Source organism: Hakea prostrata, chromosome 2 (genome assembly GCF_041222555.1).
Source record: "Hakea prostrata isolate BN-2017 chromosome 2, UWA_Hpros_2, whole genome shotgun sequence".
Taxonomy (NCBI): Eukaryota; Viridiplantae; Streptophyta; class Magnoliopsida; order Proteales; family Proteaceae; genus Hakea; species Hakea prostrata.
Genome location: NC_142601.1, coordinates 305,098 through 447,575, shown reverse-complemented (window position 1 = coordinate 447,575; position 142,478 = coordinate 305,098). Strand labels below are relative to the sequence as shown.

The following is a 142,478-nucleotide window of genomic DNA, read 5'->3' as shown; positions in this document are numbered from 1 at the left end:
TCTGACAAGCTCACCATGTATTCAAATTTTCACTGGAAATCTTGGGAGTCCGTCCCGGTATCTGTCTTTGGAGAAGTTTTCGTATGTTGAAGACGCACCTTTTTTTTTTTTTTTTTGGGTTTAAATGGTATGTAGAAGACTTGTTCGTTATAAGGAAGCACCAGTTAGTTTCGGCAAGAACATTTATTGTTTCAAATGATGAATTTTCAAATATGAATGTTCTCGTTGATCCTGTTGCAGGGGTGAACTCAAAATATGGTGGCAAAGGAGGAGTTGATCCGAGTGTTGCAAGTAGCAAAGTCTCGTCTGATTCCGTGCCTTCAATCCTTCGAAGTGAAGGTGAGATTTTGCAGTCTTCCAAAGTAAAGAGCTTTACTTTTAGTGATCTCAAAATGGCTACTAGAAACTTCCGGCCTGATAGTGTCTTGGGAGAAGGCGGCTTTGGTTCGGTCTTTAAGGGATGGATAGATGAACATACGTTTACGGCCACCAAGCCTGGTACCGGCATGGTTATCGCTGTCAAGAAGCTCAACCAAGAAGGCTTACAAGGCCATAAAGAATGGTTGGTGAGTGATCCTTTTTATTCATTCGGTGCGTGTCTTGTATTATATTTTCCTAGTTAAGCCTGTCTACCCGTAATCTCTGCAGTTTATCTTTACATGCCATATCTCTTGTTCTCTTCTTGGAAATCTCAGGCTCTTTATATGCAATGAAATCTTGAAATTTTAGTTTGGGGGATTTACTTTCTTCTCAATTATACCTGTTACTCTACAGGCAGAAGTTAATTATTTGGGGCAGCTCTATCATCAAAATCTTGTAAAATTGATTGGCTACTGCTTAGAAGATGAACACCGATTGTTGGTATATGAATTCATGCCTCGAGGAAGTTTGGAGAATCATCTGTTCAGGAGTGAGTTTCCTAATATCCTTTAACTGTTAACTTGATAGATTCTCCAACCGTCCTTACCTTTTCCCATTGGGGGTCAATCATGCTTTCACGAAGAATTTTTGTAATTGTTTATCCTTCTGCGGCTCATGGATTTAGCTATTTCTGAAACAGGGGGTTCTTACTTCCAACCACTTTCTTGGAACCTTCGGATGAAAGTTGCTCTTGGTGCTGCCAAGGGGCTTGCGTTTCTTCACAGTGCTGAAGCAAAAGTCATATACCGGGATTTTAAGACTTCTAATGTTCTCTTAGATTCGGTAGGAAATCTGGGAATCCCTTTTAAAATGTTCAAACATTAATATTGGCTTCCCTAGACCATTACTAGCTAACTCATAATTTCTGTCAAAAATTTAAATTTTTTTTTTGCAGAAATACAATGCAAAACTATCTGATTTTGGCTTGGCAAAGGATGGTCCTAGTGATGATAAGAGCCATGTCTCCACTAGGGTCATGGGGACCTACGGATATGCAGCTCCAGAGTACCTGGCTACAGGTATTCAGTTCACTTTTCTTTGTTTGTCTTTCAATATGTAGGTCTATGTGCAAATTGTAAAGTATTTTATGGATCTTGTAGATCTGTCTAGCTTCTACCCTTTTTATTTTTATGTTTCTTTTGTTGGTGTGGCAGTTGATGTGCCTGACAAAGGCTGGCAAAAGAAAGACCACAACTAGTTGGGTCACATTGGTTCTCTGAGTAAATGTCACCTGTTTTCTTGGACAGGTACTTGTGTCAAACCCCCTGGTTTTAGTCTGGAAATCATGGGTTTGACTTGTATTTACTGAGTTATGCATACTGGTTTTTTGGTGAAAACTGGATTGCTCATAATCAGCATAACTACAATTGCAAATTTGGAAGCTTTGTAGATTGAGATCAATTTATCCAAATGTGTAAACCCCAGCCCAACTCAGCTTCATAAGCATTTTGGGGCATTTTTTGGACACCAGTTTTTCTTCTAGTGCAGAATAAAATAGAGCAAGTCCAGCAGATCCATGATTTAGGAAAAAGAAGTTACACTTTTATGTCAGTACCTCTCAAAATCTTCGGAGTTCCATTCCAATCCAGAGTCTAGACCTTGCTTCATCTGTTGTTTTCACATGAATGGATTTTTGTGAATCCCATCGTTAAGTTTATCCTTTATGAATAATCTTATATGGCACATATATGTGTCATCTCCGGTTCTAGTCTCAGAAGAACAAGTTTGGTCAAACTGATGTCTTGCAATTGGATCTGCATGTTAAGATGAAGGTATTGATTCTTTTTACTGAAGGATAGCGTTAGGTGGAATTACTAAACATGCATGATTTATCTGTGTATATGAGTGTGCCTGAGTCCACTCACATGTGATGTATTTACCATGCTTCACAGGATCTGCAAATCTTCTTGTGTATTGCTAGACTTGATCTCCGAGCATTATATATTTTTTAACTATAACGAGATATTTCCTGCATATATGTACTGTGCACGACTGATCACTTTGGAATGCCCTTTTGATCTGAGTTTTTGTTCTTCTGAAGGTCATCTAACTGCTAAGAGCGACGTATACAGCTTTGGGGTTGTTCTTCTGGAAATGTTATCTGGCCGACGAGCTATAGACAAAAACCGGCCATCTGGAGAGCACAACCTGGTTGAATGGGCCAAACCCTATCTTACTAATAAACGTAAATTTTTCCGTGTTCTAGACACCCGTCTGGAAGGCCAATACTCATTGAGTGGAGCCCTGAAGGCTGCAATCCTTGCTCTTCAATGCCTATCCATAGACCCCAAGTTAAGGCCAGACATGGATCAGGTGGTAACAGTATTGGAGCAGCTTCAAGACTCCAAAGATGCAAGTAGTGAGAAAGGGAACCACCCAAACAATCAGGGCCGCCCTACAGTTGGTCCCAGGCCACGTTCAAGAAGTACAGAGGAAGCTCCTAATGGGAAGGTTTCTTATCCCAGGCCATCAGCTTCACCCCTTTACACATGACAGCAAGCAAAGGGAGGCAAAGGGAATTTAATTTTCCTGTAGTCTTTTGTAGTGAGAGAAACGCACGTCAGATAATATGTTAGTCAACCATGGCTCCAGCAACTGCAATGCAATGTGGTTACTTCTTGTATCAGTTCGATTAATGTACAGTTTTTTCGGGCTAATATACCGGAAGTCAGCCATAGGTAAAATTGAAGTTGTGAATAGAATTTAGAGATTATGAGCAAATTAAGAGCTGGGATTTATCAACATCTCACCAAAAATATGAAGGGTCGGCTTGGATCGCAAGGTTCGCTTTTTATCTTGGGAATGTGAGAAAGCTCCTTTTCCGAAGCTGGTTTCTTACGTATGCGTCTCAAATCTCAATTGATCTCGTTTTCCTATACTTCTACTGATCTCGTTCATGTATTATTTTGTGCCATTTTTTGAGAATTCCCGTGACTTGAAATCACTCGAACGTTTTCTTGGCTACCCTTACCTGTGGCCCGAGATGAATGTCGACCAAGCGCCACGGATTCATGCTAGTCGTTGAGCACCTCACAAGATTTTTGTGTATGTAGGGCGTCTTATCTCTGCTGCCCTATGAGCTTTCGCCATGAAGTGTAGCTCTTGTTCTGTGCCTAGCCCCAGATCCAAACTATGAGAATCATCAACGGCTAATCTTGACAGTTCTTTTTTGACACCTACAAAATTGAAAATATGGCAACACTTGTTCCAGTACAGAACTTTGTACGGGATCAGAATCCCTACCCTGCATCCCTCGGCAGCTCAGCTTACAAGTTTATGAAATGTACACACTGAAGTGGATAGATACTAAACATATTTTCAGTTTGTATTTTTTTTTCAGACAAATTTCATGGGACTAATAAAAAAAAATTGATACAAACGCACATGAAATTAGTATAGGAAAGATGCAATTGAAGGGTACATCTAAGGTTTTATGCGATAAAAAAATCCCTGTAAAACTGCAAGAGAAAAATTTTGTGATTGAACCGACTTTAATATATTGTACACTTCTTTGAGCTATTAAAAACATCATATAAATGTTCTTAATGTAACAAAAAATGAAGATTTTGAAATACTAGCCTGGCAAAAACCAGTAATGACAATATTTGAATGATTATACTAATACTAGTTTAGACATAACTCCGGCAAAATGATGAGCAAGTAAATCATTTATGATAGCACGACATGTTCAACAGAGACGTTTAAATACCCTCATCCCTCGTTTAGAAGAAATAATTAGTACAGATGGAAGCAACCTTTTAGCTAAAGGCAAACCTAAAATAACATCACAAATGATGACAAAAGATATACATGACACAGGCACTAAATCCAATATGACCTCAAATAAAATATATTAAAAGATAACCGACCCCACTTGCAAAAATTTGTTCTTATTGTAGACAACTCAATTACTGTTTTTCTTTTTAGGGGTAAATGATAACTCACTACTGCCTACGGCGGAAATGCATCAACCGCATGACCACCAATATAGCCATCAAACTGAGCCATTGGTCCCAGTGAAATGTCATGCAGGATTATCCTCTAATAAGAATATAAGATAATCATTCACAGTACCTGACCACCAATAAAGCCATCAAGTACGCCATGCCAGCAAACACTAAATTGCTAATAGAAAACCACATTTTGCGTCTGAAATAGGTACCACAATGTATAGACTAACAAGACCACAAGAATAAATCTGAGCCGAAGCAAACGCTAGAAAACAAGGGTTAATAATAAGTACAAGCCTATATAGAGCTCGAAATGGTTGCATCCTTCATCCTCTTTAAATAAACCACATAGCTACAACACCAGATCAAGGTTCAAGTATGAACTTTCACCTCAACAACCCCCCCCCCCCCCCAAAACAACCACCAGAAAGAAAAAACAAAAAAAATAAAAAGAGGTCTGATCCAAAAGCAGAAACTGGCCATCTGTAGGGCTTCAGAAGAGGTAAGAGGAACCATATACTTTTCCTACAATTGCACATAAGACTCTGGGGAACCTCCTCCAGCTGAAAGATGGTAACCAAAAGGAAGACATCACAATGTGAAAAATGAAAGAGACCAGTTAGGCAATCAACAAAGAAGCTTAAACACTAGTGATTTCTCTGCAACTTGCCTATGCATCATCTTATCTGCTGTGTCTGGGTGACAAGTCAGCAGACCTTGATCGTGACCCAGATGGTGATCTCGATGCCGCCCTGGGGGATCTCCAACCTTCTTGTATTCCGTCCGCATCATAGTCAGGCTTCCTGCAATTAATGCATGGCAAACCAACACCAACAATAATCAACAAAGGCAATCAATGATGTTGCAAGCCAAACTACTCCCATTCAAGAGAGAGAGTGAGAGAGCGAGAGAGAGATTGTCAAGGCAGAAAAGAGTCCAGCCTTTGAAGAACAGCTAGTCTTACGGTAGTCCACAACCCACACTCCTGGTCTTTGGCCTTTGCAAATGTAAGAAATAAGTTGAATATCCATTATATCATCAATGCAGCTTAGAAACCAACCACTAGTACAGTCCATCAAAGAATGACCATCATATGTTGGAACTTCAAGAGGTATAAGATGTTGTGTGGCTTCAAGAAAATTCTTACTCATGATCTCTCTCAGCATCACCATAACCTGGTGAATATGACCGTCTCTGCAGGTGCTCATCCCGTTCTGGTGGAAGATCCCTCGGTGATCTAGAGCGATCTGGTTGCCTTGGCCTTGGGGAAATGGAGTAGCCACCTCGCTGCCTTGGTGCAGGAGAGTAAGATCTAACAAAGCAATGAGAATGCAATGTTGTTTTCAGCTCTTATCATATCAGTAGTTGGGGCACAAATTCAGATGAGATCTCAACAGCTTACCTTGAGCGATATCGGCTCCTAGAAGGTGGAGGATAACGAGGGGAGCGTGAGCGGGATACAGAACGGGAACGGGAACGTCCTGAAACATATAGTGCATAAAAAGCATTACATTTAAGGAGGGAAGAGATTAAGATAAACCAAAGGAAATTGAGACAGTAAATGTAAAGCCAAAAAACACTCCCTACTACTGCAGCTAACATTCCCAATTCATATTTTGGTTTAATGCAAGTCTTTTAACGCCTCTAACCTGGATAATACCTCCACTCTCTAGACTCCAATATAAATGCCTACAGCAAATCAATACATGTCTTTCAATATACTATTATTTGGTTGGGATTCCAATCTACTTGATCAGGTATGGTAATATGTAATTTCTTCTCCCAACACAGATAGTAAATCACCTTGAAATTTTTTTTTTATTATCATTTATTCATTTGCTATTATTGATAAAAAAAAATCCTAATCTGATCGGCACTGAATTTCTTTCTGTTATTTTTTGTCTACCAACATTTGTTTTGGTGAAAGTCTTAAACATTCAATTCCATAAAACATCGCTGGTCTTGTGATGTTTTTAACAACAGATCAAGGAATGGAATGTGAACAGGGGCGATCTCTAGGACTCACCACTGACAATACACAAACCCAATAATAGATATGTAACAGCACAATAAACTATGCCCATTAGGCAGATTACCTTTTGTAAGGTTTAATCTTCAAGGTAAAATTTTCCTTCTTTCAGTTGCATAGGAACTGTTATCTGAATTTTACCTTTTAAAAGTAATCTTCTGAAGAGCAATTTCTTTCATTTTCACCATAAAATTCCTCGTTGATGTCCACAAAAAATACCATTTCTCTGAAGAGAATTTAAAAAGTAAATAAATAAAAGATCATACCCAGCACACAAGGCTCTCGAGTTTAGCAAGGTCTGGAAACAGTTAGATGTACAAGGCCTTACTCCCCTTTCTAGAGAGGGCATTCCCAGGCTTGAATCCATGACCAAGCACTCAACAAGCAAACATTCTGAAGAGGATACCATATCTATAAATGTAGTCATGATATCTAATTCTTAAATCAAAACCAGCATAAGAGATTTGTTCACTTTCCATATGCTGTAAAGTAGATTACTTTCTGAGAAACCAAACAATTCATACATAAATTTCATTTTGTTCAATTTGTAACCAACTCGACTAGCCTTCAATGTTTCAAATTACCAAATTCTGCAGGAACTATTTCAGTTTATGAAGACTAGTTAATACAAACTAGGTGCAGTAACTGGAAATTACCATGTTTCAGTTTCAGTTCACAGCTTCCACAACATCCAACAATATTTAGGTTCAATATCTTTTCGGTCAAGCTCTTGTGCAAATGCATGGTTTCTATGAAAATTTTGACCATAATTGAGTTTCAGTACCATATCCCTAGATCAGATAGGAAATTTCCCAGAAAACCTCACTCGTCATTTTTATCAAATTACTCCAATATCTTGTAATAAAAAGTGTAGCATTTGCAATTATGAACGGTTTCTGTTCATATGTTCATTTATACCTAAAACATCTTTTAACCTCTATAATTTCTTTTTTTGGGTCAATGTTTTAAGTTTTAACCGCTATAATTGGCATGCTATAATACGTAATTTTATGCACAGCACCAACAAACCTAGATTCCAAAGCTAAAAAACAATTAAGCAGTTCTACAATGTATTTATGGCTAAAAATAGTGTTTCTTGAAGGTTCCAGGGACTAATGTGGGCATTGATACCTTGAAATCTTCAATCTGAACATCCCAAGATTCAACCGAAATTTTTCATGTTCGATAAAATGCTTGCTCTGAAATCAGAACCTTGAAACTTGCTTGCCTCACTATCTTTAGGTGAGACCAGATAAAATACTTTGTTTTAACAGCAATTTTTCATGTTCAATAAAATACTTTGTTTCAAAATCAGAACCTTGAAGCTTGCTTGCCTCACTATCTCTAGGTGAACAGAAAGAGCCTCACCGCATTCCAATAAACAAATGGAACTGCTTGTTCCAATTTCATGCCAAAAATAGTTAACAAACTCTTATCACTCGAAAGGAATAAAGACTTCTGAAAGCGATTTCACAAATTCACAATCTAATTTCTAAAAAAATTTTTAATGCAAGCTGTGAACAAAGCACCAAGCAGGTTTCAGCTTACCATAGTATGATGATCGCCGTCCTCCATACCCTGAAGCAGAAGGCCCCCTGTATGTACCACAGAACAATATCAGAAGGTAATCTAACATATTGAACCTTTTGACACAATTATTTGTAAAGACAATTTTTGGCTGCTGCAAAGGAATGGGTGGAATCCATGCGTTTCTGTGTGTGAAGACACGGATGGTGAAATTAAGGAAAAGTTACAATGATTGCAGCAGTTTGTGTTTGGTTGGCAGTATGGGATAGCTGTGACTTTGACTGTACCCTTAATTTATAATTGTATTTACCTAGATTCTCCAAATTTACATAATATGCCAATTAAAGATCCCTCTCCTACGTCTGTTGTATCTGTGCATCTCTCTTTTCCATCACCTCAATCACTGTTGTTGTAATTGTCCAAGACAAATCTGCCAACACTAAAGTTCAAAGCCTACAACTGAATCATTTTCAAGGGAAAAAGGAAGTAGAAAAGTCCTGCTTTGTAGAAAGCTCTGAAAGTAAAGTTTAAAATGGGGCAGGACTAACTATGACTGAAAACTAAAATGCAAATTTGAAGCATCATGAATGCCATCCCCATCATATCCACGAAATCCATCATCTTTTTCCTTCCCCTGATTGTGTTAATTAACTTCTCATCTCTCTCTTTTGCTTCTTACAAATCTGCATCCAGTATATTCTCCTCTTTGAGCCAACATCGGACCTGTAGATAACACCCCACCCTATCCTCCCTTTCCTATGTTTTTTGTTCTCTAATTTGTTTTACTTTTTTCCTTTGGGGGTTGGGGGGGAGTTTTGGGGGATAAAATGCAAATCTAATAAGGATCTTCTCTGGTGGGATTAAAAGAGAAAAGCAAATAGGAAGAGAGAAGGAAGCATTTTTCAGGGACCTTGAACAGTAACTTGGAAGAAAAAGAGAGAATCAATGGGAAAGCTGGTCAAACAACCATCTCTATTGCATCATATTGGTTCGGTGAACAATTCATCAAATCATGGCTTTCTTGAGCAATTAATGTATGTAGACTCAAGAGCTAAGAAAAAAATAAAATAAATAAAAACTAAAAACCAAACTAGGATTCCCAATTAGGACTACAACACAAAGCAAAACTAGGAGAAAAATTGAAGTCCAGTAAAAATAAAACTGAACTTCAGCCATGTGAATGGCAACTAGGATGCCCTGGGTTGAATCATGCTTTGATCGGTATCTACTCTTCCCTCACTTAAAACAGAAAAGTCCTCAAGTTGACGGGGTGCAACCCAAGTCTCAGCCCAAAACACACTTTGGCATCTCATGTTGTCTGAAACAAATCTTTGAGACAGGAAGCTTAATCAAAAGTTCACGTGGGAACATGAAGCCTGTGTTGAACTTCTATATCACCAGTCATGTCCAGTGGGTTCAGCAGTTATTTCTTCGACCTTTTCAAACTCTGAAGTAACATGGACTTGATGGTTCTCAATCAATTATTTTATTGCAACATTGATAGGACCATTCACTTTTTGCTTGATGACCACCAACATTGTATCAACACCAACTCATTCTCTAAGGCTTCTAGCATGTTGCACACTTTACCACAAATGCATGGTTATGTAAGCTCTCGAAAACCGAACTGAAGATCCTGGAAATCTCATTTTATATTGGACACCCCATCCCAAAATTCCTTCAAGAAACATTTCAAAGGGCTAATAATTCAAGGTCAAAAGCCATCAGAATTAAAGGATTTTGACAGGATACCAAAAAATGCAGATCAAACAAGGATCTGCTCTGGTGGGCTCGAAAAAACAGAATGATAAATAGTAGATAGATGTCTGAAAACTACATTGTGCTAGAAATTCACAGGATCGGTCCTCTACTTCCTCTCAACACAGAAATCAGAGAAGAAATGACATCTTAAGAAGGCTGTAACCTCTAAAGAGAGGAGCATATACAACATGTCTAAAACATATCTATTAGTTCTAAAAACAGAAAATGTTATTTCACTGGGACTCCAATTGGTGCAAGAGATCTGTAACTGAATATTTTTTTGAAGTGATGCATGTGCTGAGTCTCTCAGATTTGCAATATTTGGATCTTAATCTCAGGGTGGGACTAGAAAATCAATAGAAATTAACAACAGAAACTTAACCCCAAAGATTTAGAAGAACCTAATGTTAGGAACCCGATTACAGCAGTGTAGCCTTCTTCTATGGCTCACACACATTAAGTCTCTAGAATGAGTTAGACTAGCCCACAACAGTACATACACCAACTACAGGTTAAAATGTAAACAGAACTCTAATAAACACCACCCTGGCTATGGAAGGCCAGTACTCTCCTATAAGTCTCATTGCCCAAATCCAATGCAACTCTTCGATAGCCCTCTCATCCTCTCTTGACAGCAAAACAATTGCCAGTAACTAACTCCTAACTGACTCCATACCTGACTGAACATTAACTCCTACTGCCCCTGTTTTGGTTCTTCCTGGTGTAGACTCAAGTAACCAGGGGCTTAACACCTAACCACAAAGAGAAGGATATGGGAAGAAATAGATAAGTCAAAGTTGGCTCAGGAACAGTTTATTTACCCAGAACTGGAAACAAAGAGGAAAGAAGAAGAAATTGGGGGAAACTTGAAAAGGAACAAGGAAGGATCAACCAGAGAGGAGGAGTTGAATTGTGCTTCAAACAGGAGAGAGGAAGAAGATAAAACGCCAGCCAGCAAGCATACACAACAACAACCTCTAAAAATCAATCTGACTCAATCCAGTACCCATAGTGGATTATATCCAAATATATAATAAAGGGCAAAAGAATCTAAGATCTGAGACTAAAAATAGATTCCAAGTCAATTAGGACTCACTCCTTCACATCCAAAAAATAACAATGTTCAAATTTATTTTTTTTTACAAAATAAGCAAACATAACAAAGAAGAACCCCCACTGTAGCTCAATTACCCAAATTTTTTCATTAGTCTTCCCTTTCCATGATGATCACAAGCAAGACAAGAGGATGGGGAATTTAGTGTGAGTGAAATGGAAATGAAAGCCAACCAACAAAAATAACCACTTCTCCTGATTTTTCTCAGTAGTTTGTCAACTAGAGACAAACACTACTCATTGGTAAAATCACCAAACTTTTTCTCACTCTTGATCCCCTTGTCCCCGCCAACCAAATGGGTAGAATAGAATCAAGGCTTTGCAGTAGTATTTTGCTACAACTGCTCGATAAAACAGAATTGAAGATATACAGTTTACCTCGATGACCTTGACCGGGTACGCATCTCTTCTGGTCTCTTCCTGGTCTCGGCTGCAACAACCACAGTTATCTCTCTCCCAAAAAGAACTTGTCCATTCATATGATACTGAGCCTCTGTAGCATCATAAGGATCCACAAACTGCACAAATGCAAAGCCCCGAGGTTCCCTGCAAAGGAAATGCACCCAACTTCATGGAAAGTATCTAATAAAGCCCAAAAAAATACAGTTTGTGGGTTATATGGAGATTCATATTAGAAAGTTCTCAAATTGAATTCCAGCACACGAAGTTGCTGCAACATCATTTTACTTGATATGCCTTCCTTACCCATAAATCAACTAGAGTGCACTTTCACAAGAAGTTCACCCACTTTAACTTAAAAGCAATAGCAATCTAAGCTCAGTGGCTGACCTTTGGTTCTATGGTCAAGTATGAAGAGCAACTTCAAAAAATGCAAAGACTTGAAAATTCTTCACATGCTTGTAAATATATGGACTTGAAATCAACGTTGCTCCACAAATTAAATCTTCTCATGCAATCAACCTTCAATTTGACGTTCAACTCTTCCTCATCAAAACTTCTATTGATGTGTGAACTATATAATTTCTCTTCATACAGGAACATTCTTCAATTGAACAAAACTCTTTAACACCCTTCAGGAGAACCATAATTTAAGCAATGCAAAACAGCATGCCTTCATCGGGGCTTCGGCTTGTAACTTCAAACCAACAGACCCCCTGACAAATCATTTCAAAAAGTAATTCACAATGAAAAGCCAAAAAAAAAAAAAAAGACTTGACAGGAAAAACAACACCTCCCTCCCTAGTAACAACTTTCTCTATACCACTGTCATGTAACATGATCGAATATCCAGGAAAAAGGAAGTAGCCTGCAATGGGTATATTATAACTATCGATACTGACTGCTATAGCTGGATCAAATTCCACAGCTGGAGAGAGGGATTGATTTTAAATACTGGTATAAAAGAGAGGAAGCAGAGGAAAATAAAAAATAAGCTGTAGAACAGAAAAGCCTTACCCTGTGTAATAATCTTTAGGCAGATACACATCCCTCACTGGTCCAAACCTTTCAAATGGAACTCGAAGATCTTCCGGTCTGCAAACACCAGAAGGTTTTAGGAAATTATGTGTCTTATAGGAAAATAGATGGAGCTATCAATCACTTCCAAGGGAAAGTTACCTGCAATTGAGAGGAACATTTCGAACCAAAAGACTTCCATTATTCTGCTCTCTGCGTCCTCCATACCCGCCATATCCCCTACGGGGGGGACTTCTTCCTCTAACCCCATATCCTCTTCTTGGAGGACTATGATATGCTGGACTATACCTTCGCATGGTGAAGCTGTATTGAAACACTAGTAAATATTATTCCAAAGTTCCTCCTCAAAGCTTCTTCTTTTTTTTTTTTTTTTAAATAAATTCAAAAAAAAGGGAAAATCTTTTGAAAGATAAAAAAATAATATTGCAGAAACTGACTAATTTCAAGTAAGATAAACCAACTTCAGATCAGAAAATCCAACATTACGCTCCTACCAACAGTATAGAAGAACAGAGAATATGGAATATTGAACTAAAAGAAACAAAAATAATACGAGATCCATTATAAAAAGAATAATTGATAGAACAAAACAGGAATCCACTGAACCTGTGAAAATAATCCATGTTAGCCTTCATGTGAAATCAATAAAGCAATCATTTGATGCAATTAAGAAGAAACCTATCAGCAAGGAAGTCCAAGACGTAGCTGCCCTAGTCGTAGTAGCACCAGCAGTAGTATGGTAACATTTTTCTGTCCTCAGTTTTTTGCAGCCTTTTATTTGAAACTTGATTGAGCCAGCAGTTAATTAACTTCATTCTGGTACAAGAAGCAGTATCCAAGTCAAGACCAAGTGGAGGGCCAAGAGAACCCACTAGGATTGCTGCCCAGCACATTTACTATTTATTCACATTTCTTAATTGTACTTGATGGGACCAGTGACAGAATCCTAATTCTGTCCACTTGAGGGGCATAATAGGCATGTGAGATTTCCTTTTTTAGACATATGTTTATTTATATTTTAATTGAGTCCTTGTATAGATAAAGACCTCAAGTAGATTTAAGTCATGTTAGAGTAAGGCTGGGAATTCGAGTCCAACTAGGAAATTCCAGCTCCTAGTTTGTATAAAAGGACCCCTCTAGTCGATGGGGAGAGATCAGACTGAATATTGACCAAGAAGGCTTTCTCTTCAAGTAGCTTCTCTTGTTTTTGTTAGTAAGTCCTATGGTTGTCAATAGAGAACTTTAGATCCATGGCAGAGAAGGGTTTTAAAGGTGAAGTCAAAGACACCTATGGCTGGTTGAAGATCAGAGTTCAACCTTCAATACCCACCTGAGCTATGAGCTAACCCACCTTCAAGGCTCCATTCAGGTATTACTACCAGCCAACATTAGTCCCCCTTCAATTCTCTCTTATATTTCTATTTTGGAACCCCATTCCCAGGTTTGATCTCTTCTCTCCACCTCATATCAAGAACCTCTACATCTCCACAACCAGCCATAACTTCTACCTCAAATTCCAGACATCAACCACCACCATACACGATACCTTCTATCCAAACCTCAGCCCAAAGTTACCAGCCAAATCCCCAGGTCTGGTAATTCTTGCTTTTACTATCCAATTTCCCTCTACAATCATAGAAGCCTAATGTCTCCACATTCCACCATCCGAATCCATTGGAACTTGGGGATATTATTCTAGGCAGTAAGAGCTAGGCTCGATCCAAGTTTCACCCACGCAATCCCATCATTTTAAATCCTACACTAACACCCCATCATCTCTGATACTACTTCAACCCAATTAACCCAACCATGGAATTCAGAGGCCACTAGTCCGAACCCAACTGGGGGAACCCATTCAAGAACCATCCCATACACCAAACCTAAAATCAAGATTTGGGCTTGAAGCCTAGTCTAGCCTTAGAGATCTTGGAAGACTAAAGCCTAATTCAAGTGAGGCTGCATCAGCGGTTCTATCTTGGTTCATCTTCAGCTTGGTTTATATAGAGGGCATGAGATCACTTAATTTTTTCATATGACTGAAGCAACATGTATTTGGGATTTCCTACAGGCTCCCACGAATTTCCAAAAAAGCCATGTTTTATTTAGTTTCTAATAGCTTTTGAGATTGTAATAAGGAGTGAGGTTTAGGCCTAAGGTCTCCCTATTTAAATTCCCAAGAACACTACAGAATTTTCAGAATTACTTTTTGCAATGCTATTAGCTGCTATTGTCTTCTTCTCCATCATGTGAGATCTTAGTTTAGTGAGTCATATCTAAACTAGTGGGATTGACTGGAGCAGTTGATTCCCTGATGGTGTATACCCAGGAGATTTAAAACACCACTCCTTCCCCCCCCCCAAAACATTTTTGTTGAATATCAGTTTCTCCATAAACCATGATGTAATTAATCCCCACTACTAACCCATCCGACCATCAGTTTTTCCAACAAGAATTTTAATCACAGGGACACTAGCCATTAGAGTTCCTTCAGTCAGTCTCTCTTTAGAAAAACCCAACTTTCACTCAAAACCCTAAAATCAAGAACCTACTTCCACCATCAAAATTGAACATAATCTGGATAAGTCATTCTCCAGCCCCCATACTCAGCCAAGTTTCATGCTAAAGTGAAACTTACAAACTCTAGTTTCCCAACTTCAGGGAGCGCCCTAAAGATTCCTTCACCATTTTGCTTATTTAAGTTGCTAGAATCATTGAAACTCTCCGCGTGTATCAGATATAAAGTACATTTGCTAGGTATTGGCCGCGTACTAGTTGATGCTGTCAAGCATATTACCGACTCAATACTAAAGTCTCAACACCGTTCAAAGATCAGGTGACAATTAGTCCTTTCAAGGGTCTAAAACAACGAGGAGTTAATAATCGAACTACAGCTGAAACCAAACAGAGGAGCAAATAAAACATAGGTAATGCTGTTGAGCATATCTATCGACTCAATCTCCGTTCAAAAATCAGGATAAAATAATTACAGTTACAAACGGAAGAAAAAGGAACAAATAAAACAATAATGAAGAATAATGTAGGTCGAGAATCCCATCAACTGAATACATAAAGGAGAGAACAATCAAAATAGCAGGGAACAATTACAAAAAGGGATAGCATGAAAATGTTACTAAAAAAAACCCTAATCATACCCAACAAGCGCGAAGAAATCAAACGACGCTCTAGAAAGAGAACAGAACGAAAAAAACGTATGAATAGAAGAAGAAGAAAAAAATGCACCAACTAATTCAAGCTAGGTTTACCTGTTGAGCGAGAATCGAGCAGTAAGAACAAATTATGTAACTCGGATGAAAAAACCTTCACGGAACTGCAAGGTCTGAGAACAGACCCGAGTCGACAAAAGTATTTATGCCCGAAACAACTTTTCACATTTTTTATTTATTTTTGGGTCGTAAATGACATATTTGTTTATTACCCAAACAACTCCCACATTTTTTTCAAAATAGCACATTTTGCCTTTGGTCACATGATGATCAGATGATGGGCCTGAATAACGTGTATTTAATTTTTTATAAATGCCTCCTCCATCTTAATTGGAAACACGGTGCGACCTTTCTCTGCTCCAGTTCTGACAACCTACTGTTTCCTCCAGTTCATCCTTGGATTAATGACATGTGTATTATTCTGATCTAACGCACAATATAATCCCTTAAATCATTTTTCTCTCTCATTTAACCATCTCCTTCTCTAAAAACCTAAGTTTTCGCCGGCTTCTTCGTTAACTTCGTTAAATCCACAAACGAGAAAATGGAGACGCCACCCCTAAACGGCGATTCCGGTGGATCAGTAGGGCTTTTATCTGCAACTACTCCGTCAGAAAAATCAAACCCAAGTCGTTTTCTTCTCCGCCCGAAAACGCTCCATACCGAACTTCTTCTCTGGCTAATTGCTTTTGGGGTTCACCTTCTTGGTTTGAAGATGCTGCGAATACATAGAAGAAAGAGAAGAAAGACCCACATCAGAAACAGAGGTATGTGAATTTGGTTTCTCCACTGAGTAATCGGAAATGGGTTGCAGAGGATTTAGCTGGCATCTGGCCCTGGATCCCAGATATCGAAATGAAATGAGATACGTCAGGCTTCCAGAAGTTCAAATTTCAACCAATTATCAGACGGAAAAAAAAAAACTCCTAGTTCTTGTCTCTCTGTTTTCTTATCCATACTGATCACAAAATGGAGGAATCTAATGAAGAAATCGGAATTAAAATCTACAATGTTGCACCCAACCATGAGGCGACTTCATATCCTTCATATCCAGCGTCGCCAGAGGCAACGGTGCCAGCAGAAAATGGACTTAAACGAAGAGCAGTGGCAAAGGGAGTAGTTCAGAAGACACTCTCAAAGACATCAATGCTTGTGAATTTCCTTCCCACAGGAACGTTACTGACATTTGAGATGCTACTGCCTTCAGTTTCTGGTAATGGACTTTGCTCTCCTGTGAGTACAACCATGATCAATGTCATGATGGGACTATGCGCTCTCTCTTGTTTCTTTTTCTATTTCACCGATAGTTTTTCCTCAAGGGCATCTCCGTATACATCGGCAGGATTGCCGGAGTAGAAGAGGGAAAAGGCAGAGAGAGAGCCGGAGAAGAGAGAGGATATTTAGGGCTGAAATGGTTAAGTATTGTAAAATTATCAACCATTGGATTAGAATAAGACATGTGTTTATCATCTAACGGTTAACTGGAGGAAACATGAGGGTGTCAGAGCAGGAGTGGGGATAAAAATCCGTGCGACCCTCTCACAGCAATACTTACAAAGCATCTCCTCCACACTCAATATCGTGATATCGATTAATCTATTAACCTGAAATGTGATTTTGCATATAAAATCATTTTAAACCCATATGTGAAATGACCATTATACACTATTGTCCATCATATACTAATGTTATTCTGATCTCCTTTAGTCTTTTTTTTTTTTTGTAAGAATTAAAAACTTCATTCAAAGAAACTTCAAAGGAATATAGAACCACACAAAATATATATATATATATATAATATATATATATATATTATATATATATATATATATATATATATATATATATAATATATATAAATAATACGGAACACCCAAAAAGAAATACAAAAGGATAGTTGCATGCAAACACAAGGCTTGAATAGAAATCCGAAACCAATGAGAGAAATTGACCAAACTGTCATACATGCAATAAACAGGGTCATCCAAACTAAGATATGGGTCAATTCCAATAAAACTTTAGATTTGAAGCTATAATTATAGCAACAACTAATAAGTTCAAAAGATATGAAATACACATCCACCACCACAAGCGTCCAAATAGGCTAAAACATGCTGCAAAGGCGGAGACTAACATGCCGACAGGGGTGGAGAGAGAACACGCTGCAAGGGCAGAGAGATAACACGTTGTAAGGGCGGAGAGGTACACGTGTAGGAAAGTTATTCAGCAACAGTGACTTTGCCGTTGCCAACTCGATGGCCTGATGATGTGGCGGCAGAGGCTTGCGGCATCAAAACTTCCAAATCCGGGAGATTAACATCTAAATCTGGCAAGGGAATAGTCTTCCCAAATATGTGAATAGCCAAATTTGTGACCACTACATGGTCAAAACCTATGATTTCCTTATGTTCCAAAAATGAAACAGATCGATGCACATGTCCTTCCGAGCAAACCAAACCAAAACAATCAAACTAACAACACAGATCAAAGACATAGAGATAAGAAGAAGAAACAACAAAGCAAAGCAACTTTGGTGTGAAGAGAAAACCCCGGAGAAAACCCTTCGGTTGAGGTAAAACAAAGAAAAAAAAAGTCAGGGGAGAAGAAAGGAAGAACGGCGGAAAAAAGGAGAAAGAGGAAGAAGAAGAGGCAGAGAGACAGAGGTAAGAGACTGTTCGGGTTCTCTCCTCCTCAAAACATATCCTGCACTTTGTTTCTCGGAAGCTAGAGAGAGGTGATGTAGGTGAGAGGCACTAGGTACTTTATTTACTTAAACACTTAAACTCAAACAATAGTTGCCCTCAATATACTCATCGCTCACTAGTTCCTTATGAAGTGGTAGACTTAGTTGAGAAAAGGTTTTCCAACCAAGGCTCTCTTAAAGAAAACTAATCTCAAATGATTATACATGGCAAAATTTGCAAGAGGTAGCAGCACAAAGAAAAAAACAAGGCCAAGCTAAGAGAAACAAAACCGTGATTTGAAAGAAAAGCAAGTTTGGGCAACGTGAATGGGATAATAGATCTTTCCCTATCAGATTTGTTTCTGACAACCCTAAATAGTTCGGTTGAATCATCATTGTATGATTATTCTCTCCTTTCTCCTACCCTCATCAACCTTCCTTTCGATTTGCAGTTGCCCTATATATCTCCAAAGTGCCAGTGTGATTAATATTTTTATTTTTATTTTTGAGTATCATATTTGCAGGCTTGAGGAAGATGAAGCCGGTGATTTGAAAGAAAGGCAAGGCAAAGCAAATCGCAGAGGACGAGATCCCCCTTCCCCCCATCTATTGTCTTGCTACTTGCTCTACATGATTGAACCTTGAAATAATCAAATGAAGTTTACATAAATCCCAGATGAAGTTTTGAAGATAATGAGGGATTTGAAAGAAGAAGGAAGATAGAGAGTTTAGCTCCTATTTAGGGAGAATATTCTCAGAGAGCCCTAGTGAATTACAAGTGTTTAACACGTGGATTATAATGATCTAATGGTTACAAATAAAAATTTAATTTTTCTCCAAGTAAAACCCAAAAAAAACCTTAGAATCATGAACCCAATTTTGAAATCCCTCTTCACACTGTCTTTTTCTTCTTCTTTGTCGATGCCAGCAAATGAAAACGGTGTGCAAATTCATGCCTTGGTGAGGAATATTATTAGAAAACACAAAGTACCTCAGGGTTACATCCGCGATCAGATTATTGTGGGGATCTTTGCACTTCGCCCCTCCCCCGAAAAGGCCGAAACTATCCCTTACGGCCTTACCTAAATCGGTCTTGGGCATTCGAAGAAATATACCCATATCTGAAAATACGTATCGCTCGGTCTCCTACTCACCTTAAACGACGGCTGCCAGAGAGAAAGTGAGAAATCCTGCAACGTATTGACCGGTCCTGCTTCAGCTTCAAGGTACTCCATCTCCAAATCATCAAGCAGTTCTCTGTTTTAATGGATGATAGCTATTTTTTCTTTTTTGGCTTGATCTGCATTTGACTGTTTATAACTCGTTTAAAGAATTTGGTTAACAGTTCTTCTTCTTATTGATATTGAATTCGCATCATTTACTTTCTGATACTTTAAATACAAGGAAAACGATCTAACTCAGGAATTTGACTCATGGGCTAGATTATTTATCAACGATGATATTGATATAGTCATAATGAATCGAGCATGATTTAACAAACATATCAGCCACCATGAGAATTTTAGGAACACCACGGAGATGAGTTGGGGATGTGGATCGGACCAACAATCAGAAGAGAAATTGATCAACCAATCAACCAAGCGAATTAAAAAGAAATGACAGGAAGAAAGGAAAATGCAAAGTGACGAGGTTGTACTGAGTAGATCGGCTGCAAAATAGATTAAAAAAAAAAAAACCAGTGTTTGCAGCAGAAAGATTTGTCTTGTCTGTGGAGAGATCAGGAAGTCGAACAGCTAGGCTTGGACAAATTTGGGTGGACTAATTATTGAAAAGCAACCAATCGGATTACAACTAAAGAAACAAAGGGAAACAAAATCGACCAAAAGTTAGCTGATTATCCCATTTAGCAACTGAAGCCCCAACAAAACATGGAGCTGTCTTGTTTCTAATAAATTGCAGATACTGAATCTAACATTTCACGAAGTTATAATCTAAGCCAGCCTGTCTTTTTGTCTGAGTTTACCATCAGTTTAAAAATTGTGACTTACATTCACTGCTGAGGTGTCTTTGTTCTATTTTTACGAATTAAGATTGAGCAGAATTTCACTTAGTTATGAAGGCTGCAAACTTAATATGATTTATGACGTATTGCAAGGTCAACAGACTCATTAAGGTTGCTTGAGATATTTGGCTATCAAACTTAAATCGTAAAGTTCCATTAAATTCGTTACTTATTAAGATCTAGTTTCCTAGGTGTTGAGTATGTTATTTATTTGTAATCTAGGTCACTTAAAAGCATTTGATGGCTTTGATAGGATAAGCAATTTTTTTTGGAAGGAATTTGCTTTTAACCATTGGGCTACAATGAAGTTAATACGAGGCAATGAAGATATTGCTGGTGCATGGTAATTGGGCTGAGGTCTGACTGGAACTTGAATTATATGGGTATCAGCGTGATCTATAGCATTCTTCAACTGAGTTTCATGGCTTAAGAGAAGCTGGTGGAAAGAGGGAAGCGACTGAGGTTCAGCTTTAGTTGTCAAGGCTGCAACAATGTCACTGTAGCCAGAGCCAAGGTTCGGAAAAATGAAGGCGTTGAGTTCGGCATTGGCTAAGGGCCCCTCTGCACTTAGCTTTATCAGCAATAATGTTGACGTCATGAAGATATTCAGAGATGGATTTGTCTGCTTTGGAGGTGTTCTGGAGTTGCATATGCAACTGAAGAATGTTGTATGTGAGAGAGAAGCAAAAGTCATCTCTGGAGTGTTCCGACAGCTGCAGAGGTGGTGAGACTTACCACATAGGGAAGAACTTCAGGAGATAAACTAGAGATGATCCAACCCATGAAGAGTTCATCCTTGCGTTTCCACTCAGCATGTGCCAGGTTAGGAGTAGCGGTTGTTGAGTCAGCCAGAGTCACGGTTTCTGGTGGGCAGGGAATGGTGCCAAGAATATAGTCTAGTAGTTCTTGACGTTGTAGAAGGGGGAAATCTGGGTTTTCCAGGGAAGAAAATTGTCAGAAATCAGTTTTAAGGTAAGATGATGGTGGAAAGAGGGAGCAGCAGAGGGAGCCTTGGTTGAACTGGAGATGCATGAGGGTGAAGAGGTTGGTGCTGAGGATTGTAATCTGGAAGATGATACCATGTAAAAGTATTAATTTAGTTTTGAATTTTTGCCTCACCTCTAATTGCATGGGTATTGGACATATAGAAGATACATGACAATTATGTTGATTCCAAACTCAAGTGAAGGGATCTCATTCTCACCTACATGAAAAGTAGATTGTTAGCATTTTGATGGTTATGATTATGTTGATTCCAAACTCAAGTGAAGGGATCTCATTCTCACCTACATGGAAAGTAGATTGTTAGCATTTTGATGGTTAGGATTATGTCAGGGTTATTTTAAGGGGAAGAGAGTGGTTTGAGGGGTGGAATTACTTAAATTCCATACATAGAAAGGAGTCTCATTCTTACCTACATCTAAAGTAGTTTGTTAGGATTGTGTCAGGGTTATATCAAGGGGAAGAGAGGGATTTGAGGGGGGGGGGGTGGATTAATTAAGTGTTTCTTTTGGGCAAGCTTGCTTGTGGTAAGTGGAAGACCCTTGGGGCATTTTGAAATGTCTATTCATATCTGGGGATTCTTTGATGGAGTCCAGTTGCTGAGTTAATGCATTGGTCATTTACATTGTGTCTTTACATCTTGTTTATGCAATTTGAATGCTCTGTGTGTGTGTATGTGTGTGTTTGATGAATCATGGTGCGGCGAAGAATAGCTTCCGGCATCCAATCGGTTGACATGATTAGGATCCTAACAACTAATAAGATTTTAAATACCTAAGCCTGTTTGCTTACCTACTGTAGTTTAGGGATCCTCCCTACAACTGTGATATTTTTGGCGGTCAAAAGCATGCAAGGGAGAGGAAACGCATGGTTGAATGGACATACATTGAATAGGTTCGTTGTATTTGATTCTGAGTTTGAAATGTAGTTGACCTCTCTAGAAGTTGTCCTAACCATCCAAATTGGTCGGAATTGCCACATTGATCCCAATTGCCTAAGGCAGACCTGGGAAGGGTCTACTATGAGGGGCTTTCAGAGGGAAAATTAGAAGAATAGGAAGGAAGGAGGGAAATAGCACAAGAGGAGAGAGAGGGGAGAGTACACACACAAACAGACACACGGCCTCATAAATTCATAAACTCAAATTATATTTATCCAATCTGAAATTCATCTTATTACAAGCTTTTAAAAGAGGAAAATCCAACTAACAAAGGAAACTAGTAAACTAAGAGACAAAATTTAACAAGGAAACGATCTACTAAGTTGTGAGTATCCTACAAACCAACTCTAACTCTCAATTCTTGCAAACATATCCCACTTTCTAAAGTTAAAAGAATAATGTATTATTACCAAAAAGAAAAATAAATTCCAAATAGCCTACTAGACCCATGATTCAAATTGGACCTGGTTTGGCTTGGTTTGGCAACCCAATTGGGTTTGGGTTATTCCAAGGTTGTGTTTCTACATGTCCCTTCCATGTGCCAGAATTACATGGGTTAACCAGAGAATATTATTTGGGGGGGGGGGGGGTAGTGAAGTGGACTCTTTCCATAATTTTTTGTAGATCTTCTTTATTTATCTTTTTTTTTTGAGAAAATTACTAGGCACCCACTATTTTTGAGGTGAAACTAGTGACCACCCACTATTATCTCCAAAATTACATGCCATACACATGCATAATTACAAGTTACCCATAGTTAAATTTTGCTGTTAAATGGGTAGTAAATTTACCTAAATACCCCCTTATTTTATTTAACTCATTTAAAATTTGAAATACAAATTACCCAAGTTCCCTCTAGGTAATGAAATGACATTATTACCCCCCATTTAATATCCTCCCATATTCAACCCTTTGGTGGTGAATCCCTTCCCCCATCTTCTACCTACACCTCGCCGGTAACCACCCACTGCGGCCACCGCCGGAAATCAGATTTGAAAGCTTCAAAGCTGTTCCATCTTCCTGCTCCTTCTTGTTCTCTGTAAGAGTTCCTTACGAAGTTGAAATCAAATGACATAGTGATTCTCCCTCGGTGTTCTTCATCATTGCTCTTGAAACCCTCAAAAGAATCTTGCTCAAGGACTCATCTGAAATCTCTAGTTCTTAGCTAAGGTTGTGTTCGATTCATCTACAATCTTCGGTTCATCTACTTTTATAATGTTATCTCTGCTCCACCAAATCGATTTCTCTTGGTTCTTTTTAGTGGTTTTCTCGTTCTTGTGTCTACCACTTGGCCTTTTCTTGTTTCTTTATTGTTTTTTTTCTTCTATGCAACTCAGATCTTGAGTTCTTGTTGCTTTGGAAAATCCGCTATTCAATCTAGAGTTCTTTCTGCAACTTAAATCAATGTTTAGATCTGCGATTCAGCTCTTTGTGAATCAGATCTATGTTTTCTTTTCTCTTGGAGCTTGGAGATTTGTTATACTCTTTTTCTTGAAAATCGGTTTGAAATCCTCTTGAAGCCTCAGTTGTTCTTCACTTTGATTCGGTGTTCTTTAATTATTTAATTGACCATTTTCAGGAAACAAAACTAGAGGAGAGAGTGGAACTAATGTTCAAATCTTCGTCTGGAGAAGAAAAATCTCCATTAACATGTTTAGTTAGAACTCACTGAAGAGAAAATCTAGAGTTGATATTAAGAGAGACGAAGATTACAAATCATTTCCAATTGACACGGTGGAGATGAGTTGCAAAGGGAGGAGTAACGATGGAGATAGAGAGAGGACATGTAGGTCATTTAGTGAGTCAAACTAGGGACAATAATGTCATTTACGACCCAAGGGACATTTAGGTAATTTTTATTTCAAATTCTAAATAAGTTAAATATAACAAGGGGGTATTTAGGTAATTTACTACCTATTTACCAACAAAATTTAATTGTGGGTAACTTGTAATTATGCATGTGGGTGCCATGTATTTTAAAGATAATAGTGGGTGGTCAGTGGGTGCCGTGTAATTATTTTTTTTTTTTGGGGGGGGGATTATTCAAACTCTATTAGCAACAACTATTGAGTGCACCAGGAACTTGTTCACTTTGTGTGTAAAATATGGTTACATTAAGTTCTTGAATACTATTGCATTTAATGCATGTTGTTATTGTTTCTGGGGCATTTATTATTTAGATCATAATCATAGGTATGGGGTATGCAAAATATAACTAGGGGTATGCAAAAAATAACTAGGTGTATGCATGACCATTAGTGATCATCAATCTTCAATGCGAGTTTCTTCACTTGTATTCTTTTGAATCTTTGTGTGACTTCCCTTCTATTCTTTTGGATCTTATTTATGTGCAAGGTTAAGGCAGCTAGGGGCCTATTTGGCATGCTCTACCTGGATGTTGCTGACCCCATTTTACTGCTAGGTCTTAATTTTGTGGATTTAACAGGGTTCGAAGTGTGTGATATTGATCATTTTGGTTTTCATCTAAATTTTGTCTTTGAGCGTTGGAAGTATATATTACTCTATGCCAACTTGTTTTTTCAGTATGAGTTTGGTATTTTCTCTCTTCCCTTATTTCCATGGTTGGAGCTCTCACTTTATCCTCACAGGAGGACAGTATTTATGAGGTGTATGCATGAGGTTCCTTCATGTCTTGTGGCTGCTGTTACTTCAGAGTGTAACTGTTGTACACCTTTTGTGCGCTTGTATCTTGAATGACCTATGTATTGTGGTTCCACCGTTTGAACCTTTGCAACTTGAACCCTGTGTTTTTTGGGACCATTATAGGCCCTAGAGTCTCCTCTTCTTGGAAAGACACAGTCTCTTCTATAATTTGTTTCATTTGGTTATTGTGTTCAGGCTGTATTATATTTTTTGTTCATTATAATGGTAGTACTGAAGATTCATCATCTTCCACATTATGTAGAATTTGCTGGTTGCTTGTAAGTTTGAACATTTTTTATATCACACTATGTCAACTGTTATAACTTGGTTCTATATCATTTGCCCAAGTCGTCTGGTAAGCACCTGACAAGTTGCCTTATGCATTGGGCTTTAGAAGCCTTGATGCACTGTTGAAATCTCTGAGTTCAGTTATGAAAATTACTGAATCTGAGGAAGCATGTTTTACACTCGGTAGTTTCAAGAATGTAATCCTTTGTGCAGACAAGCATAAAGATAGTTCGGCCGTTTATTTTTCATTGTTTTCTTTCTACTTCTTCTTCCCTCTTTTTTTTTTTAATAACATTGAAGTATCTATGAATTTTGGCAGTAAACAATGGCAACAGCTAAGATTGTGGGTGCTTTAGTGGGGTCCTTTGCAATTGCTTATATAGTGGATCATTCTATTGCTGACAAGAAGCTGTTTGGAGGTAAGCTGTATTTACTTTGTTTAGACTTGAAAATATCATATTTGAAAATTTTACAATATTGCTGGATTTCGATAACAGGTACCACCCCCCGTACTGTTTCAAGCAATGAATGGCAGGAAGAAACTGATAAGAAGTTCCGGGCATGGCCACGTACAGCAGGACCCCCAGTGGCGATGAACCCTATCAGTCGCCAGAATTTCATTGTGAAGACCCCAACTGAATCTTAAAGTTGGTGCCGTCCATTTTGCTGATGAATTTTAAATTGTTTCTTGATCCACCATTAACTGTATTGTTCATGTACAAGGTCCAACCTTGTTCACATACTTTTGCTGGCTGCCCGTGATCAAAATTTGTCAGTACAGTTTTCTTTTCAAAATCCAGTTGGTATTGGTATGCCTTTCCGACTAGGAATAATTCTCGTCTAAGAGACAGGTTATTTGCTTTGTTTATTTTGGACATGAAATAATCTCTAATATATTTCCAGTTACACATTTGTTTTACTCAACTCATCTTTGATGAAGTGCTTCAAGATTGTGTTGCTGTTTTGTTTTCTCTTGCCCAAAATGTAGGCATAATTGTGGGTAATTTCCTGATCCCAGTGAGTGTTAAGTGCGCTTCTCTTAATATACCGGACAACTAAACTCTAGTTGATTACTTGATTGAGAGTGTCGAAGATTCAATCTTAACCTTGATCCTAGTTTTGAGATTATAAAGTATAATTTCACGTTCAGACTCAGTCGTGAACTCAGGACCATTAAAAGTCGAAACTAAATTTGCACCCCACGAACCCTGAGGGTGGCTCAGTTGACAAAAGACCAATGCTTTTACATAGGAGGTCAGAGTTCGAACATTTCACCCGCCCTACATTAATTATATGAAAGCTCGTCTGGAGATATAGTCCGATTCAGCCAATTCTTTTCCGTTTTGGAGTAAAGTTGTTTAGGTTAGAATTAGCATTGACTGAATCTGTTGTTCCATTTTCTATAACATTGCTAGTGTCCTGACTGAAAAAGGTCCTTCCAGTCTTTGCAATAAAATAATATTGACGAGACGTACTAAGAAAATCTGTTCTTTAGGAACGGATCTTCTACCCCGTGGTGCTTGGTTTGCAATGCTCAGATGGAGAGACTCTGACCCACACACTTGTTCCTCATGCGGCAAATTGTTGGAAAGTATCTCAGTTACGGATAGAAACCTCAGAATTTCAGGGGGAAACTATTCAAGAATGGTGGGACTTGTTCAGAATTTCAAATGGAACGTGTAAACTTCATTTGCAGTACATTAATGTGGGCGATTTGGAATGCCAGAAATTTTTGCTTATTTCGTGGCGTCTACCTTGTGTATCGTCTTCCATGTTTTCTGAGGATAATTGATTCGGCTTCTGGTTTATTTCTGCAGGATCGAGTAGTTGATCACCAACCAAACTTGGAAGTACTGGTTGATGGTTATAGAATTTTCTGTGATGCAGCTTGGGAGGGGACTACTAATAAGGATGGTGGACAGAGCAGCATTGTTTGGAATCCCGAAGGTCGCTTCGTGGGGGCTCGGTGTGTAGAATGTCGTGGCGCATCAGCTTCAATATTCCTTGAGTTTGAGGCTATTAGACAATATAGCTTTATCTCATCATGTCCCTCGACCTACTATCTTCTAGGATTTTTTTTAGGTTAAATTCTCTTCTCAATGGGCGCAGTCAATCCCTGGATTGGGTTATGTCTCGAGGGAATAATTAGCTTAAAAACTTGTTTTGAGATAGTTCAGTTTTGCTACATTACTAGGTTAGCAAAGAAATAGTTCAGTTTTGCTATATTAGTAGATTAGCAAATATACATACTGATTTCTTTGCTAACGGCTCTAAGAAGTTTGGTTTATGTCATGTTTGGTGGCACTCTTCACCACCTTTTCTTTTCTTGTATAGAGAGGTTTTAATCAAGGTCCGAAATATTAGACAATGTCGCCATGTCTGTGACGGCGACACCATGTCAGCGACTTTTTGGCAAGGGTGTCGATGAAAATTCGACCCCTGATTTCAGGGGGTTTTTAAGGTTGTTTTGGCTTGAATTTTGTTGTGTAGCTTAATTTAATAAACACAATGGGAACATTATTTTGGCCTAAAACATCACTTAATTTATAGATTTTAATTGACACATGCTAGGCTATATGCGTGCAACACTGAAAGTTTAGAAAACTCATATAAATTAATGTAAACATGTAAAGAGAACACAAATACACAACTGGTGAACAAAAGTATTAAAGTCTACAATTCATTATACAATTATGTTGAGTATGACTCATGTTTCACATTCTGTTGCCGACAGACACGAGATCCCGCTCCCCGGTGAGCAGGCGGGGGTCCAAGGAGGCCACCCCTGTAAGGGTGTGGGGCAGCGCCCCCGGAGCCTGTAGAGGTTTTACATCACTTTGGAAAAAATTGAATGAATAATCAGTGAAAAAACGAATGAAATTCTGTTATATATGGTGAATTTGACGATATATCGGCGAAAAGACATTTGGTATATGTCGTGTCACCCCCTAGGCGACAGAGCAATATATCGCCCTATGTTGGTGATATATCTCCGACACTTCGTTTCGTGGTTTTAATACCCCTCTAAAATTAGTCTTAACAGTCTAATATAAATTTCTTCCTGGCAAAAAAAAAAAGAAAAAAAAAAAAAGAAAGAAAGAAGAAGAAGAAGAAAAGAAGAAGAAGAAGAAGAAAGAAAAACTAACAAAAGTTTTTTTTTTTTTAAAAGAAAAATAGGTATAAAAGTTGGAGTTTTTTTTCTTCTTTTCTTTCGATAAAAAATAAATGAATTTTTTTTATTTATAAAAAAAGAAAAATTCACTACTTAATTAAAACATTGGCATGGGGAAGTTTGTAGTTCAAGACATTGGGTTTTGTTGTTAGACACTATCTTAGCTAGTCTACCATACAAATCCTAGAGCACGGGGGATTTAAATAGAATAGGTAATAGATCTTGTTTTCTCTGCAACAACTACCAAAATATTAACAATACTAAGAGACCAAGGCTTGTTTGCTTTAGGCAAAAGAGTCAAACTATTTGGGAGCCTTGATATCTAGTACCATTTCTTTTGCTTTGCCCAATCCTACTTGTATTGTCAACAGGGTCACTTCTACATCATTTGCTATAGCTAACCTCCATGACTTAAGTACTAGATTTGTCCATCCTTATATATTCCCATGCTCCATCTTGCACTCACTAGCAGTTCGTTAGATATCCCTACACAAAGCAACATTGGAGCATTAGCTTTTGGTATGCAAAGAGTAAAGTTATTTAGTATTTGGTTCTCAAACGTTTCTTCTTGAAATTCCATAGGTCCATTTGTTGGGGGTGATAGTTTTAGGTCCAAAATTCATTTTGATACTTTCCCTAACACATTAGTTGGTTTTTGTTGAGCTTTTCTAAAAAAAGCATTATTTCTTTCTTTTCATATAAAGTAACATGTTATTGCAAATATAGAAAGAAACCAAGTTTTGGTTTGCTTATCCATCTGGTGATCTGAGAGAAATGCATTGCATAGATAGATGTAAGAGTTAATGATGATGCCAATTTTTTGTCAGCAGCCTTAGTAGTTCAGCTGCATGGATTCTTTTTGTCCAGTCACATGAAAGAAAGACATCCCACACTGTCTCTTTTCCTCTGTTGCACAACATACAGTCCCCAATCACAAGAAAGAGATACATTCTCTATGTTGCCTCTAGTTCCCCAATGTCTTCCCCCTCTCCCCCCCGCCCCGCACCCACCATATTTAATTCTCTTTATGGTTCTTGTATTCTAAACCCTGTCCCCTCACCAAACCTCTCTTCATTAAAAATTACTTCTCTTTGTACTTACCTTTTCTTGCTTCTTTTGTTGTTTTTGTTTTACTGGGTTTTTGCCTATTATGTGGTTTGTTTCACCTGTGTTCTTTGTGAGTTTCCTTCAATGTTTGTAGATGGGACGACAATTGAGTGCAAGGAACCTCATGCACCCCTCCCTTCAAAGCCTTTCTCCCAAGTGGACCGTCATCTCCAACAAGATTTTGGTCTTCTTCAAGGGAAAACGTCAAGGGTAATGTGGGTCCGGTTGTATGGAAAGAAGCAGTGCTGTTGAACTTCTTTGCATAGTGTTTGGGTTCTAAAACTTTGTATGGGTATGCCATTGAATACCCTAAAGAGCCTATTTCAAACACTTGCAAGCATTTAGTTGAACTATGGGTACCGTTGGGAGCAGTTGATATTTCACTCTTTGGAAGGGATGGCTTCAGAGCAACTTTTGCTTTTGAAAATAATAGGAATGAGGTTCTATCCATGGCACCTTGGTGGATAGACCGATTCCTACTTCACCTTGCTATGAACCCAATGCGTGATTGTAAACGAACAAGTATTCTACCTCCCATTGTGATTTGGGTTCAGATGAGAGGGATCAAGTATGACCGTCATGAGTATGTGATCATACTTAAAGCTGCTGCTGATCTAGGTGAAGTGGTGGATGATCCAGCACACAGCTCTCACCAAATGGGGCTACTAGTGATACCCAGCTTGTCTCAACAGCGATTTCACCATTTATCATGGTGAAGCTTCAAACTATGATGCAGAGCATTGGTGATGATTGGGTTCCTATAGATTTGAAATATGAATTGAAAATATTATGTGAGAAAGTGTGGTCAAACTAGTCACATTACCAAAATTTGTCCACTCTATGATGAAGCAACTAATCCTCAATAGTTCAACAAGGTGAAAATCTACAAAAATATGGTGACTGGTCCTAGACTTGGAAAATTTGGCCACTCTTCCTAACCGATCTAAAAAGGAAGTGGAAGCAGATGGGTCAGAAATACAGGAAGACGCAAATGTCGTGGGTATATTTCAAAATGAAGGTCAGAGGGTTGCTCTAAAGGAGAAAGGGAGCAATGAGAACAAAAGGGAGAAACAAAAATACACACAAATAAATGATATTACGATTTATGAGGATAAGGGAACAAGACAAACCTCCTCTAATACGAGTAAAGGAGGATCCAAGGATCAAGTCGAAAGGAATGGGAAATTTTCTAAGGAAAAGGGAAAGCAAAAATTTTTGAGTGAGGAAGACTTGGGGCTCAGCCTCCTTTCTGAGGTGCCACTTGACAATGAAGGCAATTAAGGCTAACCAGGCAATGGGCTACAAACGAATGTTGCACCCATTGATGGTGTAGTGGAAGATCTACAAGATCTCCAAGACATTGACGGATGAATCATCACCATTAATCTTTGAAAATGATGATAAATCTAAGCAATTGAAGAAAATTCTGCAGGTAGTGAAGCAAATGGAAAAATTAGAAAGGGTGAACATCCAATCTCCTCAATAGTCAATTTGTTACTTTGGTAACTAAATGTTATTGCTCCCTGTCGACCATGTATGAGGTCTTCCCCTATCACAAATATTTAGATTTTTTTGGCATATACATTGTGTTATTTCATATTTTTTTGGCTTATACATTGTGGTTATTTATCTCCATTCTTGTCTTTTTATACTAATAGTTCAATAACATACCTTTCAAGTCTAGAAATCGATTCTTTGCTTAGGTTATATGTAAATCTTTTGTCACTGTGTTAGATTGTCCTTTATGGTCATTGTTGTTTTATTCCTTTTCTTTATGGATGAATTGGAGATCTGTCCTATTGTACATATTGTTCTTTCGTTTTCCATTTCTTTTTCTTGTCTTATTTGTTAGTTTTTGTTCCTATTCTTTAAATTTGTGTTTGGCGTTTTGGTGTTGGTGGTGTGAAGTTACTGCTACTCTTTGGACCTTCAAAATTTTCCTGTTCCTAAATCTGCAATGAAGATTTTTGCTTGGAACATCAGGAGTATTAATGGAAAATTCTCGCAATAAATGTTTAGCAAAAAAATTTTAAAAACATAACCTTGATCACCTGTTCTTATGGGAGACAAAATGCCACGAATCATCAAATCTTTTTTGTTTCTAAGAAAATGTCTTTTAACGGTTACTTGTCATTTGGCCATGTGAATAGTTCAAGTGTCAAGGGTCTTATGGGTGGGTTATGGGCCCTCGGCCGTAGGAATATGGATTTCGAAGTACTTCTTGCTGATGGATCTCGCATTATACTTAAATGGATCTCACCTATTGCCCCTACCTTCATTCTCTTTGTTTATGCTCTACCATCGTACTCTGACCGGAATACCTTTCTGGGCAAAATTAGATTCCATTATTCAATCTGTTGCGAACCTTTCATTGTAATAGGTGACTTTAATGAATTCTTTCATGCTAAGGACAAGTTTGGATCCCAATTTAAACCTTCTCCAGCTTTGCACTTGCTGCAATCCTTAACTCGGGTACCAACCTCTTAAAACTCTCTGCACCTGGGAAATATTACAATTGGACCAATAAGCAGAAACCTCCTAATCTTATTAAAAAGAAACTTGATAAGAATTTTGCTTCACCTTCTTAGATACGTCTTTTTCCTAGCCCATTGGTCTCTAAACTCCCTGCTACTAGATCAGACCATAACCCACTCATTCTACAAATAGCCTCTTCTTTACTGGTGGGAGAACTTTTCCACTTCTAGAATGCCTGACTTTTTCACCATAGTTTTTCTCCAGATGTTAAAAATTCTTGGATTTTAGCTCCAGAATCCTCTCTGGATCTTATTTCAGAATATGATAATAGTTGATATATTTATTGAATTAGTCACATGTCAGTTTGACGAGACCATTTCAACCATCTTATCCATTATTTTCAGCAAATAAAATTAGTCACGCAAATGTGACAAAAAAAAAATCTGAGTGGCAATAAATAAAACAACAAATCAATGTCTTTCGCAAGTCATAATGGGCATCTTGAAGTTTGAAAGTATCAAACGGCTCCATATTGGAATAATTCAATCAAGTACAACCTGAAATTTGAACACCTCCCCCTCTACCAACAAAATTGGGAAAGAGTTTTCTATTTTAGAGGAAATATAAAAAAAATGGAATTTTAGATGAAGTATCAAGATCAAGATGATGCAATACAGTCACATCATGATACAAAAATCTGAATCCAGAATAGCATTTAATTAGATCATATGTATGATCATATATACATTTATGAGTATGACATTTGAAAATAATACTAAACACATGCTCGGTAAAATATAAAGTCTTTTAGATCTCAAAACAAGCCATTTAGATAATCAATCTAGTTATCATTATAAATTATCATTCAAGTGATAAGGTTAATGAGATTGAAATTTTTTTTTTTGGAGAATTGATAGTGTTTTATTTAGGGGTGAGGATTATTATATATACTACTAAAGAAAATCTTATTAAGAACTGTTGCTCATTGTAAACTAAACAATTTATGGTGAGTGATCATAAATACCCTAATAAATGATCTACTCCTAATTTCAGTCCATGCAAACTCTTTATTTACTCATTAAACTCTAAGTCTTTATGATTTTTAAATTAATTTTAATGATTGAATATATAATACACATACATAATTAAAACAACTAGTTTTTCTACATAATTCTTTTTCATCCAATTGTGCAAGAACATGCCTCTTAGATAAGCAGCATAATATGTCTAAAATAAAATTTGATTAAACATATGGTTGTTTCCTTGTCATTGAAAACATGTAAAGCAGTCTATAAAAACAATAGCCAAAACCTACAAAGAGTACCCTGACCAGAGTTTACATAGACCAATATCAGGTCCATTTCTTATAAGGAAATGGATGGTCCATTTCCTTGTAGATGTGTGACAAGTGTTCCAACATTATATCAAATGGTAGAAATCTATTTACAGGTCACATCAATCAATTGACTGATGTGACATTTAAATGGATTTTCATCATTTGATGTGATGTTGGAACACTTGTCACACATCTGCAACGAAATGGATGGTTCATTTTTGACAAGAAAATGGATCTCACAAATTTTCCAGTTTACATGGCACATCAAAGCTGTATAACAATGTTTTTGTTGTGTGCCTTTGACCAAGTAATAAACAATTTTAAAAAAAATATTTTTTATGTATTTTTATTGTTTCTTTAATATTTCTGGATGCTAAAATTATGTTTGATTACACAAGAAACCAAAAAAAATTTTTTTCAACAAAAAAATGAAGAAAAAAAAATGGAGGTTTTTAGGGTTTTAAAATAGGAGGTTATGTTTTAATATAAAGACAAAAAATACCTCACAGCCTTCTCAAGAGAAGAATGCCAATTTGGTTTCTCAAAGTGGACTCAAAATTGTGTCAAAATTTCGAATTTGTTTAAAAAATGAAAAGATAAAGAAATACCAAAAATATATAAGATTTTATTATATGATTTGGACTATTTCTAATCAAAAAATGAGAAAAGACAGAAGAAATAGGAACTTGCCGTACAACCTCTTCTTATTACGATTACATAATGATGGAAATTGAGTTGGTCCCAATTCTTAAATTTGTCGATCTAAATTGGCTGCCGAAAACTGAAATTGGCATATGTGTCGGTTTCCGGCTTTGAAAATGCATCGGACCTCCGTCATGAATGTCTCTCTCTGCTTTTGTGACTCTATGAATACTTTGGCTTTAGTGCTGTCGTAGCACCCTGCAACCTATAGTCTAGATCGAAACTTGTGGTTGAGATAAAATTCCGACCATTTGTTTGCGTAAATTAAATTTTTCTAAAAAAATTTAATTATGAAATGAGTGACCAAGATTACGTCTAAACTATAAATTTAAATCCTAACGGTGGGCTAAGGGTAACGTACATTTATTAAGCAGCACCCAATGCGCTTGCCCCCTTGCAAATGCGACTCAGACAGAGACTACAGGGAGAGAGAGACTATATAACAGTCTCACTCACCTCTCTCTCTCTCTCTCTCTCTTTCTCTCACGAATTTCCTCTTTTGTATATTCATTCACATTATATAACAGTCTCACTCACCTCTCTCTCTTTCTCTCACGAATTTCCTCTATTGTATATTCATTCACACTGCAGCTTCGCCTGCCCAATCATTATTTTAATCTCTTTCTTCACATTTCAAATTCAAAGATACTGATGGCCCAAGTGGGTCTCTGCCCTTCAGATTCACGCAAGCTTCCCTGTTCCTACCTCAACTCCTCCTCGCTTCCCTTCTTCCCTTCTTCCCTTCACTGTCAAAGATTTCAACTTCTTCTTCATATGTACTTCTTCAGAGTTCTTGGGTTCCTCTTCGTCCCCTTAGTTTCTCAGCACTTTGTTCGGATTGGTCTCATTTTAAGAGATGAATTGTTTTCATTTCTATAACGAGGAGAAGAAAGAGGACGACGATGGCTTCATGTCTAGGATTTCTAAAGTTTCCTGGGCACGTTCCCTGAGCGTCACTTCCAATGGTTTGGACGTCAGACGGTTTGAGTTTGGATGCGATTCGAGGGACTTCTCCTATTCTTTGCCTTCTCCAGACTTATTCTCTCTCGGGAGACCCAATAATCTCCGAGTCTTTTCCTTCTCTGAGCTCAAATTAGCTACCAGGGGATTCAGTCGTACGCTCTTGATTGGTGAGGGAGGCTTTGGATGCGTTTATAGAGCTGTTGTTAGAGTTTCTGCTGATAATCCTGATGCCTACATGGATGTTGCCATCAAACAGTTGAATCGGAATGGTTTACAGGCAAGACCTTCCTTCCCTCTCCCTCACAAACTCCCTTCCTTTCAATTTAAAGCTTTACATGGATTTCTTTAATGAACTCTTCATAGTTATTTCCCTCTCCCCCTCTCCCTTGTGAAACCCAGGGAATACGGTGTGAGATTTATTTTGCGAACAGTCTGCAAGTATTTTTGAGCTTGATGTGAGGTTGTCATTGGGAAATTGTCCATCTTGGGTTTATTTCAATTTGTAGGTTGTTTTCGCATTGGAAGGAACTTTCTTGCTACAGTCCATCATTCTTTTGAAGGAGAATTATTTCTTGAAATCTTCTCACATATATTGCAGATAAATCATGTCTCACTTAGCTTGCTAACTTAACCTGTCTTACTAAATAGCATGCTGGTTATAAAATGCTTGGCTGTCTTAGAATCTATTGAATCGTGGAAGGGTAAATCTTGGAAACTATTGTTGACGTCTGAGGGATCTGCACGCACACCAAAACTGTTGTTGTAATCACAATACTTCTTTAGAGCTGAAACGTATATGAAGTACTTTCTTTAAGGTATTTAGACACCCCGAATTGTGCAATACGGGTTCTAAAAGTGTCTTCACCCCAAGATCGTCGCCCAAACCTTGGTTGCACCCGAAGGTGAAACATATTGGTCTTCTTTAGGTATTTAGACCCCCGATTGTGCTCGGGTTCTAAAGTGTCTTCACCCCAAGATCGTCGCCAAACCTTGGTTGCCCCGGGTTTACTCAGGTATAATCGTTATGTTCGCTTACAAAATAACGGGGAGAGAAAGAGGAGGAGGAATTCTTGTGTCAAGAATGGCACGAAATGGAGTTTATATAGGCCCCAAGGTTGTGGGTGAGGGTAGGTGTGAGGGTCCTTTCACTCAACTCTCTTCGCAGGTACCTTGGTGACCTTCCCTGGAGGGTGCCACTCAAATGGCATCTCCCGTATTCACCCGTGTGGGCTTTCGGGAGGGCCCTGACAACTGGGCCTTCCGGATAGCCCCCACCCAAGTCCCAAGTCATATAGATATATTAATATTAATATATATAAAAGTCCCAAGTCCCAAGTCCCAAGTCATATATATATATTAATATATATATATATATATATATATATATATATATTCATGGCAAGGTTACTATAGGGTTCCGGCAAATTAATAATACCTGGGCTAAACAAAACCATGGATAAAAGACACAATTAAAATAAATAAAATATTTATATAAAGTTTTAAACATATTTACAACAGAAACATACCCAGTGGTATTAGAAGCATCACACCTTACAATGATCAATAATTCTTTGTACAACTATCAGTGTGACACCTTTATTTGGATTTGGTGCGACCAGTTTTTTAACCATCTTGCGAACTACAGAAGACATAATTTCCCTTACAGATTTAAGCTCATTCAATCATTTTTCCGTGACCCCATGGATTCTGTTGCAGTCTTTAAACTTCAGGTTTGCTAGTTAAACCAAGGGAAACGGATATGGAGAAGTTTTTGAAGTTGAGCTCAACTTATCTTTAGGTTTGTGATTGCATCAGCAGTTATCATATTGTTGGTTTGTTCTTTTTGTTTACTTTCCAAGATCATCTCGTTAAGTAACATTATACCTGATTGATTTTCATGCAGTTTACTGGAGTTTTTACCCACTTATTTGATGATTGATCTAAAATGTTGAGTTCATCTCATGGTTTCTTCTCTGTTCTACTTTCTACTGTGCAGGGACATAAAGAATGGATTACAGAAGTAAACTATTTGGGTGTTCTGAAGCACCCAAATCTTGTCAGATTAGTCGGATATTGTGCTGAAGATGATGAAAGGGGTATTCAACGGCTTTTAGTATATGAACTTATGCGCAATAAAAGCTTGGAGGACCATCTTCTCACTCGGATGCCATCTCCTCTTTCATGGGAAATGAGATTAAAAATTGCCCTGGATGCAGGTCGTGGTTTATTATACCTCCATGAAGAAATGGATTTTCAGGTACAGATTTACTTTTCCATAAATCTACTTGGTTTTTTGTTTGGAGGAGTTATATTGCAGTTTTGTATAATTAGATACTCTCTACAAGAGCTGGGGCACTTGGCACTTCACTGAACCTGGCTCCATCTGTGGGTAATGGGCTTAAATTATACAAGCTTCTAGAGGAGGGTTGGTGCAAAATTGAAATACTAGTTCAAGGAAATGTTTTTTGTTTGTTTTGATACCTTTCCATTTCAATTTGCTGAGTTCAGCTGGTTCATATATGTTAGGTTAGCTGCATATGTATCAAGGTCTCAATTGAACCAATTCATCATGATCCCTGGAGATTTTGAATTATAAATTTCCTTGTCTTATTTTGGCTTGATCTGTTTATGCATTCTTTAAAAAATGGATCCTCACGTGTTTGGTGCCTAATTTTATATTCACCTTTCTAGATGACTCGCACATATTGGTGGTCTACCCTCTTTCTGCATATTCATCAATTAATCCTACTTTCCTTGACAGAAACTTTCAGAATTATTTTAGTGCCATCAATATGTTTTAACATGGCTTCAAATAAATCCATGGCTCATTGTGTACTATACTCTGCCTCTCTTTCCCTGTATTACTAAACAATGTAAAATTCAAATGCTACACAAGTCCCCTTCTTCTCAGTTGAGTATGTTATGCTCTATGCTTTTCAACAAGATCAGTGATTTTCCTCCACTGTAGTAAATTAGGTTTAGAAACTTGATTTTCTGTTTGGGATGAACAACAGCAATCAAGTTGGTCGTTCCCACTGTTAACAACCATGAAGCCAGAACCCTAACTCTCCTTGATGTTTTTTTTCTATTAATGCACCAACTACAGAGTAAGGATTTTTTAAATATAGAAAGAAAAAATTCCTTAATTTACCGGCAAATGAAACTTATGCCCGTGACAAGTATAAAAAAATGAGGAACCATTATAAACTACTCTTCCAGAGAGGCAAGTGGTTCAGTTTGGATGAAGGTAAGTGTTGGATTCAGGTCTGTAGTTGCTTCCACAGATATCACTAACCCAGAACATGGTTGCATCTTCCTGTGATATTTGCATCCCGCTCAGTACAACAGCAGCCAAAAAAGGTTGGAGAGATTGCAAGATGTACTACTTCAATCCCTTTGTAGTTTCTTTAGTGAATGAGATGGTTTCTGATTTGTATTCTTGCATAGGAAAGTTATAAACAAGGAATGATCATTCTTAACATGCTAGAGGAGGCCATAGATATGCTTTAATTCTCAATAGAGATCATTTTAGTTCTTTACTAGTGCTGAAACAAAACTGTAGAGTATCATTAAAAAAGTGTGTGCTATAATTAGTTAGACCCTATCCTTTTCCTATCCTCTCTTTTGGGAATTTTTATGAAGGTGAAAGCCTTACTTAAATCCAGAAAATGTTATGGTGATCTTTTGTCGTTCCACAATTTTCATGTATGCAGGTTATAAGATAGGCATATTGGTTGTTTCTCAGTTATCTTGGTTATCATACCTAAATCCCACAATTTTAAGCAATTTGGTGGGTGGGGGTGTGGCACTCCCAATTTGAACCAATTTGGCTGCTTGACCTCTTGATTCTTAATATTTTAACTCCATTGTGAGGGCTTCATCATTCTGCTTCTGCAGGGCCTTCCCAGGGGGATCTAGTCACTTTGGTCTATAGACATCAGCCAGATCTACTTGCAGTTCAGGTTCCCAGTTAGATGGAAGGTCAATTTATACCATTCCTGTTGTGAACCATCCATAAATTCTTTTCCCACAGAATTCATATCATTGATTGGTTGCTGGGTTACCTGATCTGTTGCAGTCTAGTCTTGAATGGTTTTCCTTTCACTGTGGAAAAATCAGTTTGTGCCTTATCAATGTTGAATTGGATTTGTTTCCTTTGCTGCAGTTAATATTTCGGGATTTTAAAGCTTCAAACATCCTGTTGGATGAAAATTTCAACGCGAAGCTCTCTGACTTTGGATTGGCTAGCTTGGGTCCAGCTGATGGACTTGGTCATGTTTCAACATCGGTTAGTGATACATCTGCAATTCATTGAAGCTTGCTGTCTTCTATTCCTTGGGGCTTCATGATTGTAACTTGTGAAGACTATTTTACTATTTTTGAAAGTCTGTTGACTCTGGCATTTGGATGCTTTGTACAGGTTGTTGGGACGGTGGGCTATGCAGCTCCAGAATACATTCAATCCGGGAAACTTAGTGCCAAGAATGATGTTTGGAGCTTTGGTGTCGTCCTCTTTGAACTCATTACTGGAAGACGATCAGTGGACCGAAACCTACCCAAGAGTGAGCAGAAGCTTTTAGATTGGGTTAAGCCATATGTATCAGACTCCAAGAAATTCCACCTTATACTAGACCCGCGACTAGAAGGAACTTGTATAAAATCTGTCCAAAAGCTTGCCTCCCTTGCTAACAAGTGCTTGATGAAGCATCCCAAATCTCGCCCGAAGATGAGCGAAGTGGTTGATAAGCTTGAACAGATGGTTGCGGAGACATCATTAGCAACATCATCAGTTGGTGGGGGTTTGGAGTCTATCAAAGCAGAAACCAAACCTGCAGGAAATGTTTCACCTAGACGTGGGGCCAATTATCTGAAGAGGGTGGTATTTGATTTCAGAGAAATTGTGAGCTTAAGAAACAGATCCAGTGTGAGGTTGGATTGGAGAAATTGGACACCGGCATTGGTGAGGACTTGGTGACTAGTTTGTGTTGCTTCGGTATGTGCTTTCTTTCACTGCATGCATGGTTTTCTGTAAATTGTGTACATATGCTTAGTTAAAGGCTTCCTTCCTTCGAATGCATATGATTTTTGTTTGAAAAAGGCTTTGCCAAACGAGTCCAGATGTCTTTCATTTCGGCCCAAAAGAAAAAACAAAAAAAAATCTCCATATGTCTTTGTAGGGGATGTACTTCCCAGTTTCTTACAAGGAGAATCAAACAGTTGGTGATCAACTCAATTGACTGTAGATTGGGGACTCCCAATGCGTACTTGCAGCAGAAACAGAAATGGTCACATGCTCTGCTCGTGACTTGCGTACCGTACGTGAGATGGCACTAGTCTCCTCACTCAGTTTCTGCCTTATAATGAAGCAACAACTCGGAACCCGTGAGCATGTCTTTATTCTGCACAGCACCCATTTCAGATTAATTCAGATTTAATGCCCTTCTTTTTTCTTTTTTCTGGGTGAACAGATATAATGAATAGTATTCTGGGGAGAGAGAGAGGGAAGGTGACAGAGAGTAGAGGTTAAAGATTGAAATTTTATCACGAGAACCAATAGCAATGGGCTTCCATTCCTGATTCCTCTCACGAGCGAGGGAGCTTCCCAGATACATCATCTCCTTGTGATTCAAGTTTCAGGCTGAAATCTAAATGGTGGAAACATGTAGGACCCTAACCCCCTCCAGTCTAAAACTCTTTCTTTGAGTGACAATTAGACAGACACCATTAATGGACCAGAGATACGGCGGTCCTACTAGGGATTCATTCGTCCCACTGTGTCATGCATGCATCCATGCTTTCTCCCACTCCCACCACATTACTCTGCTACTATTATTAACACACAACAGTTCACTTCACTTCACTTTTACTTGTGGAGTTGTGGTGGTCACTTCTAGGTCCATCATCCATGCTACCAGATAGCAACGACTCATCTTTCTTTACCCATTTCCCCCACCAACCAATAGAATCCTATGTAAAATTACTTTACTTAGTGCGCGCCCTGCAGGTCCACACGCTTATAGTTTGTGTTTTTATCTTTCTCCCTATGTTTTATCAGTAACCATGCATTGAGAAAGTGAAAGCAAACACATTTAGCAAATTAATATATATATTGATACATTAAAATTGTTTATATATATATAAGATAAGAAGGAGAAACAAATACATATGAAAGAAAAAAAGCTAGCTGCGGGTCACATATCTTTCCTAGCAACCACTTCAGCAGCTGTAAACTGTAATACAATTACTTTTCCTTTTTCTAAACTTAATTTCAAACTATCTTCACCATTACACTCGACCAAAAACACAACAATCAGGAATTAATCTCCTTCTTCTCTTGTTTCCACTTTCTTACCAAAAACCCCCCTCATCAGAAGCAGAGGAAAGAAGAAGAATGAAACATGAGATCGATCAGATCATCTCAGATCAGACCCTGAAATTCTTGCCCATGAAGGTTTGACCGAACTGCCAATTGGCAGGGGCGATGTTCCATGAGGTAGACTTCCGGCGATCGCTACCGGTAACCCGGAAGGAGAGAGGCTGGCCCACAAGGACAGCATTGGATTGCCAGTTCTGGCCCCAGTTCCTGCTCATGGCCATCCATCCGGTCCTTGTCCCTTTCACGCTCACTCCCACTATGTCCCCAGCTCCTGCCACGTTTGTCACCAATACCAAGTTGAAGTATCTGAAGCCGTTGATCGTGAATCTTATCCCACCCCTCTTCCTGCAAGGGACCCTGCATGTATAATCCACCATAGAGCTTTTTCAGTCAAATCGAATGAATCCAATGCAATGCAAGCATCTGGTATAATTAAGTAAGTACTGACCGGCGGAAGGCAACCGGTACAATACCGGCACGGTACTCAGCGATCTTGAGGAACATGGGCATGGCGAGATCGAAGTGTGGTCGAGGTGGGTTGCACCATCCTCCATTGTCGCTTGGTTGTGCAAAGTTAGGTGGGCAGAAGTTAGTTGCCGTAATTAAGATGGATGGACTTCCCGAATGACACCATTTGGGGTCGTCTGCACACTTAATCTCGAAGCACGCGCCGCAGCTCAATCCGTTGTTGAACAGGGCTGTGCTCAATGCAGCTGTGCTCACACCGTACCCTTGACTGTACAGGTTGCCGTAACCACACGCTCCTCCTGCGCCCACCAAAACAAAAACAAAACAAAACAGAATGAATCAAAAATCGGCTTCGGCACCGAGTGGTCTTTGTGCTGAATGTAGGTTATCTAAAAGAAAAGTTAAGAGCAGGTGAAGGAAAATGGTGAAAAGAAGCTGGAAAATCCAGTGTTGAGTGAAGAATGGGAGATGTGGCAGTGTAGGTTTACATACCCATAGTTCCGGACGCGTCGTTGCCACCGTAGAAAGTAGCATGAGCATTCTGCCATGCCCCTCCGGAGTAGACGCCAGGGATGCGGGCTTCAGCAATAGCCCAGAACCAGAGAAGAGAGACCACGAAAACCAAACTTACAAAAGCCATTTGCCTTCTTGCACCGGTCTACAATGGCTCTTGAATCAAGGCAGCAACCAGAGAAAGAAAGAGACAGGCGGAGATACAGCAAGCAAGAGGGTTAAGGACGAATGGGAATGGGAATGGGAATGAGAATGAGAATGAGAATTGAGTTTGAAACCAAAGTGGGCTGGGAGGGGACTACTTATTAAGGAGTTATCAAAGGGGCAGGGGTAAGGGATGGAATTACACAAGCGTCATGCTGACAAACATTGTGGGGTTCCCTGTATTGCCATTGGCCTTTTTAATAATTACCCCAATTTTATTCTGAAAATGAGGGAAAGAAAAAAAGAATTAGAAGACAAGCAACGAAATACGACCCGAAACCGCTGTGAAGACCCACCCGCGCAAGTCGCTGCTCCACCAAAATTTACCCGCGTGTTTTCCTGCTTTTTTTTTTTTTTTTTTCTTTTTCAGCTGGAGAGCTAGAAATTTTCTGATGCAGAAAATTAAGAAAAAAGAGCGGCAAATTTACGGAAGATGGGACCCAGTTATCCAAATTCATCGGCCCACATATCACGGCGTGCTTTAACAGTATATGGGACCCATCTCGAGCCCCACGCACAGTGTTCTGTTAATTTTCTGCCTCTACCAACGCCCACCAACTCTATTTTCTCTCTACCTTTCTGGAGACTTTGCATAATGGGGAAAAAAACAGGAAGAAAAACCAATAAGAAAGAAAACATTGGTGCATGTGTAGAAGACGGAGGAAGGGTTCATACATACCATGGTTTGTCAGTTCGAGGGAGCTTTGTGATCTTCAAAGGTTGAAATCCATGACTTCTCCTGAGAAATATGAATCTTACCACTCTATCAATCCTGCATTCACTACATACTATGATTTTTGTACATTAATTAATAAACGAATATTTCAACATAAAAATTGTAAAACTGAATTTGATGTTGATGGATATCAATGATATTGGATAGATATGTTGCAAAAATTCTTTCAAAGATAGATTCTAAACACTTTAATGGGTTGTTCTGTTGGTAAAAGATAAATGCTTCATAGAGCTTCTGAGAGTGAGTGAGGTTAAAATGTTGAATTCTCTTGAGAGGCGAGAGACAAAACCCTAACCGACAATTGTGAAGCTTACCTACTTATACATGAGAGGGATAAAAAGTGTCATTGAGAGCAATATAAGGATAACAGAAGGAATTGCCATCGAGAGAGAGAGAGAGAACGGTTGAGTTAGAAACTTAGAATTGACAAAATCTCTTCTACTTTCCCAGTTTCCCGTCATTCCATGTGAGTGGAATAATTGGTTGGTTGCCTCCAAAATCCAATCCAGAGGAAGCAGGCGCTCCATGTGCATTCACTTATTATGACTTCTTCCCCTGGCCCACCTCAGCTCAGCTTTGCTTCTTTTCTTTCCCTCCTCTTCTGCTAATTAAGTTTTGAGTACATAATGGAAAACATGTCTAAGAAGCGACTTGAAATGTTGTATCCATCAACATAAAAGGTATTCTTTTTGTTTATATAACAACAAAAATCAAAGATGAGTTTCTAATGGATTTCCCTCAAGAAATATTAAGAGAATACCTACTTCTACTTCTATCCATCGAGATAGAAGATCTTGACTCTAAGCACATCAATGAAATACAACACAATGGTATTAAACATTGAAAAACGGGCTAAGGTCTATTTCACCTAATGCAAAGTTCACATTGTTAACAATAGCTTAAGGTTCGAGATCATGTTATTTTATCTTGTAAGGACTCTGGTTGGTTAATAGAAAGGCATTAACAATTTTAAAGAGGATGTCTATTGTAATAATTTATTTTCTATGATTTTATAGATTTATAATTCATTAATTAGCTTTCATTATTCTTTGTTTGCATCTAGCTGAATGCAATTCTGTATGCTCTTAATTGTCTTAGTAAGTCAAGTGCATCATCGCTTTATATTTAATCTCATTAAACCATGCCCACTATGTTGCTCTTAAGCTTTCTTTGCAAGATTTTCTCCTGCAATGTAGAGTCAAAATTTCACATTGTGTAATTCAATACACATTAGGAGAGGAATTCACTTATAAACACTAATAACGTGGATTAAAAGTGAGTTTTTCCTCCTAAGTATATGACGACAAAGTGTGAAGAGAAAAGAGTCCTCTTTCAACCAATGTAAAGGGTCTCAACTCATCTTCAACCATGTTTAGACAAGTATGCAGAGAATTTTTTAGATATAGTCAAGAACATGATAGGTGTCTTGGTTGATGTAGTATGATTTCTTATAATCCAATAATATCGGGCTGGTTGGTATCAACCATGATCTCAGAGCCAGTATCACTTTTGCCTAATTCGCTAGATGTGTATGGATCGGTGTAAGGCTTGGCTTAGTTGCCTGTCAAATATCGATAGTCATGATGATCGATATGGCCTCTAATACATGCTCTAAAATTTTCGATTTTCGTAAAGAAGAAAAGAAACAGGTATATAGTCTGATCCTTAGTTGTGATTCTTTATTACAAGGGATAGACATTATGCTCTGTTGTGACTAAAGTATCCATTTCCGGTTTATACCGGTCAAACCAATCTTAGCCGGGTTCGATTGAGAGAATAAAAGGAAGGATGATCAGCGACGTCCAAAGAGGAGCAATGATCCGACGGTCATGATTGAAAAAATGTTATAAGCGGGAAAAATTGTATAAAAGGGAAAGGAGGATTCGTAAGAAGGTGAGTCTCTGAAATCAACCAAACTCTAAACTCACTCTGATTGAACTCTATTAGGACACTTTAGAAGCTCCAGTGAGCTCTAAAGCATCGTCTTCACCATACTGACTAGATCGTCGGAGATGAGACGCCAATCAAGATGATCGGCTTTGTTTCTTACTCGTATTCTGTTTCTTTCAAGAGTGAGAGGTTGATTGATCGAAGAGCAAGCAAGATCAAATCAGATCTGAGGAGTTCGGTGCGGAAAGCAACGGTTCAAGGCTATCGACAGAATTAGCACCAACATGCTATTCTCACATTCCTTCATCAAATGTTTAGAAAGATCTTCTTTGGTCTATTTTGTCAATGTTTAGTGAAATTTTTCTTTTTAAATATGTAATGGAGGAATATAAAAAAAATGCAGTTGCGATTTGGCCTAAGGGTGATGCTATGAACCCTATATTTTTAAATGAAGTCAAAGGTGGTAGTTTACTCACTTCACTTGGCTCTCTCTTGTACCCTACGACTTCGTCTCTCCAGTTGATTAGGCCTAAGTACAGTACTTAGGATTCTTAATCTCCGTACTGCTTTAATTATTCGATTAGTTAAAACTCTAAAAAGATTCATTATCTTGTCGCCGACACATGGACTCTCTCTCTCTCTCTCTCTCTCATCCACAAGCATGGACTTTAAGGTATGAAACTGACCCTACGACAGCTTACAACCATTATGTTATATTCCAAGCTTTCTTCCATTATGGTGGTCTACAATTAAGCTGTTATGTTCACCAAGAAAAAAGGGAAAATAGGGTTTGTTGTAATCCACCAAATCAGGCTTGATTATCGGGAGAGGGAGGGAATGGTCGAGATCGAATTGGTTGAACTGATCTTTCTTCAAGAATAAAAACATCTGTTCTCTCATCAGTTGGACAATTATCTAAGAATCTAAACTTACTCTGATATATAATATGTGGGTTGAACAAATTTCTCTGAATTCATTCTTCCATACATGTTTTGGATAAGTAGGATCAGCAAAATTAAAGCAACTGGACACAATTCAGATCCGATTTTGAAGGGTAGAATCTGCATCGAAAACACAAATCATGGCGTAAAGAACGATTTCATTAATGTTGATGAGCACCCCAGGTCCCCAACCCACACCTTGCCCCCTTGCTATGATTTGTTGGTCTAAGACACATTGATAGAGATGGTCAAGATCTCCATGCTTAACCAAAACAAGGATGTTTTGTTGACCACCACCAACTTTTTATTTAGGGGAGGCTTTTTTTTTTTTTGGTTGCCAATCCCGATTCCAAGGTTTTGCCTTGACTAATCCGGTGTTCGACCTAGGTCGCACACTGGCTGTGGTGGGTGAGTCTCCCAGCAGAAATGTTTTGCATCCACAAGGTTTTGATACCGAAACCTTGCTTAAGCGGACCAAGTTACTTACCACTTGGACCAACCTCCGTTGGTTACTTAGGGGAGGCTTTTAATTAGTAATATTATGTACTAACTAGTTATGATGCATTAAATTACATGTGCGAAGTTGTGAGACTAAAATAACAAAAGAAACCAAACGATTTATTATCATTTCTTGGAAAGGTAAAATTCAATGTCATCAGATCAGATCAGATTTATGAGCAAGATGGAATTAATTCCAGTGAATATTCAAAATTTAGTCCAGGACATGGTGAATCTTGTTTCTAGACTTCAAAATGTCTCTTTTTTTTTCATGTTAAAAGGGAGTATAATGTTGTAGTAGACTTCCTTGATGGTAAGGTTGTGTCCGTTGCATGCCGGACTCTTTGGCCTATTTTAGATTCTAAGTTTTTTGATCTTTGTAATTTAGATGCCTTAATGTAAAACATGTTCTACCCAAAAAAAAAACTACTTCCTTGTCCCATGCCTAGCTTGCAATAAATGGACTAGGACCTTGATCCTCTCCATATATAAGAACATAATTGTCAACAGACACCACACAAGGATGGACTATGGAGATGGATGGATAAGGACTCAGCAATTTGATGTGATAAGTAACATGGGAACTGTGACCTACTAACCTGCCTGCATGTGAGAATGTATGAGTTGCACAGTCGATAACAGAAAAGATGATATTCTCATTGGAAATTGGGAAAAGGGAAGGTTTCAGTCACCAAACAAAAGAGGAGATCACATCAGATCTCATTAAGGGTAGGTCGTATTATTGTGATTTATGAGGCCCCAGTTCCTCCTGTTAAGAGGAAACACCAAAGGCCCATACCTGGATTGATGGAGAGGGAATTAATATATATAGACTGTTGTTGCATCTTGTTGTTGAAGTAAGGAATCATGTCATATGTATAATTAAAAACACATCCATAATTTGCATTTAGAAAGTTCTAATTAATCATCCTGTTGATGCATCGAGAGCTGATAGTGAAGCTTCTGTTCTGAAAAAGAAGAAACAGTAATGAAGAAAATTTTTTTTTTTTTTTTTGCAAATAATGTTATAGAGATCATTATGCTTCAACATGCTTCTTTCTAGATTAGAAAATGGTTGCTAATTATGGAATAACACCTGAACATTATTCCATAATAGCCAAACCCAGATGACTTCATGTTCCACAACTAACAAAAGTGAAATAATATAACAAGGGAAAGTGATTTGAGAGGAATACAAGCAAATGGGTTAATTCCAAAGAACAGTAATGTGTTGAGTACTTAGTTTGTGGATTGGGAGTTGTGAAAGAAGAGAGAGAGAGAGAGAGAGAGAACAAGAGGCAATAAAACTAAAAATTTATGTTCCCTGGCTCTTTTTCCTCATTAATTTGTTCTCCATAATGTCTAGTTTTTAACTCAAAGACAATCCGTCAAAAGGTTACAAGTTTCCCAAGCAAGCAACCCAAAACATGGAATCATATCTTGACTAACTCTTTGTGAGAAGTTTCCCAAGCAAGCAAGCAGAAACATGTATTCGACTACTTTACATCTCTCTTTCTCCCATACACAAACACATAGAGAGAGGAGAGGCCCAAAGGAGAATGGAACTTTGGGAAAGATCTCTTCTTTAATGGTGTCCTTAAAAGAGGGAGAGGAACCTCACTTTAAGATATCTTCTTTAAGGGCTCCCACTAAAAGTTGTGTTTGATGCACACAACTACCACAACTACCTTCCCTAACTACCGCTAGTAATAATATATCCATACATACCAATAGAACCTGAGAACCGAAAGACAAGGAAATGAAAAAAAAGCTAGATATCAACTATTTATTATTCTTTTTTGTTCAGATTACAGGATCAGCGTGAAGAGATGGGCCAATGGAGCCTTGGTGACGACAAAGCTCACTCGTCAATCAATTTAGAGAAGTAATAATATATCAGCCATAATTTCATTATTGAAAAATCTTAGATCCTAGCTACCATATCTTTGAAGGACCATCATAAAAACCAAGCTGCTAGGAAGTCAAAATTTTTGAACAGTATTTTGAACTGGGTCCTCCTAATTATGATCTCATTCAGTTGGGGCCAATCCTGATTATAATTCAGTTGAAATGCCTATATTATATGTTACTACAGAAAACAATGCAATAAGTATACTCTACAATCCTTATTTTTTAAAAGAAGAATGAGAAATCCTCATTGAAGATAGCTTTTTAAATTTCTCGCTATCCATTTTTTTCTGAATCTCCTGACCTTCTATAAAAGGATTTTGGAGTCATCAAAAGAAATCTTGGCTACATCTCCTTTGCTTGAACTGTATCACAAAAATTATAACTTAGCATGGTTGATTGAGAAAGTAGAGATTTAACATCTCCTAATTATCTTCAATGGTAAGTGAAGTCTTACAAATATTTGGATTCTCTTCATTGGCAGTTAGTTGAAAAGCTTGCACCAGTTCGTCAACATTTGAATTTATAAATTCTCAGGAAAGGAACTACAAGGAACAAGATGAAACAAGGGGTAAAGCAAACCAAAATTTGACCTGCTAAGAATTTAGCTGGAAATCGAATTCTTCTTCCCATAGGAGAATGCCACACATAATTTATTTGCCAGATGCAGTCGTGCTGTATATAGTATTTCTGGCATTGAACTTGGAGAAATGACCTGCTAGAAACACCATATTATCCAGCATAAACATGCCAAATACATTGAAACACCATATTATCCATGCATAAACATGCCGATTACATGAACCAAATTAAGTTGCCAGATTTAGACTCTGATCAGTTTACAAGCTGAACTAGTTGGGGACCTGCATGCTGATGGTGGGAGCTGGTTCTTCCAGCAAGGAGCCCGTATGAAGCAGTAATTGCAGGGTCAAGGGCCAGAGTGTAATGCAGCTGTGGGGGGGAACTCTTATACCCTAATATTTATAAAGATTCTCTCCAAGCGATGATTTGTTCTCTGTTCCAATTACTAGCAACTAGTTGGCTGGAATCTCATGCATCACAGTAACCAACCTTCAAGCCCAAAAAGATTCTTCACTTTTGCACATCTGAAAGCTTCAGCCAGGGCTTCCCCTCAATCTCATTCCCATAAGGATAGGCATGGTCCATATGACAGTACACAGCCCTCAAAGCCATTTCTTAAGCCTCTATGTGGAGGCTGCTTCCACATTGCCATGTTCCAAGACTTGGAGAGTGATTCTTAGCATCAGTATTCAAAATAAAGTAGTATCCTGAATTTTCCTCCTTTACCTCTAGTTATCCAATGCTTCATTGACCAGAACAATGAACCAAAGGAGAGGGGAATTCTAACTCTAGAAACGACAACATTAAAATCATGCAGATCAGCATAAGCTGACTAAAGGCGACAGATTCAATGGACAGTAAGAGAACCCCAGGAGAAAGTTCTCAAGTGGAGGAGAAGAACCAAGTCAATGAAGAAAATAATAATCAAAATTTTATCCATGAGAACATAGAGGGCGAAAAAAAACCAATTAATGACAAGCTGCAAAAAAAAAAAGAAATGTAAATCACGCAAAAGTTCAACAATTTTACTATTGTACTCATCAAAGGATCTTCTAGAAAGGAAACCCAAAACTAATATTCAGAGCAGTGAAGCAAAAACTGAAGCTTCATCGGATATTATGATTTGTGGTTATATTAGAGAGGGCTTACATCATGAAGCAATTGGATTATTCTGTCAAATGCAGAATGAGAACGTCTGGATAAATAGATAGCTAGTTTCCAGTAATAAATGTGTGCAACCAGTCAATATCGATCCATTGTCAAGAAATTCAAATCCAACATTTTATTGTAAAAATTGGATTCTTGCATGATGTGTTGAGGGTACATCTATTCTGCACTTACGTGATCCATATAATACTGTTAAGTTTACAACCAAATGAGACATCGATGGTCTCCATTGCAATCAGAACTCTTTCACAATAATAATTGTCCCTTTTATTCTTTTCTCATTTTCTGTAAACCTAAATTTGCAGCGGGTTACCAAGCAGCACACTCATGGGATGGATATGTCAAGATGGTTCTACTAGAATCCATCTACATTTTGTTGGTTAAAGCAATTAAAGGGTAAGTAGGACCTTGGTCACTTTAGCTTCACAAGTTTCAGTTGAATAGCACTATAATGGAAATAGGGACTTCTCCACACAACAACAAAAACAACACAAGTAACCACAGAGTCACACCATCAGGTTTCATGGTGCTTCAAATAATAGTTTCAAAGTGGAGGATATCAAGCAATTGGGCAATAGTATCATTGGTGTACAACTTCCCTTATTATAACTTATTTGAAATAAAAACAAAAGTCCATAACTGATACCAAAAGCTAGAAAATTAAAATATGCCAGAAATATAAAAACATAATTGATGCCAAAGATGGCCAAAAAAGGAAGAAACCAAGAATACAGTATTGTTGTAACCAACTCTGGTTGCAACCTATAGCAAGATTTGCCCTTGTATATAGCAATGAAATCTAAAATATTGAAATTGTGAGCTTTGGTGGGCTACATACCATATTATGAGAATAATTGTTTAAATTAACAAATTAATAAATAATATAGTTCAGTTACTTGTAACCCTCACCTGCCACCTCCCCTCCAACCCCCCCCCCCAAAAAAAAAAAAAAACAATGTAATTGTGCAAAAGAACTGTAAGAGTGCTCATATCCACAACTTATTGTAAACTTTTTTTTTTTGTTTTTTTTCTTTTTTTTTGGGGGGGTTGGCAATTTTCCTAAGTAGCCTTACCGCCGCAATTTTTTGGTAAGAGGCTGTTTTTATAATTTAAAGAATGATTATTGTTTTGTAAACAATTTCCTATAATGCATTCGAAATTGATGTGGCTGGCAAAATATACGACTTCACAATAAAAAGATATTATCCCTCCATTCTACGTATCCTTTATCACTGTCTACTTGAAGGCAATGTTTGGACACCAAGATTTATTTATTATTATTAAATTATTATTTTTTAGTGTGGTGTTTGGGGGAGAGCTGGGGGGGGGGGGGCAGCTTTGGGAAATAATAGGACAAACTAACAGTCAGTTACTGTGTCTATCTCGCTCTCTTTCTTTGAAAATTAATATTTTTTCTTCTTCCAAACGTAGCCTAAATGCAAACATCTACCACATGCAATATAGATGTCATGCTTCAGCCTACTAGGAATTTGACACATGAAAAAGTAAAAAACAATCTTTTTTAAGATCCACAAAGCTGATGTTGTATCAGTACCATAAATGATTTAAGTTGAAATTCATTACCAATAATCTTTACAAGAACAGGAACCATCTTTGAAGCAATGGAATCGATTCCGATCACGCACAACTATCTCTCTATCAACAATAGCTGAAATAATTTTCAATGCAACATGACAGTCCTCACAAACCCGCAGGTTCTTCATTATCCTGATGGGTGTTGCAGGTGGTGTCTTTATCAATCCATAAACAACAGCCAACTTCTCACTGTGGCGATATAGAACGAGTTCCTTCTCATGCTCATCCATGTCAAGCAAGACTACTGAAGTGTCTGGCACATATCCTCGTTGCTTCATCTTCACCAGCAGTTCTTCCCATCCATGATATATCTCCTCTGTTTGGGGATGATCTCCATCCCCAGCGACAAACTTGTTAACAACACCATTTATGGTGATTGAGCTCCATCCAGGTGTTTTCTTCAGACCTCGATTCCTCATCATCTTCCTCACTCTTGCAGTGTCTTCCCACCGCCCTGCGCCCGCATATATATTTGACAAAACTACATGGTAACCATCATTCGTGGGGTCCAACTCAATAAGGTGTTTGATTGCTTCCTCAGCCAGTTCGACGTTTTTGTGCATTTTGCAGCCTCCAAGGAGAGCCCCCCATATAACCCCATTAGGCTTGATCGGCATGTTTAGGATGAATTCATGAGCTTCTTCAAGTAACCCAGCCCGACTTAGTAAATCCACCATACAACCATAGTGTTCGATTTCAGGTGTAATCCTGTAATTGCTAGTCATGCTGGCGAAGAACCTGCGACCTTCACTTATCAAACCCATGTGGCTACAAGCATGTAAGAGGCCTACAAAAGTGACTGCATTGGGCTTGATGCCTATCTGGGTCATCCTGAAGAATAGGCTCAGAGCTTCCTCGCCCTGGCCGTGCATTGCAAGCCCTCCAATCATGGCCGACCAGGACACCACTGTTCGTTCCTTCATCTCATTGAAGACTCCATATGCATCCTCCAGACATCCACAATTGATGTACATGTCAATCAAGGTGTTGCACACGCGAACATTCTTCTTGAACCCACATCTGTTCAGGTACTGATGAACCCTTCTACCCAAATCCAATGCGCCCAAATCTGCACAAGCTGCAAGAACAGCCACAACCGTCACTTCGTTGGGTTTCAACCCTGCTGCTTCCATCTGCGTGAAATGATCGATAGCCTTTTCCGGGTTACGACACTGGGTATGCCCTGCAATCATTGACGTCCATGACCTCACATTTCTCTCAGGCATTTTATCAAACAATTCTTGGGCCTCATTAACCTGCCGACGTTTTATCAACTGAGTTATCATTATATTCCACGTTACAATATCTCTGTCCGACATTTTCTCGAACAACAGGCGAGAATCATCCATCGAGCCAGAACATGCATACATGTGAACCAGTGTATTTTGCAGGAATAAATCTGATTGGAACCCAAGTTTCACAACCAGCCCATGTATGATTCTACCGTTCAAGAGATCCGATAAGAGCGAACAAGCCTTGAGAACGAATGAACAAGTGAACGTATCGGGTAGTACATCAAAAAAGCGCAACCGATAGAAAAGATGGATTGCATCAATCGGGGAATCCCCCTCTGCAAAGATTTTCAAGCAAGAATTCCATATTACAATCTCTGGCTTATCGACCCGTTCGAAAATTTCTTGAGCGTAAGTGAAGTCTGGAGAGAAAGCACAGACGAAGCCAACACTAGAAAGCGGAAGAAGAGAGTAAGAATTATTGGTTTTAATTATGCGAGAGTGCAGCTGCCTGAGTTCAAATGGGGTTTTGAAGTCGAAAAGGAGATCTGTTTTGAAGTTCTTGTCACATGTAGATTGTTGGGTATGATGGTGGATGATCCGACTGGCCTTAGGCGGCGGGGATGGAACGATGAGGGGAGCCAGAGACGATACCATACGTGTCTGCGATTGAAATCCCTGCTTTGTGTTCTTTTGAAAGGAAGAATCGAACTCTCACTTCTTCATTACCAAGCAATTTCCAATTCTTTGCTGGTGGAATGTCAGAAGATAGTTTGAATTACAAAACATTTATACGGTTTTGGGCAAATTTCAAAAAATCAAAATAAGAGAGTTTTTCTTTTCTTTTCATGTTTTTGGGAGGGAATTAAACTTGTTAACTTCATATGGACCCAGATGTAATTTTAGTGACATTAGGGACTCAATCTGAATTTAGGCTCTTAGGCTCAATCCATTAAGGGCTTGTTTGTTTAAATGAATCCAGTTTGGTTGTAAAAATTTCTAGATTCATGAAATCTAGAGATTCACATTTTTACACTAAAAACGTGAATTTATAGATTTATAGATAAAGGGTGAAATCCAGAGATTTCAAAAAACTATACATTTGCACATTCACAAAAATTACGTCGATCAAATAGTTGTTTAGGATGAATCCACAGATTTCATTCCACAATCAAACATTTAATTTTATAAATTATGACTCCATATATTTGAAATCTCTAGATATTTGAAATCTCCAGACTCATGTAACCAAACAGGCCCTAAAAAGACCCCAAGATAAAATCTTCATAAATCAATAAAAATGTTAGAATGTGTTTGATATGCACTATTGGAACTCAATTTAGGTTTGGAAGTGATAAAAATAGCTTTTGATGTCCATTATAGGTTCTGGATTTTGGGATGCGGTGAGAGTGACCGGCCCATAGAAAGTTTGGCCCATTAGGAAACCCAAAATAGCCCATTCCACATTTTAAGATGGATCATGTAAAGAGCATCATCCTTGTGTATGTTATATTATATTTATTTTTCTGACAACATCGGATGTTGCCAGTGCCACCAGTGAAGTTTAGTTAGAGTTTCTAATAAAAATAGCAGCTTGCAGTTTCATGGTTGTTTTTTTAGAGCACTCTTTGTTGGACCATATGGAAAGCCTAAAATGCCATACTATTTTTAGGAAAAAATACCATTTTAGAGGGGGAAATGAAATTCTTTTGGGCATTATATAATGAAGTACAACATGTTAAACATGTTGCCTCTAGCTTATGGTTTATTTGGTCCTCCACTAGCACCAATTTCATATTCTTATGATTTTCATTTTCAGGTTTATGTGGGTGGCACTTGGAAGAAGCAAAGTAATTTGGGGGCCGAGATGCATATGGATTTCCATAGAGACTTTTTGACTGCTAAAGCATCTCATAGTAGCAGCATGTCTGCTATAGTTGTAGAGATGGAAGCAATTACGGGTGGAGTCATGTTGGCACAAACTCTAAGTGACCAAACTGGTGCACCACTCTATCTACAAGAATCCTATAGATGCCTAAATATATAGGCCCACTCATTAGATTGGGCAAGCTATTGCATTTTGGATGAAACACTTAAACTTAGAAAATAGTTTTGAATCTATCTTCTTCTGAATCTATCGTGTTTAGTTATATTAGTAGGACAAACAATGATTTTGATGATTGTCTAGCTTGTGGGGCTAAATCTTTTGCTCTTTTCTAGAATTTGGTGGAACTACTCATCCCTTTTTATGTCGAACAACTCTTTTACAGCCTCTACATATGTTTGCTTGGAAAGCTTAATATAGCATAACATTTGGAAAAAAAGAAGAAAAAAAAAAGAAGAAGAAGAAAAGGGAGAAGCTATAACTTGAAGCCGAAAAAATATAATTGGGGAGTCATATATTAGCATCTTGTATATGACTTCAATTGGTTTACCTAAAAAAAAACAAGTATATAAAAATATATATTACTCCAATTTCTAGGAAAAAAAAGTATATGATTCCAATAGGACTGGATAGAACATACTTTACAAAACCCTAATTTAATCTTGAATTGGCTTAATTAGAGCAAGTTTTGATTTGATTGGCCCTAATGATGGGGAGGAGGAATATAAATACGGGACTAGGGACTGCGCTACGTTTAGGGCCATTCTTAGCATATTTACATAGCATATATTAATCAAATGCTTGAGGAAACAAAGAGAAACTAATCTCAAACACTTGTTCAGTTGAAAAAAAAAAGACTAACACCTCATAGTATAAAGTCAAGAATCCAAATCTCCTTGGGTTTAAAGACGAAGTTCTACCTAATATTTGAATTACATTTAATAAGCTTCCTTGAGAATGTAGTCAATGTGCGTATAAGCTAGTCATTTGCACTAGCTAATTTTTATAAATGATAACAAAGATAAGTGTAAAGATTTTTTCTTTCTTTCTTTCTTTCTAATACGAAACTCAAAAGATGTTTTAGCATGTCAAAGACAGACAAAAAATTAGGAAGGTGAAAGAAATAATGTATGCATTATACATACTGATACCCCCATTTGTTCATATGAAGAGTAATGTTTCTTTAGCCAAACAAAGGAAATTAAATAAAAACATCAACTTGAGGATTAAACCTGAAGCAAATCTTAAATGCAAAGTTGTCATTGAAATAATAAAGTCCTAATGTATCCAATTAATAAATGAGGGGGAAGCAAGGGTCTCTGCCAAGTGTACAGTGAATCCTGGATATGTTGCTTTTGTTAATGGAGCCTATTCTCCTAAATTCATTGCAAACAAGGGTCTCCGTAAAGGATGTTCAATGTCCCCCCTCCTATTTAATATTGTTTTGCAAGTTTTTATGGATATGATCAGCAAATGAGCTATAGAAGGGAGGTTTGATTATCATCCAAATTGCAAATCGCCCCAAATAACTACAGTTGCATTTGCCGACGATTTGTTTGTCTTTGGTGCTGCTACAAGTAAAAATGCTAGGTTTATTGGGTATGTTCTGGAATTTGCAGCTCAATCGGGATTACAGATCAACCCAACTAAATTAGCTATTTTGTATGGGAATTGCACAATTAACATCATTCAATCCTTTAATCAAAATATGCACATCCCAGAGGGAGAATTCCCTATTAATTATCAGGGCGTTCCAATTGAAGCAAAGTCTCCCAACAAGGCAACTTTCAATATTCTCATTCAAAAGATAAATAGAAGAATAAATAGTTGGAGAAATAAAGCTCTCTCCTTTACTAGCCGTCTCACTCTAATTCAATCCGTTTTAGGAGGAATCATTGCTTACTAGGCTAATGTATTATACTTACCTTCCAATATTACCCAACAACTTGAGAGTATAATAGCCACTTTCTTATGGAAAGACACTACTAATTCAGGGAGTAATAAAGTTTATTGGGATGCGATCTGCTACCCCAAGATGGAAGGTGGACTGGGTCTTAAAAGATTAAGGGAGTGGAACCAGACCTTTTTAATGAAGCATTATTGGACACTAGCAACCAACAATAAAATGTGTTGGCCGAATTTTTTTTAAAATATAGATGGTTCAAGGATGGATCTATATGGAGTATGAAACAACCAAACATTTGTTCTTATACCCTCCGATGCATTTTAAAGTCACGTGATTTACTCAAGCCGAATACTCAGATTCTGTTGAAGGAAGAGAAGGAGACCCTCCTTTGGATTGATTCCTAGATCAAGGGAGGACCAATACAACATGAGAAACTGCTAATAATTGAAGCAATGGGGCAGAAAGTTAGCGACAAAGTTGCTTCCATCGCAAAAGTGAAGGAGGTTGGAGAGATGATATCAATGATGCTGAAATTTTAAATAGGTGGGAAGAAATTATAAAAACTCGGTTTTATCCTAGATTACTGCTAGACACTAGGCTAAATTCAAGCACGGTTCGATCTCGATGCATAAATGGACTAAACCTCTAGATAATTGGATTGCAATGAATTGTGATGGTTCAGTTGTGGGAACCCGTGGCAGATATGGTGTGATTGGAAGAAATCTTGGTGGTCAAATCCTATTTGCTACGGCGGGGAATTGTGAGGATTCTAATGTTTTACACATGGAGTTAAATGCAATATTATGTGGGCTACAAAGGACAACATATCATGGGTACTCACAAATATAGGCCCAATCTGATTCACAATTTGCAATTCAAATCCTCACTGGGCAACAAGAGGCATTGTTGAAGACATTCTAGATATCAAACTGGGATTTCATTAGTGTGTATTCATACATCATATCATGTAAGAGAATCCTATTCATGCATCATGTAAGAGAATCCAACTTTTGTGCCAACGAAAAATTCACATGTGCCCTCCCTAGCAATGTTCCCTTGGATATGGCCCTAGGAATGTTCCCTTGGATATGGCTCGACTTGTTCATCAGGATACTGGTGGAACGTTATCAACGCTTGTAATTATTTATTTTTTCTTTCCCCTAAAGCACATTAAAAAAATAATAATAAAAAAAAAAAAAGAAAGAAAGAAGAAGAAGAAGAAGAAAAAAAAAAGACAGTGATACTAAATTGAATGGGGTTCTGAGGCTCCACCCAAAATCCGATATGAGAAAAGCCTTGGCTTAGCCATAACGATTAACGAGATCAATCACTCAGTCTTCGTTACAGAAGGTGCCTCGTTGCTGGAGCTTGAAACTAAACCAGAAGCGGCAGCCTAAGCTCCGTTGATAAACAAGGATCCGGAAATGGAATGAAAGTTGCAATTCCACGACTGGAAAATGACCATGTCAGCGATGTTTGAAGTGGACGGCTAGCTCTAGAAAGAATCTTTGGGACGTTCAGATATTACACCCTAGGGGATCGCTCGTCACTTTGGTTTTGGCTCATCAACCGGAACCAGCCGTCCATTCTCTCTTTCTCTTCGTCTCTACATCTGCTCCTTTTTCGTGAGAGAGGCAAAGCAAAAACAGTGATACTAAATTGAATGGGGGTTCTGACGCTCCATTCTCTCTTTCTCTTCGTCTCTACATCTGCTCCTATTCGTTTCTCGCCCTTGCGGCGCCACTTTTAATGGCCCTCTCGTTTTCAAGGCAAGGGCTTACGCTGCTTCAAGGGAGTTATCCACTCAAGTCACTGCAGAAACACAGGCAGCAGAAAACGTAGAGAAGCACTCAAAGTCAGGCCAAGAGGGCTTCATTACTCCTCGTTCTCAGGATTTCAATGCTTGGTATGCTGATATCATTGCCAATGCTGAGCTTGCTGATTACGGCCCAGTTCGTGGCACCATGGTTATACGCCCTTACGGCTACGCTATTTGGGAAGCTATTCAGGTTTCGTTTCGTTTAGTTTAAGTTTTCAATTATTGTTTATTATCATTCATTATAAATTGATTTGGTTTTAAATTATTCTTTTTGTGCAGGATTACTTGAATGCTAAGATCAAGGAGACGGGCCATAAAAATGTATACTTTCCACAGGTGAGTTTCTTTATCTTCTTCTATCTTGCTTCACTTCTTTGTTCTATGACTCATTTGGTCATGCAAATTCTTTTGAAGTGTATACTGAATTTATTGATTGCCATGCTTTGAATTCCAAGGACTTACAAAATTCATTTTGGTTTTCTGATTTACTGATAAGGGGCGTTAGTCTTAAATAATGTAAGGAGATTTAATAACTGTGTCTAAGACAAACATCAGGGAAACCTAAATCGAACCAGAGCCGGCAGAGCTTGGGGAATGAATGTAATTTATTATTAACATCGGTGGGTTATGAACTCCCCAATAACAAAGAGAATTGAACTTTGAAGGGCTAGCACGTACATAATTTCCCAATTTTGATGTATGCAACCTGATAGATTACTTTTTGCAGCATTAGTTGCCCTTAGTGACCTTTGTTTATCTCTTAATCTTTGTTCAAATAATGTGGAACTTTGTACTTTGACCCCCCTCTGCAGATAATTGCATTTAAATCTTAGACAAAGTATTTTTTTTACCCTGCTCCAACACCCCGCCTCCCCACCCTAACTCTTCCGTCCACCCAGAAAACCTGCTTTCTGCAATCCTCTCTTTTCCTGTGTTGAAAAAAACATCTCAAAAAAGGAAAAAAGAAAAAGGAAAGGTCTTTGGAAGCCTCACTTTTTTTTCATATTGTCTCTAGAAAATTTTCATTTGGATGGAACTATAGTTTGGGAAAACAAAGAGAGGGAGGAAAAGTTCATCTTTGTTTGATGGATCTAACAATTTAATCATTCAAACCGAAAGTGCTGATACACTTAGAAAGTTTGTGGCCTCAGAAGTATGATATTGGGGCTATAGAGCCTTTGGCCCATCCTTTCCAAAACAATGATATTCTTGAAAACCCAAGGGCATCTTTGGTTACATGAATCTAGGGATTTGAAATGAAATGGGATTTCAAATCTACGGATTCATGGTTCAAAAAATTAGCTGTTTGGTTATCCTCAAATCTATCGAAGTTCATAGAGTTCCGTTGGGTTACTCCGCGTGAATCCGCAAATTTCATCAATTTTATACTTACAGTGGATTCATGAAATCCAGGGATTTCACTTTTTTGACTAAAAACGTGAATTTAGCCTGAAATCCAGGGATGTTTTACAACCAAACAAGTATAAAGCTCCGATTCATGAATCCAGGGATTTGAAATCTCTGGATTCAAATAACCAAACAAGCCCTAAAGCGACAAGAACTGCATAACTCTGCTATGTGGTGGCCCAGATGATCCTGAATTTCATAGTCCCCTGATCAAATGTCAAATCTTGATACTAGAAGGGTTTGCTACAAGGAAAAACAAAGCTCCAAAATATCAATGACTCCCAGGGGGTTACGCACGATTGCATGGACTGCCTAGAAGGTGGATGCCAATATAGGGATGCATAGACATACATGGGAATATGGGGTTGGTATTTGATTGAAACATGCTCAAAAATTTGGTTTGTGGCTAATCTAGACCATGTCCTTTCTATCCAACATGTCAAAGCATCTTTCCATGTGGCATAATGAGGTAGGATGTGCAAGAAACCCTTATTAATAGCAATTGGTCATTTTGCAAGCTTCAAGTACTTGGTAATTTATTGCACCTCGGATGACAAGTACAAGCCCTATTTTTCGTGTTTAGTTGGAAGAAAACTTGCTAACATGTGGAATTAGAACAACTAATATGTTTATTTGATTTAAAATACTCTATGGAACAAGCAACTAATTTTCTTGGTTTCACATTTATGTTTTTGGTAGTAACTCATGATAACATTTGCAGTTTATACCATACTCATTTATCGAGAAGGAAGCTAGTCATGTTGAGGGTTTCAGTCCAGAACTGGCAGTTGTGACTGTTGGAGGAGGAAAGGAACTTGAAGAAAAGCTTGTGGTTAGTTTTCTTGTTTATTTATTTATTTATTTTTAAGTTCTTTGTAATTGTAGGTCTTACCTTTTTAACCAGGTCTGTGAATTTTTCCACCTGAGTATGGCTTAATATCTTTCTATTGCACATTTGAGATATTGTAGGTTCGACCTACTAGTGAAACCATTGTGAATTACAAGTTTACTCAATGGATTAATAGCTACCGTGATCTTCCTCTCATGATCAATCAGGTGTCTTTCTTTATTATTATTTTTTTGTCAATAATCTGCTTATACTCGTATTCTAATAAGAATTTGGCCTTATAATTCTCTCCCTGTTAATTTCACAGTGGGCAAATGTGACAAGATGGGAAATCAGGACAAAACCTTTCATTAGGACCCTTGAATTTCTGTGGCAAGAGGGTCATACAGCACATGCAACCCTTGAGGAGGCAGAAGAAGAGGTTCTGTACCATCTTTACTCTTAAGATTGCTTCACATATTTAACTGTATGTTCTTAGTTAATTGATTAATGTTTTATTCCAGGCATTGAAAATGATCAATGTCTATAAAAACTTTGCTTATGAGCAAGCAGCAATACCTGTCATTGTTGGTCGAAAGTCCAGGCGTGAGACATTTGCTGGTGCTCTGAGGACCTATACAATTGAAGCCATGATGGGTGATCAAAGGGCCCTACAGGCTGGAACTAGCCACAATCTTGGACAAAATTTTTCCCGTGCCTTTGAAACCCAGGTACATAAACTTCAGAGCTTAATATTGCATTTAATAAGAAAAACACTTGGAGAACTGTTAAAATGTGGGTAGGTGATTTGCAAGTGCTCTTTTTGTTTGTTTTGGGACGTCTACATCCATGGTGATTTGAGTAAAATTGTCCAAAGCATAAACAATGTCCTGCAGTTAAAATCATCTCAATAGTTCTAGAATAGTTCTCCCCCACCCCCCCCCCCCCCCAAAAAAAAAAAAAAAAAAAGGAAAAAAAGAGTGAAATGACTTGTTTGAAGAAACTAGTGAGCTTGACCTAAATTTTTGTAAATTGGGTCAATTAATACCTAGTTAACCCGAAAGTAAAATACCCAAGGCCCATAGAACCCAACAATGAGCCAAAAAAAAAAAAAAAAAAAAAAAAAAGAAAAAGAAAAAGCAATGAAGGCCCAATCATTCTGATTGGACACCTTAAATATATTTATGTCTGGAAAGTTGTTGGGCATGCAACCTATTCTGCCACATGGATGGTGATGATGAAGACACCAGTCCTATGGAGCGACAGTTTTGACTTTATCATTGGCACCGACGTAGAGATCCCAACACTGATATGGTTGGGCAACAAGTTTAGAGTTATTGAATCACTGGAGTCCATTGGTTTGACTTCTATTGGATTTTATTTGTGTTTATTGGTGTTTATTTGTTTGTTGGGTTTTGTTAGGTATACTGTGTTTTACTTGGTTTGTTTGGATTTTTTTTTAATAATTAATGTTAATTGGGCTTTGGATCAATTCATGGGTCATAATTAGTCTATGGGTTGTTTTCATGTAATGGTACTTTTTGAATCTCCAGTTTTGACACTAGGTAATAAAGCATCATTAGGAATATTATTTAATTTTAGATTTTTCCTTATAAGAAGGGATGTAATTCGCTATTGGAAATTTTTATGAATGAATGAAAAAATAAAAAGAAAAGAAAAGAAAAGAAAAACTCTCTTGCACTAGAACCTGTATCTCTCTCGTTGGTGTGACTTCCTTAGATCTTCCCTTCTCTCTCCTTCTCTTCTCAGCAGCTTTTGCTGCCTGTATTTTAACTTTTTAAAACTTTTTCTTCCCTATCTTTAGGTTGGCAGTGAGGTGAGGACACTGCTTCCTTTCCTCTTTCATTCCCCTCAGTTTTCTTTGTTTTATTATTATTTTCTTCCTCTGGTTCTCCCCTCCCATGGTGTGCAATTTCTAGTTTCTTTCTCTTTCTGTTGTTATTTCCTGCTGTTTTATGACTGCAGGTTCACCCTAACTAAATCTCTTTTTGGTATATTATTTCCCTTTTCATATATTACTTATGTTTTTTCAACCTTTCCATATATTACCATGATACAACTGTTTTTGTTCCCCACTGTTCTCTTTTAGGATTTTCTGACATTGTTATTAGCTGTTTCCTATTCTTAGATATAGCCTTTCTGGGCTATGACAGCATTTACTATTTTAGGATCTTTAATTGATTTGTACTTAATTTAAATGTGAAGTTCTCATAATCCCCATCCTCATGCTTCCGAATTGAGTTTTGCTTAGTCTTGCATATCAGTTTAGGCTGATTTTGATAATTGCGTTATTTATCTTGTCTAATTTGCATGTTAATCTCATATTTTTCTGCTGCATTTCCTCCTTGTTTAATGCCTTCCTATTAGGACTTGTACCCTCCTAGTGTACACCTAACAAGCCCTTGTAGGATCCCTAGTCCATGGGGTTTCCCCTACGTCAGATGATGTGGCAGTTTCAACTGTTGGGTATCTAGGGCATGATTGTATTGGCCCTCTGTCGAATTCCAAACTCAAAAGTCAGACATATACCTCCTATCTTTTGTCATTTTCCTTTCAATCATCCATTTAGTGGAATGCACTCTGCCAGCCTTTCTGAGTCCTTAATGTTTAATACTTTTATATATGTAAACAATTTCATGCCCATCTAATGTACTATATGGTCCATTTGTAAGAACTTCTATTAATCTGTGTCAGTAGGAATAAACTATTAAGGGAATTGGATTTCGACGGGAACTAAGTGTATATGGATTATGAATCTTATTTGGTGTTAGTTTGAGAAAGAATAAGGTGAAGAATGAGGGAGAGGAGAAGATGGAAGCCACGACTTAGTTGTGGAGGCTCTAAGAAAACTTATGAGCACACCTCAAAATAACTTCAATATATATAGGCTGATTTACAAGTCTGTTCTATATAGGAAAGCATCAACCAATTTCAATTGGTATAAAACTCTTAATTACCACTATCTTTTTCCTATCGAGAGTTAGCGCAAGGCACTAACTCTCGATGGATCAGTCTTTCCCAAATTGCCCTTTCCTAACACTCCCCCTCAAGCTGGAGCATATATATTACTCATGCCCAGCTTGTTACAAATATAGGTAACCCTTGTATTCCCTAGAGCTTTGGTGAACAAATCTGCGAGTTGTTCTCCAGTCCTCACATGCTTGGGGGATATTATGCCTTGTAGTAACTTCTCACGAACAAAGTGGCAATCTACTTCAATATGCTTGGTACGTTCATGAAAGACTGGATTTGATGCGATATGAACCGCAGCTTGATTATCACACCATAACTTCATTGGTGTGTCATCAATAATTCCTAATTCCTGGAGTAATTGTTTTATCCATACCATCTCGCATGTTACCTATGCCATAGCACGATACTCAGATTCTGTGCTTGATCTTGCTACCACAATTTGTTTCTTACTCTTCCATGATACAAGATTTCCTCCAACGAATGTGCAGTAGCCTGTAGTCAATCTTTTATCAATAGGTGATCCAGCCCAATCAGCATCAGAGAATTCTTCAACATTTCTATGTCCATGATTAGTGTAAAGAAGTCCGCGTCCTGGAGCTTTCTTAAGATACCTTAGAATTCGTATAACTGCATCCCAGTGTGATGTTCGTGGGGCAGACAAAAATTGACTCACAACACTGACAGGAAAGGTAATGTCAGGTCTAGTCACAGTCAAATAATTCAACTTCCCAACAAGCCTTCTGTACTTCTCTGGATCATCAAGAATGGTTCCATCTTCTGGCATTAACTTTAAGTTACATTCCATGGGAGTGTCTATGGGTTTTGGATCCCAACATTCCTGTTTCAGAAAGCAAATCCAGTACATACTTCCGTTGAGATAAGAAGATGCCCTTTGTTGATTGGGCAACTTCAACTCCTAGAAAATACTTTAACTTGCCCAAGTCTTTGGTCTGAAAATTTTCTTGTAAATAGGTCTTTAACCTATCAATTCCTGAAGTGTCATCTCCTGTAATGACGATATCATCAACATAAACTACAAGAAAGATCTTGCCTGCATCAGAGTTTTTAAAGAATACAGAGTGATCACTTTCACAACGAGTCATCCCAAATTCTATTACAACAGTAGTGAATCGTCCAAACCATGCTCGAGGTGATTGCTTGAGACCATATAATGATTTGCGGAGGCGACAAACCTTATTCTTCTCCCCCTGAGCAACAAACCCAGGTGGTTGCTCCATATACACTTCCTCATGCAGATCTCCATGAAGGAAGGCATTCTTTACATCCAACTGAAACAAGGGCCATTGGTTGGTAGCGGCAAGAGAGATTAAAATGCGGATGGAAGTAAGCTTGGCAACAGGCGAAAAAGTATCAACATTATCTACGCCATAAACTTGAGCATAGCCCTTAGCAACGAGACGAGCTTTCAGGCGAGCTAAAGAACCATCAGGATTAACTTTCACAATGAATATCCACCTACAACCAATAGCTGTCTTTCCCAAGGGTAAGGGCACAAGATCCCAAGTCTGATTGTCTTCTAAGGCTTGTAATTCTTCGTTCATTGCACTGACCCACCCAGGATTAGACAAGGCTTTAAGAACATTCTTAGGAATAGGATAAGTCTCTATAGTAGATAGAGCAGTAGAGAACCCAGGTGATAAAGTAGAATATGAAATAAAGTTAGAGATGGGATACTGAACACAAGAACGAGTACCTTTCCGAAGAGCAATGGGAGTGTCAAGGTCAGATTTGGTAGGAACGTCCGCAGGATCAACAGACGAAGTCGGCATAGAGGTAGAGACCGTAGGTACAGAGGGGGAGCCGGTGGTTTTGGACAGCGCATGTACACTTTGGTGATGTCTAGTGGAGGTGGAGGTGAAGGAACTATATCCTGTGAAAACACACTTTGAAAAATACATAGATCATCATTTAGGTCGGTTAAACTATGAGATTCAGTAGAAAACGGAGTGGACTCAAAAAATGACACATCTGCAGTAACAAAATATCTGGGTAAGTCAAAAGAATAACAACGATATCCCTTTTGAGTGCGAGAGTACCCCACAAAAATACACTTAGGTGCACGAGGATCAAGTTTTTAGAGATCCCTGGACGATGATTACGAATGTAACATACACAACCAAATACGCGAGGAGGCAAGGTAAATAAGGGAGATGAAGGAAATAAAAGAAAATGAGGAATGCCACCTTTTAAGACAGATGAAGGCATCCTGTTAATAAGATAACAAGCAGTTGAAACTGCATCAGCCCAAAAGGATTTAGGAACCTTCATCTCAAATAAGAGAGAACGGGTGACCTCCAATAAGTGTCTATTTTTTCTTTCTACAACCTCATTTTGTTGAGGAGTATCGACACAGGAGGATTAGGGCTGCAACTAGGGTTGGGCCGGGGCTTTTGCAATCATAAGCCCAGCCCTATATGGTATAATTTGAGCCCATTCCCGCCCTGGCCCTAGTTCAGGGCCAATGATTATTGTCCCTGGCCCAAACCCTACAGGGCCAAGCCAAGCCCATTCCCGCCCTAATTGGCCCTAATTAGGCCGGGTCGGGATGGGTTGGCCCTGATTGGCCCGGATTAGCCTTGATTGGCCTTGACCCTGATTGGCCCTGATTGGCCCTTGGCCCTGGCCCCTGGCCCTGATTGGCCCTCGTCCCTGGCCTTAATTGGCCTTGTCCCTAGCTTTAATTGGCATATCTTTGGTCGTAAATATCAAATGTAAGATAGGTAGCAATACAATGATCAAGAAATCATGGGGAAAAGCATGGAAAGGGGGTGGGGGGAAGAGTGAGTGAGAGAGAGAGAGCAGACACCTCGCTTTTCAGAAACTAAAACAACACCATTCTATAATTCCAAATAATGCATGAATTTTGATGTCATAAATCTGTTTCTAATTTGCTATTCGATGAAAATTATGGTTATTATATGTAAGCTCGAAGGGAAAAAGAAAAAGATTTATCTCAATTCTTAATTAATTTCTAACTTCTAAGACAATGGTCAAACTTCATTCCAAATTTCAAATTTGTCTTTCCCCAAGTTTCTCTCTCTCTCTTTTTATTCTGTTTTTTCCTTTGGTTTTTCTCCAGTAGCAAAGAGTTAAAATTATTCATGAAATAGGATAAGTAGAGAGAAGAATTGTAATTAAATTTAGGCATATTTGAAAGTCAAGTCAATTATAGAGAATGTCACACAAACTCTTTTTGTAAACTTAGAAACATCAGAGATTTAGAATTCAAAAGGAATCTGATAAAATGAAAAATTTATCTTCAAAGTCAAGAACTTAAGCCGTAGGTAGGTATGTTTTCATTCACAACTGTTCAATAAATTGATATCTTTATTCAATACAAAAAAATTCATATTCAAAACCTTGTTAACAAGTAAATCGATGATAATTTAGTATTCAACAAAAAAAAATGTACTTTTTTCATAGTTAAAAAAAATAATGTTTTAGTTACAAACATAGCTATATGTCTTTAATAAATTTTTTTGAAATATCACAGTAGATTTGTTAGATACTCATGATGAGAAGTTGGGGTATAGATTTGTTAAATATTAATTATTTATGTAATAGTTTTTATTGTTTATAATATATTATCTCGCCTTAGTCAAAAAACAAAATCAATATTTTATTGAACTAAAAATGACTTTGTTGGAAAAATAAAAATTACCTTAAAAATAATATAAAAAGTGAATTTATAGTCTAATATGATCAAAGTGACTAAATGTCAAAATCAAGACTCATATCAATGTTAGTATGAAGATCAGGGTAAAAATCTAGTACTGTAGTACATAATCATCGTCAAATTAATATTAAGATTAGAGCCAAAATTAGGGTCAGGATCAGGGCCAAAATCAAATAGATGCTTATTACATTGGTAATGAGGTTATAATTTATTTTTATTAATTTTCTACAAAACATGATCATGTTTCTAAAATTTGACACGTGTCAAGTATCCACCCATATGTATTACAATTAATTCCTTTCCATGTGGGTGGAGGGTCCAAAGTCTTTAGACTCAAATCAGGGCCAAGATCAGGGCAAATATCAGGGCCAGGATCAGGGCAAATATCAGGGCCAGGATCAGGGCCAAAATCGGGGCTAGGATCGGGGCCAGATCGGGGCCATAATCGGGGCCAAGATTAGGGCCAAAATCGGGGCCGGACGGGGATGGGTCGGGGCCAAGATCGGGGCCAAGATCGGGCCTAGGTCGGGCAAAAAATCAGGGACGGGCCGGGATGGGCTGGGCGGGCCAAAGAGTAATCCCAGGCCCACCCTTGGCCCTAGTTCAGGGCCAGAATATTTTGGCCCTAACCCGCCCTTAGGGCCAAAATCTTTAGCCCAAGCCCTATTCGGGCTTAGGGCGGGTTAGGGCCGCCAGGGTCAAACTTGCACCCCTAAGGAGGATTGGTGAAGAATCCCATTAGAAGCCATAAATTTACAAAAAAGATCAGAGAAATATTCTTTGGCATTATCACTACGAAAGGTTTGAATAGGAACACCAAATTGAGTATGAATTTCAATAACAAAATTGCAAAATATGTCAAATAATTCTGAACGATTTTTCATTAAATAAAGCCAAGTGACTCTTGAAAAGTCATCCACAAATGTAACAAAGTATCTGTAACCTGAAGTAGAACTAACAGGACAGGGTCCCCACACATCAGAATGAACTAGAGAGAAAGGGTGGTCTGATCTGTTATGTATACGAGGAGGAAAACTCACACGATGAAGTTTTCCAAATTGACAAGACTCACAGTCCAGCTTAGAAAGAGAATGAAAACTTTTATCTACCAATTTTAGGGTTTCCAAAGACGGATGCCCCAACCGACAATGTATTTGATGGGGGATGGAAATACTAGAAAAAGCAGTAGAGGATATCTCCTCGAATAGATACAACCCCCCCGAGATACGGCCTCTACCAAGCATCTTCTTCGTCGTAAGATCCTGAAATAAACAATATCCAAGAAAGAATTGCACCAAACAGTTATTAGTGGAAGTAAATTTATGAACAGATAATAAGTTAAATGGCAAATTAGGTACGTAAAGAACTGAGGGTAGGGTAATGGATGGAGTGAGTTGAACTATACCCACTCCTTTAACATTGATATGAGAGCCATCAGCAAGTGTAACCAAAGAGGATGATGGAACAAAAGAGGAAAATATACCCGTAGCCCCGGTCATATGATCGAAGCTCTGAATCACCGATCCATGGGCGAGATGTGGTTGCAAGGCAAGCGATAGCATTACACTCCGAACAAGGGTGGCAGCGGATGATTGTGGTTGAGTGGCACAAAGCGAGTGAAACGAATATAATCTTCCTCAGTCATCTTTACAGTCTTACCCTCAGGATGAACTTTAGTAGTTGTAGACGCTGATTCAGAGGTAATGATTGCATTCGCCATGTGTGGGGGCTTCCCATGAAGCTTCCAACAATATCGTTGAATATGTCCTCGGACGACCACAATGATGACAAGTCTTAACTTGTCTGTCTTGATCGATAGAGTTGTGTGAACTTGGATATTTTCCAGTATTATTTCCTCTTGTTCGTCCTATATTCTGTCCACCAGGGGCTTGTCCTTCAGAAGTGCCTCGAGAAATTGTTGCCAAAGCTGAATTTTCTGGAGAGTTATTGGTACTCTCCCTTGCAACACAAAGAACTCTTGAAAATGTGTCAGCTAACCTGGGTACATGATCACTACCAAGAATCTGTGCTCTAACTGCCTCAAACTCCTTTCCAAGACCTCCCAAGAAACCCATAACAGCTAATTGCTCTCTTTGATTTTGCATAGTTTTGACATCAGAGGAGATAGGTAGAATAGAGTTTAGTTCTTCATACATTCTTTTAAAATCTGCAAAATATTGGGTAATATCTCTACCTTTCCTATCTACTCGATAAAATTCCTGGGACAATTCGTAGATTCTAGCCAAATTATTCTGACCAGAATACAACACATTCAAATACTCCCATAATTCCTTCACAGTTTGTAAGTGAGTAACCAAATCTACAATATTATCGGCCAAGGAATTAAACATCTGCCCAAGTATTCGAGCATCAACAATTGCCCAAGTATCATCCTCTTTAGGTACAGTCTTAGTCAAATGATCTATTTGTCCCCGTCCAGTAAGAATGATTCTAACTATAGCCCTCCACTGGTGGAAATTTGATGCACCCTCTAATTTCTTCCCAGTTAACCGATGAGAGGATGAAGAAATTATTTCAGTCATGGTATTTTTACTTGAAGTTTCTCCAATATCCAAACACAATTAAAACCAAATCAGATTAATCTTAGAAATCAGATGCAGATAAGTTTCAGAAATCAAAATCTGATTAATCCCAAAATCAGAAACCAGAAACAGATTGTCCCAGAATCAGAAATCGAAATCAGTTAATCTCGATCAAATTCAATAATTCAAATCAAATTAATCTCAGAATCAGAATTAATTCAAGAAACAAACCACCAGATATTGAACCACTTGAACCAATAGAGCAAACCAAATCAACTCAAAACCAGTCTTAAAATCAGGAAACTTGGTCACGAAGTCACTCTTCTCTTTCTCTCTCACTCTCTCCAGTTTCAAACAGCGTCGGAAACGAGAAAAAAAAAAAAAAAAAAAACAGATCGACTACTCCGGCGGCACCAGCGACTACTCCGGCGACTTCTTCTTCTCCTAAGAATGGTTATTCTCTCAACCCTCACTCTTCTCTTTCTCTCTCACTCTCTCCAGTTTCAAACAGCGTCGGAAACGAGAAAGAAAGAAAAAGAAAAGAAAAAAAAAAAAACAGATCAACTACTCCGGCGACTTCTTCTTCTCCTAAGAGTGGTTATTCTCTCAACCCTAAACAGATCGAGAGACACTCTATCATAAAACGAAAAGTATCTCAATACAGTTTATTCGTACCTGAAAATTGCATATCCGATATCAATTTTGGGCATTCCCTTGCACCGATCTTCAACGAAGACATCAAAGTAATGGCAGCGTAAGAAGCTGCGTCAATCTTCAAATAGAAATCACCAACAAGTGCAGCGTAAGGTGCTGCATCCCTTTAATTTCTGGAAACGACTCTCACAGGTACGGTTTCTTTTCTTTCTATAGAATCAACTGTTTGTACTAGTAATTCTTCGAATCGAAAGGAATAAGATGACCTACAGCTCTAATACCATGTTAGTTTGAGAAAGAATAAGGTGAAGAATGAGGGAGAGGAGAAGCTGGAAGCCACGACTTAGTTGTGGAGGCTCTAAGAAAACTTATGAGCACACCTCAAAATAACTTCAATATATATAGGCTGATTTACAAGTCTATTCTATATAGGAAAGCATCAACCAATTTCAATTGGTATAAAACTCTTAATTACCACTATCTTTTTCCTATCGAGAGTTAGCGCAAGGCACTAACTCTCGATGGATCAGTCTTTCCCAAATTGCCCTTTCCTAACAGTTACATATCTAGAACATCCAAAGTTGACCCAAGATACATTGGATGCAGAGATGTCATATCCAGGTTGGGTTCTGATTGGATTTCAATATCTTTATCCATATAACAAATCAAGTAGAGTTTCTCGATGGGTTAGAAACTATTGAACTTGCAGCTACTGACTTGGCATCTAAACCAACTATGCTGATGAGCAAACTGATTTTTATGATCATTCTTAGAGTAGAGTTGTATCTGTGTTGAATTTATTATTATATACAGTCCATTGTCCTATCTTACTTACATTTGAGTTTTCACCCACTACCTAGTTAAATACATACAACCTCAAAGAAATATGTAAATTACACAACTCAATTTAACAAAACATCAGTTTCAAAAAGAAGTTCCCATCCTCTTCTTCAACTCTATTCTTGGGTAGCAACACCTTTGCCCTGGTCATGGATCTAGGGACTTGTCAACATTTACAATGATGAGCCTTACGAGCTAATAAGCGATATAGACAACCATGAAAGCAAATCAGATAAATCATACATCCATTAGTTCATCAAAGTTCCATGACATAAAATTACTTTGATTAATTCTTGATAGCCATTTCAGTTCTTTTTTTTCTTCTTTTCTTTATTAACATCAGACTTAAGCTCTACCTATAGAGAAGATACCCTTAGTCTAGACCACACAAGTGGCATCAGTCTCAATCTCAGTCTCGGTCTCATTCTTATAGGTTCTCACTAGGAGATTCTCTTTTCAGTCTCTTGGCATAAGGCCAGGTGTCCTCCATAGGCAGCTATCATTGGTCTAATTTATCTTTTCACTTTTCAGTCTCGCTTCATGTCTTCCCATTTGGGTACACTAGGTACCAGGACTTACAGAAGCCGTGCTTGTCAGCATTTTAACATTGTATTTCTTTTTATTGCTTCTCCTCCTTCCTTTTCTTTTCCCCTTTTATGTTCAATTTCAATCTTACATTACTGTACCTCTTCCATTTTAGTGTACCTCTTTCATTTCAATTATCACTTAGCCTTGTTTGAAAAGGGTTTGACACAATTCATACAATTATCAACACAGTCCCATCATTTAAATAAAGAAACATGCAAATTCTGAATTTAACAAGCATGAGCATTGTTTCTTATTCCTAGTTATAGTTCAAGAATATAACCAGCATTTCGATTCAAATATTTTAGTCAAGTATTTCTGCTATCATTCAATGCAACATTCAAGTCCATGCACTTGTGTTTTATTCGAAAGACAACATATCACACACTTTCATAGATCGCATAAATGAAAGAAATAAGATAGGCTTTGTATTAACAAGTGAATATTGTCCCTTTACTAGGTGAAACCATTCACTTGCAACATACATGAGTTCGTCAATACCAGTTACTTGTTCTTGTTCCGAGCATATCTCTTGATCCATAGTTGGTTAGTACTCGTTCTATCTTGTAGTAGATTAAAACATATATTTCATTTACAAAACTCTTATTGTTGCATTCGTAAAAAGCTTTAAGCCTCTTGGTTTTCGCTGGGTTTATAAACCCCCTTTTACTAATTTCATCTTTATGGCCTTCATAAAAACTAATAATTACTTAATATAAGATGTAAAAGTTCTTGAGAAAACTAAGCAAATGATTGTGAAACAATTTCCCCATGTTCGCTTCCCTTCAGACTTCCCAATGGGCAACAATTCCTCTCTTTTTTCTTTCTCCCCCCAAGCTTTGGTAAGGCTAAATTCAGCAACTACTTATTGTTGTATTATTATTGTTATTATTATTATTATTATTATTATTATTATTATTTGGTTCTTTTACATCAAGAACAACCACCCTCCAACAACCAAAGTAATGCATTGGCTAATAGAAATTAGAGAAATGCTTTTAGTTGAAGTTTCATTCTATTAACAAGGTTGAACAAAGATATTATACATGGACCTTCAGCAATATAATGAATCTATTCTTTAATACACATACATCATAACCAAACTTCAGATTTTACATTAATATTCAAGTATGGGTACAATCTTGTGATGAAATACCTTTACTTTGGGTCAAAGAGTTTCCTATAACCATTAAAAAAAAACATGAGTTGCAACCCTCATTATGTAGAGGCAACTAAGGGTCAACTATGTCTTTCAGGCATTTCACAAACTTTTGAAATGCAACCTTGCATAGGCTTCTAAAAGAAAGTTTTCCTAACTAACGCATGCATCCACCCTTAGGAGAAACCTGAAATAAAATTTATAAGCTTTGGGTTTTAGGAAGCAAGATCTTACCTCAGTTTGAATAATCAAAGAGCCCTCAATCTCATATCTCCAAATCAGCTTACACCTTCTTGCTCTATACTGGTTATGCTTGAGAGTACAACAACAACAACAATAAGCCTTGTCCCAACTAAATGGGATTGGCTACATGGATTCTTGCCTTCCAATCAGTTTTGTTTGAGGCCATACTAGATACAAGGCCTAAACTATATGTATCCTTTCTCACCACTTCTCTTAAAGTTATCTTTGGTCAACCCCTAGCTCTTCTAGTTCCTTCAATCTGGATTATATCACTTCTCCGTACAGGGGCATTTATAGGTCTTTGTTGAACGTGGCCGGGCCACCTCAAACGACTTTCCTGAAGCTTATCACTTATGGGAGCAACTCCCAAGCCAACTCTAATATGATCATTTCTTATCTTATCAATCCTAGTTTTGCCACTCATCCATCTTAGCATCCTCATTTCTGCTACACTGAGTTTATCTATATGATTCTTTTTAACAGCCCAACACTCTGCACCATACATCATAGTTGGTCGAACAACGGTCCTATAAAATTTTCCTTTAAGCTTTAATGGGATACACCGATCACACAAAACCCCGGACACACCTCTCCACTTCATCCACCCTATTTTAATTCTTTGGGAAACCTCATTCTCTAAATCGCCTCTTTTACTTATGATTGAACCTAGGTACCTAAAACAATCACTCTGAGGAATCTCTTTATTGTTAAGTTTCACCACCTCATCGTCTGCCCGATCATGATTACAAACTAGATATTCTGTCTTCGATCTACTTAGTTTAAAGCCTTTTGATTCCAAAGCTACTCTCCATGATTCTAATTTGGTATTAATCCCCACTTGAGTCTCATCAATCAACACAATATCATCAGCAAAAAGCATACATCAGGGAACCTCATCTTGAATGTCTTTAGTTAATTCATCAATTACAACTGCAAATAGATATGGGCTTAAAGTTGATCCTTGATGTAGCCCAACTATAATTGGGAATTCATTACTTTGTCCCCCCACTGTTCTTACACTTGTCACCGAACTATCATACATATCCTTAACTATATCTACATATTTACTTGCAACACTTCTTCTCTCTAGTACTTGCCAAATTAATGCTCTAGGGACTTCATCATAAGCTTTTTTTAGGTCAATAAATACCATATAAAGGTCTTTCCTACATTCTCTATACCTTTCCATAAGTCTCCTAATTAGGTAAACAGCCTCTGTTGTAGATCTTCACGGCATAAACCCAAATTGGTTCTCCATAATTGTAGTTAAGTGTCTCAAACGGGTTTCAATTATTCTCTCCCATAATTTCATAGTATGGCTCATCAATTTAATGCCCCTATAGCTATTACAACTTTGAATATCTCCTTTATTTTTGTAAATTGAAACTACGATGCTTCTCTTCCATACATCTGGCATTTTCCCTGTGCTCATAATATTATTAAACAACTTAGTCAACCAAACTAGTCCCTGGGTTCCCAAGCTCTTCCATACTTCTATTGGGATTTCATCAGGACCTTGTGTCTTGTCAAGTTTCATCCTCCTTAATGCTTCTTTTACTTCGGACATCGAAATTCTATGTATATAAGTTCGAAAATTGGTGCCTTGGTGAAAGGGGTAATTGTTTGAATCATAAGTGCTTGAAGTATGCTCATTTAGTAGACTAGAGAAATAGATTTTCCATCTTTTCTTAATGTCCTCATCACATACTAATACTTTACCATCTCTGATAAGATCCTTATAATAGCTTGGAAAATTAATACAAAGTTGCAAGAATTAACAAGATAGACTCTGGTTTCTATGGTGCCAGTCACCCCCACACCTCATAGCGGTGTCTCTCAGCCTACGGCTTCCTAAGAAAGCTCTCATAAAATATTCGATACCTCTCCACTCAATTGTCCCTTTATTTATTACCTTCAACTAACCCTAATTCTCTCTCTCTCCTCCACATGGCCTCATCCTAGGGCCCTAACACTACCGGCCCCTCAAAAATCACCTTGTCCTCAAGGTGATGGAAAATTTGAGGTGTGGTCTTCATGCTTCACAGCACATGCTTGCCACATAAACACTGGGTTTGGAAGATTCGAGCGTTTCTGCCACACGAGGAACCTCTCCAATACAGATCTGCGAAAAGATGTGAGAAATAGCATCAAAGCTTGGTGCAATACACTGGGTTTGGAAGATTCTGTCGCTGGCAACGAAACCAACGCCCAACGCGAGTCTGCAACTCCCTTGACGCCGCCTACTGTTGTTGCGATTTCGAGAGGTTGAAGATGAGGATTTCCCCATTTTGTGGTTCGGTTAGGCCCTGGTTCGGTAAGTGCTTGGTTCGAAGTAATCTTAAATGTGGGTCGTGGTCTAACTGGGTTATTTGGGTCCAAGTGGTAAATGAGATATATTGGGTATTGTTGGGAGGAAATGGGCTAGGCCCATAGTGGATCTTTGAATCGGTGGCGTTCAAACACTTAAACCCATGAGTTAAAAAATATAACTTGGGTACTGGGTTAACAAAATGGACTGAGCTTAATAGAATGAGTTGGGCCCATAGTGTTGCTTGTAGGTTGGTTAAACCTAACCACTTGAAATCATGGGCTAAGAAATTTGGGTTAATGCAATAGAATGGGCTTGGGTTTAATGGAATAGGTTGGGCCCAAGGGGGTTTCTTAGGGAAACTGACGGCCCAATCTTTGAACTTGGTTTTCTTTGGGCCTAAGTTTGATCCTTTGCATACTTGGGTTGGGCCGAATGGATAAGAATTTTGGCTCTTAATATGTGAACCAAATCCATAAACCGGTTTGAGTTGAGTCGAACCAAATCCAAAAACCCTAAAACTCCATCGTCTTCTTCCTTTCCTGCGAGACTCATCCACACCGGCTGCAATTTCTAGAATAAGACTTGCGATCAACAGCTTGCAGTGACCTTCCTCTTTTACCGCCGATTGAGATTCTTCCTTCCCTTGAGTTGTTTCTAGAAAATGTTTCGCAATCATAACCCTCAATCCGAATAGGGAAACCGATCCTTGAAGATCTTCCTATATAGGAAACTTGCCCCATAACCGCAACTCTGTCACACACGAATTTTGCAGAAAATCAAGCTGTCTCTGCTCCAATGGTGCCGACAATTCTTCTTCCATAGCTGTTGCCATCACCCATGGGGGTTTCGCAGGAGATCGTGCTACCCAACTGTTGTTATCTATCGACAGACTGTGTTTCTCCCATGGTGGTTCTGTTAAGAACTCAACTGATGCCTCATCACTGTTGATTCCCCAGGTCTGAATTGCTTTGATGGTGTTTACAACGTCAGTTACTTCAACGTTTTCAGTAAACTTTAGAGGTTCAGCAGGCAATTGTAGGTCTCCGTGTGTGTTAACCTTTTTTAGTTTCACATGATTAGAAGCCCTTCCAATCTTCTCACCTCCATTGAAACTGAGTTTCAAAGCTTCTTTGAAACTCGCCCAATCCAGTACTGACCACTCCCTCTGGTAGAGCCACTCAAGGGTTTCTCCTTCCAGATGTTGGAGAGCCACACCTAGCCATTGTTCTTCCTCGATTTGGTTCTCCCAGCAGAACAAAAGAACCTCTAAAATCCATCTTTACAAGTCTCCTTCACCAGAAAATGAAGGCAGTGCCATCACCTCCCTGGATCGTGAATGCTCTGATACCAGTTGATAAGATCCTTATAATAGCTTGGAAAATTAATACAAAGTTGCAAGAATTAACAAGATAGACTCTGGTTTCTATGGTGCCAGTCACCCCCACACCTCACAGCGGTGTCCCTTAGCCTACGGCTGCCTAAGAAAGCTTTCATAAATATCCGATACCTCTTCACTCAATTGTCCCTCTATTTATTACCTTCAACTAACCCTAATTCTCTCTCTCTCCTCCATGGCCTCATCCTAGGGCCCTAACAATCTCCATTTTTAATACATCTAACATGGTCAAGAGCTCTACTTTTCGTATCCCTCATCTTAGCAATCTTATAAATAGATTTTTCCCCTTCCTTCGTGCCCAACTTATTGTATAACTCTTCATACTTCTTTTCCCTTGCTTTTCTTGCAATTTTCTTAGTTTTATTTCTATCCAACTTATACCTTTGAAGATCCTCAACATCCTTACTTCTTTGCCATGTCTTAAAACTAGCTTTCTTATTCCTAATGGCAGCTTGAACCTCACTATCCCACCACCAAGTGTCTCTATAAGAATAGAGCTTTCCTTTTGATTCACCTAGGACATCTTTAGCCACCTTCTTGATACACATAGCCATCTCATTCTATATCGCATTGGTATCCCCCTTAAAATCCCACTTTCCTTGTTTGACTACTTCATTAACGAAAGGATTTCGAGCACTCTCCTTTCAAGTTCCACCATCTTATCCTGGGATAGTTAACCTTGGACCTTTTATGTGTTTTTGGGGTTAAGCACATATCCAAGACCACAAGTCTATGTTGTGCAGTTAAGCTTTCCCCCGGTATCACCTTGCAATCCTTGCACAACAATCTATCAGTTCTTCTAGTTAGAAAGAAATCTATTGGTTATGCTTGAGAGTATTCAACCTAAATAGAGGACTCAGTCTCTTTCTAAAGCCCTTAAATAGCAATCATTCACTCTTTAAATTTCTTCCTTTATTCTTCCCCAACTTCAGCATTTTCTCCTTTACTTGCAAAAATGAAACAGGGAGTTGGGGTTTTGAGTTTATTTTTGCTTCTCTTTTTACTCTTCTTCTTCTTCTTCTTCTTCTTCTTCTTCTCTTTCTTCTCTTTCTTTCTTTCTTTCTTTCTTTCTTTTTTTCTTTTTTTTTTTTTTTTTTTTTTTTTTTTTTTTTTTTTTTTTTTTTTTTTTTTTTTTTGTTGTTTTGTGTGTTTTATGTTATTATTATTTTTTTACCTTAAAGCTAATCATGGGTTAAAGGGGCTGGTTTAAATTTGAATCAAACCAACCCAAATTGGTTAAGTTCATAAACCTATCATTATTAATAAACAATGAACTAAAAAAAGAAGATACACATCCATCAATTTTTTTTAAAAATAATTCGTTACCTTTTATTGCCTCCAACGCTTTGACTCAACCACTCGCATTGGGACCTATTCATAAATGGGTAAACCTTTTTTAAAATAATGGTACCAATGTGGGGCACTACATCCTATCCCCCTTAAGATAAATTTCGTCCTCAAAATTTGCTTACCATATCAATCGAAAAGTTCAGGGTATCGAGTCCACATATTTGACACCAGCTCCCATGATGCCCCTTGACCCGAATGGCTACCTGATAATACCTTCCCACAAGTGTTATGGATTTGTTCCTTAGCTTCTTTCTTGCTAATCAAGGATCTTTAATGGTTTTTCTTCATATTTCATATCTTGTTTCACTTGCAACGGTTTATAATGCAAAACAGGAGATTGCTTGGCGACATATTTCTTTAGCGTTGATACAAGGAATACATTATGGATGTAGGACAGCTCTAATGGTGAGGCAGGTCTATAAGCCACAGCTCCAAAACCTCAAATTGTCCTATAAATCACGGACTCAAGTTCCCTCTCTTTCCAAATCTCAAAACACCTTTCACTGGTGCTATCTTCAGAAAGATGTGCCAACTAGTAAAAGCAGAACACCAAAGACCTTCAAGGCTATTACAACCACTTGATGTGCCTGAACGGAAATGGGAACAGTTTACCATGGATTTCTTAACTGCTTCGCTTAGACCTTCTTAAGGATATGATGCCATTTGGGTGATTGTAGATTGGCTGACCTAATCAGCACACTTCCTATTCAAATAAACTATTAGATGGAAAAATTGGCGAAACTATATGTGAAAGAAACTGTAAGATTGCATGGAGTGCTTGTATCCAAAGTTTTCAACCGTGATCCAAGGTGTACCTCTAGGTTTTGGAAAAGTTTATAAAAGGCTTTCAATTAAGCTTTAGTATGGCTTTCCATCCACAAACAGATACAAAAATTGAGAGAACAATTCAAGTAGTGGAGGAATGCTAAGGGCTTATGTGATTGGTTTCAAGAGAAGCTGGAGTGATTGAATTTGCATATAAGAATAGCTACCAGTGTACTATAAGAATGGCTATTTATGAGGCCCTTTACAGAAGAAGATGTAGATCTCCATTATGTTTGAGTGACATCGCTGAGAAGCAATTGCTCGGCCTAGATTTGGTGCAACAGACATATAAGAAGATAAGTTGATTCAAGAGAGGATGAGAACTGCATAGAGCAGACAAAAAAGTTGTGCTGATAATAGAAGGAAACCATTGGAATTTGAAGTAGGTGACAAAGTCTTTCTGAAGATAGCACCAATGGAAGGTGTTCTAAAATTGGAAAGAGAGGGAAATTGAGTTTGCGATTTATAGGACCATTTGAGGTTTTGGTGCAAGTTGGAGCTGTGGTTTATAGACTTGCCTTGCCACTAAAGCTGTTCTACATCCATAATGTATTCCATGTATCAACATTGAAGAAATATGTCGCCGATTAATCTCATATTTTGCATTATGAATCATTTGCTAGTGAAACAAGATTTGACATATGAAGAAAAACCATTAAAGATCCTTGATCGACAAAAAAAGAAGCTAAGGTACAAATTCATGACACTTGTGAAGGTATTATGGGGTAACCCTTCGGGTTAAGAGGCATCATGGGAGCTAGAGTTAGATATGTAGACTCGATATCCTGGACATTTTTTATTACTAAGGCAAGCAAATTTTCAGGACGGAATTTATTTTAAGGGGGGGGGGGGGGGAGAGGATGTAATGCCCTCGCATTGGTACCATTATTTTAATAAAGGTTTATCCATCTTATGAATAGGTCCTAGTGTGAGTGGTTGTGTCTAGGCGTTGGAAGCCACAATAGCTAAGGAATTATTAAAAAAAAATGATGAATTGTATTTTTTTATTCATTATTTATTATTAATGATGGGTTTATGAACTTAATCAATTTGGGTTGGTTTGGTTCAGATTTGAATCAGTCCCTTTAACCCATGATTAGTTTTAAGTTAAAAGAAAAACAAAAGCAAAAGAGAATTGGAAACGAATCTCAAAACCCCAACCACCCTCATTTTGTTTTCGCTAGTGAAGGAGAAAATGCTGAAGTTGGGGAAGAACAAAGGAAGAAATTTAAGGAGTGATAGATTGCTGTTTAAGGGGGGTTTGGAAGGAGCCTGAGTCCTCTATTTAGGTTGAATACTCTCAACCATAGGCAGTCTAGGCGCAATACGCCGACCAAAGCGGTTTAGTCAATATTTTTAATATAACTACTTTTTAATACAAATATTTTTTATAATAAACTATAGTACTAAACAAACATTCAACAATCACATTCATAAAAATAAAAATAAAAAAACATTCAAGAATCATAGTTATGAAAAATTATCCAAAAAATAATAAAAACATAGCTTTATCTCATCAAGCATCATAAGATCATAACAATAATTATGTAGGGTTTTATAAAAAAAAAATGTGAAAACTAAAAATGCAAGAAGGTGTAGGGGGGGGGGGGGGGAAAAAAAAAAAAGGGGGGGGGGGGGGAGGGGGGGGGGGGGGGGGGGGGGGGGGGGGGGCGGGGGCGGGGGGCGGGGCGAGTTGATTTGAAGATATGAGATTAAGGGCCCTTGAATTACTCAAATTAAGGTAAGATCTTGCTTCTTAAAACCCTTCTCTTAGGGGTGGATGCATGCATTAGTTAGTTAGGAAAATTTTCTTTCAAAGTCTATGCAAGGTTGCATTTAAGATGTTTGTGAAAATGCCTGAGAGGCATAGTTGAGCCTTAGTTGCCTCTCCATAGTGAGGGTTGCAACTCATATTGTTTTTTGATGGTTTTAGACAACTCTTTGATCCAAAGTAAAGGTATTCCATCTCAAGATGGTACCCATATCTGAATGTTAATGTAAAATCTGATGTTTAGTTGTAATGTATGTGTTTTATAGAATAAATTCATTTCATTGGTGAACATTTCATGTATAATATCTTTGTTCAACCCTGTTAACATAGCGAAGCTTTAAGTGAAAGCCTTTCCCTAATTTCTTTTAGCCAATGCATTATTTTGGTTGCTGGAGGTGGTTGTTCTTGATGTAAAAGGGGGGGGGAAATACAGCAAAAAATAGTTGCTTAATTTAGTCTTAGCCAAGGTGTTCTAGTGGGGAGGGGATAATAAAAGAGAGAAATTGTTGCCTATTGGGAAGTCTGAAGGGAAGATGAGTAGAGGACATGGGAAAATTGTTTGACAATCATTTGCCTAGTTTTCTCAAGAACTTATGGATCTTACATTTGAGTAGTTGTTAGTTTTTAGGAAGGTCATAAAGCTGAAATTAGTAAAAGTAGGTTCATAAACCCAGCTGAAACCAATAGGGTTCAAGTTTCTTATGAATGTAGCAATATGAGTTTTATAAATGAAATATATGTTTTGATCTAATAGGAGGAAGTGTAGGCTTTAACTGATTCTGGATCAAGATATATGTCTGGAACAAGAACAGGTAGCGGTATTGACTAACTCATGTATGTTGCAAGTGGATGGTTTCACTTAGTAAACGGGTAATATTCATTTGTTAATATGAAACCTATCTTATTTCTTTCATTTGTGTGATCTATGGAAGTGTGTGATATGTTGCCTTTCGAACAAAATAGAAGTGCATAGAATTGAATGTTGCATTGAGTGATAGCGGAAGTACTTGACTGAAATATTTGAATTGAAATGCTACTAATATTCTTTTTTTTTGGATGAATAAATAATTAAATTAAAGGAACGAAACACCGAACAACAAGAAGACCAAGTCAGGCAGGAGAAATGAATTGGGAGTTGAGACCCCAGGAGACAACAATGAGCTTGTTCCTTGGGGAATCAACTACCGGGGGATGGGGGATAGAATTAGCCCTAGAAGATACATCAAAATAAATAGCATTCCAAATCGAGTCAAGAGAGCGGGATTTGGAAGTCTAGCGCCTGAGATTACGCTCCCACCACAGATGGTAAATCATGGCACCAAAGGTTAAGGGAGTGACGGGGAATGTGGTCTTTGAACCAAACCAAGGAGGACCAAGGGTAGGCAGTGGTGGGGGAGTGAACTAGGTTCCAAGCCGAGGATGTGGTGAAGGATTTGGTGGTGGAAGGGAGCCAAACAACTGTATCATGGGGGGGGGGAAGAGGGACTGGGGGGGAGGGAGTTCCAGACATGTGTGAGACTAGGGTGGGGGGTAGGGACCCAGGAGCCATTAACGATGAAGTTCAAGAGAAGGGAGGATTTGGGGATGTGGGTTTCATAGACAAAGTGGGGGGGGGGGAAGGGAGAGGAGAATGCCCATCAGATGCCACGGATCAAACCAGAAAGAAATAGAGGAACCGAAAGAAATGAGGGTGGTAATGGCTGGGAGAGCACGGGGTCTGAGGAGGAGAAGCTTCCTCTAGGTCGAAGAGGGATTGGATAGGATAGGGACAGTCTAGAAAGAATTTGATTTGAGGAGGTAAGAGTGGACCCAGATGACCCAGATAGAGTCATGTTTAGAGACAATTTTCCAAATGAGCTTGAGCAAGGCAGCTGAATTAACCTCTTGGATTCGATGGATTCCTAGACCCCCTTTAGATTTGGGCCAACAAATGTTGGACCACCTAATGGGGCGGAGGTATGGCGTAGATTCCTGGCCCTTCTAGAGGAAGGCCCTAAAGAGAGATTCCATTGCCGACGAGATAGATTTGGGGATCGGGAAGATGCCACACCAATACAGGTAGGAGGATTGGAGGACAAACTGAATGAGCTCAACCCTACCAACAAAGGAGAAACAATGCTTATGCTTATATGAATTGTAAGGGTGTCAATTTATAACTCGGACCAAACCGGTCTGTTATAGCTTGAACCGAACCTTAATGGGTTGTGTTTGGGCTGAGGAGCCCTAGCCCAAACGGTATCTGGCTAGTCCTGGCCAACCCATGTGAGGACTGTTAGCCCGTCCAGCCTGTTATAACCCGTTTTAGTGTTTTATAGTTTGTTATTAAACAATAAATACTCTTTTAACTTTTAGATTTAGGTTTTATTTTACTTCAAAACTATAAAATAAGTGTTTAGGTTTCAGTTTCACCTTCGCTCTTCACCTTCTTGGCTTCTCCGTCTCCGGTGAGTCCAGCAAGTTGCAACGACTGGCAAGCTGCAAGGGGCAAGCATTTCTGATTTTCTTCTTCTGTTCTTCTTTCTCTATTTCCTCTTGCGGCCTGCCCCTGTTATAGGTATATCGTAAAGAAACCTTCTTCTTCGGTTCTTCTTCTTCTTCTTCTTAGGGATACCTATGGCTTTGATTCTTGTTGTGGACTTTATACATAATCTCTCTTTGGTTGCATTTTCACTAAATATTTTGGACTTGTTTGTTTCTGAGTCTCTCAATATTAAATAATTCCCCTTTTTCTGTTTCCTCTTTTGCCTATAAAGCAACATTTGAATGTAATGAGAAGGTAGATTTTGAATAAAGTAATATTCTCTTGTTAAATTCGTATAACTCAAGCTTCATTCTTTGCTTCATTTTTAAGAAAGTAGTATCATGCGTAATCTCTTGTTCTGCACCATATTACTCCAATTTTTGAAGTTCTAGCATATACGAAAGACATCATTGAAGATATCGATTACCTCATTTTCTTAAATACAAATTATAATGATACCACACAATTATAAAGTCAATTGAATCACCAAGAAGTCTACTTCCATACTGATTCAATTTATGGTCTTTGGTTCAATAGACCAACCCAAATAAGGGGCTACTTTTTAGTTCTTTTAAGTGGCCATTAATCTAGCTCATAGCAAGGAAATCCTGCTGAGAGTTGAGTTCCCATCTTCTGGTTCAATTTTTATGCTCAACTATTTTTTTCGTTTTGTTTTCTTGTGTATCATAAACCCATTAGCCAAACTGTTATTCAACCCGAACCCAAACCGGCCTGAAACGGTTATTTTTGACATGGGCCGTGCTTGGGCTGAGTGTTTTTCAACCCGAAAAAGCCCCAAACCGCACCATTGACAACACCCCCCCCCCCCCCCCAATGAATTGTGTCAAGCCTTGTTTAAACATGGCTAAGTGATAATTGAAATGAAAGAAGTTCACTGAAATTGAAGAGGTAAAGTAATGTAAGATTGAAACTGAACATGAAAAGGGAAAAGAAAATGGAGGAGATAAGAAGCAATAAAAAGAAATAAAATGTTAACGTGCTGACGAGCACAGCTTCTGTAAGTCCTAGTACCTAGGGTATCAAATTGGAAGGCATAAAGCAAGATTAAAAAGTGAAAAGATAGACTAGATTAATGATTTCTGCCTATGGAGGACACTTGACCTTGTGCCAAGAGACTAAAAAGATAATCTCCTAGTGAGATTGAGATGAGACTAATGCCACTTGTGTGGTCTAGATTAAGGGTGTCTTCTCTACTAGTAGAGCTTAGGTTTGGAGTTAATAGGGGGAGGGGATGGAGAACTAAAATGGGTATCAAGAAGTAATCAAAGTAATTTTGTGTCATGGTACTTTGGTGAACTAATGGATGTATGATTTATTTGGTTTGTTTACATGGTTGGCTATATTGTTTATTCGGCTCAGAAGATTCATTATTGTAAATGTTGACAGGTCCCCAAATACATGACAAGGGCAATGGTGCTACTACCCAAGAACAAAATTATAGAATATGATTGAAACTTCTTTTTGAAACTGATGTTTTGTTAAAATGATTGTGAAATGTATATGTTTGTTTGAGGTTTTATGTGTTTACAAAATGATGAACCTAAAGAATTAGGTTCTAGTGGTGCAATTATGTCATGGAGAGCAACTTTGGAATCAAAAGCTTTAAACTAAGTAGAACGAAGACAGAATATCTAGTTTGTTACTTTGGTCATAACCAGGTAGACAATGAGGTGGTGAAACTTAATGATAAGGAGATGCCTCAGAGTTATTGTTTTAAGTACCTTGGTTCAATCATATCATATATAAAAAAAGGTGATATCTGAAGAATTTAAATAGGGTGGATGAAGTGGAGAGGTGCATCCGGGGGTCTTGTGTGATTGACTTATTCCTTTAAAGCTTAAAGGAAAATTCTATAAGACCGTCGTTCGACTAGCTCTGATATATAGTGCAGAGTATTGGGTTGTTAAAAAAAATTAATGTAGATAAACTCAGTGTGGCAGAAACGAGGATATGCTAAGATGGATGAGTGGCAAAACTATGAAGGATTTATATTAGAGTTGGATTGGGAGTAGCTCTGATAAGTGATAAATTACGAGAAAGTTGTCTGAGGTGGCACAACCACGTTCAACGAAGGCCTGTAAATGCCCCTGTTCGGAGAAGTAATATAATCCATATTGAAGGAATTAGAAAAGCTAGGGGTAGACCTAGGATTACTTTGAGGGAAGTGGTGAGAAAGGATATGCATAGCTTAGGACTTGAATCTAGCATGGCCTCAAACAAAGCTGATTGGAAGGCAAGAATCCATGTAGCAGACCCCATTTAGTTGGGACAAGGCTTCTTGTTGTTGTTTCTTTGTCATCTAATTGAAGTTTCATCTTTGTGTCTGTCATATGGGGATGGGGGACTAACAGATTCCCCCGCCCCCTTTTTCTTTAATGGCATTAATGCATTAATGATATTTCTCCTCACATTTTACTGATTTCATTGTATGTTTAGTTTTCTGTCTGAAACATGTTGATCTGAACAGTTCACAGATGAAAATGGACAAAGGCAATATGTGTGGCAAACATCGTGGGCTGTCAGCACACGTTTTGTTGGTGGTATTATCATGGTTCATGGAGATGATGCAGGTTTAATGCTCCCTCCCAAGATTGCACCAATTCAAGTAAGCCTTCATCTCCTTGTCTCTCCTCTCCTTTACTGTGCCCTAAACCCCTCTGTTATGTTCTGCTTCACTGCACCTCCATGGGCCCCAACCCTTAAAGGTTAAAGCTTTCATATTATTCATTACAACCATTAACCTTTCATATATTTTTGGTTCACCTGCCAATAATTTCTGGCTTTTTGAGTAATCCTCCTGATGGCAAGAATAATTTGAGTGTGAACAGCACTTGCACATACTTGGACTGCTTTTCCACACCTTCTGAGTTAACTCAACTTCAATTTTGTTTGTCGAAACATGTTAATAGGTGGTAATTGTACCAATATGGAAAAAGGATGATGATAAAACAGGAGTTCTGAATGCTGCATATTCTGTAGAGAAAGTATTGAAAACTTCAGGGATCAAAGTTGAGTTGGATGCCTCGGAACAGAAAACGCCTGGATGGAAATTTAATTTCTGGGAGATGAAGGTACACTTTATTGCTTATGTACGGGGTACAAGATCTGTATAAGCTATTAGCTCCATCATCTGCTCTGTTTTGCTGATCTCAGATTGTGTATAAATCCAATTTTCTTTCGATGTTGATGTTGGATTCAGAAATTCCAAGTATGCTTTCTATTCTACCCTCCATGAAGTGGATTAATATATTGTCTGTTCACTGTTGCTTGTGCCCAAATCTTCTTGGAGATAGATCAACTGATTCTTAGTTTTCATGAGCCATCATCTTAATGATCTTGCTTTCACCAGGGTGTCCCTCTAAGGATTGAGATTGGACCTCGTGATGTTTCAAGTGGGACGTTAGTTATATCAAGGAGAGATGTTCCTGGAAAGCAAGGGAAAGTTTTTGGAGTTTCGATGGAATCTTCCATTTTGGAGGCATATGTGAAGGATAAGTTGGATGAGATCCAGTCATCGCTTTTGGACAAGGCTATATCATTCCGAGATAGGTACACCCTATGCTTTCATGTCTCTCTAGTGGATGGATACATGTCCTTCTAGATTAGCAGAAATGCTTAGTGTTGCTTTATTCATACAAAATTGTCCATTTTCAGCTGTGTCTAATATAAATTGTATTATCAGTATCTGAAGGCATCTTAATATCATTATTGATCATCTATTTGGGTTTTGAAATTGGAGCTGTTGCACAAAATTGGCATCTGAATATCTAAAACTGCCTTCCTTATTTTTCAAGTTTGCTTTAGTGGGTAGACTTGTAAATAAGCTTTAGGGAAATAAAAACTTTTTTTTTTGGCTTTGTTTTGTTTGGGGAGGGGTGGGGAGTAGATTATCCCACAAAAAAGGTCTGGGAGACTTCAATTCTAACGTGCATGTGTATGTCATTTATGCTTTCTATAAATTAATGCATGTTTTTCTAGTGTTTGAAATCTTGATGTTAATATGCGTGTTGTGTAGAACCATATAATAAACGTCAAAATATGAAACACAGGGAGTAGGGTGAGATTATGTTAACATTTACCGGTAGAAATGAATATTGGTTGAAATTCATAGCATACAAGGACCAATATCTTCTGGCTTTTGTTCTGGGTGCTTATAAAGTAACTGGCTAGCCTTGGACCCTAGTGGAGACTTTTCCGAGGCTTCGCCTGGGAAAACTATCGGTTAAACGTCTAGCCACTCTGTTTTGTTCTTACCGTGTCTGAGTTCTGCATTAGGTGCTTTATGTTAGTACAGCTCTACTCTTTTGGTGATTTATTTATGTTGTTGGATATAGTTTCTGCAGTTCTAACCCAGTATGTAGGTAAAGGTTTCAGTCTTGTGCTGAATGTGCATTGATCCTTTGCAACAGGAAGTTCCTTTTAGTTGATATCCTCAAACTTTGATGCCTCTGTAACATGGTAATCGAAAATTGCATAATTTGTGAGGATAACCAGCAGATTGTACTGGTGGATTTGTTTTGTATTCTTGCTCATATGCAATGAATTGACACATCGATTCTTGATGCAGTGAAAGAAATGAAAATGTTCACCATAAAGTACATTGGTATAGGATATTTTTTGGTGTGCTCACAATATGGGTATTATCTTGGTCAGCTGCTCCATAGGCCTTGGTAGAACCAATTTTATTAATATTTTCTGGATTATGTTGTAATGTTTATACCCTGTGCTGCAAGCAGGAAGGAGAAGTAATTCAGTTCAAACTGAACTTAGGTTGTATACCTAGCTCCAACTTACCTATAAAACCCCTGAAAGGATCAATAAATTTTTTGACTTCCTTGAAGCTTGTAAGGATCAATAAGGTGTTCTGTCTTGTTGGGATTAGGCATGACGGTCATTTAATAACGATTAGCTACATGGGTTTAGTGATCAAGTTTTCCTAACCCAAATTTTGAGCTGCTTGAACCCAATGGTCTCCTTTGTTTCTTCTTTTTTTTTCCCTCTCTCTTTTCATTTTTATTTATTTATTTATCGGGGGGAGGGGGGGGTTCTGGAGGTTTGGCATTATTTGTTGATGCTGGGCTGTCTTTCTACAGCAATATATTGGATGTAAGTTCATACGGCGAGCTCAAGGAAGCAATTTCCCAAGGAAAATGGGCCAGAGGTCCTTGGTCAGGAAGGTATTTAGTCACTCCCTCTCCATCCACTCCTCCCCGTTTCTCTGTTTTTATTTCCTTCTATATCCAAACTCTTGCTTTTGTTGGCACAGTGATGCAGAAGAGTTGAGGGTGAAGGAAGAGACTGGTGCAACAATTAGGTGTTTTCCATTTGAGCAGCCCAAAGGGACAAAAACATGCTTCATGACTGGCAATCCAGCAGAGGAAGTCGCAATATTTGCGAAGTCATACTAACTGTTGACTTAATTTTTATTCTTCTTGTTCATTCGTTGTAATCTGTTGTAATCTGGGAAGCACTACAAATTTTTATTTCTTCTTCTTCCTTCTTTCTTTCTTTCTTTTTCTTTTTTTTTATTATTATTTTTTTTTATGATAAAAAGGAAAAACAGGACTTAAAAACTCTTTTAATAATAGAGTTTGTGAAAAAAGTATCAGATTCACCCCCAAAAAAAATAAAATAATTTATATCTGTAATTTTTGGGCAAATTTTTTTTCTTTTGGTGATGTTCAAGGAAGTTGTAACTTAAGATTGATGTTAAAGGCGATGGAACATTTCGTGAGAGAGGCAAAGCAAAACAGAGATACTAAATTGAATGGGGGCTCTGAGGCTCTATTCTCTCTATCTCTTCATCTCTACATCCACATGATTTGCCTCTACTCCTATTCGCCCATTGCCCTTATGACACCACTCTCATGGGGATTTGGTTTTCAAGGGAAAGCCTTACACTTCGTCTTCAAGAGAGTTGTCCACTCAAGTCAGTGCAGAAACAAAGGTATCATTACCCTCGTTCTCAGGATTTCAATGCTTGATATGCTGATATCATTGCCAATGCTGAACTTGTTGATTACAGCCCAGTTTGTGGCACCATGGTTATATGCCATTACGGCTATGCTATCTAGGAAGCTATTTGGTTTTGTTTCGTTGAAGTTTTCAATTATTGTTTATTATCATTTATTATTTGTTTGAGTTTTTTTTTTTTTTTGTGTGTTTTATAAGTTGAGGGGTTATAAGTTGTTTTGCATGATTATTTGAATGCTATAAAAATGTATACTTTCCACATGTGAATTTCTTATCTTCTTTCTATTTTGCTCTACTTCTTTGTTTGTGACTCATTTGGTCATGCAAATTCTTTTAAAGTGGATATTGAATTTATTGATTGCCATGCTTTGAATTCCAAGGATTTGTAAATTCATTTTGGTTTTTTGATTTAATAAGGGGTGTTACTCTTAAGTAATATAAGGGGATTTAATAATTTGTCTAACACAAATGTCAAATCTTGATGCTAGAAGGGTTTGCTACAAGGCAAAAAAATAAAGATGTGAAAAATCAATGACTCCCAAGGGGGGGGTTACGCACTATTGGATGGACTGCTTAGAGGGTTGATGCCAATATAGGGATGCATAGACATACATGAGAATATGGAGTTGGTATTTGATTGAAACATGCTCAAAAATTTGGTATGGGGCTAATCTAGACCATGTCATTTCTATCCAACATGTCAAATCATCTTTCCATGTGGCATAATGAGGTAGGATGTGCAGGAAACCCTTCCTCTTGGTCATTTTGCAAGCTTCAAGTACTTTGTAATTTATTGCACCTCGGATAACAAGTACAAGCCCTACTTTTTGTGTTTAGTTGGAAGAAACTAGCTAACATATGGAATTAGAACAACTAATACATTTATTTGATTTAAAATACTGTCTAGACCAAGCAACTAATTTTCTTTGTTTGGCATTTATGTTTTCAGGTAGTAACTCATGATAATATTTGCAGCAAATGTTACAAGGGAACATCGATCCACATTTATCCCCCTCCTTATTACCTATTTTGGCACAAATTTTATCGATAACTACTAAACTAAAAGCATGTAATTTAAACAGGAACTATGTCAAACTATGGCTTCTCAACTTAACTAGGCAACACATAGGATTATCTTATGTGGCAACTATGGACCATGATGGATGTATTTGCAACAACTTGATTTAATGGTAGTTTTCTTTTTTCAAAAAAGAAGAAGGTAGTTACTCATGATAACATTTGCATATGTAGGGTCATCCCCACCATTGGCTGCAGGCTGCACAGCTGCAACAAATAAAAATCTGTGATAACTTGCTTTCCTGTTACCTCCGTCATTACCCCTAAATTGTTATATGCTCAATGTTAAAGGCGATGGAATATTTCGTGAGAGAGGCAAAACAAAACTGAGATACTAAATTGAATGGGGGCTCTGAGGCTTATTCTTTCTATCTCTTCGTCTCTACATCCACACGATTTGCCTCTACTCCTATTCGTTCCTCGCCCTAACGACGCCACTCTCATGGGCATCTGGTTTTCAAGGCAAAGCCTTACACTTCAGCTTCAAGAGAGTTATCCACTCAAATCAGTGCATAAACAAAGATATCAGAGATTGTAGAGAAGCAATCAAAGTCAGGCCAAGTGGGCTTCATTACTCCTCATTATTAGGATTTCAATGCTTAGTATGTTGATATCATTGCAAATGCTGAACTTGTTGATTACGGCTCAATTTGTGGCACTATGGTTATATGCCCTTACGGCTACGCTATCTGGGAAGCTATTCAGGTTTTGTTTCATTGAAAATTTTTAATTATTGTTTATTATCATTCATTACTTGTTTGAGTTTGTTTTTCGTGTGAAGTGTTATAAGTTGATTTGGTTTTAAATGATTCTTTTGCATGATTACTTGAATATTAAGATAAAGGAGACAGACCATAAATATGTATACTTTCCACAGGTGGATTTCTTATCTTCTTCTATTTTGCTCCACATGACTCATTTGGTCATGCACAATTTTTTTTGAAGTGGATATTGAATTTATTTATTGCCTTGCTTTGAATTCCAAAGACTTATAAAATTCATTTTGGTTTTTTGATATACTGATATGGAGCATTAGTCTTAAGTAATGTAAGGGCATTTAATAATTTGTCTAACACAAGCATCATGGAAACTTCAATTGAACTCATTGGTAGAGCTTGGGGAATGAATGTAATTTATCATTAACATCGGAGGCTTATGAACTCCCCATAACAAATAAAACTGAATTTTGAAGTGCTACCACCTATATGACTGCCAATTTTGATGTGTGCAACCGGATGCGGATTAGGTGTCCTTAGTGACATTTGTTTGTTTTTTATTCTTGTGCAATCAATGTAGAACTTTGTTCTTTGACCCCTTCTGCAGTTAATTGCAATTAAATTCTTAGACAAATTATTTTTTTATCCTCTTGTTGTAAGGCTATGTATACCAATTTGTTCATATGATTTAATGAACCCCTCAACTCCACTAGAAGTCTACATATTTCAAACAATACGAATTCGTCTATTTAAGACAGGAGAAAACCTAACCCCAAAAAAGTCGGTGACAATTGAAGCTATTGCAACCCTATTCTTCAAATACAATGAGAGACCCAATATTTGGTTTCTCTATTCATATTATATGTGACTAATTTTTGCTTATACTTCACATATTCACTATTTCCCTTGAATTATATTTTGAATTATATTTCCATCTATTTGTCTTGATTTAGAGGGCAAGCCTTGATATAATAGTAATGTTGCTCCATTATGCATAACAAATGTTTTCTATTCCATTTCTAAAAATAACTTCTTTCGGCTTAATTTCTTGACAAAAAAACATGCACTCGAGTAAAAAGTAGATGAAGTGGTTGCAAACCCTTTTGTCTTTGTAAGCATTACATTTGATGTTTCTCTTGCTTTATAGTTGAATCTATTTAAATGGATCAACTCCTTGCTACACTTTGTAGGTACACATTATAAGGTTTTCTATATCAATTTATTTCTAATTCCTATTTTCCCCTCACACTTGAGCAATGTTACAATAATATGATTCATCCCATACCATGATTAGTTGCATGAATTGAAAGTAGTGATGATAATACTTGAGGACTGAGTAGCTACAACATTAGGGAGCATTGACAGTGACATGAACATTTGGACTCATTAACATTACTCTTTTTTCTTAAGTTTTGGAATGCGAATACGCATGACATATGAGTAGGATTTTTTAGCCTCTAAACTATTTTATGTGATTTTAATTTTAAAAAAAAAATCTTAATGCAACTATGTTGTTTGCAATAGAGAACTATTTTTAGGATTTGTGGGAATTTGACTGAGAACAATGAGCTATTGAGATGCTTCATTTCATATCTTTAAATTTTGTCCTATATTGGAGGACTTAAAAATTAAGGTGTAATTTTTGTTGGTACATACAGTTCAATTCCTAATCAACAAAAGTTGCAGGATTTCTTCAGTGAATAAAACTTAGAATTCTAAATAAAGAGAAAGGTGAGCGGTTTGAGTTAATTGAATTGAATGAAGTATCTTTGGATTTGAACTCGAGACCCAACAAAAACAATTATCTATAAACAGTTAAAATTTGAGAGCTTTCAGGAAAGAATTTTAAACCAAAGAAGATCAACCTTCATAATTATGCTAAAGAAAAATCCTTCCCCAAGTCCTCCATATAATGTTGTACAGCTTCTCTATGAATAAACATGTTATATATGATGAGCTAGTGGGATTCCTTCCAAGTCCAAGACAAATTCTTAGACGTTCTATCGTATGGATTTCTTCTTCTTTTTCATGTTTCTGATTTAAAAAAGATCAAAGAAGAGAAAGATGGATTTTTCTCAATCTTTTTCTTAAATATCAATTAATATGTTCTTCAACATTTATGTTTTTTATGGATTCTTCTTTTTTAAGATAGATTCAAAATCAAGTCTAGATCCTCTCCACTTAGCCTACGCATATAGCCATATCCAAACGGTGTTAATTGCTTTTTGGACTTTGATATAGTTTATTGCACTAAGAAAACCCGATATTTCTTTATGCTCCACTAAGAGGACTCATGTGAAAAAATCTTCTTTTTTTTTGGTAGGGGGATAACAATGGTAGATAGTTATTATGATAGTAATTATCCCTATTTGTTTAGGTTAGTTGTACTAAAGCATAATCCCATAAATATATCAAATTTGTCTTAAAAAAATCACTTAGGACCCATGTGATAATCCAACGAAAAACAATTTTTAGTGTTCCTTCATTTCTTGCTTCGAGAAGTAGAAAAATTGGCCTAAAATCGTTTGATAAACCGTTTCATTTTACATGATTTTTGCAACCTAGATTGAAATTTTATGAAAATTTTTGCTTCGAAAAACACTTTCAACACAATTTTTGAAAGTAAAATTGAATACAAGTAGTAAGACAGTTTTAGAAAAAGTATTTATGAAATTTGCACTCTAACATTATAACAATGATAAATTTAAAACTTATTTCAATTTTTAAATTTTTTTTTATAAGTAAATTTTATCGAATGCTTAAAAAAAAAAATGGTTTCTGCTTCTAGAAACACTCAAAAACTATTATCTCCTGGTCATTCTCTTCAATTGGTGAAATAAAAATTTATTTAAACTTGAAACTTCTAGTAAAAATACATCTTAAATTCTCTACAAATAAAAGGCAGCAAATAAGAAAAGGCCTGCAAATACCATTGAAGGGATTTCCATCCTTGATCCTTGTCCTCTGCGTTCAAGAGTGGAACCAGGATTCAATAGTGGGGAGCAAATAATAAAAGTTCAGATTGGGGAAGCACCAATGCTTTTTCGCTACACATATTGCATGGGCTCTTATAAGACCCATTAGGGTCCCACCTATGAATGATTTTATTATATTAAGAAATATGCCTACATATATTTTGTGGGGCCCACAAATATTCGACAAAAATAGGTAAATTATTAATAATGGTATTTTTTTTCCAACTAGGTAAATTAAAGCATCAGTTAAAAAAAAATACACGTACCAACAGCTTGGTTCACTTAAGCAAGGTTTCGGTATCGAATCCTTGTGGATGCAAAAAATCCCCACTGGGAGACTCATCCACCACAGCAGGGTGTGCGACGCGGGTCGAACCATATAAACCGGGGTTGGCAAATAATAATAATAAAAAAGCATCAGTTAAAAAAAAAACACGTGACTTTAACCCTAAAACATTTGCAAAAAAAAAAAAAAATTTAGGTGAGAAATGCAAACCAATGGTAGCTAGTGACCTTACAATTTTAGACATTGTATTTACAATATAAAATCAAATAATAAAAATTGCAAAAGAAATAAAAAAAATATATATAAATCAATTAAAGAATAACATAAAAGATAAGTAAAAGAAAAAAAAATGAAAAAGAGAAAGATAACCTAATTGTGTAGAAGATTTTTCCCCAAAATTTTCTTAATCCGCACTTATAAGAATAAATAAATAAAAAGAAATTGAAGAGAATAAATAGGAAGAAAAGAGGAGAGAGAAAAGAAGAGATATAAGAGAATAAATAAGGATTGAGGAATTAATTTCCATTAGAAATGACATTTTGAATATTTAATAATATATTTTTTTCAAAAATTTCCCTTAACCCACATTTATAAAAGGAGAATATATAGGAAGAAAAGATGTGAGAGAGAAGAGAGAGGAGAATTAATAGGAATTGAAGAGTTAGTTTCCATTAGAAATGGCTTTTTCAAAAATTTACCTTAACCCACATTTATAGAAGGAGAATAAATAGGAAAAAAAATGTGAGAGAGAAGAGAGGGGAGAATAAATAGGGATTGATAATTTTTTTTTAAATAGAGATACATTTATATCCATTATTTTACCTTTCGAATTTATTTTAAAAATTTAGGGGCCAAATAATGATATTTCACATGTGAGAGGAGAAAAAAAGCTGAAAAAATGAAAAAAATTAATAATATAAAAAAACAAAAAAAACTAAAAAAATAGTAAAAAAATTTAAAATTCCAGGGGCATGCCCCCGGCCCCCCCTTAATGGGTCCGCCCCTGTCTGCGTTCCCAATTCCTCAAATGTCCTCCTTGTCTTCGGAACCCCCGCCGAAGCATTTTTGGCTTTAGAGTGACCACCTTTCTTTTCTGTTTCGGTTGATCAGATTTATAGCTATTAAATTCGTCGCTTGAGCAACCATCTTGGTTTTTTCCGCCGGTGTAAAACCCTACGAGCATTATTCTTTATCACTTTTACTGTTTTGGTTGAGAATAATTGATCCAGAATATATACACCGAAAATCCCAAGGAATTTCATTATCATCGAGTTCACTGCTATTTTTGTTGGTAATTCCATATAATATACACCATGAGAGAAGGAAAATCCGTTAAATTCAATATTGAGCACCAGCAACATAATGCTCACACCTCTCCATTTGGACTCGCCAAATTGTTAGATCCCGAAGCTTCGTGGGATAAGGTATGCTCTATGCTTCATCTTCTTTTCCCCCACCTCCTTCTTGGGTTCTTGTCTGTGTACAATTGTTCTATTGAAATTTAATTTCGGCTGTCTCCGAGTCACTAATTTTATGGTCCCGTCTCCTAAAATTTACTTTAAGCCGTGCCCAACGCGTTAGTGAATGCCAATGGTTTTTTTTCCCCTACAGGATCGATTGTGTGATGTTATACATTGGATTCGGCAAGTTGTTGCCCTTGTATGTGGGTTACTGTGGGGTGCTGTTCCTTTGATTGGAGCTGTTTGGATTTTGCTGTAAGTTAAAGTGCACAGATCTGTTTTAGTAACACTGATATGTTGATCATGGCTATTTTCACATTGAATTTGCTTGCCTTTGCACGCAAACCTAGATTCAGAATCTTTCATATTCTACACGAAACTGCAATTCATTTATTAATGTGGATAATGGTTCCCACCAAGTGTATTATCAATATCATAAAATTTTCTTTTAAGTTTCTGATAGCTTTGGGCCCTTGGCAAAGATTTTGTTCTACCTTGCACGAATTCAATATAATGTGTCCATTAGATAGAAGGAAGCTTTGGTGGAGCCTAGGTTGTGACTGTTGACACTATCAATTCTGTTACCAAGGTTTTTGTTCCTGAATATCCTCTGCTAGGTAGCTAATCAAAATGAACATCTTTGATGGGTGGAGGAGCGCATTGTTGGGTTGCGAAAACTCTTAATATAAATCATGAGCTTTAAATGGATTGTATTTATCTTCAAACTCGAGGTAGAATTGGTTAATATCTACTTTTTAAAGAAGGCTACCTCCTGTTAAAGATATTTTTGAGGAACCTCACATGAAGAAATAGTCTGTGATATTGACACTAGCAGCGGTGAAGATGTAGGTGACCAAGTTTTCGACCAAACAAAAGCTAGAATTTGGTTGAAATGGTCAAAACCAGATTTTTTGAGGGGATAAAACTTAACATGTGATGGCTGATCAAAACTGTTTGAAACTACTAAAACTAGGTTGGTCGAAGTTGATTAAAATTGTTCAAAACTCGGTGTCTATTTGGTTGAAACTATCAAAAATTTTGTCAAAACTTAGATAGTTTTTGGACTACATGATTGTTTTATCTCAGATTTCTAGGAAAGAAGTTATAGAGGAATTTTAGTAGCTATACAAATATCTTAAACCCTTTCTTAATCCCCTCCTCCTTCCCCCTTACATGTCCCTTACATGAGCACACTCCCTGCCTTCTAACCCAATCCCAGACTCTCTCACAACCTAAGCCCAACACCAACTATCCCAAGCCCAATTCCCTTTCCAGTGGGCCCAACTCCCTGCTCCCTTTGCCCCTCTCACTGGAGCCCTTTTTGATCCTTTCAACCCAAGCCCATATTACCCCCCACACTTATGGCCCACCCTACCCCCACCCTCTCCCCCTCCGCGATAGTTGCGGGAGAAGGAACCGTATTGCCAAGAGGCATTTTCAAGCTGATGGAGATGTCCTTGTTGATTTCAAATTTCCCAGTTTTTATCTTCCTTTTCTTTCACTGTTTGCTCTTTATGCTGTGCTGTAAGGCTTACTGCCAGTTGTTGAGCCTGTGTTTCTTTGTTTTGGCTGTGGGCTTGCCCTTTGGTTCAAAATTGTATTCTCTACTCTATCCCTTCCTTTTCCCTCGTTTGGTTGATGAATTTATTTATTTACCCAAAAAAATGCCGGAAAACTGACAAGAAATTTCATTTGGTTTGACTGGAAGTGCAAGCTTAAAATTGTTAGGCCACAGTTTAGAAACTTAAGAGTGTGTTTGATTGATGGAAAAGTGTGGAAGAGGTAAAGAAGGGTTAGAAACTGTGCAGGTTTTTCACAAATTACTGTAAATATGATTATTTGGTTAGATGGGGTGCGAAACTTCCAGACGACCTCATTAAATGCGTTCATTCTTGTCTGATGTTTTCCCCGTTCACTTTAAAGTCCTTCCAAATTTGGTGGAACTTCAACTCTGTTCATGGAAAAGTTACATTTGAATCTATCTCCTTCTCCTCCCATTTCCTCTCTTCCCCATGTAATTCCACTCCACCTACATTTACTCTCTCTCCCACTAAATCTAACCCACTACTAATTACAAATTTCCTAATTTCATTTCCCCTTCTTTCCTTGTCAACCCAGCCAACAACATGTGTAGCCTTGCTAACAAGTTTCCCACCCCTTCTTATCCGTCAAACAAAGGCATCCTATTGGAATATGAGTATGGCATCAGTTGGGAGTCCTATGGCTTTTGAAGAAAGAAAGTTCCCTCTTTGAGGAAAACTGTTGAAGAAACTATTGACTTATAATCGTGGAGAAGTCCAAAATTTTGAAGTCTACTTATTTTACTAAGGGGATAATGGTCGTTAAGAAGCACTTTGTAAGGCATGCTTTGTGGTGGTGGGTAGCATTGAAAGAATAAAATGTAGATAGCTGTCATGTACAACATAAAACCTATGACAAATTTTGTGGTTGGTAATGTTGAAAGAATTAAAATTATGGATATCTGTTAGGGACAGCAGCAAAAACTGTGTGCTATGCTTTAGAGTTCATCATTTCCTACCGGGTAAGAAGCAGTTCATGAGTACCCTTTTCAGTTGAGAGTTGTTTGGGGTAAGACTGCATAGGAAAACTCCCCCCCCCCCCCCCCCGGGACTCTACGGGTGCAGAAGCCATTGGCACACCGGGTTTGCCCTAGAGTGAAGGTTACTTAGGGTCCCAGTTTTGGAAGAATTAATTGAGAGTTGGAGGAATGCTGTATCTTTTTTTTCCAAGCAGTTAGACTGAGGACATTTGGAAGGATTTGTGAAGTTGGAGAAGGTTATAAGGAGAATGCTGGATGCTCACAATGTTTCTCTTTGGAGCAATGGGGGGAACATATAACGAAGAGGAACCATTTAGCCAATAAATCAGTGAAAAATGTATTATATTCTGCTTCCATATTGGAGGTGGCTTGGATGATGCATCATTCAGCTGAAAAATTGTTTGTAAAAAAATGTATTATATTCTGCTTCCATATTGGAGGTGGCTAGGATGATGCATATCATTCAGCTGAAAATTTGTTTGTAACTGTTGTGGTGTACTTAGCTCCCTCCCCTCAAACCCCACCGCCCTGCCCCCACACACCCCAAACCCGCCCCCCCCCCCCCCCCCCAACCCACAAAAAAAAGGAAAAGAGGGAGAGAGATATTGAAATTAAATTTCTGTGGGATGACACGTGAAGCATATGTCAGTATGTCAACATATGTGATAATCTGTGTTTAGTCCCTTTGTATCAATGCTCTACTCAAGCAATGATGCTTTCATGTTCTCCCTTGGACACGTTCTTTTGTTCTAATGTATACTGGCTAAGAAAATAACAAGTCTTATTCTTTTCACCAGATTTCTGGTGCTGTCCTCAGGAATTATTTATGGGTATTATTCATTAATACTAAAAATTGACGAGGAAGATTTTGGAGGTCATGGAGCACTCCTTCAGGAGGGACTTTTTGCGTCATTATCTCTTTTTCTAGTATGTATGGAGTATGGACATCTATATGATGTTTTTGTTTCAGATTTCAAATATTTTCTGTATGGAAGTATCAGTTCAAAACAGTACCTAGTGGTTTAATGACTTCTTATTTTTTGTTCAACTGTGCAGCTTGTGTGGATCCTAATATATAGCTTGGCACATTTCTGACTGGCAGTTCGGCTGATTTGGCAGTTGGTTGCCTACAGGGTTTTCTTCCCTCACTGCCCTCAATTTTCATTTTTGGAGAACCATCACTAGGCACAATATGGTCAATTTAGTGAGCCATAACTGGTTGCACCGGCAGAAGAAAGGATTTAAGGTTCTACCTAACAGATTTTTCACCCCGTTCCACATAATTGTTAATGTTTACATTCTGTTTTGTAATGGCACCTTACCGGCATAGATTTAGGGAGTTATGTAATTTTGCAGGTTGTAACTGAACCAATTATGGTAATGGAGAGTAGATGAGCTATGGAATTGTAGGATGTTGGGTTTTGTTGTTTTTGCTTTGTTCTTCTGTAGTATACTTCAATTAAATTGCTGATCTCTTTTGTTTATTATGTCTCATTACCAAAGGCCAGTTTTTTCCTTCCCCCCACCCAAAAAAAAAGAAAAAAAAAAAAAGAGGGAAAAGAAAAATTCAATTCAATGAAATCTGGTCTTTGTAAACGAAAGTTTTAGTTTCGGATTTATCTGGAGTCTTCTAGTTTATTCAAAGAGCTTGTTTTTTTGTGTCGAGGCCACTTGGCCCCTATCTGAGCTCCTTTTGTTGTCTGAAGTGTAATTCACTCATTTCAATAAATTGGTTTGCACCGGAAAAAGAACAATGGAGTGGCATTTTTTATTTTGAGGGAGTAGCGCTGACTTTCATCAACTTGCCCAAAGTGTACTTTAAACTTTTTAAAACGGACCAACATGTTGAACTGAAACAATTGAACTACAATGACCTCCGATACCAAATCAAATCAATTGACAAAGCAGAACTTCAATTAACTCTTTTTATTTTAATGATAACCAGAAAAAGTATCATTAGAGAATTAGCTTCTTTTTTGAGCTAAACATGATTTCATTCAAAAGCCAGTGAAGAATATCCAGCTCCAGAGTTGACAAATTCCTGAAGCCAGTAGCTGCCTCATCCCGGTCATACCCCAAAAATCAACAGGGCAAGATAAAAAGAAAATTCTGGTAAAAAGGGCAAGATGGTTAAGCTCGTGTATTATGTATACTGACAAGTCCTTGGTTGTTGTGCCTTTGTTTTGCTTTTATAAATGGGTGGGACTTCACCTGCGACAGTATCCTCTCCTCGTACAGAACCAAATGCAATAAAAATTTGACATTTAAATTGGCAGGATGCCATTTATCTGAAGTCGGAAAATCACTCCATATAATCTGTAAAAATGGAACTCTTGGTTTGATTCAATATGATGTCACTGCCCAAGGCAGTTACAAGTTCTCCTCATTATACTTTGCTTACAAGAAGAAAGAATGAGATTGCTGTACATAAGAGACCAGAAAAGCCAAGATATGAGTTTAAACACCACCTCTTCTACATCCATCTTCGACGATAATTTGTGCCACTCCCTGGGACCAGGTAAATGCGACCATAGACCAAACGTTCAGCTGGTCTTGAAAGAGATTTCTGTGCAAACACCAAATTACAGAATGAGGCAACCATAAACATGAAGGCCATGGGGTGGAAAAGAAGAAAAAGAAGAAGAAGCGGTAACGCATAACCTCTTGGATTACTAAAGTACATAGAACATTAGATTTACATAGTCTTGCCAGTTCAGGTAGATCACACATCAAAGCTTTTGAATTCCAACTCAAGGAATACTAAAGCAACCTTGGGTAACAAAACTTTGGAATTCTTATGAGACCACAATAATGATAAATAACTCAGGAGTTTATAGCAGGTATTTTGTAATTTTCAGCACAATCATGGGAGTGAACAAAGGGTTCTGAGCGAAGCAGTAATTTCAATGAAGTGAGGTCTTTCTTTTAGCACTTAAAATACTACTTCCAACTGTATTGAAATGCAGAGTAGCAGGTCACAACTTCTATGGTCTCTCATAGGCCTGAAACTTTAAGAGGATCACTAACCTCAAATTAATCAATTGAGCACTAGCATGCCCAAATATATTCCACATAGAAAACTGAAGGGGAAACCTTAGGCATCACATGAGATCTGTTTGAACTACGTCAAGTTGGTGATATGGTTGGTTAGGTTGTCAAGATGTCACGAATGAACCACTGTCCTAGGTTTGCTGAATGACTTCACCTCACTGGAAGAATTGCTGACTAGGATCATCATCCCCAACCCCCCCCCCCCCCAACCCAAAGGAAATACATCTATGAAAGTCTTTCCAGTATGAAGCCTCGTCAAACTCTCTTCAACCTGACACCTCAACTGTACTGCATCCTCCATCATAGGTTGTCAACCAGATACTAAAGCTGTGGAGCATTGCAAGACTGCCACCAACACTTCCTCAACACTCAAAAATCAGATCGGTGGCTAAGAAGTCAAACTTGGAGACACTCCTCAAATGTCATGTATCCTGTCCCAGCTGTACAAATCTTATGTATATTGTATATCTACTGCTTGTAGTCACTAGAAAGACTATCTGATTCACAGATTCACTCATCTCAACCCAAGTAGTGACTAACCCAATGCCTTGAGTCTGAATATGTTGCTGGTGCTTGATCCATTAGACTCAAGTTTTTTTTTTTTTTTTTTTTTTTTTTACAATTTTGACGCATTTGAAATCAAGTGAGCAACATTTTTGATAGTTGTAGACATTGAGAATGAAGTTTCTTTTTTGGTGTCTATCTACCATGGATCAGGAATTCCTACAATCTTTCTAACCCTTCTTCCCCCACCCGGCGGGAACTGAGGGATGGATCTGTTGGAAATACAGCATTCAAACAAATACAGAATATAGACTGGTCAGTCTTGTGTCGACTTTTTGTTTCCCACCCAAGTACATGATACATCAATCCCAAAAGTGAAATTTCTTGCTCAAAAAGAGCAGTGATATCACTCAAAACTCAAGTGCTAGAAGTTGCAGGAATTTTATCTTCAACCTTGAGAAGTTGCAGGAATTTTAAAATTGCAGAATTCTGGATTGTTAAGTAGGGGTGCAAGTTTGGCCCTGGCGGCCCTGACCCACCCTAAGCCCGCCTTGAGCCCGAATAGGGCTTGGGCTAAAGATTTTGGCCCTAAGGGTGGGCCTGGGATTACTCTTTGGCCCACCCAGCCCATCCCGGCCCGGCCCTGATTTTGGCCCTGATTCTGGCCCTTATTTTGGCCCTGATTCTGGCCCTGATTCTGACCCTGGTCTTGGTCCTGATCTTGGCCCTGATCTTGACCTGGATCTAGGCCCATGATTTTGGCCTTGCTTTGAGTCTGGACCTTCCACCCATTATGGAGAAGAATTAATTATAATCCACATGGGGTGAATATTTGACACGTGTTAAATTTTAAAAATATGATCATGTTTTGTAAAAAATTAATAAAAATAAATTATATCTTCATTACCAATGTAGTAAGCATCCACATGATTTTGGCCCGATCCTGACCCTAATTTTGGCTCTACTCTTAATGTTAATTTGACCATGATCATGTACTAGATTTTTACCCTAATCTTCACATTAACATTGATATAAGTCATATAACTATAAGTCTCGACTTTGACCTTCAGTCATTTTGATCATATTAGACTATGAGTTCACTTATTATATTATTTTTAAGATAATTTTTATTTTTCGAACTAAGTCATTTTTAGTTGTTAACAAATGCGAGATAATATATTATAAATAATAAAAGCTAGTATATATAGAATTAAAATCTCACAAATCTACACCCCAACGTCTCATCATGAATATTGACATCTTTCTTTTGCCTCCAATGTGATATTTCAGGAATTTTATTTATTTATTATGGACAGATAGCTATATTTGTAACTAAAATATAATTTTCTTTAACTACAAATAAAATATCAATACTAAATTATTGTTGATTTACTTGTTAACAAAGTTTTGAATATGATTTTTTTTTTTTGGTTGAATAAGGATATCAATGGGAGGGGTTTTCAATTTCCATCACCAAAGTAATGGGAGAGGTTTTCAATTTCCATCATTAAAAGAATGAGAGAAATTCAGAGATCAATATAGAATTATGGAGTATAAATTTATTTATGTTTAAAGCAACACTATCAACTTATTGACTATTTTATAATTTTGTATGAGTTTGAATCATCTTATATTTCTATGAATTTTATTTTTAGTTTACTTATGATACTTTTATTTTATTTTTTATTATTATTTTATGAATTTACATTTGATATTTTAGGTCCAAGGATAGGACCAATTAAGGTTAGGGCCAAGATAAGGTCAATCAGGGCCAGTGACAAGGCTAATTAGGGTCAGGGCCAATTAGGGTTAGGGACAGGGCCAATTAGGGCTCGGGACCAATTAGGGCCAATCAGGGTCCAATTAGGGCCAATCAGGGCCAATCAGGGTCAGAGCTAGGGCCAATCAGGGTCAGAGCTAGGGTCAATTAGGGCCAATCAGGGTTAGAGCTAGGGCCAATTAGGGCCAATCAGAGCCAACCCATCCCGGCCCAATTAGGGCGGGAATGGGCTTGGTTTGGCCCTGTAGGGCTTAGGGCCAGGGACAATAATCCTTGGCCCTGAACTAGGGTTAGGGCGGGAATGGGCTCAGATTAGAACATATAGGGCTGGGCTTGGGATTGCAAAAGCCTGGCCCAGCCCAGCCCAGTTGCAGCCCTATTGTTAAGTTCTATTGATTCAGTTCATACTCTGAGAGATAGCAGAGTACAGATAACAAATCTGCAAGTACTAAACCAGCAGAGTTGAGTCTTCTTCCACCCTAACCGAAACCCTAATTTGGCCTTCTGAATTCAAAATTCAGATCTGGAATTCGGTCCTCAGTAGAATTCAGATCTGACCTCAGGTCTAGTAGGCCTGAAAGTACCCTACAAACCCTAAAAACCTTTTCCCTTTGGCTGGATTTCCTGGGCAAACCGTAAGTCTAGGGATTACCAAATTACCCCTTAGCTAGACCTGGTTTACATTGCTAATTAAACTAATGAAATAGATCATGTTTTCCTACTTTCTACACATATTTAGGCTAATCAAATTGGTCAATTACAAATGTTTGTGTATTCCACAAATTAACAGTTCATATGCATGGCTAAGGTAACTGTAGGCTGACAGGAAGTGGCGTGCATAAAGTGTTATGTGGTTAAACATGAAGCTGCACCAAGTCATCTGCTAATTTATAAACCAGGGCCACTCAGTAATTTGATAATGACATCAGCATAGCTGCAAAATTCTCAAGGTATAGTAAGCACTCTAGGTTTAGAATTCATTTCAATTCTGAAAATCAGGAGAAATAGGAAAATGATACTAGAATCTAACTTTTTATGTACACAGCTGACAAAAATGACCGAAAACGTCACACATGCAGACAGAGGATGGAGGAGAGATAATATGGATGAAATTTGGGGTCAAAGCTGGCAGAACATGTAATACATTTATCCATTAAAAAAAAAACTGAAAGAAAAATGTCTGCCCCCTGCCCTCCAATTTAACAAACTGTGCACTTGTTCCCCCTCCCACTCAAAAGAAAGAAAAACGGAAAATGGCTGTCACAAAATGGTGATCCCCTTGAGCATGGTTGTAGGAACCTATGACTCTAATGACCGAGTGAGCTGAATGTACCCTCCTGACCATTTCAGGATGAACTACCCTTGATACATCCATCAAATCCAAAGACCACACATTTTATAAATGCCTAAACTTCAAAGTCCAATATCTCCTCACTATCAGCAACAATAAACTTGACATCACTAATTTACTGTTGAGATCCCAAACTCTTTTATAAGCTCTTCGTATGATTCAACCTCTTTCCCAATGCCTACCCTTTTTTAACTCAAAACTATGTCAATTTTTTTAGAACACCACATCCCTTGGGGTTTGCATGTGGAGGGGGAAGGTAGAGACATCGAAAAATGAGAGGAGCCTAGAACATTATTGATGTCCACTGGATGATATTGGGAACTAATTTCCTAAAGCTTACATTTCTTACTGACCAAAGCAGTTAAAACAATTCATGGTCCCACCCCTATCCTATAACTTGTCAAAGTTTTTCGGAAAAAATCACTTATGAAGTAAAAAGTTTTCTTGATTGAGAAAAATATTTATGAAAGGGCCATCTACATTACATGAGTCACTGAAGAATAAATTTAAACATGTAATCAAGTACATCATGCTACCTCAACTTTGGTGCGAAATTCTATGGTGCACTGACATACATGACAATCTGCTCTATGGGGAACTTGATTGGATTGATCTGCACTCACAAATGCATAAACCTGCAAGTAATAGTAAACTGACCTTTAGTTCAAATGATTGACATTTTCCTTCATCAAAATTTATTCAAGTTCATTCAAAAGTCTAAAAAGAAAATGTTACAGAGCCTGTAATTCATCAAAAAACCAACCTCCTCTGTGCAGTTTGGGCATGGTCCCTTTAATGCCACCAAGTTATTTCTCCGTAGGCCTTGAAGTGCCTGAACTGTCAAAAGTGAACCCCCAGTACATGATACCAGTCAGATTGTACAGATAACTAATTAGATTTTACTTATCCTCCTCTCTCCCTTTTTTGTTAGATCACTCTCACATGAAGGAAAAGTCAGCTTGACGGGATCAACAAAAAGAGCAAAAATGATCTTCTTGACTAATATTTATTCATATTTATTGATAGGTAAGGGGGAGGGTGACGTGAGTCTTGACTTGAACCCAAGAACACCTGGTAGCATTGGCCTTTTTAGGCACCACAAGCTGCCAAATGCACTAAGCACTTGTTGACACCTGCTTGACTATTTATTCTTATATAACAAAACTTTTATGAACATTTCAATTGAAAAAAATTCAACAACTGATTTTCTGTGATAATATCATTGTCTATCAACAGGACCCAAAAAACAAAAGATATTTATTCCATGGTTGATGTCTCTCTTCAAATGAGTCCAATGTCACTAATCATTCTTCCCAGTTATATATTTCAGTCTATTGCATAATACCTTAAAAAAGGTATTTGAAAAAAGAAAGAAAGAAAGAACTGAAGTAAGCATAACTAGAAAGAAGGCAATATATTACCAGAAGCTGATGCAATAGGATAACCTATCAGCGCCCCCATTGCCATTAAGAGGACACCGTTCACCATGGAAAGAAACTCTGATGCAGATGATGAGCTACTCGATAAAAATCTTGGGGCAAATGCATCATGATAAGCCAGACCGACAGTGTAGATGGTAGGCACTAGAAAAGCCAAGCCACCGAATGCAAGTATAAGGGTCCAAACACTTGCTAATGCCAAAACCTGAGAGTGATCTACCTGCCCTACACCCAAGTCAATCAATATTCAAGTCGAGTAAAACAAAGAAATTTCCATGCATTAACTCAAATAGAATGAAGATGTAATGGACGAGGCAGAACTGAAATGATAAGCCACGTTGTTTTGAGCTATAATTAATATTATGGCGAACCGGAAAGAGTGACAACGAGGTTTAACTTGGACCCGGAGAAAGAAGAGAAAGAAGATAGAGAGAGACGATTATTCATAGATGTGGACCAAGCCTAAAGAAGACTTCTTAAATAAAACGCAAGGAATTATAAATTGATGCTTCCCAAAATACAAGAGGAACAGGTTTCATCAAGCAATTTTAAAATAAAATAAATTAAAAAATAATTTTTGAGAAGAGGATTACCTCAGCATCTGCATATGTAGATTGCCGCCTAAGACTGCACCGGGGATACTTGACAACAGATTTTGAGCCATACCAGCGCAATCTCAGCTGTTTCCATGTAATTTCCCACGAATGAATGTAGAAACCAGCAAACAATGTATAAACATAGTTGGGATTGTATCGTTACCTCTACTTTATCGAACATGTCATCAACAATCAAAGGCTTCCCGCTGTAATAAGCATCCCGTGCCTATGGGGAAAAGAAAAACCAATTTTCATTAAATTTCTTGACCCACCAAATGTAAAGAGTGGCATAAACAAATTAAAAAACTCCAAGAAATTTGAGAGGAATGGTCGATATATCATCAAAGTTACAAGATTTTGTTCCATTGGAACGAGCAGAATAAGGTATCAACAAACAAGCAAACGAACTCTCGAGAGCTACAGCTGCTACAGACAACAGAGCCCTAAAAGAAGCATTTAACTCTGACAGTTAAAGCTACCAAGTGGTAATTAACAAAGCAAACCTGGCGGTACAGAGCTTCCAAAGTTTCTTTACTCGCGGTCTCGATAGGTCCAACAAAGATACATGAAGGTCCCTCGGCTAGGGCAAGAGTGGATAAAGAACTCCGATTACTACGAACGAAGACGCCATTAGTTTTAGTTGCAATTCGAAGAGGAATAAGAGAAGCAGTACCAATTCTGTGAAGCAGGGGACCAACGCCTTTGATTCTAGGGACTTCAACAGGCGTCGATCCCGTCATGGAAGGAGGGAAAGTGCTCGTGCCGGCCATGAACCAAACTGCTGTGGTGGTCGCCGTATTAGCAGCGATGTCGCAACTGCTACTCCACCACCAATCATGAGGTTGAAGTGTGACAGTTAAAACTCAGCCACAGAATGTCTCTGTTATTTATAGGGTTGTCACGATGACGATGACGACGACCACGATCATTTTCGCGAATGCAACCGCCAACGGCCAACCAGTGGTGGACTTGGAGGCCCTCTTGCTGCAAACTATCTTACTGCTTCACCCCTTCAATATCTGACAATTACAAATGGCCCCCAGATGATGATGATGTCCACTTATCTCTCACAATCTCAAGCCCAAAAATGACGACACTATTTCCCATTTATAAATTAAAATAATAAAAGAATATTCTGGTATAATTTTTTATAGTATTATCTTTATATTATAAAATTAATAAATTACTCGGGCGGTAAGACGCGTCACATTTTTTAGTGGAGAAAAATTGGGTTCGATGTTCTTAAAAAAAAAAAAAAAAAAAAAAAGTTTTCGATGTTATGTGCCTAACAAGACTCAATTTCGTATATGGACAGATTGGGTTAATTTAATATAACATAGATTAAAGGGTTTAATTCAATTAATTTTATGAGCTTTTGAACTTTCCAAATACCTAACATTTGGTATCAAAACTGATACGGCTAACTTTTGTTCGACTCATCTCGTATATTAGCTTCGTAAACAATTATGATTTAGAGATTAAACAAATAAACAATAAATAAATAAATAACTTAGACTGAACTCATTTGATGGTTACAGAGCTTTTATTTGTGTTTTGAAGATCACACAAGCAAACAAACAAAAAAAATATGAGAAAATACAAGATGTGTTCTTCTTTTTTTCTTTTCTTTTTTTTTTTTACATGTAATATACACACTTCTTTGTTGCTTAGTTTATTAGATCTTCAGGGTGATGAACAATGAAATCATCCATGTCAACTTACCAAGCCAATATGGAGAAATAAAATGGATGTCACACGATTTATAGACATGGCCCACTTACGAAGAAACGATAACAATTTAAAAGAGAAATAGACAAAGGAAGTATAAGACCTTACGTGGCATTAGTACATTGCCAATATTGTCACAAAATTTAATCAAATGAAGCAAGATCAACTGCCATGTGCGTAGTCCACACCCCGCAAATTAAACTAATCTCCCAATTCATTCTGAATGGTCTTATCTAATCTTTTGATTAATTAGTAAAGTAAGATGCCTAAGCTAACATTGCATGATACTTGATACCCCATTTATAGTATCTTAATAACCTCTAGTATTTTTATTTTTTTGGGTGAAAATCTTAATAGCCTCTAGTTGGTTAAGATATATAAGTATAACAAATGAAAATTTCCTAAAAAAGAGGAGAAAAAAACATAACAAATAGAAATTGAAAAATTTAAGGACCTACGAATATCATTGTCAACGTAGAGGAAGAAATTTGGATTTTTATAAAACATTTAAAAATCTTCGACCACTATATTTTCTGATTTAATATCAGCAAAATCTAACAAGAAATCTTTTTTTCTGGTTTTGTAGAGTGTAATCTCACGCAATAAATAATGAAAGTTCACTATTTAGATCAATTAATTTAAATGAAAATTCATCTATTAACTATTAACAACATAGAATCTGAGGCAAATCCTATTCATGGTAAAGAAAATTGAGGACAATGCAGACAGGAAGAACACGTTTCAGTCATCTAGTCTGAATAGGAAGTTGTGTGGATCGACAGAAAAGATGAAACAGAGGCTCGGTGGTTTTGGGTAACTGAAGGTAGGTGAGTGGTCTGGGTTTTTACCGATTTGTCCGGTTATGAGGGACAAAGATATAAGAACTGGGGTTTAAGCAAATAAGCAATGGTGGTGGTTTATAGAGGGGTTTTTGGTGATCGGAGAAGAGATGGAAAGAGGGAGAGGAGGGTAGCGTCTGAAACTAGTGTTTGCCGAGAGAAGGAGAAGGATGAGAAGAAAAGAAACGCTTACATGAAGCAAAATTCAATATTTTTTGTTTTTTGATACATATATGTTTTTTAAATTCTTCTGTGATTTTTTTCATGGATCTCACCAACCGGAATTCTGAAGCAATTCGCACGGAATGACTTAGTGAAGGCCTGTTTTTGGTCTAGAATCGTGACAAATTCGAGCAGTAGTTTGTTAGTTGATAGGTCCGTCCATGGATTTCACTTTATTGTCGCGCTTTAATTTGAAAGTTTCGATTTTGCCTTCATGGTTTTAGCCTCTAAACGAGTTTGTCTTTTAAATTTTCATTCATTTCTTCTGCGGCTTATTTCTTGTGTCTCTTCTCCTTCAAAATTCTGATTTTACCAAAAGTTCTGTTTTCAGTTACACTTGTTTTGCTTATTCATGTTATTTTTCATTTTCAAAATAATGTTTCTCATGGTTCTGATCTGAAGTTCTGCTTGCGTTTTATTGCATCTTGTAATTCTCATGTTGGAAATTTCGAGTTTTTTTCCACATGAATTCGGGGTATATCAGTATATGTTGAGATCTGATAAATTTCTCAGTATTGGAGGTGAATTGTTGGAAAATATCTGGATTGATATCGGTTTGAGGGTTTTGGGGATGTTTAATGTTTATTTTACACAATTCTGTACATATATGGTTGATTACGCATTTGTGTTTGATCTCACCTTGGAGGTTTTGGGTTTTAGTTCATTTCTTTTATTACCATTAGGGAGTCCCTTGAAGGTCACTATCACTTTGAATTTCATAATTGTATTTTAACCAATTCAAACTCACAGTAACTTAAACTTTCTCTTGTTTTGAATTGCAGAATGTAGAGAAATTCAATTCCACATCATCTGTCCACAATGATTAGCTAAGGCTTTTTCAAATTTATTCACGCGCAAGATGTTTAATCTTATGTGGACAACTATCATTGGTTTTCTATTTAGGATCTCATGTAATCTCTCTCTCTCTCTCTCTCTCTCTCTCTCTCTCTCTCTCTCTCCCCCTACATAGAAAATCCTTGGATTGGTGTTTTAGTTTCACAAATCGTTAGAATTTTTAACATAATTACACTCACCTAAGCCTCTTGCTTAAGGTGCTTCATTCAATTGTTTTGATTTCTTAGGTCTGTTTCTTCCTGCACTTTTTGTCTTGTTCATGCAGATCTATTAGAACTTAGAAGCCACTTGAGTTAATGCTGTTGATTGGTCGATGTCAAGTGAAGCTGGCAGGATTTTTTTTTGGGACAAATAAAGAATTCATTACCAAAGCAAGGAAGGGGAGGGGTGGGGGAGAGAATACAAGAGAGAGGCACAGGGACTAGCCTAGCAAAGCCAGCAGGCACTAAAGAACAACACAGAAAATGGGAGAAGCTAAGCATTGCAAGGACTAAACCTCAAGTTGGCAGGATTTTAATTGCCTCCATTATTGGAAGTTCATTCTATTTGTCTTGCATTTAATGGCATATTTGGTATGTTTTCCATAAATTTTTGGTGAGATTGTTTAACTAATCTTTCATATGGAAATTGCACGGGCTGCCTATAATACTGCATAGATTTTCCTCCCCTTCAGTATTTCCTCACTAATGAACATTAGCAGATGAAATTATTATATTGACCCGGTGTCTTGGGTGTACTTGAATCCTCTTATGGCTTAGTTGGTGGAAATCACATGTCTTATTTACTGACCGGGTTTTAATATTTTTGATGTTGAAAACTCTAGCTGTTATGGTGCTCTACATTATTATATCGTGCATTTTTTTGGATTTGCGAACAGGAAAATGTGTAGAATAGTTTCAGCGCCTAGTGTTTGCTGAGTTCATGTTGGTGGAGTTTCTCATATATGGCGTTGCTACATTCTTATATTGTGCATTTTTGGATTTGCAAACAGGATAATGTGTACAGTGCTTTGTGTTTGATGAATTCATGTTTGTGGAGTTTCTGAGATATGGTGTTGCAGAAGAGGTTGGACTATGGATTCAATGGCTATCAAGTTCCTGCCATGCCACAAGCATCAAGATCAGCCAGGGTAACTGTTTGTTATAATTTTCTTCATTTTTAGTGTTACTTTTTTTCCCCCCCTGATTTGTTTAGAAAGGACCAATGTTACATACCCCATTTAGTTGGGATAAGGCTGTTTGTTTGTTTTTCAAAGAATATTTCGAACTTCTAACTCTTGATCAATGGTTTTAGGGGAGAGGTTGTGTTAGAAAGAAAGCTGAAATCAATCAGATTTGTGCATTTGACTTGCTAGCCACTGTAGCTGGCAACCTATTACAGGAGGCAAGAAGTTCACCTGCCTCAAGTACTGTTAAACAGGAGCAAGTAGATGAAGAGAATCAATTGAAAATAGAATCCTGTAATCATGGGAGTGTTTCTGCCTCAAAACTCAGCAAACATAATTATATGTCAAAGGAACTCTTACATGTCCAGGGTGTTGGAGGTTCAGGACCCGCATCTGAAATAACAAGTCCCAAGCATACTGAAAGATATGGTTCTGCTGAGGTGTTAGTTGTTGGGAACAGTAGCATTAGTTTTGAAAACTATCCTGACAAAGTAGAGAGAGGCTCAACTAGGTTTGGCAAATATTGTATAGACAAAGCAGAGGATGGGAGTGAGAGACTGGTATATGCTGAGGAAGAAAAGAGTGGAAGAGTGATTAATGGAACCATCCCTTGTACAAGTAGTAGGGAGGATTCTATGGAATTGGATAGGAAACCTCATGCACTGCATGGTTCAGACAGCAGTGCTGAGGTGCCTTTGTGCAGAAACCATGTTCCACGTGATTCTATTCCAGGGCATTGGGATGATTTAGAGGTAGTTAATAGAGATGATGACGAAAATTCTTCTGGTTGCACTCAACCTTGCAAGGTAACTTCAAAGGGCTTCAGTTCTCCACCACATGCTGGAGAATGGAGGATGAGGAAGTTGTCGGCTTCCAAATATTGGAAAATTGCTCCAGAGCTGAAAGATGAGGATATTTTAAACAGTGGTAAGCAATTGATACTTTGTTAGGTTTGTGGTCTCACACTCTTCTGAGTACTTTAGTTCTTCATCTTTGCATTTGAATTTCTTAATTTTGTTCACATAGACAGGGGATCGAAACCTGTTCGCCACAAGAGGAAAAACCCTTTCACACGTCAAAGATCACAGAGGAACTCTCTTTTTAAGAAGAGAAACTTATTTGATAGGAGGTCCATATTAACATCTGACGGTGGGATCAGTAGTGAGGGCATTTCTAACTCATCCATGAAGGGCATTCATGGAAATTTAACGGGTTCAGGTGCAACACTGCATGGAGGTCTATTAATGTCTACACAATCTTTCCTTTTCCAGCTTAAATCCTATCTATTTTGGAAATGAACGTTTAAGTTAGTTGAAGTTTTGCTAAATCATTTATTTCTTCAATTCAGCTAGCGGTGCCTCATCTTCGGTGGCAGGTCAACAAGCGTCCTTCCACTCAAGGGCTTCTCATGGTATGGGCATATTGTTTTATCTCAATTTTGGAAGGCAATCAGCCAAGCAAAAGTTTTGCCAAACATTTTTCTGCTTTGAGTTTTGCTTAGCCATTTTGGGGTGTACAATGCTTGAATAACCAAAGAATGCAATGCTATTTCCAAATTACTGCAAATTTGTTCATTTCGACATACTCAGTCAGGCCAAAGTATCTGAAATTTAAACTATGGGTAGGGGAGCCTTTGATTGAGTAGTTTTTGTTTTATGTTCTGAGATTGGGGAGGTTCTCACATGTGCATTATCTTGCCTTTCTACAGTGAAGCTTCATATCAGGTCCTTTTGTGTGCCAGAACTCTTCATTGAAATTCCTGAAACTGCAACCATCGGTTCATTGAAGGTACGCAATGTTCTCATCAATCTTGTCATGTCATGGTAAAAAAAATGTAGAGACCCCACAAAAATGCAAAAATGGTAGACTCCCCCTTTTCTGTTAAAAGTGTTAATTCTAAACCCGAAAAGACAATTGTATCCTCCTTTATTATATTTCCCAAAAGTAATATAGGAATGGTTGGAGTAATCCAACGTACCCTTTCTTCCCTGTTCAAATCCACCGCATCACCGTCTGCATTTGTCTATGGCCATTTTCATCAGGTAGGAAACAATCAAGTTAAATCAACATTTGCATTTGTGCATTGCCAATATCAAATTGTATGGATATGGACAGAAAAGATGAGGCAAGGAAGAGGATAACTGTAGATGAATGCGAAGTATGACGTGAGTCACATTTAATGAGTAATCAAAAGAGAGCTCAAAGAAACAAAGCATTTGGATATTGGTTTTTCAAGGATGACAATTGGGTTCTGCTTTCTAGATTTCTTTTTCTGGTAGTTTCTTTCCATGGAGGAAGAAAACTGGGGTTATGGTTTAATTGAATCTGTTTGAAATAGGGAAAGAATTTTTCCAGTTGCTCTAAGGCCTGTAGTACTTTCACCTTGATGGGTCATGCTCAAATGTTCTCTTTCTCTCTCTCTCAATCGGGTACTTCCCCTTGATGGATTACTCTGGCAATTTCTTGACCTTCCATTCACTTTAAATTGTTGGTGAGTCTTCTTTCTGTTCTGGGTCAAGTGAAGAACATCCTTCATATGGTTGGCTATTTTATCACATCTTGATACATAGCATTTGGAGTTTTGGCAGTCTGATCAAGGTTGGATGAGTAGAGTCTCTTTTTGTTTCGTTGTAGTTTAATGACTTGAATTACAAATACAAGAGATAACTATTCCTATTTCTTAGGTGACAGCTTGTTTGAGATTTTAGGTATTCTGTTACACATGTGATGGTTCTTAGGGTTGATAAAGAGAAAGGTTTTATGGAGCTTAGCAAAAGAAGGATTCTATCCTGCAACCAGAGAGTAACAGAAACCATGTTTGAATCTTCATCAGAAATCACAGGTTCTTGTTATTGAACGGTACCCAGTTTAATCCAGCCAAAGAACCTAGCAGAAGTGAACTCTTTATCTATCCAACCTTGATGAGTGTAGAAAATGAATGGAAGTATAAGGTCCTTTTTTTCCTGGGTAAATTTGTTGAAGTTTGAGGACATTGCAACGGACTAGGTGCTCTGTTGGCTGAAAAATTCATGTTTCAACAGTTAACCAAATTCTTGAAACTTCCAGGTGGCCAAACCATTCTTGGAGAAAGCTCTTGGAAAAGATGAAACCTTACATTCTGATGATTAGTGGTGAAGATGTTGCCAGACACCTCATCTCTCAATAGGGTTGTGTTACTTACACTGGTTAAGGGTAATTTTTGGAAATACATTATAAAAAACTATGACTTAACAGAATTTACTATAAGAATCGACTAAAGTGTAATTTAAATATATGCTATTTTTGTGGGGTTTCTGTGCTAGGGCAAAGTTTTTGGTGGGTGTCTCTGATGTTCTCCCAAAAATAATCAGTTTTCTGCCTGGTTCCTAGTATAGAAGAAACAGTGCTGGTGCAATATCACTTGGTGGACCAGCACGCTAGGCTTTGGAGAGCCCAACCCAAAAAGAACCAGTCCAGTGGTTACTGATCTGCTGCTCTTCCTTTCGTCTCTCAGTTTTTCTTTTTTGGCTGTTGTTTGCAGAAAAGTAATTGAATGGTGTTTTAAAGAAGAGGAAAAAATGAAGGACATTGCTGGGAGAGATTCATGTGCACTCTGATACCAAATAATGCAGACCTGAGAATAAGCTGCTATGGTGGCTGCGATAGAACTAGAAGAATAGAAAGACTAAGAGATAGGGAAAGAATTTCATAATCTGATTCTCAAGTAACAGGAACTTATCTCTAATTCATTCTAATTATGGCTTGGTGTTGCAAGCATGTATTTGAAGGAAATAGAACTCAAGTCCTAGTTGAAATATGATACTCAAAAACAAAGTTAGACTGGTTCCTGTGTGAGGAAACTAAAACAATTAAAAAAACTAAAATTAGAATGCAATTAATAAACCCAACTCTTGTTGGACCAAAACCCATTGGATCAGTCTACTGGTACTGCATCAAATAGGCTTCCACTCAAGAGAAGTCCTTTAACAAGCATTGGCTCCATCTATGGCAATCTCATATCCTAATCATCCATTTTTTTCTTCTTTTCTTTGGCATGGTTTTGGCAACTCCTGCAGTGCTAGAAACTACTATTCAATGCTCATGTACAATGGGTATTGACATAAGATCGCTTTGTGCCCTTACTGAGTTGGCAGCCTACATTGGACAAGGACTATATACCTTTTGAACCCAAGGAGCAACCGACAAGAAGGACAATCAATCAGGTAAGTGGGCATGAGCTTAATGAGGTTCTTGATGATGAAAGTGATGGCGAGTGACAATAGTGCTGTGTTATTAGCCACATCTTGGCTGGGCAAAAGATTTCCCATGAAGAAGATAAAGATTGGTGCTGTAGTAGTATGGGGCAGTAGTGCCTATTGAAGATCCTTGCAAGTTGAGGTTAAAGAAGAGCCTCATCTGAACCCATCCAAGGTTGTGTGAGTGAACAACACAATCACAAGGTTAATAAAAGGTGTTTGTTCATATTAATCCTTTGGTGGACTGATTAACTGAGTGCAGTGTGATCTTCCTTGAAAAGTCGCCACATTCTTTTGGGGCGCCCATGGTTGTATGAAAAGAAGGCCAAGCATTATGGTAATGAGAAATAAGAATATATATTGTTTTAACACGGTAGACTAGAAAAACAACGCTAATAAATAATGAAGCAGAAATGGGAATAAATCAAGGCAACACTGAGATTTAATTTGGTTTGCATGACCAACATGATGTGCTGTGTCCACAGGAAAAGGAGAAGAACTTTTACTATGTATGGAAGAATATTATGATGGAGATCTCTCAAAACGCTTAAAATGTTGTTAAAAAGCTTTTACCCAAAACCCTAAGGCAAAAAAATCCCAGCTATCACAATGACTTTATATATTGGGCTAGGTAATGTTGTACTAAGGCCTCTGCTTCTACCAAAGATCATCGAAAACAGGACATTCGGGTCACCCACCAAAATATGTCAAAAGCAAGTAAATCTTCAAAACCGGGAATAAGAAGTCCAGTCACACATAACAGAAATTGCTCCCTAGTGAATACCTCATCTATCACTCAAGAATTTCATGGATCCAGTCTTCCCATGGTAAGTTAGCTTGAGGCATTCTTTGAATATCATAGAAGTCTCCGGAGTTAAGTTTTTCTCAAAGGAGTAGAGTTGATTTTATATTAGTTGGCTGGTTGGACTAGCATGCTAGACTTTGGAGACCTAAATCCCAAAAGAACTGGTTCGAGCATTAAGAATTAGTTTTATTACTTTCCAGTTATTGTTTTGGTCTTTTATTTGGTTTGGGTTTACTATGTGGAGTTAGATAGAATTAGGGTGAGTTTGCAAGATTCAGTTTTATCGTCCAACTAGGAGATGTTATTCCCTTCTTTAAATACATGATAATAATGTTGTGAATTGAATAGAAATTTGAGTTTATTCTTTGAGAGTGTTGTTGTCTGATTTCTTTCTCTTGGAAGTTATCCTTATCCTGTGCTGCCCTCCATCAATGCAGCCCCCCCTCTTACTCTTCACCACACTTGTGATTGATTATACAGGTTCAGTCTCCAAAAATAAAAGAATTACTGAGGTGATTTTGAGAGAATATGATTGTTCAATCTCCTTCCCCTTCTCCCACTAGTCCCATCAAATGCAATATGATGCTTGAGGAAAAATGGACCTCTGATTTTATATTCTGCAGCTGAAAGTTATGTTACTGATTGTTGGAGGGCATTTTGGGCAACAGAAAATAGAGCAAGATTTAGTGCCAGGCGCTAAATCTTGAGCTGGGATCTTTAGTTTTAGATGGACTCTTCCTCCTTTGTTTTTGAGTGTGATCGTAAGTCTGCACATATATTATAAATATTAGAGATGTTTTGTTGGAGTAACTCACTTGAATGAGGCTCCTCTCAATCTTCTTCCTTTCTTTCCTCTATTTTTCTGCAACTCTTCTCCTTCATCTTCTTCCTCTCAACCATTGTCTCTTTACTTTTTTATGCCATAATTTACATGGTATCGGAGCCTAGATTACCTTGAAAACATACCTATAAAACTTGAAGGTCTGTCGCTGCAACTTGAGGAACTCCAAAGCCTTGCTGCAGGTGCGGCCATAGAAAAAAATTCGAGGGAAACTTAAGTTTCGACTAGGTGAAAATGGGAAACCTAGGTGGGAAACTGAGAAATTTCGAGGAAACTTAGGATTTTTTGGTGCAAGTTTCGACAGGTTTTAGGGAGTATTTTAGGGTGGGACTCTGCATTTAAGCTAATTAGAGTATAAAGAACACACACATTGGCTGTATTTTGCTAAAAAAATCAATGTAGATATGTCATTTAATGTACATAACATCAATGTAGAGTTGTTCGAGAAGTACACTGTAAACTTAACTACTTAAGTACATTACATTCAATATATGATTTCTAACTTCAAAACATCAAATACAAAGTAACTGACAATAAAAGGAAAGTACAACTTAGTGCCAAGAGGAGTGCCTTGGTAGATCCATCCTGTGAGCCGAGTAGTACTATGCCTATGACATCCTCTCCTTCAACCAATGAATATAGACATCCCATGACATTTTATGCCTATGATTGTCAAGGTAATCGACAACTGTAACTTTATAAGTCTGGTCTTCTACATGCCTAAGATAACTAGTTTGAGGGAATACACAATTTGGATAGGGAAGTCCTGATGGAGGGGGTATTTGGGCAAAGGTGAAAGAAACAAAAAAATTAAAAATATGGGAAAGCTATGAAACTTGCAAGAAAAAGTCTCAGGTTTCCATGAAATTTTCCAAGTTTTTACGAAATTTCCTAGGTTTCCACAATTTCCTATGTTTCCCACGAAATTTGGGATTTTTTTTCCTCATTAACCAGCTGGTCTAACTGGGTTGAACCAGGTTTCGACATGTTTCAAAGAAATTTCGACAATTCGATCTAAACTGGGGATTTTTTTCGGGCCCCTAGTTTTTCGTTTTGAGGTTCCCAAAATGAAAATTTTCGGTGGAAATTTCGCAAGTTTCAACGAAATTTTGTTCTATGGGTATGATAGCACTAGACGCTGCCCTCTTTGTGCATTGAAGAATCGATGATGTGAAGAAGCTTTCAGGCTTTGGTTTGAATGAAAGGATGGTTGCATAGCTTCAATTTTGAAAGGTAAGAATCTGTTTCTGCATTTTTTTGCTTGAAGGATTTTCTAGAGAATTGAAGCTATTGGGTAGATATTGTTTGGAGATGAAACTACTTGTGGAGTTGATAGTGAGGATTGACTGCATTGTTTGTTGAATCTGTGCATCGGTTCTCTCTTTTTTTTTCTTCTTTTCTTTCTTTTCCCCTCTGCTCATCATCTTTGTGAATTTGCATCGTCGAATTTGGTTTGCCTCTTTGTTTTTTTTAGAAACCTAGTAGCGGATCAACTTTTTGTTCTTGATGGTTGACGATTTTCATCTTGGTTCAGACCTAGTTGGTTCGTTTTTTGTTGGTTTAAGATTATGATCCCAATTTGATTTGGTTTTTGGTTTGGTTCAATATAAGTTCTGGTTCATGCTGCAAATTTTTGGTTTGGTTGAACATTTTTTTTTTGGATGATTAGATAATATATTAAATGGAAAGAACTAAAGAGAAATAAAGCATGATACAAGAAAGGGGGGAGGGGGACCAGCCACTAACTAGGGGGCTAGAAAGTGGAGCTAAGACCCTAAGAGACAACAATGAGTCTGTTCCTTGGGGTATCAACAACCGGGGGATGGGGAATCGAGAAAAAAGTCTAGCAGAAACATCAAACTGGATGGCATTCCAAATCTTATCTAGAGAGCGTGATTTGGAAGTCCATCCCGTGAGATTGTATGTGGCACTAAAGACAAGCTTACGGATCTGATCACAAATAGAGATACCAGAAAAATTCCTTAAAACTCAAGACCAGTCATGATCGAAACCCAAGGAACGCCGGGAGCGAGGCCATATAGAAGCAAGGGCTTTTCCCCCCGACAGAGCTGGAGAAAGGGCAGGTAAAGAAAAGGTACTCGAGGTCTTCCAAACCGTTCCAACAATATGGGTACAATTGGGGTTAGCAGGGATATGGTGGCCAATAAGGAAAGCTTGGGTGGGGAGGGCTAGGTTAAGGGCTCTCCAAAGGGTAAGGGAGTGGTGGGGAATGTGACCTTTGAACCAAACCAGGGGAGGCCAAGGGCAAGGGGGAATGGGATTGGAGAAGGTTCTATGCAAAGGATGTGGTAAATGATTTGGAAAGGGTGGGGAGCCAAACAAGGAGGTCTGAGGGGGAAGACAAATTAGAGGGGAGAGAGTTCCAGACTTGTGTGAGACTGTGATGGGGAAGGGGGGCCTAGGACCCATTGATGATGAAAGTGGACAGGGGGTAGCTTTGGGGACGGGGCCAATGAGCGAGAAGAGAATGCCCATTGGATGCCACAGATCAAGCCAGAAAGATGTAGAAGATCCCGAAGAGATTTGGGTAGAGATGGCGTGGAGAGCGCACGGCCTAAGCAGAAGAAGCTTCTTCCAGGTCTAGGAGGAGTTGGAAGGGATGGGGGTTGCCAGAAGGAATTGGATTTGAGGAGAGAAGAGTGGACCCAGTTAACCCAAATAGAATCTTGTTTAGATATAGTTTTCCATATAAGTTTGAGAAGGCAAGCAGAATTGACCTCTTGGATGTGGCGGATACCAAGGCCCCCTTTAGATTTTGGTCAACAGGTATTGGACCAACTTATAGGATGGAGGAAACGTGATGATTCCTGGCCCTTCCAGAGGGAAGCACAGAAAATGTATTCCATGTCCAAGGTGATAGACTTGGGGATAGGAAAGATACCACACTAGTAGAGGTAGGAGGATTGGAGGACTGAGTGGATAAGCTCCACTCTACCCGCACAAGATAAAAGCTTGCTTTTCCAAAGGTGGAGATTCTTGCGGATATGGTCAAGCATAGGGGAGCAATGGTGGCGGGAAAGTCTACCAGGGATGAGAGGAAGGCCTAGATAGACTACCGGGAAGGATCCAGGCTTGAAGCCCGAGAGGTGTAATAAATTAGAGCACAGAGGATTAGAGACTCCCGAGAGAAAGATAGTGGATTTATCGAGGTTGACTTTAAAACCAAAGAGGGACTCAAAAAGAGTGAGAGTCGAAAGAATGGAGGAGATAGAAGAATGATCAGCTTTTGAGAAAATCATAAGATCATTAGCAAAGGCAAGATGAGTGAGCTTTAGGGATTTGCACTTAGGGATAGGAGAGATCAAGAGCTGATCAGTTTTGGACTGGGGAATGCAGGAAAGAACCTCAAGAGCTAGGGGATCCCTGAGTATTGGGCCTTCTCCCATTAAATTCTGGTTCGTGCTGCAAATTTCTGGTTTGGTTCAACATTAAATTCTAGTTCATGCTATGTTTTGGTTCAAAGTGGTTGGTTTGGTTCTATGCTAATTCAAGTTGTGGGTTGCAGTTAAGGTGTTTCTTGGAAGATTAGATCATCATGGTTGAACCAAAGAGTTTTATTACTGAAATCATGACATCTACATCCCATCGTATTTTTGAACAAAAACTTGAAGGGGCTATCAATTTCTATCAGTGGAAAAAGATAGTCCAGGTTGTATTGATTGGTTATGGACAACAAGATCATCTTACTAAGTCCACTGGGAATAATACATGGAAGACTATAGATGCCCAAATTTTAGGACAAATGTTAAACTCCATGGAGAGAAATATTGTTGACTTAGTTACATAGATTGACACAGTAAAGGATTTATGGGAATACCTAAATATTTTGTACTCTGGACAGAATAATCTCTCCTGTATCTATGAGATTTCACTAGAATTTTATAGGGCTGACAGAAAGGGCAGACCTGTGACTCAATATTTTGTAGACTAAAAGAAAATATTTGAAGAGTTATATTCCATTATACCCATCTCATTGGATGTTGTTGAGATGTAAAATCAGTGGGAACAACTTGCAGTCATAGGATTTTTGGGAGGACTTGGGAAATAATTTGAATCAGTTAAAGCACAAATTTTGGGAGGAGATAAGGTACCCTCATTATCTGAGACTTTTTCTATTGTACTTCGAGTGTCCACAGAAAATACACAAGAGTCTAGTTCCTCCACCAATTCAGCATTAGCTTGTTTTACTCCAAATCGCGGCCCTGGTGGTGGGTCAGGTACTCATGGCCATGGGAATGGAGGGGCAGGTAGAAACCCCAATACTCAGGGATCCTATGAAACTGCTGGGAATGTCAAGACTTGTCATCACTGTGGAAAATCAAGACATATACAGAGATTTTATTGGAAGCTTTATGGCAAGCCACCTCAGGTTGCTAACACTACATCATCAAAGACACCCATTACTGCCCAACCTGGGTTGTCTAAACTTGACCCAAAAGTCCTTAAATGTATGTTCGTTGTATCGGTGATGTCCGACGACATCTACAGTCCCTTTTGCTCCTGCGGCTTCTCCACCCTTGCCTCCTCCACTCGTATATCTTGTGGTAAGTAGACATGTAAATGGATAGCTGAAATCCGCCTCCGAATTTGCATTCGTATTTGTTCAAGGGTGTCCATATCTGAAAATTTTCTTACCGGAAATATCTGTATCCGTCCGTTAAGCAACCAAATTCGGATTTGGATAATTGCTTATCGGATCAGATAATATTTGGATAAAAAATTATTCGGATATAGTAAAGTATTCAACATTTTTTTCTCTAAAAATGGATGATAATCGGATTTGAAAACCGGTAATCGGTAATCGGATAATCGAAAATGAAAAATTATTCAATTAGAGTAAAGTATTAAACACTTTTCTTAAAAAAGGGTTGATAATCGGATTTGGAAACTGGTAATCGGTAACCGGAAATTTTAAATCAAAAATCAAAGAAAAAAAATGACAATCACCAATCAATAATTGGATAGTTTATCGGATATTTGATAAAGTTTCGGATTCGAATTTGGATGCCTTCTCTAAATTTTTGCTAGATTCGGATTCGGATAGAGGTTTTGCTAATCGGATTTGGATACTGGTGTATCCGAGTCGAATCCGATCAGTTTATAGGTCTAGTGGTAAGTCCCTCTATTTCTGACTTTGGTGTTCTGATTGCTCTTCGTAAAGGAACTTGAAGTTTTGTTTAGTATCCCATTTCTAACTTCGTTTTAGTATCCCTTTGCCTAAAAATTTGTTTGAAGCCTTGTCTAGCCTTGGGTGGACGGCAACGATGACTGAGGAGTTAGCAGCCTTAAAGGAAAATCATACTTGGGACTTTGTTCCTCTACTTCTAGGGAAAACTGCTATTAGATGTCATTGGGTGTTTGCAGTGAAAGTAAATCTTGATGGTACACTTGTTAGATTAAAAGCTAGACTTGTTGCAGAAGGATATGCTTAAGTATATGGTGTGGACTATTTGGATACTTTTTCTCCCGTTGCAAAGCTTACTTCTATTCGGATCTTGATCTCTTTAGCTGCTACATACCATTGGCCCCTGTTCCAGCTAGATGTGAAGAATGCTTTCCTCAAAGGGGATCTATATGAAGAAGTCTATATGGAGCAACCTCCAGGTTTGTTGCTTAGGGAGAGAATGGTTTGGTGTGTCGTTTGAAGAAATCACTATATGGACTAAAACAGTCCTCACGTGCATGGTTTGGCCGGTTTATTTTAATTGTGACAGAGTTGGGTTTGTCTCGATGCGAGAGTGATCACTCTATGTTCTACCGTTAGTCTAGTATAGGAAGGATATTTTTAGTTGTGTATGTAGGTGATATAATCATTACTGGAGATGATTCAGCTAGTATTGATGCATTGAAGACTTATCTATAGAAACAATTTTAGACCAAAGATTTGGGAAAACTTAAGTATTTATTGGGGATAGAAGTGGCCCAGTCTAAGAAGGGAATTGTTTTGTCCCAATGAAAAAATGTGGTTTGACTTACTATCTGAAACGGGTAGCTTGGCTCAAATCCTTTGGATACTCCGATGGATCCAAATATAAAACTTATACCTGAAGATGGAGATTCCCATAAAGATCTAGAGAAGTATCAAAGGTTGTTGGGAAGTTAAACTATTTAGTTGTGACTCGACTTGACATTGCTTTTCCAGTTAGTTTTTATCTAACCCTCATACGACTCATTGGGATGCAGTTGTGCACATATTAAGATATCTTAAGAAAGCTCCTACACGTGGGCTCCTCTATACAGATCATGGTCATAGGGTAATTGAATGATTTTTTTTATGCAAATTGGGCTGGTGCACCAAGTGATAGAAAGTCTACTACAGGCTATTGCACTCTTGTTGAAGGAAATCTTGTGTCTTGGAAAAGTAAGAAGCAAACAGTAGTTGCTCGATCCAGTGCAAGGTAGAGTACCGAGCCATTTCACTTGTCACTTGTGGACTAATGTGAATTAGAAAAATTCTTAGGTGAGCTTGGCTTTAGTCATGAGTCTCCTATGTCTTTGTGGTGTGACAATTAGGCAACTATCCACATAGCATCGAATCTTGTCTTTCATGAGCGTACAAAGCATATAGAAGTTGATTGCCATTTTGTTCGAGAGAAGCTTCAACAAGGACTGATCTCCACTCATCATATACAAACCAGAGAACAACTGACTGACTTATTTACAAAATCTTTTGGGGTAGAAAGAGTGAGGTATATTTGTAACAAGCTGGGAATGTTTGATGTTTATTCTCCAGCTTGAGGGGGATTGTAGGAGGGCATTTTGGGCAACAGAAAATAGAGTCGAGATTTAGCGGCAGGCGCTAAATCTTGAGCTGGGATCTTTAGTTTTAGAGTCCATATTGGACTCTTCCTCCTTTGTTTTGAGTGTGATTGTAAGTCTGCACGTATATTATAAATATTAGAGATGTTTTGTTGGAGTAACTCCCTTGAATGAGGCTCCTCTCAATATCAATCTTCTTCCTTTCTTGCCTCTGTTTTTCTGCAACTCTTCTCCTTCATCTTCTTCATCTAAACCTTTGTCTCTTTACTTTTTTATGCCATAATTTAAACTGATGTTATATTCAACATAGTTCATATTCACTATTATGATTTGTATCATATGTTGAACTTCAAGTTCCTATCATGCATTTTATGGCTGGTGGATCACCGGAGTTTTCTCTTGTTAGAGAGCACAAGACAATCATCATATACTGATGGCTTGCGGTCTCATCAGTTTAGTAGCTGAACCTTAGGATGCTTGCCCATATGTGCACCTATTAGGCAGTCACAGCCACATGATATGCGGACATTTTCCCTTTCAACAATATTGTTACTTTTGTCATATATTACTGTTTATATAATTACTGTTCTGCTGGTATGATTTTTTTCTGTAGACAACAGTTATGGAGGCTGTCACTGCTGTACTTGGAGGTGGACAACGAGTTAGTGTACTTCTTCAGGGGAAGAAGGTTAGAGATGACAACAAAACTCTGCTGCAGACTGGAATCTGTAATGAGGACAAGCTGGACAGCTTGGGTTTTATGCTGGAGCCTAACCCCACTAATGTAGCCCCCCCTTTTTGTACTGAATATCCTGCCTCACAACTTCCTGATGAGACACCTCAACCACTAATCAGGTTGGTCTTCTTCTTTCATCTCTAGTTGTAAGGATAGACTAAAATGCTTTATCGAGTTTAGGTTTAATCCTTCCCCATCCATATAGGTCCTGTTCCTTTCTATGGTTACACCTCATTTCTCCAATCTTTTGAAGAAATAACTTTATCTTAAGCTTTGGTGATTGCTTGATAGACTTATACTAATGTTCTGCCAATGAAGTGAATGTTGCATCTTTCGTTCTTTTGGAGAAGGGATATCAAATTTTGTTTCCTTCAACAGAATTACTTGTTGCTGGAAACATTACCACACAATTGATCCACCCGCTTGAGTCACCACTGAATTTGTTTAACCTTATTTACCAGGTATCCAGCCAGTGCTGTTATAGATCCAGGGACTTCCATTGGCTCCCCAGATCCACCAGTGACCAGCATAGCTGATTATGTTGAAAGTAACCACGATTCAGTTCCCTCTCCTGCTGACATTACTGCAGACAAAACATCTGATTCCAGGGCTCTTGTTGCTGCTTCTGCTATGAGTGTTGAGGTTTTGTCTTTGGTTCCATTAAACCGGAAATCTAGGCGATCTGAAATTGCACAGCGCAGGATCAGAAGGCCCTTTTCTGTATCTGAAGTGGAAGCTCTTGTTCATGCTGTCGAGAAACTTGGAACTGGAAGGTGTGTCATGTTTGCCGCATGACCTTGGTCAATCAGAGCACCCCTTACCTTTTTGGGTTCCCAATGGAAGGAACCCTTCTGTAAGAAGGTTCACTGATCTGTTTGATCTGCAGGTGGCGGGATGTTAAGTTACGTGCTTTTGATAATGCAAAGCATCGAACCTATGTGGACCTGAAGGTAAGAAATTGTTATCGTTACTTGATGATATAGCCACACGTAGTTACTTCAGCTGTACACTAAATTATTTGGCCCTAAATTGCCTCTGAAAGTGTAATAGAAGGAACAACTTCGTCGGTAGTTGTACTATTCATATCCCTTCTGGTAGCAATGTGGCAACTCCAGGTCATATATCAAGTTAGTAAACCTCTTAATCAAGCCATGTCAGCTCTGTAAGCCCACACATCTGAGGAAATGTTTCTCATTTTCTTCTATTGTTTGCTAGTATGCCTTTATTTTAGAACCCCCCCCCTAAGTGGAGGCTGACAAAGAGCGGCCCTCTCAGCTTGTAGGTTCTCTGGGCCATGTAGGTTGTTGCTCATTGTCCTTGTTAGCTAATCTGTCCGAGGAAAGAAACACCAAAACCTATCACGGTATCAACTTTGGTGCCCACAACTGATTCCGCTCATTCAAAGATATTTTACTGGTTACATGTTATTGAAAGGGAAAAAAGTGAGGTGAATAGCTTGTCTGAGTCTTTGTTAAAGCTGAAAAACAGAGGACGACCTATATATGAAAAGAAAAATGTATGTATGTTGTGAGTGAAGGTGCAGAGCTTTTGTTTGTCCTGATGCTCACATGATGGTTTTTGGGTTGTGGGGTTGGATGAGCAGGACAAATGGAAAACACTGGTGCACACGGCAAGGATTTCCCCTCAGCAGAGGAGGGGAGAACCCGTTCCCCAGGAGCTGTTAGACAGGGTCCTCTCAGCCCACGCTTACTGGTCTCAGCATCATGCCAAGCAACAGGCCAAGCAGCAGGCAGACACATGCCTCCTCTGAAAAGATTAGAAGCCAAGGGGAGCTAACTGGATGTTTAGAATTCAGACAAAGGCCTCCTCTGCTTCTCATTGTTATTTTGTATAAAGTGAATAATTTCTTTAAATTGATGATGACGAAAAATGGGGTTAGTGAAGCGAACCATGTAATATTCTCACTCACCATCATTCTTACTCAGCCAGACTTTTCCATTTCCATGGAGATGCTGGCAATTCTTGTAAATGTTCTCTGAATAAGACCAGTGTGGTAATATCAGTAAACCTGGACTAGTCCATTAGATTTCATCATTATCATCCAATTTGACCTGAGTTTTTTTTGGTAAAGAATTTGCTCTGAGTCAACTCCTTGAGAATTTGTTCAAAGAAGTCATTAGGGAGATTTCTATGCGAGCACCATGATGTGTGCATGGTAGCCCAGTTGTTGGATTCATCATTAGGGTGGTAGTATCAAGGCTATTGTATTATACTAATGATAGAAATATTCTTGTTATTGCTTCGACTCCTATTCCCAAAAAAGTGGATCCCGCCCTAAAAGCCCGAATAAATCAAATACATGCATTAAGCACGGGCCTTTCCACAACAACGAGCCTTTTCCTCTTCTAACGGGTTTCCTTGGAGCGCTGCGGCGGGGTGCTGCCGCCCCCCCCTCGGCGCCCCCTTCTGGCGCTCTCGGGGGCCCTGGGTGGCTTCGCTCGGCCATTCTCTAATGTCTCAGTGGTTGGATCATATTCTTACTCATACCCCAAAGAAAAAGAAAATCATAATCTTACATTCTTCCATTGATTGTTTTATTTCCTGAAGATTTGTCCAGGTGTGTTTGAACTGGTTGAGGCATCTTAGTTTAACTGAAAATATTTTTGATCATGATGGGCACAAAGTAGACAAACTAGGAGTTGCAGCTCAAGTAGACCATTTGGAGAAATAAGCAAATAGGAAGAGGGGAGAGACATTCCCCAAAAGTAGACAAACTAGGAGTTGCAGCTCAGGTTCATGATTATGGAGCAGTTAATATGTGTATAACATAGATCCACGTATCCTCTTAGTATTTTATCTCTACTTTCCCCAGCCAAAGGACCTGGATAACAGAAAACTACTGCTGATAAAAGAAACGTGCTGAATCTAGATTATCACCCCGTCAGGGAAGTACACCAGCACTCTGTGCTTCCCGACGACTTTACCACTACAAATTCTATGGAACCCATAAGTTAAAAAAAATTGAAAAAAGAACCCATCACCCAACCCTTGGGTCCCCCTATGGTGATGTTCTCTCCTGAAGGGTTGCATATCAGGACTCAAGATGGGTTGGGTTGCTAAACGACAACATTCCCACTTTCTATGCAGTAGCAGAAGCAGAAGCGTTAAAAGGTGGGGACAACTTGAATGTTGTGCATTAAATGTGTGGTATTTGTTAAGATTGAGGTCGAAGTTCGATTTCAATCGTTGACAGCACAGTGCAAACCCTAAAAGGTGACCAACCATGTGTCCTAATTTGGTTAATCCCAAGGCAAAGCTGTAGCTTATGTATTGGTTGATTGGTCTGCTAATTATATGTTTCACAAGTCTTTTCACTCATCTCTCATCACTGCATCCTCAGATTAACTAAACCTAGAAGACTTTAATTAAGTGTTTGTTTTATTTTATCCATAGAAAAAATGGAAAACACCTCAACCAAGATAAAGTTGTCTCCTTTAACAATGATAAGATACTCCTAAGGGACCATGGTGGATCTTCCCACATATATCCCACTTCCAAGCTGTTACTGTACTTTAAAATAATCTTCTTTCTTTCATGCCTCAGGTTCAGGTGTCCCTGCTTGGAATTGGATCAGGAAGTGAGAGATTTCTCAACAAGAGTTAGAGACAAATATTATGATTATTTTAGTCCCTCAAACAGTGGAGAATCACAAATCCTTAATTCCAACGCCCTTTAATTTTAGTTTCTTGTCCCTTCCACAGCTCCACCACTGCTTTTCTTCTTTTTTCGTACGAATTTTTTTTGGGAAATTCTTTTCTCGTACGATGAAAAAGAGAGACACAATTGATACACCCCAGATATTATCTGGTCCATTCTTCCCACCATCCCTTAATTCTCTCTTTCATTTATTTATGAACAAACAAAATTTCAGTGAGGAATGGGTTCTGAATTATATAAATGCATGATCTTTACTTGAGTGGTTTCCACTTTGCAGTTGCACTCGATTGGATAAAGTGATTTAAGAGAATAAATAGCTAGCCATTATTTATAAAAATTATTTTGTGCTGATGACTTGTGTAAAGCTGAAGGAATATATAAAAGGGTGCTTTAGCTAGAAGCCCATCCACATTCATGGAATATAAATCTCAAATGGTACAACATTAGCTGCTACCATCAACTTCTAATTTTCTGTTTTGTGTTTAATTAATGATGATCGAGGTAGTGATTCTAGTGAAAGTGATTAAAGAGGTTGATTGTTTTGTCCCACAAAAGCTTAATTATACATACGCACTGTCGGGCTGTCTTACCATATATCTAAATTATTATTCAAAATCGCCACGTTGAAGTGTACGGCTCACGGAATGAGTATATTTTTTTTGGAATAAGGAGTTCTTATTAAAAAGGTAACTAAATAAGAGAATTACAATCTATAGTATGGTTTTCCGATAGCATTATTACGAACAATAATATTCAAACCAGGAGGCAGGAGGTAACCCTCCTGGGTCAAATTGTATCTCACCGAAGCTTGGAGTAACCCCTGCTAATAAGTCTGCTCCTTGGTTCAACTCACGAACATGGTGTAAGATGAGACAGTCCCTGCAACTCCGTTGAAGTGTGCGAATGTTATTAACCAAAGAATCAAAATATACCAGGGAACTATATGGGAACCCAAGATCATAAGAGTGGCCTTGCGAGAATCAAAGCAGATCTTCGAGCTCCACTCTGTAAAGCACACTCTAAACATGTCTTTATGGCAATCAACTCCATAACTAATATTCGGTCCTCATGATAGCACCGGAAGTAGCAAAGGTGATAGCACCATTGTAGTTCCACCTTAAACAATCATAACCACCCAGTCCTCATTGCACAGACCCATCGCAGTTCACACACAACCAACCAACGTCCGGCAATTTCTATTTCAATACTTTAGAAACCAAAAGTTTCAAATTGACAGCAATGCCCCACTTATTTTGAAAAAGTCTCTATTTCGTGTATTATCAGGAACAAGTTTAGAGATGCCAATGAAACATTGCCGAATATCCATAATAATCTGCCAAACGATGCCAATACTAGTAAACTACTGTGTCGAGGATGAGTTTATAGTCCAATGATCAACTAAGCCCTTCATCGATCCATCCATAATTATAGCTATTTAGTGTGTTTTTTTTTTTTTTGGATAAAATAATCATCTATTTGAATTTAAAACCTCTTACAAAGGGTAACATAACCAACGGGGGTTGGTCCAAGTGGTAAACAACTTGGTTTGCTTAAGCAAGGTTCCGGTATCGAATCCTTGTGGATGCAAAAAATCCCCTCTGGGAGACTCACCCACCACAGCCGACGCGGGTTGAACCACTGGTTTATAAACCGGGGTAGGCAAACCAAAAAAAAAAAAAAGGGTAGCATAAGAAAAGGAGGTTATAAAAAATAAGGGGTAATTTTCATCCAATCGTTAGTTTAGTAAATTTTGTGACAAAAATAACCTTGTGTCCTCTTTTTTTAAACTTAGACTTAATTTTTTTCAAATTTACAAACGAACTCCCTAATTCCTTTGCACGCTGGACAAGAAGACAAAGTGAATAATCTGTGCAGCTACACCCATTTTGAGACAAACCACAAGAAGTAAGAAATTTAAGGGAACTTGGAATCTGCAGATCGAAGAGTAGATACATTCAAAGAGGTGGGCCATATTGAGAGAGGAAGAAGAGGTCAGGTATGGAGAAGCTGATGAAGAGGTGGGCCATACAGATGAGATATCTTCATTTTGTCCACACCATAAGAGGATGCGTTTCCTTTTGGGTTTTCTTTGAATCTTGGAAATGAAGGGACAATGCTCACTGCAAGTGCTCATTTCATATAATAACTGCTGTGATTGGTTCTAGTGTTCTTTTGCTAGCTTGGGCTGTAGCTCAGCTGGGTTGGGTCTTTCATACAGAGAGAGACGAAGAAGAGACACTGGGTAACAAAATGGATAATGTGTCAATGCGATTCCCTCGCCCAAAAAAAATGGAAAAATAAAAACTGACTGTTTTTTGAACTCACAGCCCCCTTCTCACTCCTACTACGTTATCATCGATTAAACCCACAAGGCTTTGTGGGGAAAATCGACATTGCCTTCACCATCTGTTTTTAAACTAGGGAGTTCGTTTTGTAAATTTGAAAAAATTAAGTAAAATTTGAAAAAAAAGACAAAAAAAAGGTATTTTTGTCACAAAATTTATTAAATTAATGATTTCTGTTAAGATGTTCTTATTTAATCATTTTTTAAAACCTCAAGGAAACCACGTGCAAAAGAAACTTAAACCGGACTAAAAATGCCCTGAATCAAACCTAAGATTCCAGATGAAAATTACCCAAAAAAAAAAAAGAGGACTTGAAAACTTGAGAGGCAAAGCATCAGCCATATCATTGCCTACTCTAAGAGTATGTATGAGCAGAATATCTTGAAAGTGTTGTTTTAATTCCCAAATATATTGTATTATATGAGGTTGATGCTAGGATAAAGGAGGAGGTCTTGTTAATGATGTTAATAATTTCTTGGTTTTCTCCCGCAGCTTGCAACTTCTGAATGTGAAGGTCTTGTGCTATAATGAGGGCTTACCTTACAATTAATGAATTTTGATTACCATTATTATTTATCACTAACAAAGTAACTGCTAGAACAAATACCATGAAATAGCAAATAAAAAATAAACAAAAAATAAAATATACAGATATTTAATGTGGTTCACACACCGATGTGGTATACTACGTCTCATGGGCAAACAAGAAGAATTTTTCCACTATGTAGAAGAAGAACAGAAGGAGATCACAACCAATCATCAAGAATATCGTTACAAGAACTCTCACCCAAAACCCTAATTGAAAATTTCAAATCTCTCAATAATGTGGTAGGCAAACATATGATACATACATATATATATATACCTGGGGGTCCCCCCCCTTTTTCCGGTCATTAGTCACCCACCAAAATATGTCAACAAGAATTCGGGTCAAAACATAACAATAACTTCGGCCTTCTGCACAATCTGCGACTTTTCTACTATATCCTAATGCATTTAGATATTAGAAAGAAGAAAAAGGAAAAAACTGATATGTTTTTTTGATAAGAAAAAAATCTGATATTTTGTTCAGCAGACACCTATTATGCAGGTTCTAGGCAAGACTACAATGTATATTGTAACAAGGCAATCTTATCGATATTCACACTAATCTAAATTGATATTGAAGATGTGGTATCATCAATATCGAAATTAAGTCATATTTTTCTTTTAGTAAAAAAATTACAATCTATCATACTAGCATCGGAATATAACACAAAGACAATAATTATATCACTATTATATGACTAAGCAGAAATCTATCACTCAAAATTCGAGTCAAAAAAATAACTTGAAGATTACGAATTAGACATGCAGGAAATAATAACATTACATAATGTGATTGCTGACAATCTAAGATTCAAATTGAGCTTAAGGTGGTGAATCCAGTGGTCCAGACCACATTCCACAAACATCATTAGTGGGGCATAATTTTTATTTAAAAAATGTAAACAACAAGAGAATATGTTTTGTCCTCTATCCAAATAATTAAATCAGTGGTGCCAAAAATTTCCATATGGAACCTACCATGTGAGTCATTGAAACCCATACACATATGGAACCGTTCTTTTAGAGAGGCACGCCTTTGAAAAGGTTTGCAAAAATAATGTAAATTAACAAGTGTCAACAGCACGTGTGATTAGCTGGAAGTTCTAGGCACGTTACTATAGTCACTATCCTTAAGACGTAATTTGCCACCACGGAAGGTGCTATAAGGTATCGGCGAACCATCTCTTTGGATACAAAGAATCTCAATTCAAAGTTGTTTTCCCCAGGTTTTGCAAAGCACAGACAAAATCCGAGAATAGAGGAAATTTCGGTTATTATAGTCGCTGTCATTAAGATGTAATTCACCTCCACAGAAGGTGCTCTAAGGTACCGGCAAACCGTCTCTCAGAATACAAAGAAGCCCAACTCAAAGTTATTTTCCTCAGGTTTTGCAAAGCACAGTTAGCTTTAACAACCTCGTGGTACCCTGCCCTAATACAAGCCTAATACAAGAACAGAGAAAATTTCGATTACTATAGTCATTGTCCTTAAGATGTAATTCGCCTCCACATAAGGTACTGTAAGGTACCAGCAAACCGTCTACCAAGATACAAAGAAGCTCAACTCAAAGTTGTTTTCCTTAGGTTTTGCAAAGCACAAACAAAACCCAAGAACAGAGAAAATTTTGGTTACTATAGTCGCTGTCCATAAGACGTAATTCACTTCTGTGGAAGGTGCTATAAGGTACTAGCGAACCGTCTCCTATGATACAAAGAAGCTCAACTCAAAGTTGTTTTTCCCAGGTTTTGTAAAGCACAGACAAAACCCAAGAACAGAGAAAATTTCGATTACTATAGTTGTTGTCCATAAGATGTAATTCATTTCCATGGAAGGTGCTATAAGGTACTAGTGAACCATCTCTTAGGATACAAAGAAGCTCAACTCTGTTTGTATGGGTGCACATCTCTGTAAGGATACAAATGCTTATGTTCAAATTTGAGCCATTAGATTGTTCGACCGCACTATCTTACAGTCTAGATTGAACCATCGAATAGAAATGCATGTGTGCGCCAAAAGCGCCTACACAGCCCAATATGACACCCCGAGTGTGGGCTGGTGCACTCGGACGGTATGCCAATTGCCGTGTTTTATTATTATAAATTAAAGTTAATAGAGGCGCCTATTAATTAACTTGAATTCCGACTTCTCGGTTTTTGATGTAGGACTAAATAAAAAAATATATTTTTTAAATAAATATAAAAAATTTTATTTATTTTTGGTGAACGGATATTTAATTAGAAGACGGGCAAGAAAAACCCAAGACTTCCTGATTACAAAGATCGAGAAGCCAATGAGTGAAATTAGACCATACAGTTTGACTTGCCACGGACTGGGCCTTCCTAACTAGGGAATTGGATATACAGTTAGCCCACCTAGAAACATAGTGAACCGACTACGACGGTTCACGATCGATCAAAAACCGGATATCCTCCACCACACGCAGGGCACCCGAATATGAAAAGTTTTACGTGCTTATAAATCTAATGAAATAAAACCTTTATTTTTTTATTATATTAAAAATAATACAACAAATAATACTCAAATTAAAACTCTTTCTAATATATATTTACATGTAGGGATTCCAAGTCAAGAGTGTATTATCAATCTAATAAATGAACCTGATCTGCAGTTCCTCTCTTGGTACAACTGTACAAGTAATCGACAGTGGAAAGTTCATAAAAATCTGCACAACAATTGATTAAGAAAACCATTCAGGTTCAAATTCCTGACATACACTAGTATCTCTGGACAAACATTCTTTTTAAATTTTTGGTATCTCGAAGATTTAGGTTACTTTGGTTGTTCAACACCTAACTTGCAGGTCAGGAAAAAACAAACTTTATAATATATATATCTTGGGATAATAATGTAGATGTTTTCAAAAAATCTACATACTTCCCTTATGTGTCATATATAATCATAAAAAACATCCATAAATTGTTATTAACTACTGAGTCTTTTCAATAAGTTGAATTACAATATTAATGCATACATGATGATCTAGCTTCAGGATTCAGATCTTGGGTTTCCCAAGGCTAATCCATTAATTAAAGTTACAACTACTTTCTATGGATGAAGAGGGAAAAAACAAAGTTTTCTCATGTGCATTCTCTCATTAACCTTTGCATTTGTGATTGGATATGACATTTAATAAGATAATTAGCTCGGTTTCTAATGGATTCTAGAGGCTCAACACCCCCACAGCTTTTTCTTTTTTTTCTCTTCTCTAGAAATAATTAATGTAGCTCTTTTGAGTCTGTGCAGTGGTTGAGGATAAGGATGGAGAAAACTTACACACGCCATATAAGAATGTGTGTGAGAAAGTCCACTTAGAGATCGATAGTTGGGCATGAAGACTTTATGTAATAAGAATATAATGACACTTGTTATATAAATTGTGAAAGTCTCGTGATAAGCTACTTTCATGAATTAAAAAGGAAAAAGGTTTAGGTATACAGATTATGGATTAGTAGAGTAATATAGTATTGTTTACCAGGTGTAATGCTTTTTATGCTGGACATAAATGCTTTTTATCTTAACCTTTTCACCTTTATGTCTTGAAATTTCAGACCACCTAATTTGTGCTCAAGATTACACTTCATAATCTCCTGAATCTTAAGAATCATTTTTATTTTTTTATTTTCCAACTTAGTTCCTTTTTTTCCCATAATCTTTCTTATAAATTAACTTCAATTTTAGCAGTTTTTTCCCAGATAAGTCACTGGGTGAAAGTGGGGATGGAGAAGAGATGCATGGTGACAAAGACAATCTGGTTCTTGCTGTTGGGGTTCAAGAATAGGGGTGGGGAGAGGGAGTTCGGTTCGTCTGTTGACCATGAATGATAGGGGGACGCCCACAGAATTCGAGTGATAGGATTTATTTTTTAAAAATATTTTATTATTTTTACTTATGGTCCCACATAATTTGTGATTGTAATATTGTCGAAGAAGCATAGAGTGCTTTCCATCAAGGGAGAGAATCCACATTGGGAAAAAGGAGAGGAATGCTAGGGTTTATATTCGGGTGAATATCGTAATTTCATAAGCTCAATAGATTATATTGAATTTACATTTGATCTCAAGTGATATAAGAGGAAAATTTTTCTCTAAGTTATTTTTTATAAAAATAAAACAATTATACATAAATTTTTAAGCGAAGAACCAAGCTCAAACAGTTATAAAAATTGAATTAAATATATAAAAGTTACTAGGAGTTGGTTGATTGATTTCTCAATGTTCCCAGTAATTTTTTTTTTTTTTTAATTTGTCATTTCATTTACCGTTTTAGCTTAAAATATTTATTCTTTAAATAAATAATATTTACTTTCTTAGGGTAAAAAAATATTTATTTAGCATGGGTCGCTCACATAGGCTGTAAAGAGGAAAAGGAGGGAAATGTTGAAGTCAGCAGAAAGCAAAGTGACACTTGTACTCATGTAATCCGACGGCTCAGATTCAACCACTTGCCTCTTTTCTATAACTTCGTTTATATATTCCGTGATTCCCTCCCTTTCGATTAGCTAAGAAACAGTGGAGACTGGAGAAACCCAAGGGCTGCTAAGCGTTTCTCGTTTCCAGCTTCACTGTTCTTCTCTTCTCTTCTCTTCTCTTCCTTTCCCCTGATCCACAACTCTTCTCTGGTTTCTTGAAGTCTCTCTTCTCTTCCTTTCCCCTGGTTTTTGCTTCTAGGGTTTAAATCTCATTCGAAGATTGAAGGTGGTACACCATCTTCTCTCGGATTAGCTGTCTCATTGTCATCCTCAAAAACTGATTCTTGAATTTGTCAACCTCTCCAAGTCAGTTTTCTCCTCAATAATCCTGCTGCTGCTTCTTAGTAGAGTTTACAAACTCGGGCTTTAAGTTGTTAAATATGGACAGTGGTGCACAATATTTGAATCCTTCGTAGTTAATTTGGTTAATTGATCATTTGGATTTGGAAAATTACTCGAGGATAGATGATTATGGATCCGTGTCTTGCTGAGCTTTTTGCTCCAATAAATGGATTCAGAGCTGATGATTGGTCCAGTTCTTATCAAAATCTGGGCAACGGGCTCAAACTCGAAACACCCTTGCTAAATAGTAATTTTGTCGATCTTCCATTTCTTGCTCATTCTAATGAAAACACTCGTGATAATCTCGTTGCTCCACCTCCTCCGGTCTTGGTACCTCCTGAGAAAGATTGCGATTTCTCTGATGTGGTTCTTAACTACATCAACCAGATTCTTATGGAAGAAGACATGGACGAGCAGACCCGCATGTTCCAGGAGTCCACCGTCCTTCAAGCTGCTGAGAAACCCTTCTATGACATCCTCTGCGACAACAACAAGCAGCCGCATTCACCAGAGCTCGAGCCCCTGCCCCCGTCCTTGCCGGAGCCAGAGCTAGAGCCAGAGCCAGAGCCAGAGCAACCCCATTTCTATATAGATAACCACCCCGAGGACCATTTCACAAACACCTTCAGTAATGGTAACACTCGTCGCAGTCATGGTTTAGGCCAGACGCTGCAGGGTTCGAGCAGGTTTTCTGTTTTCGGCGAATACAACTCTTCCTTCTGGACGGAAGCAGTTCCCCCTTACCATACCTCTCTGTACGATTCCCTTTCATGCTCATCCGTTTCCTCCAATGATGGTGGTGTCACTCTACAGGTTCCTGGTTTGTTTATAAGTGAGAACGTTACCCAGTTCAGGGGAGGAGGAGAGGAAGCTAGTAAGTTCCTTCATTATGGTAAGGAGCTCATACTTAATCCAGAAAAGCGTGAAATCTGTTCACTACCTAAGTTGAAGCCGGAAGCGAATTCACTCAATGGGGTTTTCAACGTAGAGGACTTTCAAAATTCAAATTCAAATCTTCAACATCTTCTATACAAGGGAAAGAAGCATATTCAGGGTGAGGGCTCGGAATCAGATTTAGAAAGATGGAGAAGAAACAAGCAATCAGCAGTTTACACGGAGGAGCAGGAGCGGACGGAGATGTTTGATATGGTGTTGCTGTCTCAACCTGGAGGGAAGTCTACACTTCGTGAAGCTTTGCAGAATGGAGTACACAAGAATGTTAAGACGCGTGGTAAGAAAAACGGGGGGGACAAGAGGGAAGTCATAGACTTGAGGACCCTTCTCATCCATTGTGCAGAGGCCGTCGCAGCTGATGATCAAAGGATTGCTAATGAACTTTTGAAGCAGATCAAGCAACATTCCACTCCTTATGGAGATGGGTTCCAGAGGCTGGCTTTCTATTTTGCAGACAGCATTGAAGCACGCATGACTGGTACAGGAAGCCAGCGTTACATAGGTCTCTCCAACTTAAGGCCAACGGCTGCAGATATTCTCAAGGCTTACCATCAGTATCTGGAAGTGTGTCCATTCAAGAAGCTTTCTAACTTCTTTTCGAATGAAACCATTTTGAATGTGGCTAAGAAAGCAACTAGGCTACACATTATAGATTTTGGGATCCTTTATGGTTTTCAATGGCCTTCCTTGATACAGAAACTCTCCAAGAGACATGGAGGACCACCCAGGCTTCGTATAACTGGGATTGAAAATCCTCAAAAGGGTTTCAAACCATCATCAAGAGTTGAGGAAACTGGGAGGCGATTATCTGCATATGCTCAGAGTTTCGATGTTCCTTTTGAGTATAATGCAATTGCACAGAAATGGGAAACAATTCATCTCGAGGATCTCAAGATTGATCCTGACGAGTTGCTGGTTGTTAACTGTATGTACAGACTTAGGAACCTGTTGGACGAGACCGTCGTGTTGGATGCTGAGAATCCAAGGAATGCAGTTCTGAAGCTGATCAGGGAAATGAACCCAGCTGTTTTCGTCCAAGGCATTACCAATGGTGCCTACAATGCGCCCTTCTTTGTCACTCGATTTAAGGAGGTACTCTTTCACTTCTCTGCATTGTTTGATATGCTTGATATGACTCTTTCACGGGAGCTTAACGAGAGAATGTTGCTAGAGAGAGTGATCTATGCTCGGGAGGCAATGAATGTGATATCGTGCGAGGGGTTAGAGAGACTAGAAAGGCCTGAGACATACAAGCAGTGGCAGATCAGGAACAAGAGAGCTGGATTTAAACAGTTGCCATTGAACCCAGTTATCATGAAGAAGGCCAGGGATGAGGTGAAATCAAACTACCACAAGGATTTTGTTATCAATCAAGATAGAGACTGGATGCTGCAGGGATGGAAAGGACGGATTATCTACGGGCTTTCATCTTGGAGACCTTCTGAATGATTCTTCTTTTCTTTCCAGTCTGAAGAATCAAATGTGTTGTTCTTCTGGCCATTTCAGGGCCCTGATTGATGCGGGTTTTTTCTTCTTTTCTTTTTAATGAGAAACGGATAAATGTTGTGGTAAATACATAGTTTTGTTACATCCATATCTCTACTACTGTCATTAGTGTATTTAGCAGTAGACCTGTAAATGGATAGCGCTTTCGAATTTTCATTCGTATTAATTTAAGAGTGTCCATATTCGAAATATTTCTTACTAGAAAATATCCGTATCCGTCTGTTAAGCAACCAGATTCGGATTTGGATAATTGCTAATCAGATCGGATAACATCCGGATAAAAAAATTATCCGGATACAGTAAAGTGTTCAACATTTTTTCTCTGAAAATGGATGATAATTGGATTCGGAAACTGGTAATCGGATAATTATAAATAAAAAATTATCCGGTTAGAGTAAAGTATTAAATATTATTCCACAAAAAAGGGCTTGTAATCGGATTTGGATACCGGTAATTGTAAATTGAAAAAAATGACTATCACCAATCAATAACCGGATAGTTTATCCGATCGGATTAATATTGGATATCCAATAAAGTTCTAGATTCGAATTCGAAGCCCTCTCTAAATTTCTACCGGATTTGGATTTGGATTTGGATTCGTATAGCAGTGTATCTAAGTTGAATCCGATCCGTTTATAGGTCGACTTAGCAACAAGGTCAGTGAACCATTGCAGCTAAGTGAATCATTTTTCAAATGTGGATATTTAAACGGACCAAGTTTAGAGTGCCTTGATGCCTTCAATGTAATGATGAAGGGATTTTTATTTGCAGCAGCCCCGCTGCATGCACCTGAGGGCCAGGATTTTACCACGTGTTTAAAAAATATCCAAAAGTCTTAAATCAACTAAATAAATATGGATGTAAATAAAATTTATTTTTTACATTTAAAATATTTTTACTTATAAAAAGAGGTTTATTATTTTTTACATTTACAACACAGATCCTGAATCTACCTGATCCCAAACCCCCATTTCTCAATGATTTGAAGATAAGCAAATAAAAATCCGTAATGACTCCAAAGTTCAGACATCCCTAAACGCAAAAGTAAAAGACATTACAGCTGCACCATGACCATTACCCATTTGTTGGGCAAAAGAAAAACATTGTTTCTATCAATCATCTTCTTCCAATGTCCTAAAAATCAAATCTTGTTCATCATCGGTTGTATAAATAATGGAGATTATCTAAGTCTCTTTGAAGGTGAAGAACTCAAGGTGGAAGAAGAAAGAAGAAGATGATGACTAAAGCCTGAAACTTGCAAAATCCATCCATAAAAGAGGACTAAACAACAACATTTAAAAGAGAAGCTACCCAGAAAAGAAAGAAGCTTCATATAGGATTCAGGACTTGTTATAGACAAATTGACGCGAACCATTGAACCGCAACAAACTAGCCGAGTCGGACCAATGATACAAAGCTCGATGCAGACAAGACACATTTGCATGGTCCAAGTAACGGCACTTCCCGGAGCAGACATCGGCAGATAAGGCAGGGACCATAAAGTGTGATGACAACTGCTATCACTTGATGACTTTTCAGCCAAATCGACGCTGGACGGAGATTTAGAGCATCCTTTCTCAAACATCATACCTCAGCATTTAATTCAGCATTAAATGCCCTAAAACTCATTAAAAGCCCGACGCAGGCTGGAAGCTTCTCATTCGCCATGATGCTGCATCGAGTATTGTAAACCTCCTTTTTGTTCCCCTAACCGAGGTACAATGTCACATCTAGGATCAAACTCATGCTTACCTCTTGATTCACCTGTGGAGTCAACAACTGTCTCTGGAATAACGCATAGCAACTTGTGATATTGTCCTATCTTTATACCATATTTGACCCAACTGATACGATACATCTCGATATGTCCCTCTATTGAATTACACTAAAATACATTAGCCAGAGCGATACAATACTCGATACAGGACAATACGTCTCTTAAAATCACCTGACCGATACGATACTCGATACCGATACTTTAAACCTTGGTGTTAGTGTTTATATGTAGATCTCATTCTTAAATGTGATGTGGAGTACGCAAGTAGAGTAATCCTTATTCTCAAATTCTCAAATTCCCAAATTCTCAAATCCTTTACCCATCTGGGTAGAGATCTGTTGCTCTCGTTCACACAATTAGAGTATAACTTACTGAGATTTCTTATTCATTTTAGGTACTTAGAGCTGGATCCTATCACAAAAATATCAGAGAGACCTCCCAAGTGTGACACATTAAATTTGTGGGTCACTGGAAGTATCTTTTCTGTTTAAGGGACACAATGTCAGAAGAAATCAGTTGATTAAATGGGTGGCCCCAAAACCTTCATTCTTTTAAGTTGAATGTTGATGGATCACACTTTTTAAAGAAAGAAGGGTAGCTGGATATGGAGGAATTACAAGGGATCAATGGGATTGTATGTTGTTTTGTTTTGTTTGTGGAATTGATGCTCAGGACATACTCATTGTTCAAGCTCTAGTGATGAGGCAAGCTTTATTGTGGACCATTGACTTTAAACTGTCTACGATTGAAGTTGAGAGTGATAACCATGCTCTCATTTGCATTATGAAGAACCATCCAGATGAAACATCTTGGAAAGTAGTCCCAATCATAATAGATATATTACGATTAACTGCTTCACTCGAATCTCTCTTTTAGACATGTACTTTGAGAGGTTAATATGGTTGCAGATGTCTTGGCAAAAGAAGGTGCTCTTACCCAAGATGCATTCTTAACAATTCTCTACCCAAGGAAGAACAACAACCTATGGTTAATTTTAAGAATAAACTCCTGCAAAAGGATGAACTAAGATCTGTAACAATTCTTGCAGTTACAAGATTTGTAGAAGCCAAGATAAAACCATTTCCCAAAATGATGAACCAAGATCTGCATCTACAAAAGATGTTGTGATGCTGTAGATTATAAAC

At 37.9% G+C, this 142,478-nt stretch overlaps 10 protein-coding genes and 2 pseudogenes across 20 annotated transcripts in view; 8 read left to right on the top strand and 4 right to left on the bottom strand.

Annotated features, from left to right (window-relative positions):
- The window catches only part of LOC149023146 (receptor-like cytoplasmic kinase 176), a 3,953-nt gene extending 812 nt beyond the window's left edge, over positions 1–3,141 (top strand). Inside the window, exons 2-6 of the mRNA XM_089143687.1 lie at positions 241–566; positions 775–910; positions 1,061–1,203; positions 1,316–1,439; positions 2,462–3,141. Of these exons, the coding sequence (XP_088999813.1) occupies positions 241–566; positions 775–910; positions 1,061–1,203; positions 1,316–1,439; positions 2,462–2,913 (1,181 nt within the window). The 3' untranslated portion in view covers positions 2,914–3,141. The remainder of the gene's footprint in view (positions 1–240; positions 567–774; positions 911–1,060; positions 1,204–1,315; positions 1,440–2,461) is intronic.
- A 94-nt stretch (positions 3,142–3,235) lies between these two features.
- On the bottom strand, positions 3,236–15,591 carry LOC149023145 (serine/arginine-rich SC35-like splicing factor SCL30). 3 transcript variants are annotated; one of them, XM_089143688.1, is made up of 9 exons: positions 15,501–15,591; positions 12,379–12,540; positions 12,217–12,294; positions 11,179–11,346; positions 7,948–7,994; positions 5,773–5,851; positions 5,518–5,682; positions 5,041–5,173; positions 3,236–4,933 (listed from the first exon to the last, which is right to left on the bottom strand). In XM_089143688.1, the coding sequence occupies exons 2-8, from the start codon at positions 12,531–12,533 to the stop codon at positions 5,053–5,055; spliced, it is 813 nt and encodes a 270-aa protein (XP_088999814.1). In that variant the 5' UTR covers positions 12,534–12,540; positions 15,501–15,591; the 3' UTR covers positions 3,236–4,933; positions 5,041–5,052. The 3 variants fall into 3 exon arrangements, with proteins under 3 accessions (XP_088999814.1, XP_088999815.1, XP_088999816.1); XM_089143689.1 differs by having other exon boundaries at positions 12,379–12,553; positions 15,501–15,585; XM_089143690.1 differs by lacking the exon at positions 3,236–4,933 and having other exon boundaries at positions 5,081–5,682.
- Positions 15,592–16,430: 839 nt separating this feature from the next.
- On the top strand, positions 16,431–16,817 carry LOC149023144 (protein DMP9 pseudogene; annotated as a pseudogene).
- Positions 16,818–19,131: 2,314 nt separating this feature from the next.
- Positions 19,132–25,978, top strand: LOC149023143 (uncharacterized). The gene is made up of 3 exons (XM_089143686.1): positions 19,132–19,370; positions 25,381–25,480; positions 25,559–25,978. The coding sequence occupies exons 2-3, from the start codon at positions 25,387–25,389 to the stop codon at positions 25,705–25,707; spliced, it is 243 nt and encodes an 80-aa protein (XP_088999812.1). The 5' UTR covers positions 19,132–19,370; positions 25,381–25,386; the 3' UTR covers positions 25,708–25,978.
- Positions 25,979–34,521: 8,543 nt separating this feature from the next.
- Positions 34,522–40,510, top strand: LOC149023142 (serine/threonine-protein kinase PCRK1-like). Its single transcript, XM_089143684.1, has 4 exons — positions 34,522–35,093; positions 36,813–37,073; positions 38,982–39,104; positions 39,237–40,510. Exons 1-4 carry the CDS (start codon positions 34,710–34,712, stop codon positions 39,789–39,791), a joined length of 1,323 nt encoding a protein of 440 aa, XP_088999810.1. The 5' UTR covers positions 34,522–34,709; the 3' UTR covers positions 39,792–40,510.
- A 421-nt stretch (positions 40,511–40,931) lies between these two features.
- On the bottom strand, positions 40,932–42,456 carry LOC149023141 (expansin-A6). Its single transcript, XM_089143685.1, has 3 exons — positions 42,153–42,456; positions 41,641–41,959; positions 40,932–41,549 (listed from the first exon to the last, which is right to left on the bottom strand). Exons 1-3 carry the CDS (start codon positions 42,298–42,300, stop codon positions 41,240–41,242), a joined length of 777 nt encoding a protein of 258 aa, XP_088999811.1. The 5' UTR covers positions 42,301–42,456; the 3' UTR covers positions 40,932–41,239.
- Positions 42,457–51,635: 9,179 nt separating this feature from the next.
- On the bottom strand, positions 51,636–53,724 carry LOC149023140 (pentatricopeptide repeat-containing protein At5g66520 pseudogene; annotated as a pseudogene).
- A 4,247-nt stretch (positions 53,725–57,971) lies between these two features.
- Positions 57,972–89,801, top strand: OVA6 (Class II aaRS and biotin synthetases superfamily protein). The gene is given in 12 exon segments (XM_089143683.1): positions 57,972–58,462; positions 58,464–58,727; positions 58,817–58,873; positions 60,666–60,776; positions 60,914–61,000; positions 61,099–61,212; positions 61,295–61,501; positions 86,148–86,285; positions 86,590–86,751; positions 87,030–87,229; positions 88,774–88,857; positions 88,947–89,801. Coding segments are annotated over 12 exon segments (1,647 nt in total). The 5' UTR covers positions 57,972–58,381; the 3' UTR covers positions 89,089–89,801.
- Positions 89,802–95,747: 5,946 nt separating this feature from the next.
- On the top strand, positions 95,748–100,805 carry LOC149023138 (uncharacterized). Of its 2 annotated transcripts, none has more exons than XM_089143682.1 (4): positions 95,748–96,131; positions 96,319–96,422; positions 99,525–99,658; positions 99,784–100,805. In XM_089143682.1, exons 1-4 carry the CDS (start codon positions 96,021–96,023, stop codon positions 99,804–99,806), a joined length of 372 nt encoding a protein of 123 aa, XP_088999808.1. In that variant the 5' UTR covers positions 95,748–96,020; the 3' UTR covers positions 99,807–100,805. The 2 variants fall into 2 exon arrangements, with proteins under 2 accessions (XP_088999808.1, XP_088999807.1); XM_089143681.1 differs by having other exon boundaries at positions 99,525–99,654; positions 99,784–100,801.
- Positions 100,806–100,829: 24 nt separating this feature from the next.
- On the bottom strand, positions 100,830–108,446 carry LOC149023137 (PGR5-like A protein). The gene is made up of 7 exons (XM_089143680.1): positions 107,952–108,446; positions 107,612–107,674; positions 107,446–107,532; positions 106,835–107,072; positions 106,177–106,250; positions 105,950–106,048; positions 100,830–101,293 (listed from the first exon to the last, which is right to left on the bottom strand). The coding sequence occupies exons 1-7, from the start codon at positions 108,216–108,218 to the stop codon at positions 101,201–101,203; spliced, it is 921 nt and encodes a 306-aa protein (XP_088999806.1). The 5' UTR covers positions 108,219–108,446; the 3' UTR covers positions 100,830–101,200.
- A 1,438-nt stretch (positions 108,447–109,884) lies between these two features.
- LOC149023136 (telomere repeat-binding protein 5-like) lies at positions 109,885–127,889 on the top strand. Of its 7 annotated transcripts, none has more exons than XM_089143675.1 (12): positions 109,885–109,999; positions 111,020–111,148; positions 111,358–111,664; positions 112,084–112,221; positions 112,386–113,184; positions 113,284–113,493; positions 113,606–113,668; positions 113,966–114,045; positions 125,532–125,773; positions 126,116–126,427; positions 126,541–126,604; positions 127,258–127,889. In XM_089143675.1, the coding sequence occupies exons 4-12, from the start codon at positions 112,141–112,143 to the stop codon at positions 127,423–127,425; spliced, it is 2,019 nt and encodes a 672-aa protein (XP_088999801.1). In that variant the 5' UTR covers positions 109,885–109,999; positions 111,020–111,148; positions 111,358–111,664; positions 112,084–112,140; the 3' UTR covers positions 127,426–127,889. The 7 variants fall into 7 exon arrangements, with proteins under 7 accessions (XP_088999801.1, XP_088999803.1, XP_088999805.1 ...); XM_089143677.1 differs by having other exon boundaries at positions 109,885–110,003; XM_089143679.1 differs by lacking the exon at positions 109,885–109,999 and adding an exon at positions 110,082–110,390 and having other exon boundaries at positions 113,284–113,475.
- An 8,913-nt stretch (positions 127,890–136,802) lies between these two features.
- On the top strand, positions 136,803–140,013 carry LOC149023135 (scarecrow-like protein 30). Of its 2 annotated transcripts, XM_089142760.1 has the most exons (2): positions 136,803–139,142; positions 139,222–139,269. In XM_089142760.1, the coding sequence occupies exons 1-2, from the start codon at positions 137,220–137,222 to the stop codon at positions 139,228–139,230; spliced, it is 1,932 nt and encodes a 643-aa protein (XP_088998886.1). In that variant the 5' UTR covers positions 136,803–137,219; the 3' UTR covers positions 139,231–139,269. The 2 variants fall into 2 exon arrangements, with proteins under 2 accessions (XP_088998886.1, XP_088998885.1); XM_089142759.1 differs by having other exon boundaries at positions 136,803–140,013.
- Positions 140,014–142,478: the final 2,465 nt, after the last annotated feature.

Bases quoted from the DNA above. Each gene is read 5' to 3' on its own strand.
- LOC149023145 (XM_089143688.1), bottom strand. From the start codon at position 12,533: ATGCGAAGGTATAGTCCAGCATATCATAGTCCTCCAAGAAGAGGATAT. The intron at 7,995-11,178 runs GTAAACTGTATA...TGGTACATACAG, and splicing joins ACCCGGTCAAGGTCATCGAG to GGGGCCTTCTGCTTCAGGGT. The intron at 5,852-7,947 runs GTAAGCTGAAAC...TATATGTTTCAG, and splicing joins ACGGCGATCATCATACTATG to GACGTTCCCGTTCCCGTTCT.
- LOC149023143 (XM_089143686.1), top strand. From the start codon at position 25,387: ATGGCAACAGCTAAGATTGTGGGTGCTTTAGTGGGGTCCTTTGCAATT. The intron at 25,481-25,558 runs GTAAGCTGTATT...TTTCGATAACAG, and splicing joins TGACAAGAAGCTGTTTGGAG to GTACCACCCCCCGTACTGTT.
- LOC149023142 (XM_089143684.1), top strand. From the start codon at position 34,710: ATGAATTGTTTTCATTTCTATAACGAGGAGAAGAAAGAGGACGACGAT. The intron at 37,074-38,981 runs GTACAGATTTAC...CCTTTGCTGCAG, and splicing joins ATGAAGAAATGGATTTTCAG to TTAATATTTCGGGATTTTAA. The intron at 39,105-39,236 runs GTTAGTGATACA...TGCTTTGTACAG, and splicing joins TTGGTCATGTTTCAACATCG to GTTGTTGGGACGGTGGGCTA.
- LOC149023141 (XM_089143685.1), bottom strand. From the start codon at position 42,300: ATGGCTTTTGTAAGTTTGGTTTTCGTGGTCTCTCTTCTCTGGTTCTGG. The intron at 41,960-42,152 runs GTATGTAAACCT...TGGTGGGCGCAG, and splicing joins CGACGCGTCCGGAACTATGG to GAGGAGCGTGTGGTTACGGC. The intron at 41,550-41,640 runs GTCAGTACTTAC...TTATACATGCAG, and splicing joins GTACCGGTTGCCTTCCGCCG to GGTCCCTTGCAGGAAGAGGG.
- LOC149023138 (XM_089143681.1), top strand. From the start codon at position 96,021: ATGAGAGAAGGAAAATCCGTTAAATTCAATATTGAGCACCAGCAACAT. The intron at 96,423-99,524 runs GTAAGTTAAAGT...TCTTTTCACCAG, and splicing joins GGAGCTGTTTGGATTTTGCT to ATTTCTGGTGCTGTCCTCAG. The intron at 99,655-99,783 runs GTATGTATGGAG...TCAACTGTGCAG, and splicing joins CGTCATTATCTCTTTTTCTA to CTTGTGTGGATCCTAATATA.
- LOC149023137 (XM_089143680.1), bottom strand. From the start codon at position 108,218: ATGGCCGGCACGAGCACTTTCCCTCCTTCCATGACGGGATCGACGCCT. The intron at 107,533-107,611 runs GTAACGATACAA...ACATGGAAACAG, and splicing joins ACATGTTCGATAAAGTAGAG to CTGAGATTGCGCTGGTATGG. The intron at 106,251-106,834 runs GTAATATATTGC...CACTTTTGACAG, and splicing joins TCCTATTGCATCAGCTTCTG to TTCAGGCACTTCAAGGCCTA.
- LOC149023136 (XM_089143675.1), top strand. From the start codon at position 112,141: ATGGTGTTGCAGAAGAGGTTGGACTATGGATTCAATGGCTATCAAGTT. The intron at 112,222-112,385 runs GTAACTGTTTGT...CAATGGTTTTAG, and splicing joins AAGCATCAAGATCAGCCAGG to GGGAGAGGTTGTGTTAGAAA. The intron at 113,494-113,605 runs GTCTATTAATGT...TCTTCAATTCAG, and splicing joins AGGTGCAACACTGCATGGAG to CTAGCGGTGCCTCATCTTCG.
- LOC149023135 (XM_089142759.1), top strand. From the start codon at position 137,220: ATGATTATGGATCCGTGTCTTGCTGAGCTTTTTGCTCCAATAAATGGA.